The sequence below is a fragment of the Neltuma alba genome, unplaced genomic scaffold, assembly GCF_004799145.2.
Source record: "Neltuma alba isolate B1F8T4 unplaced genomic scaffold, ASM479914v2 tig00002863_pilon, whole genome shotgun sequence".
NCBI lineage: Eukaryota > Viridiplantae > Streptophyta > Magnoliopsida > Fabales > Fabaceae > Neltuma > Neltuma alba.
In genome coordinates this window covers 931065-1074102 of record NW_021633048.1, presented here as the reverse complement: position 1 = coordinate 1074102, position 143038 = coordinate 931065, and the positions used below count along the sequence as shown (strand labels likewise).

Here is a 143038-nt window from a genome sequence, read left to right as displayed (position 1 = left end):
AGTTGGCCATTATTTTGGATATGGAGATGCTTCAGTAGCGGAAATCCTTCACCACTCAAATTAAAAAGCACATCAGAAATTCCTTTGACTTCATCTAGGTACAAATCTTCCGCTCGTTTAATCAATGATTTAATTCCATGTTCTAAATAAATGCTAGTGTCAAGCTTTAGCTTTATCAACCTTGAGATCCTTTTGTTGCTTGACCATTCCCATTTATCTCCAATGACAACCTTATATCTTTCTAACTTGTTAAACATCACGTCCCTCGGCAACATCCAAGACTCACGAATTTGAATTTCTAAAGCAGTCAGACTTGTCAAATACCCAAACTCAGCAAGACTAGCACTTTTTTGTTTAGTTGAACTTTCCTCCTCCCATTTAATTGAGGCGTTGCCCATATAAAGTTCCTCTATTTTAGTCAAATTGGACAAAATATTGGGTGGGATAGTCTTAATTATAGAATTGCTCAGATCCAACATTCTCAGACGAGACAGCTGTTGTACTTCGCTCGGCAACTCCTCTATGAATGATTCAATGAGACTAAGAACTTCTAGATTTATTAAATCACCTATTCTGGCCATATGTTTTAGAGTGCAATCATCCAAACATAATGTTTTAAGTTTGGTCAAGGAAGCAAGAGATGTAGGTAATGAAGACATCACCAAGCCTGTCAAATCTAATGTTTCAAGGTTTCTCATTCCCTCAAAAAAGGATTCTGGAATTTCCAGAGTGCAATTATCAGGGTATTGTAAGCAAAAAAACTTCAAATTAGGGCACTCTACTTTTGAGGAAGCTCTTGGATAAAAAAATTTACTAAGATTATTTGAGTACACCTTTCAAGAAATCCCTTGCTTGGCCAATCTTGCATCCTGCCATTTCTCAGCACAAAAACATATTCATTCTTACGAGCAATGGAAACAGCTACTTCGCTAACAAGGTCATGCATTTTAATCACATTGGTCTCACTTGCATCATCCTCAATTAACAAACAAGATGCCTTCAAGTGATCAATTATTTTATATAGTTCGTTTCTTGCCTCTTCAAGGGTATCTATGTACTTCAAAATACCCAAACCACATATTTCAACAAGTCACTGACGACCATGGATGGTCCATGTACACCACAAAGCAAGAATACTTTCTTCATTTCATCATCTTCCAATCGATTGTAAGTAAATTCAAAGGCTGAAAAAACAGTCCCATACATGTCCCCATTATCAACTCTCTTTAAGTTGTTCAAGGCAGCGTTCCAATAATGAATATTCTTATTATGTTTTAATGACTTTGCAATTGAGACTATCATAACAGGCAGACCTGCACATCTTTCAACCACTTGGGTGGCTATCTTTTGCAAATTTGCATCTTTAATAGCATCACCAACTATATCTTCAAACAAACTCCTTGATTCTGCATTATTCAATGCCTCAACAACAAAGTTCTTTTGAGTCTCATTCTTCTGTAAAATATCTAAACTTCTAGAAGTGAACAATAATTTGAAACCCTGATAACTTTCATTCTTCTGTGGCATATCTAAACGTTTAGAAGTCAATGAAAATTTTCCACCCTTAAGATCTTGCTCAGAAGGAATTCCCAGCTTGTCCAAATCAATTTCCTCCCATAAGTCATCTAGTATGATAAGGATATTTTTCTCCTTCTTTATCCTTGCATAGAGACCGTCAGCTCTTCCAATTGAGGTCTTCTCATCCAAGTGGAAGCCTAATTGATATGCAATCTCATTTTGAACTCTTTCAACATCCAAAGTTTGGGATATAGTTACTATAGCCACCACATCAAATAGCTTGTCATCCTTAACATGTTTGGCAACCTCTTTAGCCAGAGTGGTCTTCCCTACTCCACCCCACCCATAAATTCCAACTATGCTTATGGTAGGGTCAGTCAGAGCCAAAATAACCTCTTTCTTCACTGAGTTTCTTGAGTCAAGCTTTTCACTGCTTGGAGTAGCAAAAAGTAAGTTTGACCTGCTAGAAGCAGGAACATACCCAACTCTACCATCAAACTTCGCCTTTTCTTTCAGTTCAGCAATGGTGAATGCCATTTTCTTTGCTTTTCTACCAAGTTGATACCGTGAGATCAAATTAGGAAAAGACCATTTCCAACATCGTATGCTAGCACGAGGTTGGTCTTCACATAGTTTCTCCACTTTTTCCAAGGTCTCATTAACTCTTTTCTGCCAACTTGATACTTCATCTTCAATCTCTTTTCCATTGCTTCTTTCTGCTTCAACATCATGGTCGATGCGAACTTTTCTTTTCTTCAACTCCTCAATTTTATCCTCCAGCTCCTTAAAATTTTCTTTGCAAAATAATAAATATTCCACTTGCCTTCCAATGGGCATCACAGTTAACTCTGCTATTTTTCCAGCAATAGCTGTGAGAACTTCCATTATTACTTCCTAAATAAAATGATACGAAATTTAACACTTCAATAAACAGAAGTCATGGTTCTAAAGAGTAAACTTTGAACCCCCCCCCAAAAAAAAAAAAAGGGATACGAACACAAACTTATACGCACGCCTACAATTGCTTGGCTTTAACTAGTAAAAGGCAGTATGATCAGTTGTAAATCAGACATAGCTCTTACATTGGATATCGAGAGGTCAATTCAAGTTTTGAAGGGTTCAATGAATTTTTGTATTATTCATGGCAGTATTTGTGTCTCAGCTTCCGTCTCTTGTTCCCCAGAAACATGTACCGTTTGCTTGCTCAGCTTAATAAAAGCTTCCCTTTGTCTTGTTTGCAACTGGCGTTTAAGTTCATATAGGATCAGCCCAAAAAAGAAATTGACAAAGAAAGGCACCATTGGAATTTTCGTTGGGTGTGCTATGAACGCGAACTGGGACATGCAAGAAAGGCCTGGAACCAGAATTGCATATTAACCCACACTTTTTTGGGCCAAAACATTGGCCCAAACTGAATTAGTAAAAAATTTCAAAAGGGCAACGGCCCCAGCACATTATATCATTTGCTAATTCGTTAAAGCCTAAATAATTGGAACAAACCACTGTTAGGCCTAAACAAGGTTTTAAAACTCAAACTGGTAGTTGAATCGGACAAGATACTACTACCTCCAATTCTAATTATAAAATCTTATTTATAGTCTATAAACAAAGTTTTATAATTAAAACCGAAGGTAGTAATTCCAAAGTCAACAGTAATAGAAACATGGTTGGACCGATTATGATTATTCTACTGTACCCCACTCCCAAAAAAGATGTGTGTGTGTGTGTGTAGGGATGCATATACAAACCATATGATTTGCTGCTTCAATGAGGCCTAACAAAATGACCCAAAATAATGTTAGGCCAAAACAAGATTTTAAAATTTCGACTGGTCATTGAACTAATGGAGATTTGGGTTACTAGTTTAAGGATCAATGGTCGAACCGTTATCAATTCTTGGTGGACTTGTTATGATTGATTTAATGTATTTTTAACTTTGCGTCTTAAATATTACTACATTAGAATTAACATTTTGTCAAATGTTATTTTACAAAACAAGATGATTCGAGACACTAGCTTAGGAATTAATCGCAGAACCATAATCAATTCATGATCTGGTTATAATTGATTTAATGCATTTTTAATTTCATATCTTAAATATTACATTAGAATTAACACTTTGTAAAATGTTATTTTACAAAATTTTGTAAAACTTCACAAGATTAAATTTATAAGATGAGATTAATCATAGGTTTGCAAAATTACTCTAAACTTGTTTAATATCCAAGAGCACAAGGTAGAAGATGACAACTTATTAGGCAACTTTAGGAGGTATTAGGCAATTTTAGGAGGCTTATTAAAACTAAATTAAAAAAATTAAAAAATATATATCTAAATAATTTGAAGTAAAAGTATTACATATTTGTGCTTACATTTTGGGGGGAAAAAAGAGTTCAAGATTAAAACAAAATAAATCATCAAAGATTTAGAAGTGAAAGGGAAAGAAATGAAACAGAAGGAGAGCGAGCGTTATACGCAAGTCTCACATCGAGTATGTCAAATAGAACTGGTAATTCAGCTAGAACTCAATGATCCAATCCAAATAGGGTCGAAAAACTTTAGAACGAGCCTCAATTTTTGGTTTTCAAAATCGCGTTTTTTGGACTAGCTCAAAGTCATGCCAAGTCCATTCAATATGTTGTTTAATTAATGTCCAATTTGAGTTGAATATTTAAGTAACTTAAATGTTTTGGTTTTTACTGATTTCAGAGAGGTTTTTCTCAAATTGTTATCACCTTCTTGTTACAGTTTATTTTCCCGATATTTTGTTTGTTTTTAGGTTCGTTCTTGATTTTCCGACCTTTGCCTCTCTTCCATATCTTTCCCATCAGTCATTTACAATTAGGCCTTTAGGGCTGGCCTAAATAAGCTCAAAAACTCTGTGATTCGGGATTATTTTGGTAGAAACCAAATCATAGTTTTAAAAACGTACTTACGGTATATAAAATAAATATGTGAGAAGTTTGTCTTGTTTTATGAAAAAAATATTTTTTTTAGAAACACGTTTAATGGTAGTCAAACACCCCTCAGTATATTTTTTTAAACCTCATGTCTAAATAAGTGTTTTCATTCAATTTACAAATGAAAACAAATTCCATATATAAAATAAAATTCTAAAACTATCTGAGACTAGCTCAGGTCAAAATGGAGTTGGGGTATAGAGTAATTTTAAATGTCGACTAATTTTCAGCCAAGGAAAAAAACACAGAGAGAGAGAGAGAAAAGGAAGATTTAAAAAAAAAATTAAAAGGACAAGTACTTACAGTTCGACAAAGAAAAAAATTCTAACTTACGCATATACTTTTCCGGTCCTAAATATAAGACTCTTATACTAATGTATATAAGAGTCTTATATTTAGGACTGAAGCAGTATATCATACCTATCAACTAACATTCTCACTATGCGTGCCTTCTCATTTCTAATTAATAGACATTTCCCCTTAACCACATAAAGGTAATAAGAACGGGCATTTATACCAATAGCAACACTAAAAACAATACTGAGGGAAATAATAAGAAGGGGCATCTATAGCAACAGCAACAATAAAAACAATAGTAATAAGAAAGGCATCTATAGAAAAGATTAATTTTTATAAGTTCTTATAATTTCACCTGATTTTTAATTAAGTCTTTGTAATTTTCTTCTTCTTTTTATTAGGTTTTTTTATCTGATTTTAATTAGATCCTCATAGTTATTTTTTCCCTTTTATAATATTTGATCTAAAAAAACTACATGGAAACCTATAAGAACATGATTTAAAAAAAAACTACGAAAATCTTATTAAAATCAAATGAAAATATAAATACTTGATGAAAAAAAATTAAAAGGACCGGACTAAAATTGTTAATTTTCGCCTGCACATACCTTAACCCAAGCGGCTGAGAGGCGAGTTGCGGTTGTCCTTCCTGCCTTGAGGTCTGAGGATGTTCTGTGATTAAGTATGCAATTCATAACATTTATTATTAATTATTTGATCTCAAAACTTAAAAACTATAAAGAGGTAGAATTTACCAGCAATACTATTGATCAGCACAACTTTGTCTCTCTTGATTTTTTTTTTTTTTGATATGTTTATGCAAGATTGATCACAATGACAAACAACAGAATTTGTTCAAACCAGACGACAATTTTTTTTTGGGAGAAAAAACAATTTTATATGTCAACTTAAGAGGAAGAAAGAAAAAACCTTTGAAGGGAATTTTTTTTTTAAAGATCTTTTGGCAGATGATTGCCAAGAAAACAACGAAGCTAGCGCAGGGATTTTTTTTTTTTGGGGGGGGGTTTGAAAAGTAGTTTGTATGTGGAAAACAGCGAAACAAGTTTGATCTGAAGACTGGGAAGAACAAGGAGTGAACAGATGTATGGCAGACACAAAGCAAGAACTACAAGTCAAGAATTTTCAGGAAATGAATGTTTGATTTGGAATGATTTGTTCAGAAACTCAAAGGAAACAGAAGAACAAGTTTGAGAAACAGAGAGTGCTGATAAAAAGTTTGAGAAGGAGGAAGCAATCAATATCAGATGGTCCACAAGAAGAAGAAGACACTTCCAAAAACACAAGAATTTTTTTGGTTCCCTTTTGAGATTTTTATACAAGGTCGAGCTCAGTGAAAAGCAACAGATTGGTTATAATATAATGCAGAAAATGATGAGCAGCAAGAAAAAAATGTTCGAACTTTTTTTTTTTTTTTTTTTTTTTGCTTTTTAAGATTGTTATGGGTATATGATTGACAAGAAAACAAATTCGAGGCAGAAAACTGACAAAGTTTTTTGAGTTTTGAAAAGTAGCTTATATGTGGACAACAACGAAACAAGTTTGACTTCAAAGATGGAAACAAGGTCTGGCCAGGAAAAAGAAAACAAAGAGAGAAAGTTGGGAACAAGGAGTGAACAGATATGACAGAGACAAGGAAATGACTTGGAATGATTTGTTTCTGAAACTTGCAAGGAAACAGAGGAAGAAATTTGAAGAACAGAGAATGCTGAAAGTTTAAGAAGCAGGAGGCAATGAATATGAGATCTCAGTGTAACAATGGCAGTAGTAAGATGGGGAAGAAGATGATCGGTAAGACAGACACATAAAAGAAAGACTAAAGCTTGCCTGCGCATAAAGGAAAGGACCTTATAAATTATTTGGGGGACTCAACTTTATACCTTGCTTCTTGTCTAGTCCTACAAATTATTCTTGAAAAAGAACAGTAAAGAACCTTAATTACCTCCATGAAATTTGATTTAAAAAACATTTGAATATGAATATGAAAAATACATTGATTATCAAAAAATCAATAAGATCAAGATACAAGTGTTCAATTTGATTCTTTAATTATATAAAGCGTCTTTTCAAACTTTTAATCTGAATACTGTTAGTTTCATTAGGTGATATAATATTTTTCATGCATCACTTATGCATGAATGTATTATACAGTTACTGCCTCTGTATGTATTGGTCATTTCCTAAAACAAACATGTAATTTTATACCACTTTCGAGCCTTAATATAAGACCTAATTGACTAATTTGAGAATATTAAAAGAATTAGTTAAGTTAGTTATTTGTTATAAATAAGTGTTATCTAGAATATCCTTGCTAATCATGTGTATTAGCTAGCATTACCATTTAATAAAACATTTAACATGTGTACTTACTATAAGAAGTACTTTGAAAAAAAATGAATAAATATAAACGACAAAGTGAATTAAAATCTTACATTTAGAACCAAATTAAAAGTCAAATAAGCTCTTAAAATAAAGAACAAAGGTAGTATGTTAGTAACATTATATTAAAAAAAAATTTAAAGCATTAATTAGCTTTATAAATTCATGCATTTAAATAAAAGCAAGTTTGTAAGTTTCTTTCATTTATAGATAATTTTAATATCTTTCCTTAGTTAAAGTTAGGTACTTAAAATTAATTTACACGGAGGAAGAACGCATATAACAAAATTAATAAATAACTATAATTTATATTTTATGTTGAAATTTGAAAGACAGAGGGCTAGAGTTTGAGTATTTAGAAGCAACGAATATCAAGTTCCCTTGCTACAAGATGAAAACAAATTATTCTGCGAGGGAGAAAAAACGCGGAGAGAAAGACTTCAGGTTGCCTGCACATGAAGGAAAGCATTGGAAATTACTTTGGAGACTCAACTTGTCCTCCAAATTATACTTGCAACTTTTTATTTTAAGAAACACTAGTATGTAATTTAAACTAGACATCAACTTCAGGCCACTAAAAACTAAACATAAACTAACCCTTAACTCTCGTGCGCTGCCGTGAAATTTTGAGAAAAACATTAAAATTAAATCATTTTAATTATCAGAAAGTAAATTAGTTATTTAAAAGCCTAAAAAATGGTTATATCCAACATCCTAAAAATAGTTGTACTCAGCACCCTAATTATTTAAACTAAATTTTATGCATTTAATTTAATATCCTAAAATACTTTTAAAATAACACTTCATATCCCAAAAAAATTTTATGCAATTTCGTCTAGAAATCATTTCTCCTCAATAACAAGAAGCACCCAAAATTTAGAAGTTCAAAAAAATATTTTTAAGATGTTAAATACATTAAAAATTCCCTATGCTACTAGAAACACATATACAGTGATGCACCAAAAATTGGTTTAGAATATTGGAAACTGTGGAAAGAATATTTCAAAATTCCAGATGCTACTTAACCCTTGTTTAAAAAAGAAAAAAAAAATATCATTATGAACTCTCAACATGATATTCATTCCATAAAATAAACTCAGGTGCTCGTAAACCATGAGAAATATAGCACGTCAGAGAAGAGAGTAAAAGACATATCCATGACAATCCTTTGACATCGTAATTTAGAAATCAATCAACCAATTCACAAACGAAGCAGATATAAATATAAGTGACGTTCACCCACTTCGCTAACATTTGTATTGTGCCAATGATCTCATGCCCAATAGAGCCCCCCACTGCAATATTCAAGCCAGCAACTTCTACAGCTCATTGCTCAGAAAAGCTTAGCGTTGGAATGAGATGGAATAGGAACCAGTGTTCGGATCTTGAACAGCTTTAAAGTTGTCAACGCTCATCCCAAAGCGGCCCAACAAAGAATTGCCCATGTCTTTCAGCTTACCTGCCCCAAGACAAAATTGTGTTAGCAAAGGGTCAGAATGACATAATGTTGAAACAAATGCCACGTAACTACATTAGTATAATTATATACTGATCTTTAGATGTAACAGATAAAAGGCCTGTTATCTAATTTTTTTGACAACCAATGTATTGTCAGCTTATAGAAAGGAAAAATGGATCCGAGGCCATCACATTTGTATCCAAGGTTAACCCCAAACTTTGACCAAAAAAGGTTAACCCAAACCAGCCAACTAAACTAATTAGTTAATTTTTTTTTGGATATCCAAAAGGTTTAGGCCAACACCCATAAGACCAGATCTGCATAAAGTTCCTCCCCCAGGATTTTCAATCAACAAAAGCTTGCCCAGTGTCCATTGCAAAGAACACAAACATAACACATCCTGAGCGTTCGTTGAAGAGCAAGACTTCAGGATCACATTTAGGCGTTGAGTAAGATGAGTTACGCAGTAGATCCATAAATTTGCACGATGTTTAAAATTAGTCATCAAGACCACTTATAACTGCCAATTCACACCGCAGTGCTAGAAAATTATCTTGACATTAGGCAAGAACAGATCCCATTGTTAGAGCAAGCCTATCATATCATAAAAAGGTCTGGTTTCTTTTTCCTTATTTTCCTTTTCTTATTCTTTTTTGATTAGGTATATGAGAATTTGGAACTCCTAGTTATAAGTAGAAATATTTCCATCTATCTGTTGCAACATCTTCCCAATATACCTTGGGACCATGGATATCATGCCATGTCAATTTTTGCGGAAGGAGAAAGAAAGAGAACAGGCTGCAGAAAGTCATATTGCATAATAAATTACAAATTTCAACTATAAAATAAGAGCAAACATCATAAAACAAAAAGCTTTCCATCCCGACAGATCAAAAACAAGAAAGGAAAAAAGAAAAGAAAGAATTACCGATCATTTCTTCCTTCATCTTTTCCCGCTTTTCTGCTGCCAGGGGTTCCAATCTCCGGATGGTTCTCCTAGCTTGATCATTTGAGGGATCAATTTCTATGATCTTTTTCATATCTGCCAATTCAAAGAAAAAAATTGTTAAAGGCAAAGAGTTAGATCAAGTCCAACAAGCAATAAAACTGTAGATTAGTATCCCATTAGTGTTTAAATTAAATACTAATACAATGCGAGCTAAAGCATATATTAAGGACAGCACCACAATATTCAATAAGATCACACAAAAAATTGAACGCACCAGCAATGGCCTCTTCAAAATGCTCAAGTTTTTCATGTGCCTCGCCTCTTCTCACCAGAGCTTTCAGATATGCAGGATTGAGTTCCAATGCCTTAGTGCACTCTTTGATTGTGTCCTCATATTTCCCCTGAGGCAATTTTCTAGGTGTTAAATTAAAATCGCCAAATCAAAAATTTAAAGGAAAGTGGCATCACACTTGATTAAATACAAGAGTGACACTAAGATATCATAGTTGAAACAAACATGCAAATTTGTGAGACAGCCCTTCTAATCAACACAGATGTGATCTAGTCTCCACTCTTATGGTCTGAATATTACTTAAACAGACCACTTAAAAAAATGGTTTAGACTTCACTCAGGCTGATCCAATTAAGTAATAACCATCTAATTTCCCATGTAATATACAGTATTTTTGAAGACTGCCCCCATTGGATATCCACAGAGAGAGGCAGAATTGCTGCTTGCTTAACATTCTCTTTCCATGTATTATGTACATTTTCGTTCTGAAATTTGTATTCTATGGAAGATACCAAATCCTCTTTACATAAAAGAAATAGAGTAATGAATTCCAAGGTTAGGTTTTCACAAAAAAGCATTCAATTTTCAATAAAAACTTCTTCAATAAATCCAAGACAACAAAAAATCTTCATCAATAGCATAAGCAGTCAAATAATACCTAATACCTACTCTTCTAAACCAGCATTCAACAGATCACAGACACGGATGAGCATGGGAGTAAAACCGACTTTGCACATCAATTCATAGTTCAGAAGTTATTTGTTACTTAGGATGGCCAATAAACAAGATACGGCATTACTTGGTATAAGATGTCCAATTATTAGCAAGGTCAAGAAACAAGATAAAGAGCACTGCATTTACTTAAACCGCGTGGAAGAGCATAATACAAGAATGTGCTCATGATTGCAATAATTTGAAAAGATAAAGAAGCACGTACCAATTTCATAAAGCATACAGCACGATTTGAATGGCATATTGAGCGTACTTCAACAGATGAAGGCATGTCTGGGGCAATTTGTAAAGCAAGTTCATACTTTGATAATGCCTCCTCAAATCGCGCATCCCCAAATAGCTTATTTCCTTCTAATTTTGCATCATTCGCTTGAGCCAATGCTTTCTGCTAGAGAAAGTAATAACACTCTGTTAGTGTTTTTTCTTTGACATAGAAAATATCCAAACGATATTCTTGAATCATCAGCAAAATAATACCGGAAGATAACTGATGGTTCATAAATTCAGCTATTGATTGCAAATGCATTATGCCAATCAGTTTTGGTTAATTAATTCGGTTATTAATTAATGAAATTAAATACGGGCAAATTAACATTCACAAAAGACCAAGCTTAAACAGCACCATTCCCCGGGAACAAATTTAGCCGCTTTAGCATCCCAACACTTACCTCTCCATCAGTTTGTAATTTTGACCTCAAGCAACAAATTAGAAAGGGTCATGGATGATATAAATTGTCAAATACTCCAGGCAGTAACACCTATGAACAAGCTCAAAGTCTTCCATAATCACATGATTACAGATTAGCTTTAGCAGCTTGATATTCAAAAACTTTTCAGATTTAATAGCCCTGGTAATTTTAAATTACCTCATCAATATGGATATGTCCTGAAATACCAATTCTACAATTTGTACCGCACTATCACATTAGTTAACAATATGATTCAAAGAGTTGAACAAATCAGTAATGACCAAAAATTTCAACCACACACGAAAAAGGGAAATGTCAAAAACGCAATTAAGAATACACTCAAAGCCGCTAACTCAAACCTGTTTCAATTCCTCGTCGTGTGATGCCTCTTCGGAAGACTCAGTGCCCGGAGGAATCCCAACCTCCTGATCTTGATGTTGTTGTCCCCGTTCATTATGCGTATCCTCTGCGTCGCTGCCGAGCTCGGTGTCGCTAGCGGTTTCAAAGCCATCGGAAGCTTCTTTATGGTCATCGACATGGGATGAAGCTGACGATTTTGCAGTTTTTGCAGATTCAGAGGGATTCACGACTTTCCGTTCAGTCTCAGTTTCTTCCGGTTGGATCACAACCATTTTGCAGCCTAGGGGTTTATATTGCGATGATGGGAAAGAAATAGAAAGCGATTTTCAGTGCAACTACGAATTTGCACGTAACCCTCCCTTCTTAAAAATTTATACGATTATCAGACTCCGCTTCCCCCTTCCAGAACCGTCTCGTCGTCCACCTACGATGGAGCGAAGCTAAACAAACAGGAAATATATCCAAAACATATACCATATTAAAAAAATAAAAAAGATTTATTAATACTACTTTTAATTCCTTAATATAAGAGTAGTTGATTAATTTGATTAGATTAACAAAAATTTATTAAATTAATTATTTGTAATAAATATGTATTGTCTTCCCTAAAATACTTTTACTAATCATATTTATTAGTTAAAACCATCATTTGATAAAATATTTAACATATGCAACCGCTACAAATACTACATTGAAAAAAATAGATAAATATAAAAGACAAAATGAATGGGATCTTATTTAAAATCAAATTAAAAGCTAAACTAACTTTTATAGTAGGAACAGGAGGTAGTAATTAGGATCTTAATCCTAACAATTTTGTTTTTTGGTTGTTCTTTTTGAATAAAAGGCATGTGTTATTCATAGTTTCATACTAACATGAATGAGTATTATGTATGATTCAAAAGCTATAATTGTTTAACACATGCTACCTTCGGTCCCATTTGTAAAATATTATTTGTAATCTATAAATTGGGTCTTATAATACTAATAAAAAAAATAAAGTATTAGAATTAGGACTGAAGGTGGTACTTTTTTTTTTTGGTCAAATATAACTTAAATTAGTGATAATATGACATTACCACTCTCGATTAACACAAGTTTAATTAGAGATGTTTTTGGACATTAGGCGGAATTTAATATTTTCTACCTTAAATATGGGATTTAAGGATTGGACCACCATCAGATTTGACTTGGTCATATTGGGTTTAGGGAATACGGTGGGCTTTTGTGGCCCATGAAATACGAGCTTTGGAAGGAGGGAGCCACAATATGGGCCTTCAATTCACAACCTTAGCTTCTTGGTTTTTGACCTTGATTAATAACCTTAGGTTCGAATTCCTGAGAAAAGTGTTCACATTTAGTGCCCAATAATATCTCGAATAGGATTACCTCTAATAAAAGGATACCTATATTTTAGCAAAATAATAATAATAATAATAACCTTAGCTTTAAAAAACGCTGAAATTTGATCCAAAGGAATATGGACTAATCTGGTTTATGATAAAACTTATTATCCTGAGAATGCTTCCAATTCCATTAGGCCAATTTTGACTAAAACTTTTATCTTCAGGAACAAAAATTTCTGACTTAGATGATTTAGCACCTATTTTAATGTGAGAATCTCGCCAAAAAAATTTTAAAATTAATAAATTCTAAATCAAGTTTAGTAACAATATTTTAATAAGTTTTGTCACAATTGAATTTATAGATAACAACACATTTTTATAGAAATTTTTTTATCTAAAATTTAGTAAGTTCAAACTCATTATTTTAGATTACATTAAAATCAATACAAAAGTCCCTAGATTGTAGTGTTTTATGTTTCGACATGTGAAAATGGGTACAGTTGTTCCCTTTATCAGTGTTGAAGATAATGCTAATATCATGCAAAGGAAAACAACCAAAATATATTATATACATATCTAAATCAAATGATTCAGGTACATAGATTTTGCTCCATGCATTTCGCAATATACTACCACGTTTAGCTACCCAAAAAAACCAAAAACAATATTATCAGCGCCAAACTGAGGGAAATAAAACTTATTTTCTTTTTCAGTACAGCTTAAATTTATTTTCATTAAAAACTACTCCTCCAGTCCATAATATAGGATCTAATTGTTGAGTTGGTTTTAATCCAAAACATAGGACCCATTTATCATATTTATCAATTTTCTCTAAATTATCCCTATAGATACTCTCTCAACCATAATCAAGTAAAAGAAGAAGATGGAGTATTAAGAAAGATGATGATGGTATTTTAGAAAAAAGCGTGTCACATTTTTTATAATTAACCAACTTATTTAACTTTCTTAATCTAATCAAATTAATTAAATGAGTCTTATATTAAGCACCGGAGGAGTATTTTTGAAAAGAAGGGATAACAAAAAGAAGAATTAATTCAAAATAAAAAATATTGCTACCTTCGATTCTAAATGTAAAAGCCAGTAGAAATGTGCTTTTCTTAAATATAATATCTCAATTTACTTTGTCTTATAAATTTATAATTCTTTTCCCAAACTCTTTTTACACATATTAAGGGGTATTTATCAAGTCATCTCCAATGTAAATAACTATAGTAATTATTTTTTAAAAAAAAAAGGTGACAAATTTTTTACAAATAATTAATTTAACTAATTTTTTTAATTTGTATAAATTGGTTAATTAGTTCTTATATTAGGATAGGAGGTAGTATACCTCAACTTCACATCTTATAAGTCAGAGTTGTATCAAATTTAATATAGTGTTACTCTTAGATTTACACGTGAAAAAGATCAAAACACATTGTTCATCGCATGTGGCCATAAACTAGTTTTTAATAAGAGTATTTATTCATTGACATTTCCAACCTTGAATTTGTAATTGTTCTGAAGAAAAAAAAAATCTTTTCATTGTTGGAACTCTATTAGGAATCATGATAACGAGAATTTGATTAAGCAAGTGACTTTTATAATACTCCTCCGGTCCTTAATATAAGACCCATTTAACTAATTTGATTAGATTAAAGAAGTTAGGTAAGTTAGTTAATTATAAGAAATGTGACACATTTTTTCTAAAACACCATAATCATCTTTCTTAATACTCCTCTCCCTTTTTATTTGATTATGGTTGAGGGAGTATTCATAGGGGTAATTTAGAGAAAATTGATAAATATGAGAAATGAGTCTTATATTTAAGACCGAAATCAACTCAATAATTAGGTCCTATATTGAGGACTGGAGGAGTAGTAAATCAGAAGGTTCCAATTAATGTCTGAGACATTAATGTTAGTGGAATAACTTGGTGGGACAATAAAAAAAGAAAGAGTGTTGGCTATTGAAACTTGGTCAAATTAAGCACCAACTTTATGTATAGTGGCCTAAATCATCATAAGAATCACCTTGAGAGGAAAATGCTCACACACACACAAACACCCAAGTTAAGTGCCAATAGTCAAACCCTAATTCAAGAATAAAACAAAATTCCATTTTCTTCTTGGCTCTAATACTAACAGACCCAAGCAAAATGCAGAGTTGCAATTTGGTCGGAAAATATTTAATTTCAAGATTAATTTTTTATTATTAAAGAGTTGTGGTTTTAAGCAATCTCATTAAAAGTACTCGTTAATATATACTACCTCCAGTCCTTAATATAAACCTTGCTTGATTTTTATTTTGGTCCTAAATATAAGAATCCAATTGACTTTGTCTCTTATATTTATGTATTTTTTTCCCAAGTAGTCCTTCCAACAATGTAGTTCTAGCCAACACACTTAATTAATAAGGATATTTTAAAAAAGACACCATATATTTATTACAAATAACTAAATTAACTTCTTTCATTAATCTCCTCAAATTAGCCAACTAGTTTTTATAATTAGGACTGGAGGTAGTATTAAGGATCGAAAGTAGTAATAAGAACTATTCAAATTGTCACAAAATGAACAATTCAGATACCTGATATCTTGTATTAAGTAAGCTCCAATATGTTCGTGTAAGTTGACAAATAAGATGAATGGGTATATTTTATATTTCTATTACCAAACCTTCTTTTTTTTTGTTATTCTTTTTTTTTTTGTTATTACGTAATTTATTATCATATGTAAAATAATATTTCATTAAATAATTACATAAAGTAATGCTTTATGTGTTTACTTAATGAGTATGATTACGATATTGAATCTATTAGATTCATGTATAACATTTAATGATTCTTAATAATAAAGCATATTAAAATTATAATTAGAACTGTGTTATGGGGAAAAAAAATAAGATCAAGTAATCAACATTCAATAAAGTCAAACAAATAAACTTCTAGAGACTCCATTGTCACTCAATGTTCTTTCCTTCTCAAGAGTAGGTAGAGTCAGAGTGGGAAGGAGTTAACAAGTGTGAGAAAATGAGACAATATGTGTCACAAAAGTCATTTTCATTCTAATCCTTGTTCCCAAAAACCAAATAAAATAAAACTATAGAAGCTCCTTAGTGATAGATACGTGGTTCCAAACATTTGATCTTTTTTTATTGTTGCAATATGTTTTAAATATTTAACATCAATGTCCACTAATTTATAAGTGAAATGTACATTTCATATAACATTCTGGTTCTAATTTTAGTGGAAGCGTGCCAAACACTTTGGACAAGTGTTAGCTTGCTGACTCTTTTAATAAGCATGCTTAATTTTTTTGTTTTTGTTTGGGGATGAAACCTTTCAAATATTGGTCTTTACCTTCATAAGGCTTTTCATTTCTCTTTCCATGCGCACAAAAAAGGATATAACCGGTATAACTGAATTAAATAGAAGAAATTCGATCATTTTTAAATAATATCTTAAATTCAAATTTTAGGGGGAAAAGTATATTAAAAGAACTCTTTTTATTCGTACAATTAAAAAAAAAACTCTCATTAATCCAAATTACTCCAATTTTCTAACTTTTTGTTAGAATAATGAGTCGTTTTAAATTAATAAGGAGTAAGGACTGCCCAATCAGTCTGAATGCTCTGGATTATTTATTCTTATGAAAAAATATTGAATACAACGAAACCAACTGAATTAACTGAATATCATGCTTTACTTCTTATAATTATTATTGTTATTGTTATTATTATTATAGCCCCTCCAGTCAGGAATATAAGACTAAATAAATAATTCATAAATTTTAAAAAAATTAGTTAAATTAATTATTTGTAATAAAGATGTGTTGATTTCTCTAAAACACCCCATACTTATTATCACATTGATAAAAGTGTCCTTCCATATATACAATCGGTAGGATACCTTGAGGAAAAAAATATATATATAAATTTGAGAGATAACGTGAATTAAAATCTTTATATTGAAAACTAAAACAAATATCTCAACTAATTATTTTTATATTTAGAATGAGAGAGAGAGAGAGTAATAGTTTTTAGAGATGATAATGACATGTAAAGAATTCACGCACCAAAAATCTCTCCACCAAAACTGTTGAGTTCAATTGCAGCTCCACTTTTCTTCTTCAACTGCCACAGAAATGACGGCATAATATTATATACAATAAACTAAACCAAGTGATCAACCTTCACTGTTTCATTGCCTTTAATTGCGCATCTAATATCTACCCATATTAAAGTTTGAAAAATGCAAGTTTGCCCAAATTTAAAGTTTGAAGTCAAGAAAAAAAGAAAATCTTAATTATTACCATTGACTGGATTTATATATTGTTTAGAAATTAAATGCTGGGTTGTCAACGAATACCAGAAAGATTGAGAAAAACATGGATAAAATAATAGGAGTAGTTATAAATTTTCTTGTCCTGTAATATATTTGCTTCTGTTCTTTTTGGTAATTAATGTATTTCTATTGCCTTTCTTTACCTAAAAATGACTAGTATTTTGTCTTCAAGTATTAGATATAATCAAAAAATTGAAATAGATCGATATATGTTTTCTTTTCTTTTTAATTAATGACCAAAGATTTAATGTGAATTATCAGTCTCAAAAGCCTTATTATAAGAAACAGAATATACCCCATGATTAAAATATATCTACAGACAGTTTAATAAAATTCTCCCATTCGTAACACACTAACACTATTGTATAAAAGCCTTTTTTTTTTTACTGTGGTTAAAAGAATATTTTTTACACTGTGATTGCGTAATTTGTATAATTAAAAAGAGATAAATTTTAAAACATTAAATACTTTAAATAGTTATATACTCCAGGTGTTATTTTAACTAGTGCATATTTTCCACACAGGTTGCTAATGAAACTGAGATAAAAAGCCAAAAGCCTTGGATCTTATTATGAAAATGTCATTGACTGTGCTTTTTACATCTTTATAAGTACGTAGGGGATTTGTTTTCTTGCAAATAAAACCAATTTTGGTGAACCGTCCAATAGAGATATTTTGACTATTATTCACACGTACATACATTCCAGAAGATAGTGTATAAAGACAAAAGCGTCAATCATGGGAATTAATGAAGGTGTACAATGAGACGTGAAGTTACTATGAGAATTAAGAACAAAGCTGCGTCGTATTACCTTAATTAGCGCTGAGTGGCTAACTCAGTTCAGTGCTGTGATCATTTTCTTTGTCATTTGGGGGCACTTCTCACCTAATAATAATGTTCACTTCTTCACTCGCATCATCCAATCTGCTTTTATCTTCAAAACTCAATTTTAGCTTGTTTGGTAACTCAAGAAGAAGTAGATACCGCCTTGTGCCTCCATCGTGGCGCTTGGGGAGGCATATTCGCAGCCTTGTGAAGCGGGGTTCCCCTGGGGCTAATTCCCATGAGGTTAATGCTCTATAGCCAGGGGGAGGTGGAGGCATGTGTACTCTCCTACCTGGTCCGTGGGCCCGTGGAGCGGGGTTAGTTTCCCTGCCCTTGGATTGGGTTGAGCCCAAACCCCTTCCTAAAATTTTTTCACCAAAAAAAAAAAAGAAGTAGATACCGCCTCTAGTTCTTAATATATAAGATATATTTAACTAATTTGAATAGATTAAAATTTTTTATTATAAATCAATTATTTGCAATAAATATGAATTGATTTTCTTAAAATGGCCGTTTTAATTATGATTACTATTAGATGACAACCCTTTTAATATGTTTAATTAATAGGAATACCTTTAGAGAACAAATTACAAATTTAGGGGGATAAAATGGATTTTGACGTCTTATATTTGTTATAAAATTCAATCCGAACTAACTCTTATATTAAATTAAAGATCAGAAATAGTATATAGCTAAAAACTGAAGTTATTAGTTAATTCATTGATGCATAAATGGTAATTGAACTTGCCGGCCTTATAAAAGGCACAAGACTGCCCCAGATTGAGAACACCTCCATTTACTACGTAGTTTAAAAACAATAATACTACTTCTGATTTTTATCATAAGGGTTGAAGATTAAATTTGGTCTTAAATATAAGATCTCAATTTACTTTGTCTTTTATCTTTTCCTAACATATTCCAATTGATTATAAAAGATTTCTACTTAGAGATAATTTCAATAATCCAGTATACATAATTGAAGAGGATAGTTTAAAAAAATCAATATAAATTTGTGACAAATAACTAATTTAACTAATTTTTTTAATATATTTAAATTAGTTATCCTCCATGATAGTGATAACTATTCTCTTAAGTGTTCTTTTTCAACCAAGCCAAAGGTTATTCGATACATGCTGGTCTTTGTCTTTTTAGCGTTGACGCCTACAGCGTAGTTCTTCACTTTAATTTGCAGCCGAAATTGGCGATAACATCCTTGTCTTTTTTAGCTTGGTTGACACTTTAATTTGACCATCGATATGTGGCTGATATAGTTATATTTAGAGTAGTTTTTATGTTCTGACTTGTAAATTTTCCTTTGAGTTTGCGATGGCTTTTTCTTTTGAAAAAAATAAAAAGCTTAACTCTCATTGCTATATTTTCAGTTTAGTACTACCTCCGGTCTTTAATATAAGACCATGTTTGACTTTTATTTTAGTCCTAAATATAAGACCCCAATCCACTTTGTCTCTCATATTTATGTATTTTTTCCCAAGGTAGTCCTTCTAATAATTATAGTTCTAGCCAATATAGTTGATTAGTAAGGATATTTTAGTAAAGACAACACCTATTTATTACAAATAACTAACTTAACTTCTTTCCTTAATCTCCTCAAATTAGTCAACTGGGTCTTATAATTAGGACCGGAGGTAGTATTTAATTTGAGTTCTTTTCACATATAATTTGTATATACTTTTCTTCCACTTCAAAGGAATTTTCTCAATTTTTTAACCTCTTATTTTTAATACAAGAGCTAGTTTACTAATTTGAGTAAATTAAAAAATTAGTTAAGTTGATTATTTATAATAAATAGGTAATGTCTTTCCTAAAATATCTTTACTAATCAAGTATATTGGCTAAAATTAACATTTAACAAAATATTTAACATGTACAACTACTACAAGGACTACCTTAAAAAAATAAATAAATATGAGAGACAAAATAAATTAAACTCTTATATTTATGAGTAAATTAAAAATTAAATTAGCTCTTATATTAAAGATCAGAGGTAGTATAATTCTATTAAATTTGCTCATATGTAATAAAATGCTACAAATGGGTTTTACCCAAAAAAACCAAATGCTACAAATGGGGTGTGTGTGATATGTGTTATATATGGAGTGGATAAACAAAGTTATGCTATCCCGAGTTTTAAATATGAGATCTAATTTGCACTGCAAATTGAATTATAAACTATATTTTATATTTAAGACCGAAAATAATAGAATTTGAAGCTAGCATATATAAAAGTGTACTCAAAAGTTTTGCTGAATTATTAATGGGATTGGGAATTAATGAGTTATGGTTCTTCAACGTGCATGATGCTTTCCTTGTACGTTTCAAAATCCAGCTTCTACGACGAGACTATGTGTTGTCTTCTCATGCCAATTCTTCCATTTTAATTTAGCTCCTTATTCATATTTTATATATATATATATATATAAATATATATGTATATCATTTCAGTTTCCCTTTTTAGCTCTACAAACAATAATCTTATCTAAATGCTTTGTATCTTTTCGCAAAAGCATACTCTTACTCACTTATTAATTTCTTATTTATTAAAAAATTACAAAACCCAATAATATATGATTGGTGACCCCAAAACAATGTTACTACCTCAAGTCTTAATTATAAGACGTTGTTTGTAGACTACAAATAACATCTTATAATTAGGACTGGAGGTAGTATTATATAAATTCAAATCCCATAAATAAATAGATAATTGTACAAATTTGTACCACTCCAGAATCTATATATAAAATATAAACAATTGAACTACGTAATTAAAAAAGTTAGTTAAAATTTATTAGATAGACTGGATATATTAAGAAACGGAGGTAGTATGATTTTATGTACGTTATTTTATATTGCATCACTAGTAACCTTTTACAAGCACCACGATCCTTAGATTATTAGACCAACTGTAATTAAAAAAAAGTATTTATTAAGAAAATTGAAATTAAAGTAAAATTCAGGTGACATTTCATATCTAAATATTTATGTATTTTTTAATATTTTACATGACTCTCTTTGAATATAGGGAAAATTGCAAAAAAAGACCTTGGAATTAGAAAAATGCAGATAGGGACCCTTGACAACTTCACTTTGGGTTTTGACAACTTCAGGGCATATTATTCTTGTCAAAACCCAAAGTGAAGTTGTCAAGGGTCCCTATCTGTATTTTTACAATTCGAAAGTCTTTTTTTGCAATTTCCCCTTGAATATATATATATATATATATAAAAGTCTGTTTGACAAGTTTTTATATGAAATGGACAAGTTTTAGTGAATCAAAAAAAAATTTATGAAAAAAAATTAAGTGAGTTAGGTTCTAATAACTTATCAAAACTAAAGCACGTTTTTAAATTCAAAAAATACTTGTAAAAATATTTATAAATTATTTACTAACAAAATCTTCATATTTACAGTAGAATTAGAAACTTTGATCATGCTCTGCTGCCTACGGATGGATACCCCCGAGGTGGAGTATAATAATAACAATAATACGGGGAATGACCGAAATGAACGGGAACCAGACACATGTACCATGTAAATAAATATAAATTGCCGTACTAATTAAAAGGACTAATGTGTCCCCAAAACATATTGTAGAAATAAATTAACACCGACGGCGAGGGAAAAAACTGTCAGTTGAAAATTCCTTTCAAGAACATGACACATTTTTCGGGAATAGAAAATTTTCTATTAATTAATCCTAGACACAAAGTTTACAAGAAATAAATAACATATTCACACCTTTAAGGTAGTTCAAACAAGGATTATATTCTTCGGTTAAAAACAAAAAACAAAGATTATATTCATTATGTGAAGTTATTCAATTAAATATGACCATGTATCTTATTTTTAAAAGATTATCATTTAATTATAAGCTCACATAAATAAAATAGGACACATGACCTTATATAATTGGAAAACTTAACATAATAAATACTACCTCCGATCCTTAATATAAGATCATGTTTGACTTTTATTTTGGTCCTAAATATAAGACTCCAATCCACTTTGTTTCTCATATTTATATTTTTTTTCCAAAGTAATCCTTCTTACAATGATAGTTCTAGTCAATACATTTGATTAGTAAGGATATTTTAGGAAAGATAACACCTATTTAGGACAAATAACTAACTCAACTTACTTCCTTAATCTCCTCAAATTAGTCAACTGGCTCTTATAATTAGGATTAGAGGTAGTATAAAAATTTGACTTAATTATTTTTCTTTAAATAATACCATATATCAAATAGTTATAGGCAAAATATTTTTTTTAATATTGTCATATGGAAATAATAATCACATAAAACATATTAACTCTTTCCTGTATGTAGTATTGCAATTTGTTGGCAAAAAATGTGGTGTATTATTTTGTATTTAACATAAAATATTAAATGTTTCAAGAAATAATTAAATTCTTGTATTTGTTCAAAAAATAAAAAAAAATTATAAGGAAAAATTTCAGAAAAAGAACTCTGAAATTAGTATTTTTTAATTGAGGCACCTAACACTTCAAAATAACAAAGAAGGAAGTAAACCCAAATTAAAATTTTGAAATCCAAGAAAAATGACAAAAATGCCTCTTTGTTAATTCCATTGCAAAAACTTGTTGCTAATCTTAAATCAAGACTTGTAATTTTACAATAAGAACTTGTTATTCCCAGATAAATTGTTATTTTTTTAAACTAATTCACATGTTATGTATCAGAAAAAATATGGCATTAATCATAAATTAAGACGTTATTTCAGGACTTGTTATTCACAAAGGACCTTTTTGTCATTTTTCTTAGATTTCAAAATTTTAATTTGGGTTTACTTCCTTCTCTATCATTTTAAAGTGTTAAGTGCCTAAATTAAAAAAAAAACCAATTTCAAAATTCTTTTTCTAGAATTTTTTCGTCTGTAATTTTGGGTTGAAGACTATTTTATCCATGACCAGGGTAGGGTTTCTAGATTTTTTTTAATCTGTTTTTTTTAACTAGTACAGAACAAAATGAGGAGAAAGAAAACAAAAGCAAACAACACAAAGTTAAAGAAAAAGTTAGACAACTAAAAAAGATTACCCGATACCATCACATGCCCTCACAGTTTCAGTGGAGAGATCAGTAGGAGCTATCGAGGTGCAGTTTCTCGACTTGGTCTTGTCACTAGTAATGAGAGTATCCAGAAGAGGTGATGGTGTTTCAACTCACCCCAGAGGACATACCTTCCTACGAATCGAGATTGCTAGAAAATTAGTAGCAACATTCCCCTCTCGTAAGGAGAATGAAAAACAAATACCAGATTGAGAAGCTATTATTTCCAAAATATCCTTAAACAGATGCTAACTTGCCCACATACATCTAGAGTAAGAAGAACAAGTAAAGCAATCAATTAAATCTATATTATCATACTCAATGATGACCTATTGGAGATTTAATTCCTCACTTAGCATGATAGTTTTTTGGACTGTCAACAACTAATAATAAAAGTAGAATGCGCGCTTACAATCTCATCAAAAGACTAAACAAATTCTCCCTTATGATCACGATTGATGAGGCCAATCGCATCTGACCCATCCTTAACCTTGAAAGTCCCATCACAATTAATTTTGAAGCATCCATTATGGGAAGTAGTGCACCCTATCCATCAGAAATGGTCTTTATCATCCTTAGGGTTAGTAAGGTTTAAGGCAGACCAAAACTCCATGGCTTCTTTGCAAACTTTCAATAAAACTCCACGATAATCTGGAAATTTGGCGTTGAAGACTCTATCATTCCATTTTTCCCACATTCCCCACAATAACCACAAAATAAAAGCAATGTCAAACTCTTAAAAATCTTTCTGTTGACAGAAAATATTGAAAATTCAAAAATCAAAAGATATAAAATAAGATCTTAAATGTTAGAAAACGAGTAATATTTCAATAGTTACAAAACTAACACTAATGGTTAAAAATTAGCATGTATCATTAACAGTTCTATCTCATAAGAGCGACAAGGTTCCCTTTTTAACACTTCTGAGTGAGGCGATATTAAGTGAGAAACTCTACGTATCTATTCCCTTAACCTTATACTCCCTCTGTTCCTTATTATAACAGACAAATAAACGAAGTACGTTGATAAAAAAACAGTTAAAATTAGTTAAAAACAATTAATGTATAAAAAGTATAATTTTTTTTCAAAAATACCCTTATTAATAAGGAGAGAGAGCATGAGAAAGAACAATTAAATTATTAAAAAAAAGAGAAGTGAGAGGGAGAGAGAGTGTGAGTTGGAGATAATAAATATGGGTAAAATAGGAAATCAATACAAAAAAGTAGAGACAACTTTTAAGTGTCTCTTATATATAAGAACATGCTATAAGCATCAAATGTTTCTTATAATAATGAACGGTGGGATAAATTTTAAACGGGAGAAATATGCCAATAAGTGACAAACATGTGATTGCCACGTAGCGCGGAGAGAGACAGAGAGCGCGAAGAGCAAGAGAAGGAAAACAAGCATCAGTTAATGACGGTTAGGGGCCGGCTGGGAAGTTAGTTAATTAACCTAACCATGGTTACTGTCTCGGGTTAGGCCCCAAGTACACGTTAACATTTCACATCTCCCTCTTCCTCTCCTCCCCTGCCTTCTCTTCTCTTGTGCTATATAACCAATCCCTCCCTCCCCTTTCTCTCTCGCTCTTTCCTTCCCTTCCCTGCTTCATCCTTCATCTTTTTCTCAAAAACAGAGGAAAATACACAGAGAGAGAGAGAGAGAGAGCAGAAGCAATAATGGTGGAGGTTTCTCTGAATATGCCATTCATCCTTTTCGTTCTGACTGTGGCGCTGCTTTTATCTAGCGCCAAGCCATTGAATGGAAATGATAATGCTAAAGGCCGTCTTGTACAGTCAAGGTAACAATCAACCAGCAACGAGAAATCACAGCTTTCTTCTGTGTTTCATGAGCTTCAGAGAACTTTGATTCATTTCGAATCTTAAGACACTTTAGCGCTTTGTTTGTTGACGCATTACAATGTGATCGGTCGATGAGTTTGTGACTTGTTTGTTCTTGCCTGGAACAGGAATGTAGAAACAGAGGAGTTGCAGAGTTTGAAGAATTCATCAATGGCGGACAGGTTAGTGCAATTAATCACCGTGTCGTTGGACTTTTAAGCTTCCCGTTTGAATTCTCAATGACGGCAATGACCGTTCACGTGGAATTGGATGCCAATTGCCAAATAACCGTTTTGTTGAGATATACTATATTCGAGATATGAATCCGTAGTGTATCTCAGAAAAGGAACAATCTGAGCCCTTCAGATCGGATCTCACCTGTTAATCAGTTCATTTCAGTCTTGATGCTTTTCTACTCGCTGGGTCGCAGCTCATGACAATGGCTTTACTCTTTGGTCTTTACCACCTGCAAATTTGTTAACCAGTCAATAGAGCACAGAGCGGTGTCGTTGCTACATCTGTTTCTTGATACAATATTCTTGTAATTTTTCAGGCTAGATGATGCTCTAAATGAACACGCAGTGGACGACCCGGAGGAGATAGCTTCCATGGTTGATATGTAATCTCTCTCTACTGAAATCTTCTCTCTCTCTCTCTCTCTATCTGTGAAGACTGGGCTTTTTCACTTAAATTACTTTAAACACCCATGAAATTATTACTAACTCTCTCGTTATTATTTTTATAATTACACAAATTCCTTTTCTTTTTTTATCTTTTTTTTATTCGTTCCCTTGTGCTATTACTAGGGTCATGTGCTTGGTAGATTAGTTTATACGTGTTTTGGGCTCAGAAAACATGCCGTTTTCGTCCTTATTCGTCAATATTGCCTTTAAGAAACCAGCGTCCAACATGTCAAGTGTTTAAATCAAAGCCAGAAAAATTCTGTTTTCTTTTTCATCCAATTCCTTTGATAAGAAGCCACATGCTTGGCTGGACTGATAAAAAAAATTACCATCGACCGTTTAAAGCAGAATCATTAAACGATGAAGATTAATTACCTAGGAAGAACACCAGTTCCCCACTCACACAGGTAAAATTATTAGAGTTTATAATCCGGGACCCACTTAATGAAACTCCACATATATTAAATATACGAAAGTAAATGCAATATGGGATCCCTTGGGCCTCTGTTTCTTGCTCATTTAATATGGAAATATAAATATGTTTTTTTAATGAAAATATAAATATGGCTTTAATTAATTAATAAATTAAACGTTCACATTGTGAAGTTGCCCTTCAAAGCTCCAAGGAAGCACCATGTTGTTTGCAGAACGAGATCTATTGAAAGTTAGAACCTTTATATTTTATATGCCAGCTTTAACCACATGCTTATGTCCCGAGATCCGACCCTGTCGCTCATAATATTAATTTCTTGTCTTTTTCTTCCCCTTATCTCAATATCATCTCCAAGTACAGATGCCTTTTTCAATACCAAAAGCGCTGTTCGAGTGACTTTAAGTCAACCTATCTTGCCTACTTATATATCAGTTCATTTTTTTATGTTCTTAGAATTATCAATCGCTCAATCACACTATTATTGATATTTTATCTCTTAGTTCAATAAATTACTTAATTTTTAAACATAGTTACATTTGACTTGAAATCTTTTGCTGTCAATTGATGGCCTTTAAAAAAAAAAAAAAAAGAAATCGTTTGTTGTCATTAAATACCAGCTTTAGGCTTCTGCTTTTATTTCTTGGCCCGAATATCCTATTCATATGTGCAATCTCAGTATTCCAGATTCGTTGATCCAGCAGACACTCTCACTCCTTACATTTCTAGTGCCATTAATTGCTTCACTAATTATATTTTCATTGATAGACGGTCGGTGAAATCACTGTATTTTTTCTTACCAACTTTTTTGTGTAAATTTGGCTCTGATTCTATGGTTGCTGTGATTTTCTGCAATTCTGTTGGTATTTGGCCGATTCACCGAGAATTCAATGGCCTAATGTTGGGTTCTCTAAGATACTCATGCAAATGCAACACCCTTATATCTAACTCGATCATCCATTCCACATCATTTTCCCAACACTGGCTGAATCAGTAAAAAAGAAAAACTCAAAAAGATCTCTTGTTTGTTAATTGACTGCCTTCATGATTTCTCCACCCAAATGACCAAATACAATGGCCAGTTCAGACTGTAAGGAATTTATGAAGTTCGCGCATCTTCCAACAAGGTGGGGTAACCCAAAGGAATGGGCTTTCCCTCTCCAGCCTGTCCCTATAAGCCTACACTCCAAACTGCAGAAGAGATCTGGTTTCTCCATCATTCTTTCCACAGAGTGACACACAGTTGTATGTATTTTAGCTTATAGCTGATCCAGCATCTTCTATCTCAGAGAACCTTATCAAATGACTCAAGTTAATTATTTGGCCATCACCACCGACACCCTCAAGTAGTAAGCAGAAATTAGTTGTTCCTCCTCCACCTTTGGCATTTATTTATTGCCAGAGAAATTTCAGGTCAGATATTCAACCCCCCAGTTTCCGTATCGACCGTATCATTCTATCCGTATGCATTATTGCAGACCCACATGACCCCCTGGACTTTCCTTTTGGTGGGGCATTGTAATTAAATAGTGTCACATGCTTCCCTTCTGACTTCCCGTGAATTATTCATTTATTTTTTCTCGGATCGTTCTGACATATCTTCAAACATATTAGTAGATCAATGCAAATACTTTAAATAACAAATAAGATATTATAATTCTAGCATTAATTTCACTTATGTCGGTGACTTTGAATTTAACAGGAGCATACGCAATCATACTGAGAGAAGGAATCTGGGTTTCTTCTCATGTGTGACCGGAAATCCAATTGATGACTGCTGGCGCTGTGACAAACTTTGGCACAGACGGCGAAAGCGTTTGGCCAATTGTGGAATTGGTTTTGGACGTAATGCCATTGGTGGCCGTGATGGAAGGTTCTACATTGTGACTGATCCAAGGGATGATGACCCTGTCAACCCAAGGCCAGGCACCCTGCGCTACGCTGTTATTCAAGACAGACCCTTGTGGATTGTGTTCAAGAGGGACATGGTCATCACTTTAAAGCAAGAGCTTATCATGAACAGTTTCAAGACCATAGATGGTCGTGGAGTGAATGTGCACATTGCCTATGGGGCGTGCATTACTATACAATTCGTCACTAATATCATCATCCATGGTTTACATATCCATGACTGCAAACGCACTGGTAATGCACTGGTTCGTAGCTCACCAACTCATTATGGTTGGAGAAGTATGGCTGATGGAGATGGGATTTCCATCTTTGCTTCAAGCCACATTTGGATTGACCATAACTCACTGTCTAAGTGCGCTGATGGCCTTATTGATGCAATTATGGGCTCCACTGCTATTACCATTTCCAACAATTACTTCACCCACCACAATGAGGTGATTGATTTTCCTCTAATCCTCTTATTTCTAGGATTAAGAGCCCGTTTGAAACAGCTTATAAAGATTAAAGAGCTTATATGTAGTTTTTTAATAATGATTTATAGAATACGAGGCAAGTATGTGAGAAGATTTTTGTCTCGATTTTGCATGAAACATGCTTACAGAGGATTTCTTAAGTCCTCCCAAATAGGCCCTAAGATTATATATACTTATAGCTTTTCAATTATGCAGGTTATGCTACTGGGCCACAGTGATTCATATGTAAGGGATAAGCAGATGCAAGTAACCATTGCCTACAATCATTTTGGGGAAGGTCTTATCCAGAGAATGCCGAGGTAACATTCCTTTTAAGAAAACTCGATTAGTAGCAGTCTTCTGGAGCTTGTAGGCAGATGATATGTAAGATGGACCACAAGCCTTGTTACTAGAGGATTACCAATAAACTTTAATGACTGTTTTAGTATCTAGGCCTATTCTTTCCCCAGGGTCTCCACTCTGTTCGGTGATCAGTCATATGGTAATGTGGATAACTGTAATATTAATAGCAATGGTGTTGTCTTTTAGTTTTCCAAATGCCTATTCCCTAATACAAGTACATTTTAATATTAAGCTACTGTTGCGACAAGAGATGACAGAATTGATGTGAAAATAATCTAATTGCTTTGCTAAAACTTATACCAATAATGGAGGCGAACTTTTCCGGTTATACAGGTGCAGACACGGGTATTTCCATGTGGTAAACAATGACTATACCCACTGGGAAATGTATGCAATTGGTGGAAGTGCTGATCCCACGATTAACAGCCAGGGCAACCGATACCTCGCCCCTCGAAACCGTTTTGCGAAGCAGGTAAAATCTTGAACCGTGAATTTTACTGGCAGAGACATGGCAGTTTATATATAGACTATAGAGGAGTAATATATGATACTTGGTATGTGGCCAGGTGACGAAGAGAGTAGGCACAGACGCTAGGATATGGAAGCACTGGAATTGGAGGTCAATGGGAGACCTTATGTTAAATGGAGCCTATTTCACTTCATCAGGAGCGGGTGCTTCTGCAAGCTATGCCAGAGCCTCCAGTTTAGGGGCCAAGTCATCTTCTATGGTTGGTGTTATTACTTCTGGAGCTGGTGTTCTTACCTGCCGCAGGGGCTTCACCTGTTAAAACCACAAAACTCCATCAAAAGAAGGATCAATGAAATGGAGAAAGGAAGAAAATAAGTAGTTTTCATTCTTTCTCCTACGTGAAAATTGCATTATTATAGATATGTAGAGTGAGAGGCCGTACTTGAGGTCACATCCCCTGTTTGTCCTTCCCATTAAGGTGTTGGGAGAAACCGTGTAAATGTAAATTTTACATGTCCCAGTTGTTGTCAAATTGATAACAATGCTTTTATTGAAGAAGCCATTAGTTTCCCCAACTTTCTGGATATTCTTTCTGCTTCTTCATTTCCAAGGGAAGCAGATTCTACAGAACTCGTCTCTTTGATTATTATTGTATGACCTTCTTTGGGGAAAAAAAAAACTCTTGGTTTGTTTCAAATGAAATGAACCAAGGGAGTAGAGGAGAGACGTACTACTATAATGGTTAGCTGTGTATTTTCTTCAAATCCAAGTTTAATTTTCCTGCCCCCCGCCTTGTAATTTTAAGTTATTTTTTATTTTAGAATACATTTGATATTTATATTAGCTCTATAGATAGTTTTAAATAAATGTTTAATTACATCCTGAAAGTATTTTGAACATTTAATTACATCCTTTTAGCTTTTAACATGGCTAGTCAACATTGAATATGATTGATTACATGCATGCATTATTTTGTAGAGGTGTCACAAGAATTATTATATATAGACATTTTTAATTAGTCCAGAGTATGAAGAATAAATTGTCTTATTTGTAATTTTTGAATAATACATATTGATATTGATTAAATTGAAAAATGTCACTATTAAACAAAAAAAAAAAAAGCCATAATGACCGACTATATCAATATCAATATATATAATAAAATTTATACCAAATTGCATTATCTATAAATTAAAATGCAACTTGTCTTAAGTATCCTACAAGACACAAGACCAGTCTAGCTTGATTCCTTACCTCCTTATGCCAAGTTAAAATGACTCAGATTATGGTACGGAGATCAGGACGCACATGAGCACCTCTTTAACATGTGATCATTCAGGTAGATACATCAAGTCCTTTCGTACTTTCATTTTAAGATATTATATTCTTGTAAGACTAGAAATAAGTAATACAGTAATTCGAAGTTTGATAAATAACTAACTACTCTAAGATTTAAAAATTCAACCCAACAATATATGATAATAGCATTCACTGTTTACAGAGTACTAAAATGAGTTTGTCAATATGATTATGCTCATCACGACACTCACTAATGAGATTAGATCATCTATTTCTATAAATACATTCTCCAAATGTTCAGTTAAAGAAAAATCATAGACTAAAATTGCTTTAAAATAAGATGCATACGAGTTTAAATGCTTTCCAATTCCTTCCAACCATTTCTCATCCATTTCAGGGAGAGATAGACATGAAATTTATGGACACTATCACTCAAAAGAGTCACATATCTACTATTTAAACAGATCACAAATACTCTGACTGTCTATCTCTTTCCAAAATCTAGTGAAAAAATGAAGAGAAAGAAGAAGAAAAAATCCAAATCCGAAACAGTCACAGCACAGAATAAACGGACGTAACCTAATTGGCATACTGGAATGTAAAATTCACATTCAAAAAGGGGTGCCGCTGCCACTTCTTGTTTCTGTAGGGCTATATAAAGCAGACCTATTTCTAGGCCTATTCTCCTCCAACTGTCTCACAACCTCCTCCATGCTTGGTCTCACTGAAGCCACTGGGGCACAACATCCCATTGCTACCTTCAGTGCTTGCACCAACCCATCTTCCATTGGACTCCTTATCCCTTTCAGAAGCTCCACATCAAACACTTCCATTGTGGTCTCCTCCAACACTGCCACTTTCACCATGGAAGGCAGATCCACAACCTCCCCACTCCTCCCGTTCTTACCTGGTTTCTTCCCTATCAATATCTCCAACAGTAATATCCCAAATGCATAAACATCGGTCCTCGAGTTACATTTCTTCATCCTTTGAAGCTCTGGAGCCTTGCAGCCATCTGTTTTCGCAAGTGCCACCATTTCATCAGCTACAGCAGGAATCATTAGCTTGTCCAGCCCAAACTCAGTGAGCCGGGCAACGAAGAACTCATCAACTAGCACATTCTTGGATCGTACATTTCCATGAGTGATTGGAACATCAAGTCCTGTATGAAGATATGCTAGTCCCCTGGCTATTCCCAATGCAATCTTGTGTCGCCTGGCCCAGTTTAGCACTGGCTTTCCAGCTTTAGTTTCTGTTGTAGGATGGCAAAATTATAGCACTATGGTCAATGCCAAGATATTTAACTTCAACCATTTGCAATTTATAGTCCTTCTTTTTTAAAAAGAAAAAAGAAAATTCTAAGAAAATGAAACACAATACATCAAGCTGTTCAGTGAACACAAAAAAAGTGACTCTACTAATAGATAGGATAATGGTCAACGATGAATCCGGTCCCCCATTTCCAGAAGGATAAAGGCTAACCCTTTTTTGGCTTCTTTCTAATGGAATTATAACTTTTGCTACATAAACTATCAAAAAACTACATTCAGAATGATTGTTTAGCAAAAGTGAGATAAACAGAAATGGTGGTCAAGCAAACATTGTCATTGGAAAATACAATAAAGCAACACCTACACAACCCACGCTATGGGCTTATTGGGATCACACTAACAGGACAACGTTAACAACGTCATGACACTAGACCAGTGTCCCCTCATTGAATAGCCAATCATCTTCCTCTCATGAATAAAATTATAGGAAGTATTTAATCCAACTGAAAGTAGTGCAAGTAATTAACCCACATGGTCTCCGTGGACAGCATTTTTGCCATCTTTGGGCATTTACGTTTCTCCTAAGGCTGAAGAAATAATCTCTCCACATTTCAATTTTAATTTTGAGATGGTCCCAAGTCTTACATGAATGCTTTGAATTGTAGAAATCTTCGATCAAATTAGACACTGGACAACAAAACCAGGGCACTCCAAGCAAAAAATGAAAGTGATTTGCAATAGAAGATACCATGTAAGCATATGCATCTAAGGAAAGTAAAAGTACTCAAGAGAAACTAATAGCATGTAACTTCACATTGAACATACCATGTAAGAGATCATGAAGAGTTCTGAGAGGAAGATAGTCATAAATAAGAAGCTTTTCTCCTCTCTTCCCCTGATAGAAGGCTCTCAAAGGAATCAAATTCTCATGACGAATCCTTCCCAATTGCTTAATAACAGGCAAGCACGAAGCCCTGTCCCTGCAGCTACCTTCTCTCAACAACCTCAAAGCAATGGTTCCTCCATCAGCAAGCTTTGCCTTATAAACAGTCCCATAACATGTCTTCTCCATAACTTGTCCCGTCGCATTCAACACGTCATCTAATGACAAATTCTCACCACCTTGGAACAACATAAGCTTGCCTTCACCAACGCCTATAGCACCATTACTAGCACCATTTTCTTCATCATCATCTTCATCTTCCTCCAATTCATCTTCACTATCTCCCTTACCCTTCCTCCTTCTATTTTGCATATACCCAATAAGCAAAGAAACTAAAACCACAGCTCCAGTCATGAGAGTGATAACTATTCCAGCAACTGCACCAGAGCTCAATCTAGGAGTTCCACTACAAGCTCTCAAAGGTACCCCACACAAGCCAGGGTTATTTCCTTCAAAAACCTCCACACCAAATTTGGATGATTCACCGAAAGTAGGTAAAACCCCACTAAAATTGTTGTGAGAAAGATTCAGTTTCTCTAGCCTATTTAGCCCAGCTAAGCTCTGAGGGATTGAACCCGTAAACATGTTATTTCCCAAGTCAAGCTGCTTCAGCCCACCAAAATGTGTAATGAATTCAGGAAAAACCCCAGAGAAGTTGTTGTTCCCCAAATCAAGAAATTGTATATTCTTGCAAGAAGATTCGGGCAATGCCGGTTCAGGAAGAGACCCGGAAAACATGTTGCCATGGAGTCTAAGAGAAACGAGTTTATCACACAAATTCCAGATCGATGGTGGCAAAGCTCCACTCAACATATTGTCATCCAAAACGACATCGTTGAGTGAGGAACTATACCCAAGCTCAATAGGAACTGTCCCTCTCAACGAATTGATGTTGAGGTAGAGACTCTGAAGCATAGGAAACTCTGCAAGCTCCCTAGGAAGCGAACCAGAGAGATTTGCAGAAGGAAGCTGAAGAGAGAGTAAATGTAAAGAGGGGTCTCTGAAAAGCGAAAGATTAGTCCATTGGGGTAAAGACAAGTCATTGCATGACAGGGGAGAGCCATTTGCGAATATCCATTTGAGTCCCCTCCATTGGCAAAGCGGTATAGAGGAATTCCATGAAGACAAAACGAGGTTATCGGCGTTACCTTGAAGGGTAGCTCTGATTTTACCCAAGAGAAGCTCGACATCCGAAGAAGATGAAGATGAAGAAGGCGGCAAAGAGACTGCAAAGGCACTAGATTTGTCGTTGTAGTGGCTGCAGAATAAGAATGTAAACATGAAAATGTAGAGAGAGAAAAGCTTCGTCACCGCCATGAATGAGGTGAAGAAGCAGAGGGGAAAGGTGGAAGTGGGGAGCGAGTCTCACAAAGGAGGAAAGACGCTCTCTTTTTCGGGAAAGTTGACAGAGTGTTGACTATTAGTAAGCCCGATGTCTAGTATTTCAACGGCTCCGATTCGATTAACACACGTAAGATCGTATGGTTGAGATTCATTCACCGTTAGTGAAAACTTTTGGAATTTTGATATTTTTGATTGCTAGGCTTTTCGTTTTTTAATGTAAGAATAACATATGAAAACACTTTTGCAAGAAAATTTAATTACTCCATTCTATCTTAAATATAAAATCCTAACAATTACTACATTCGGTTTTAATTATAAGACCTTATTTATAGTTCACAAATAAAATCTTATAATTAAGACTGAAGGTAGTACTTCAAAAAATTTTTTTTAAAAAGTACATAACTTGAACATGTACTGGTTTTTATAATATTATTATTTAATTATAAATTCATATAAAAGATAAAACAAATAACTAAATGTGATTAGAGAATTTGATATAATAGATATAAGAAAAATTTCATATAAAAAATATCATTATCATTTAATGATTAAAATTAATATAGAAAATAAATGAGAATGTGACCTTAAATTTGGAACTAAATTAAAACAAAGAAGCATAGAATATCTCCCATCGTATTTGATTTAGGTTGGGCTGAATTAAGTGCAATTAAAAAAAAATTGAACGTGATTATTTTATTTATATAATGTAACTAAGAACTGAGTTTAAGAATGTTCCACCTCTTATCACCCAATTTAACTATATTATAGTCATCTGTTATATGTAATGATTAAGTGGCACGCTTAGGTTGCAAATTGTGTCCATTAAACTAATGTATTATTTTTAAAAATTATTAAATTAAGTAGTCTCAAAAAATTCATAAATGACTTTTTTTAAAATTATTTTGAAGAGTCCAATTATATATTTTAAATACATATAATACTTTTTAATTTTGAAGACAAAAATATCATTTTAATATTAAATTATATTTCATGATTTTTGAATGTAAGTTTGTAAATATACAATAAATATTATAAAAATAAAATCTAGCTGTTTGATAAATCAATTTTGAAAGAAGTATGTACTATGTAGCTGAGTTTTTTTTTAATAAAGCTAAAGTTTTTGACAAACCAAGCACAGGAAAAATTGATCAACTCTTTAAAAGTTTAAACTTCTCTACTTTAACCAAACAACAATAATAAGAATATGTATTCGTACATACTTTTAGTGTAAAAAATTATTATTTTTAAATCAAATTGTTCCCACCATTTAAAAATTCTAACATTAAATCATCATCTCTTGATTACAAAGTAATACCCTCTCCAATATTAAATATAGTGCTTCTTCTTTAACTGAATCTCATGGATAAAAAGTTGGTTGGACATAGTTAACAAGACTCATATTTTCAAAAATCATACCTTTTTTGAACATACTCTTTGACTCATATTTTCAAAAATCATACCTTTTTTGAACATACTCTTACTTTTTATTGGAATAAGTAGAATTATGTGTAGGTTCTATTTTTCATGTTCTTTTACATAACTTGAATATGAGTATAGTTGGGAATGGATCATAGAAGTATTGCATTATATTCTATAAAAGTTTCTATATTTAGGTCCAAGGAAAAACGTGGGAAAAGGTATGAGGAGCAGAGGGAGTAACATAAATGAAAGAAAATAATTAATATAATTGAAATCTCTGGAAATGATTACTACAGTACTACCTACGATCCTTTATATAAAACTTTATTTGATTTTTATTTTGGTTCTAAATATAAGACCCTAATCCACTTTGTCTCTAATGTTTATACATTTTTTTCTAAGGTAATTATTTTAATAATGATATGTCTAACTAATATACTTGACTAGTAAAAATGTTTTAGGAAAGATAAAACTTATTTGTTACAAATAACTAACTTAACTTATTTCCTTAATCTCCTCAAATTAGTTAACTAGTTCTTATAATTAAGACCGGAGGTAGTATTTGAAACTAAAGCATTCTTCTAAAATATGGCTAATGCATTAAAAATAAAGAGTGTGTAATTATTGCAAGTCCAATTCTGGTTTTTAAGTCAGCATCAAAAGAGGGGTTTAGAAACGAAGTTCACCGTCATAGATGAGCAATGACTTTAGTGAATTAATTAATAGCTGTAATTTTTTAAAAATAAAAAAATCAAGTGGGGAAAAAAAGTAAAAGAAGAAGAAGAGAAGATATAACAATAAAATTTTAAAAAAAATGAAGAAATAAGGAAACAAGGAGACATTGTCGTTTGAATATTCAATAATTTTGTTGTGCTGCTTTTTGAAGGTTTGCATTATTATTTTGTGTGTCTGTGCACGCTTCCCTTTCATTTTGGGTTCCTTCTTTTATTACTTTGCGCTCTCTAAGGAACTATGTTTAATTATTTGCTCACAAAATTACATCGCCACACCCCACAAGTTCCACATATTTATATATATTACTACTATGCCTAAAAAAACGAACTTAATTGTCAATGATAACCCTGCATACTTTCAACTGAAAAAATCTATTACCAATAAAAATCTACTCTTTCAGTCATTAATATAAGACCTATCTAACTAATTTAATTAGATTAAGAAAGTTAGGTAAGTTAGTTAAATATAAAAAATATGACATGTTTGTAGTTGATTATGGTTGATGAAGTATTTATAAAGATAATTTAGAAAAAAATTAATAAATATGAAAAATAGGCCTTATATTTAGAACTAAAATCAACTTAATAATTAAATTTTATATTAAGAATCGGAAGAGCATTTGTTTTCATATGAAATAAAAATGCTTTTGTTTTATTTTTATATTTTTTATTTTTATGAAAAGGTTAAGATTAGTGGTGTGGTGCATCAGAGAAAAAAGGGGGCCACATGCTTGGAGGACTGAATACAAAAATAAGAAGCAATGATGGGATGGCTATGTTGAACAAAAAGGAGAGCCTTGGAGAGCTCTATTCACATAGGGCAAGTACCACCTATTCTTCCAGTGGGCCTCTCCCCCACTATTCTTATTGGTATTTATATTTTCAATCACTAAATCAAAGGCTAAGATGTAATGAGTTTGACAATCCTCAAAGAACAGTTGCTCACATGTTATCAAGAGCTAAAGTTTGAATGCTTATTAAACGAGATGCTTATATTTAATGTCTAATATAATATTTGATATTTGATGATTTTTAATAAGAAAATATGTGTACCTAAAAAAAGTATATTAAAATATGTTTTTAGTAACACTTGAACCAGATGTTCTAAAGGATTTTTATGCAATTTTATTCTTAAAGCCATTTTCCTAACAATAATAATATTTCAAACTTAGGATAGTGAGTGCAACTCAAATAATATTTTATGATACTAGATGGATAAAATATTATTCAATAAGATTTTAAAATTTAGAGTGTTACTAAAAATACACTTTAAATGAATTATAAATTAGTTTATGATATTAAATATTAATATTTAAAAGTGTTAAATGTATCTTAGCTCATAAATAAATAATAACCTTAAAGTCTTGTGATCAAATACAACACTTCTCCCCTGAACATTATATCTTGTGATTGCTATGCTGCATAATGATATAAAAGTACATGCATAGACCTGCATACAAATATACATATTAATTATTTTTTCACATCCTTGAGTTGATCAAGATGTTTATGATTATGGAAATTTAAAACTCTATTTTTCCATGCACTTCAAAACTTAAAGAAAAAACAAATAGTCAAAGTTTGCTGCATATACGTATTTTTTTTCAATTTTTAAATAGGTTTTTCACTAGAAAAATAATTACCTAAACAAATGACTAAAATAAATGCTTAAAGGAAATCAATATATACTTTTTTATAAATGATTTACTTACCTGATTTTATTAATTTTTAAACATTAATTATTTAATTTTTATATTTAGGATAGAAAGCGGCGAGTAATGAATCAACATAAGAGGGTCCACGCATCTAAAGTGGAGGCAAGCAGATATGAACACATTGATTGGTTTAGATTTGCATGCAATAATATTGGCCAGAATTTCTTTTTTAAAAAAAAAAAGAAAAGAAAGGAACTGCGTGCAGTAATATCTACTCCTCTTGCCATATTTATAGGGTAAATAGAAATTTTTTTAATCTTATTTATAAGTTATTTTATTAAATTTTTAGTCTAAATGTGTTATTTTGTTCTTTATTTATTATGGTTTAGAAAATTACCTCTTTTGAAAGGTTTATATATTAAATATGAGTAAAGTTTAAAAAATTATTGCATTTTAATCAAGATTTATTCATTTTAAGATTTTTTTTAATCTGTACAAGATGTATTAAAAATATCTTATAAATAAAATTAAAAGAGTAGTAATTGTTTTTTGGCCAGAATCAAAAGAGTAAGAGTAATAATCAACCTTTACTTTAAGGAGGAGGAGGGAAAAAAAAACACAGCACTCATTTTATTTGATTATGACATCCACACATCATTGTTATCCTTTCACTGTTCAATCTCACGCTCCTCTTCGCCATTATTCTCTTTTATTATTCTCCATTTTTTTTTTCATAATCTATTATTAATTAGTGCCCATCCTTGTTTGTTATATTGTTTGGCCGTGTGCTAATTAATTTAGTGCATGATGATTAAATCATGTTTATACAAGTATATAAAACTCGATTTCTTAGCGTTTATGTCATATTTATGTGTCTTTCTATTTGAGAATATACGCTTTGCTCTTATATAAATTATAGGGTAAAGATGGAATTTTAACTATAATATTATTTCTCAGATATAATTTTATTCTTATAAAAAAAAGATTAGGGATAAAATTTTATGCTGAAAAAATCCCGGATAAAATTATAAATAAAAAATAAATAAGATCAGGGTTAAAATTGTCTATTTGTCCTTAATTAATTTCAATATGTCATGTATAAAACAACATAAGTAGAAAAATTTGATCATATATGAGTACAGTTTGGACTATAGAAATTGTATTAAAGCTATTGACATGTTCTAAACAACTCCCTTTAAAGAGGATATGATTTGTGTAAGGCGTTTTTATTTGAATTTTTTTTTAACCATTAGAAAAGTCAAGTCAATTCTTAAAATTACCAGCTCTAAATGATCATGTTCTCGTGTTTCTCCAGAATGCTAAGGAACAGTAAAGATAAAGCCTTCAAGATGATTAGGATTAGGATTTAGTAGACGAAAATTTAAAAAAAAAAAAAAAAAGCGTGTCTATATATATATTGTCTCGTTATGCCTGTCTATATATAAAATAAAAAAGGTTTATGATTAGAGAAAATGATAAAAAAAAAGTTAAAAATTACTAAATCTCAAATCAGGTTTGGTAACAACACTCTATTTGGTGTTAATAATACTGAATTTACAAATTATAACAAATTTTTATTGATATTCCTTATTTAACATTTAGTAATTTTTAACTTTTTTTTGGGTCATTTTTCCTTATGATTATTGGTTAGAAACATTCACATATAATTGCTTTTCAGTTTGAGATCTTTATTTACTTTAGTTGTTGTGAGCTCATCAACGTTATTGTATTTTATATGGTGCTTGCTGAAAAAGTTGGAATTTGTCTTATGGGAGGGGGGAGGTGGAATCCATTGAGGAAAAAGAGAAACATACCCCACTCCCGAAAAAGTGGAAAAAAGAAAATAGCCATAAATTGTTGAAATTTTAATTGTGTCTCTGGTCTTTAAAAATAAATTAACATGGGTTTAGTTTACCAAATCTTGACTTCCAGATACAATGTTTCTGGAAAATTTTACCTAATGATAAGGGTACTTTGTTCAGCAATATCGTTATTTGAAACAAGATTTTGAAGCTGAGAGAACCAAATAGACAATTTTGGAATTTGAGAAGAAAGCTGCTGAGCATGGTGGGAACATGTATAACTTTTTTTCCATAATGAAAACAGTAGTCATCAATGACACCCCTTGTTGCTTTCTTTTTCTCTTTTGCTTTTTTATTTCTTAATTATTATGTTTAATTAATGCGCAATCTTTATTAACTAACCCACTTGAGCTATTCAATCTTCAACTTGAGTTTTGAGTAGGGAATGCACTTGAACAGTCAAAAGTAATCAATTTTTGTTTTATTTCAAATTCTGAGGTTACATCATGTTAGTCCAAAGAGAGATTACAAGTTCACTGAGTTTCCATTAAAAAAAAATTGCTGAAATCTCAATCAAAGTGAGAAATGCAGTTGGTGGGAAATTATCTCTTCATTGATTGTAGCGTGTCAATTCTTCTAACTTCATCATCCTTCACCAACAAACTTCTAAATACTCAAATCGCTTGATATGGCTGTCACTTAACAAAGTTCGTTTGTGTATTAATCAATGACCAATTTTTCTCCCTTTGCATCACCTTTTTCTCAATTGATTTTCTTCTTCAAAGCCAGACGAGTAGGCAAGAGAGAGCTCGGATATATCTCCTGCAATACATAAGAATTTAAGAAATGAGCCAAAACAGTTCATATAGATTTTACATTTATATATTGATATTAATTGATTGATTGATAGGTGTCTGAGGAAAGATGAGACACCCTAGGATGTCATCTTCACTTTTTGTAAAAGCTCATGATAACTTTTTCGGCCCAGGCTAACGAAACTCTCGCTTTCAACTTTCACTTGCTAGCCCAGTCCATTTTTCAGATTTGTCGTGCTCATCCCATGGGTGATGAAGTGTGAACAAAAGTCACTGCGTAGCATCTGAAGCAAAAGCCCATCATACTGATGACTGTATATAACTATGCAAATCAACCTGGCCATGACAGAGAAGTTAACTTGTACACATTTCACCATCAAGTTTTAGAATGAAACACTGTTAACAATACTTGCAACTGTGCTTAATAGGCTGCACCATGTTGCGAAGATACCAAGGAACAATGAGTATTGTTGCCGCATCCAAATCCAGCATCCTTGTCAATGCCCAGATTCTATTGGCTACAATCAATAATCTCACAAACGCTAATTCGAGACCATGTCACTTACTGATTGCTTGTTTATGGGTAATTTGTAAGCGTTACTCTTATTAGCACTTTTTGGTATCCGTTTGGTACGAAGCATTAAAAATGAGAGATGAAAATTGGGATTGAGATTGAGAAAATAGTGTTTAGTATAAGTAATTATTTATTATATGGAATTAGACAAACCCATGTATGTAGGATTGAAGAATACCATGAGAGGAAGTAGTATTCCTCAATCCTACTTCCATGAGCTTATGTAATCCCATATAACAAGTAATTACACATGCTAAAGACTTTTTTAATAATTTTTTTCAATTAAAATCTTAGTCTATATTCCTCATTTTTAATGCTTTATAGCAAACAGTACTTTTGAGTCATGAGCTTGCTACTAGCCGTGATGAAAGCCTGAGACTTCACTCATCTAAGTTTTTTGTTAGCAAGAAAGAAGCCATACCAATTAGTTATATTTGGAGCTATATACTGCTATAGTTTCTCCCATCCAACATTTCCGATTCTTAACCAGCGAAAGACAACTGTCAATGTGCAGATCAATTCCAATAACTCCAATAATTCATGTGCTTTATTCTTCAAAAACAAGTCAATTATTCAGGTTAAAAGAAAAAAGTAAATTATTTATATTTAGGACAATAAACACAAACATATGTACCTGCCCAATGTGGGAAAAATGCAAACTACCAGTAATCCCTACAAGAGCATGAACCATGCTCAAAATGATGAAAGCGCTTCCTGTCCCTAATAGTTATCTTGCGCTCATAAATTTTTGAGATCAACTTCATCGATGAATGACAATCTTCGCAAATGCGCAAGTTTTTTACAACCTTAAGGGGTGTTTTTGGCGATGTGCTAATTATGCCAAAGGCCACTGCAATCTTCTCACTATGGTAGTGCAGCAAACTTTCTTTTTGTTTTTCATCCATGTTAAGCAAGACTTGTGTAGTGTTTGGCCTGTGGCCTTCCAAACTCAACTTGTGGGAAATTTCCTCTAACATTGAGTGTATTTCTTTAGCTCTAGGGTGGGAATCATCTTCAACAACGAACTCATGAATCACTCCACCAATCTCAATCCAACTACATCCAGGATCTTTCCTTATATCCAAGTCTTTCATCATCAACCTCACCTCTGCAACTGCATCCCAATCTTCTACTGCAGCATACATGTTTGAAAGAGCCACATATGCCCCACTATCATGAGGAGCCAAATGCATTAAAACCTCAGCTGCTCGCCTACCTATCTCAATATTTTTATGCATCTTGCAAGCACCAAGCAAGGCCTTCCAAATAACATCATCTGATCTTATGTTCATGTTCAGTATAAGCTCTTCGGCTTCTTCTAAAAGACCAGCTCGACCCAAAAGATCAACCATGCATCCATAATGTTCTATTCTAGGCTCTAATCTAAGTTTATCAACCATATGATTGAAAAAGAATCTGCCCTTGTCCACTAAACCTGCATGGCTACAAGCACTCAAGATTGCAATGTATGTAACATCACTGGGGGACACTCCACTTCTTTCCATTCTTGAAAAATAATTGAAGGCATCATTGGCTCTACCATGCATGGCAAGACCACCGATTATAGCATTCCAAGTTATAACATTACGTTTAGGGAGTCCCTCAAAGACCTGCATTGCCTTCTCAATGGTCCCACACTTTGCATACATATCCACTAATGCAGAGCCAAGCACATCATCAATCGGAATCTTATTCTTCTCCGCATATAAATGAACCCATTTCCCTAATTCAAGCGCCCCAAGGCGTGAAATAGCTGGCAGCACACTGACCAAGGTCACACGGGTTGGGGATACGCCTTCCATCTGCATCTTGTGAAACGTTTCCAGGGCCTTCAAGAAAATCCCATTCTGTGCATATGCAGATATCATGACATTCCATGAAACCACACTTCTTTGATGCATTCTATCAAACAACTCACTTGCAGCTTTGATGTGTCCTAGTCTTACGTATCCGTCAATCATCACATTCCAAAGCACCACATTACCCTCTCGCTTCCTCTTACTACACCTCACCATCCTGTTCATATCTTCAGCCCCATCAATATTCCTAGTGAATAAAATCTGGGCATCCTCCATACTCCCACACATTACATACATCCTCAGCAGATTAGTCATGACAAATTCATCACTATCCAATCCACATTTGATTACAAATCCATGAACCTGTTTTCCTTCTACTAACCTGGCGACCCTAGAGCATGCTTTTAAGACAGAAGGAAAGGTAAAGCGATTAGGTTCTACAATTCCATCAGAAACCATTTGACAAAACAAGAAGAAAGCATCCAATGGTCCGCAGTCATCGTCGCTTTCAGCAAGTGCTCTGATCATGGTGTTCCAAGAAAAGCAATTGCGTTCAGGTAATTGAGCAAAAACAGAGAGGGCATACTGAGTATCACGATAATCCGAGGTTGCGCATAGCTTAAGGAATTCTGTTGCCAATGAAAGGTCATGAATTTGACCTGTTTTGATGAAAAGGGCGTGAAATTGCTTCATTTCTCGTATGGTTTTGCAGTGTGAAATTCGAGAAGGTGGGTGAAGGTTCAACGTTGCAGAATTCATAGTAAAATACAAATAACAGTACCTGTCGCGCTCACAATGTATGATTTATTTCAGTTTATGCAGCTCTGAGCTCAGTTCACTCCTCAATCCCCTAATGTCCCAAAAACAAAACATTGTACTCCGATAAAAACCTGGACAACAGCCACAGCAGAGCAAAAACGTTTATAATTCAACACACACACACACACACACAAACTGAACAGAGGAATAGAGGCAAGAGTATTCACTTGCCTCCATCACACACAGCAGCATCGAAGGAGGAAGAAGACTCACACTACTTCTACACAGCAACACGATCAGGAAGAGGAGGAGAAAACAACACACAGCTGAAGGGAGAAAGCTCCCAAATCATGGTATTATTTCGCAGCGAAACAGAGGAAGGATAAGGCGTTTTTGGTTTGGGGGGGTCATTTTCTATACAAGGTGCAAAATAACAGACAGAATCGGAGCACACAGCCCGGGGCGGGGGGATGGTGGTGGGATACTTCGAAGAAGGGGATATAGGGATTGTGGGAGGATAACCAGTAAAACGCTGAGAAGCGTGGAAAGTGAAAATATTGAAGCTTACCTCCTCCTCATATAAAATTGAACTCAAAAAGGGCGGACTTTGATTTCCAGTTTCGGATAGGGAGGGAGAGATATCCACCGAAATGAACACTACAGGGGTAAAATGTGCAGAAGGAGGTCTGTTGCGTGAAAACGACAATGAGTGACATCAAAACGACGATTTTGTGCTCCCTTGCTACTTCCGACAATGGGTGACAAGAAAAGACCATCTGCGCCCTTGCTCTCTTTGTGAGTCCTTGTGTGTTTAGAATTCTATGATGGATATATAGTTATATACCTGAATTGGATAGATACGGATCCAATACTTTTATTTTTTGGATAATCCACTATACCCATGCATATATATTGATAAATAAATCCATAAAACTCACCAAAAAATATGATAGCAATTAAAAAATTCCAGACTAGGGGCATAACTAATTAATCATATGATCTATTGAATAAAAAAAACCACATAATATTTGTTTTTAATCAATGTAGGGATAGGAGGAGCAAGGGTTGATGCAGTGTTTAAGACAAAATCCGTATACTCTATATCTGTTTCTGAATGAGAGGACCATTAAGGGCACGGTTTTAGGCAACTACATTGTTTGGGAATACTCAAAAAATAAAAAGAAAACCTTTTATACTTTATGAAATAAAACTTATCGCATAAATTTATTTTATACAGTGTAAAATAACAGAAAATAAAATAAATTAAATACATTCTGTTTCATCTTATGGCTAGAGGAGGAGAGATGATGGAAGGGGAATAGGAAAGAGTTTGCTCCTCTGGTCCTATTCATAGGAAAGAGAGAATTTTCTTTTGTCTTATTTATAATTATAAATCATTTCATTAAATTTTCAGCGTGAAAATATTATTTTGTCTTTTATTTATTATAGTGTATGGATAAAATTAGAAAATTATTATATTTTAATAAAGAGTTAATGTATTTTAAAATTTTTCTTAGTATGTATAAAATATGCTGAAAAAGCCACAGGAGTATTATATTAATCACAGTTATTGCGCGCAAGCACACACTTTAACGTAAGATTAATGCCATAAGTAACCAGTCACCTTTTATAATTCGTGCAAGACAGTTGTTTGAAGGTCTGGGAACCGGCAGGTAGATCACTGAATCATGCCTCGTTAATTCTCTCCATCCTGCACCATATATGTATAATCCATCATACTAGCTCCTTAATGTAAAACTTAATTGACTAATCTAAAAAACTTAAAAAAATTAAGTTAATTATTTGTAATAAATAATGTTATCTATCTTAAAATACTTTTGCTAATTATTTGTATTAGCTAAAACTACTATTTCATGAAATCTTTAAGAAGCATAGCTATTACAGTGAGTACTTTAAACAAATTGATAAATATGAAAGACAAAATGAGTTGGGTCTAATATTTTGGTCAAATTAAAAGCCAAATTAGCTCTTATGTCAAGGATCCAAAGTAGTAGTATAATACCAACTCCGATTTTTAATATAAGAGCTAGTTGACTAATTTGAGTAGATTAAAAAAACTAGTTAAATTGGTTATTTGTAATAAATAAGTGTTGTCTTTCCTAAAATATCATTGCTAATCAAATGTATTTGCTAGAATTATCATTAGTACAAGATCTATCTTGAAAAAAATGGATAATTATGAGAGAAAAAGTAGATTGAGATATTATATTTAAGACCAAAATAAAAGTTAAACAAATTTTTATATTAAAAACAGGATGAGATAGTAATAAATAAAACTATTCTTAAATAGTAATCAGATATAGTACGTGGATGACGGATCTTAATCGTAATATGTATGTGTGTGTGTGTGGCTAATATAATGAAAAGTAAGGGGGATAATAGCTAATTAACCTGTAGTTAATTGAGAATAAAATGGTGAAGGAAAATAGCGATCTCAATCCTGGCCAGCTCACTTCCAGGGCACAGTCTACTTCACGTCTAGGGAAGGAACGAACCTGTTTTTGCTTTAAAGCTCTGCACCAGATTAATTTATCACTAAATAATACCCCGCGGGGCAAAATAATAAATAATGAATTAACACTAATATAATACTTCCTCTCTTGTCATAACATTCACTTAACTATATTGTGTAGTTTAAAAAAAAAAAGTTAAAATTATTTCAAAGTAATATAATAACTATATTAGAAATATACTTTTTTCTCACATATGTTTTTATTTATAAGTGATAGGTGTGAGTGAGAAAAAAAAATAGGGGAGAATATATGAAAAAAGATAATGATAAAGAGTATATCAATTAAGAATAAAGTTAGTAAAAATATATTTATTGTTTGGACAAATCTTAAAAATATAAATATGAACAAGCCAATTTCTGGTCGAAAAACAAACCAATTCAAAAAATTAAATCTACCGGACGTAAAAGTATAAACGTACGTACTTCCCGTCTGGAAGGATCAAATTCCTCGGGGTTGACGTAATTCTCAAGATCCATATAAGCACTTCTATTCCAAACCACAATTTTCCATCTTTTGGGTGGGAATGGTGCAACCTAGATTTCAAAAAGAATAAAAAGATTGGTCTTTAATATTGCGGATCAATTAATTAATAAAAAAACCGGTAAGCATTGAAGTTTTGAAAATATGTTCACTAGAATTGAAGAAGAAGAAGGTGGTGGTTAAGATTCTTCATGCAAATAGCGTCGAAAGATATTCCATTTTTCCAATATCCTTAAGACTTAGCCCTTTCCTTCCACGAACATACATTTTCGTCCTGTGATCTCCTCTTGCCCTTTGTGCAACATAAAACTTGCTTTAATTTTATGTGGAAATTTATGTAATTTTTTGGTTGTTAGTTGAGAGAAAAATGAAATTTTTAATCTATAATGTACGCATTATCAATCAAATCCTTAATATAGAGTCCGTTTGGATTAGTGATTGGAAAAGTAACTTATTGGAAAAGTGAAGTTGGGTAAAAGTTAAATTGGATAAGCTGAATTGTGTTTGAATTGGAGTTTAAAAAAGTTAATTTATAAAAGTGATATTGGTAAAATGTTGTTTGTTTGGATTATGATTGAGTAAAAATAAGTTTGGTTGTAAAATTATCAAAATGGGTATGAGTTTTAATAAATAATGAACATGATTAATAAAAATAATTTTACATAATATAATGAAATTAAAATAATTTAATATAAAGAAGTCATATTGAACGAGTGAATTAAATTTTAAAATTTCATAAAAATCATAAAAAAAATATTGTAAATATAATGTGAAACATGAAAAAAAAATGAATTGAGATAATATAATGAAGAAGTAAAATTTAATGAGCGAAATAAATTTGAAAACTATAGAGAAATCATAAAAAATATTTTTAAATATAAAGTAAAACATGATAAAAAATGAATTGACATATTACAATGAATTTAAATGAGGAAAGGCAAGAATAAATGAGGAAAGGCAGGAATAAAAATAAATCTGACAAGAAAATAATTTTCCAACAATCCAGTATGAGCACGATGCAATTTTAAAAAGCTCCTCTCTTGCAGCTTATTAAAACGCACTGTCTAATCAGCGATTTGGAGCTGAAATGGGATGGCCCAAAAGCTGTCCCAAACACCCTTACATAACCAATCAGATTTATCAACTACTTAAACATCATTTTGGCCCACAAAACGCCCATCCAAATAGGCAGATAATAGAAAGTAATTGTTGTGGTTTGGGGAAGGTGGCCTAGAGAGCAAAACGCACTATTTTCATAATGATAAAAAAATATTCTAAACTTGACCCCCTTTTTTACCGCAAAAAAAGGGGGAGTTTCAAATAAAATAAAAGATACTAAAACAAAGCAGGCTATCCAGAAAAAAGCACACAAAACAAAAACCCTGAAGAACATAGCCTGCACAAAAAACCCTAACCCTAATCAGCAAACTAAGAAGGAGCCTTAAGGCGGCTGTATCCAACTTACAAAACCTCTGCCACATCTTCAAGTGGAGTGTCAGAGAATCCAAAAGGTCCCACCCTTTTTACTAGCAAGGATACAATGCCGAAAACTAACATTGTAATTAATGTTGGTCATATGATACTGAGGTACGATGATGTATGTCATACATATACAAGAGTCGAACCTTAGCCTTTCCGAAGAGGTGTGGGTGTCGAGAGAGGTACATGAGGATCCACGTTGAAGAGTGAGCCGTACTTTCGTGACCAGCTAACAAGAACAGGAGAATTAATTCTGTTATGTCTTCGTCCTCTAATTGCCTTCCAACTTCATCTTTCACCTCCATTAAAAATCCATCATATCTTTCTTTGTTGTCTCTCTCTTGAAGCTCCTTCTCTTCTTCTCCAGCAAACCTAGCAGCATCTTCGTCAACTTCTTTCTTGCCTGACAAGCTCCAAAAAGTTCGACAATAGAGAAGGTGTGTGTGTGCACACAGAGAGAGAGAGAGAGAGAGCGATGTGTAGCTGGTTAACCTTGAGAGCCTTGTGGCAAGCCAAGCCTGGAAGTTAATGGCGAGGGACTTCATTCCTCGATTAAGGTCGGTGTAAGATTTTTCGACGAGGCCAAGGCCGACGGAATCAATGTCGAAGCCGAAGAAGATGTTGGTGATGACGGCAAAGGCAAACTTGGCTTACTCAGTTCAGTCAACAACGTAACTCAACCGGCATTTGGATGCTACTCAGTTCTTGCAACAATGTAACGGTCATGTCTTCGATAAGATCGTAATGTAGGAAGACAAAACCTCGTGGCGGGTAATGGGAGCGGTGGTGAGGCGGCGGAGGCGCTTGTGCTCGGCAGCGGAAATGCTGTGGAAAGATCTCTTGCCGGTGATGAGGGCGATGGTAGAGGTGGGGTATGCAATCTCGAATCGGTCGTCATCGTGAGCACTTTCGGGCAAGCGTCTGGACTGCACACAATGATGCTAGGGCTTCCAAACATATACATGCCAGTTCTGCCATATCTAAAACAGAAATAAAAGCACCAAAAAGCAAGGAAAAAAAAACCGGACCGGACCGGCCGGTTCAACCGGAAAACCGGTGAACCGGTCCCCAGTCCGGTCTGGTTCAAAGAAAAAACCGGTCACCTATAGAACCGGTAATTAACCGGTCAAGCCGGTATTAAACCGGTCAACCGCCCGGTTTGGGTGGTTGACCGGTTTAATTTTTTCCCCACCCAATGCCCAAACGACGTCGTCCAATTTAAAAAAAAAAAAAAATTTTGCAAGCCCGGTTCAATTCCCTTCGTCCCTGTGTTCTCTCCTGGCCAGAATCCCCTTTCCATCTTCGATGAGCTCGACCGTTCTCCCTGCCCCAAATCCCTTGCATCGTCGTCGAGTTACCTTGGAGAGTGGAGACAGCGACGCGGCGATCAACCTGTAGTGGAGACGGAGGCACGGTGGTTGACCAAGATTCCCATTCCCTTCTTCGTTGAGTTCGTTCTAGTCGACCATTCTCCCTGCCCCAAATCCCTTGCAGCGCCGTCGAGTTGCAATGGAGACAGCGGTGCGGTGGTCGACTTGCCGTGGAGATGGAGGCACGGTGGTTGATCTGTCGTGCGTCGTGGAGAGTCGAGACAGAGGAGGCACGGTGGTCGCCTCTCCAAATCCTGGATTTTCCTGCTTGCACGGTGGTCGCCTCTGCCTTTCGAGTTGCTTTACTAGCCGAGAGGTTTCAGGTTTGGTTATTTGAGTACTCGTTGTGGAGACGGAGGCACAGTGTTAGATGTTAGAGTTGCGTTTGATTGATTGTTTTTTGCTTCCTCCGCTCCATTGCTGTTTAGGTAATAATCAGACTTCAGAAGTGTTAGAAATTAGAAATTTAGAATGATGATTTGATGATTGAATTAAATTATATTATTTTAATATGACCGGTCCGACCCCGGTCCGACCCCTGGTCCGACCAGTGACCCTTAACCCACTGCTTCGACCGGTTTACTCTCCGGTCCGGTTTTTTGTTCCTTGCCAAAAAGTGACTATAATAGTAAAACTTGATGACTTTTTTAGTTTAATTTTAAGAGTGTTTGGATGGAAATCAAACCATGGTTTCAGAAGTGCTTTTACGGTTTACGAAGTAAATATATAGAGGAATTTGTCTCGTTTTGCGGAAAAGTGCTTCTCAGAAGTACTTTTGAGACTTGCCAAACACCTCCTTTATCTGTTCCTCTGTCAATCTTCTTATTTATTATTTTCCCTGGTTTTTCTTTCAATGTTAACTAGATCTCCTTTTAAAAAGAGATTTGATGAATTCTTGTAGTGTGCGTGAAATAAAAAGCGGATCAGAGGGAGAATTCTTGTAGTGTGTGTTGTAAAGGTGCGTTTGCCCTTTTTCAGCCGCAGATTTGATGAAAAGGTTCAGGATATTAGGGAAGTGGATGATAAAGAAATGGAGAAGTTTCATGGAATGTTTCCTTTCTGGGTTTGGAAGTATTGCTCATGTTTGGTCATGAATGTTAGCCCATGTTGCTTTCTCAAAATGTTGAATCGGACAAGGCTTCAGTTTTCACTGGCCCATCGTCATATGCAAAATAAGTTGGGAGTAGATTCTGAATTGTCCCCTGAAAATCTGAGCTTATATGTATAGTCATGAAGAATTCGAACAAAGTAAAGCTGGGTCTTCAAATTATTAAGAAATTGTTTTCAGCTGTTATCCTTTCAAATTCTTTGATGGGTGGAATGTAAGAGAGGAAAAGGCATATTTGTTCAGTAAGCAACTAAATAATGATTCCTAATCAATAATCTTAATCACGTTCAAGTTCTAACTATGGGGGTGTTTGGGAATACCCAGAAGTGTTTTTGAAAAGTACTTTTCCGTAAATCGAGATAAACTCTTCTACATATTTACTTCATAGACCGTAAAATCACTTCTGAAATCATAGTTTGGTTGCAATCCCAACACCTCCTGTATCGTTGTTACCCACTGCACATCATGAGATTCACTTCCTTTTTGGGGCAAACTTAAGCAGATAATATCGACTATTATATACTTTCTTAGAAACATGCTAGACCCATAAATATTGTGATGAACAGGTTAAACTTTTTAACCGCATGAACAAACTCAGGAGACACTCTCACTCAAGATAATTCTCATGGTCTGGAGAAACCACAAAAAGGAGCAAAAGTGGAACATTGCGATTTGTTTCTTTAGATGTACTTTTACACTGGAAAAAGTCCTTTCCCATCTTCCCTCGTACACCGTAATTGCAACAGGCCACGCACGGCAGCAATGCCCCACAATCATCTATCTATTTCTTAAAGAATTTTACGCACTTATTTAATATTTCATAATTATTATTAAAAAATTATTTATAAGTTATTTAAACAGCCCCATCACTAGCTCCCTGCGCAAAGCAAGCCAGAAGAGAGACTTATCTTGGCTATATTACTAAATTATTATTGAGAGCAACCCCTTATTTTAATTACACAAGTTATAAAATTTTAATTTATTTTATCTCTCAAATTTATAATTTTTTTTAAACCTTTTCTATTAATTATATATATTAAACATTTTTATTTTCATCATGAATATTAATATTTTTCAATTCAAATATTTTTTGTTGAGCTGAATCAATTCAAATGATTAAAAAGATTACTTTTATGAAAATCTGCTTACATGATGGCCAAAAATTGGATATTTGGGTACTTTTCTGATTCTAAACATAAGACTTACTCTGTTGTATAAATCTTTTACCATAAAATGATTCTTATACCTAGGATTAGGAAAATGTTATTTTATAATTAATTAATTTAACTAATATTTTTAAATTTTTAGAAATGAATTATGACTCAGTAGTACTACCTCCAGTTCTAATTATAAGACCCAGTTGACTAATTTGAGGAGATTAAGGAAGTAAGTTAAGTTGGTTATTTGTAACAAATAAGTGTTGTCATTCCTAAAATATCCTTGCTAATTAAATGTGTTAGTTAGAACTATCATTATTAGAAAGATTATCTTTAAAAAATATATATAAATATAAAAGATAAAATAGATTAAAATCTTATAATTAAGATCAAACTAAAAGTTAAACGGGATGGCCCGGAGAGTAGTTTAGAACCGGCGGAGTAAATACTAATTAATTCTCCTCTTCTGGTCAAAAAAATTAATTCCTCTCTTTTGTTGCGATGGCGTGTTTTTAGCGCTTATCGAAGTTCCTTTCACGAGAGAGAGAGAGAGAGAGAGAGAGAGAGAGAGAGAGAGAGAGAGAGAGATTCATTGGAGGAAGGAACTTTCCGAAGAGAGAGAAAGTCAGCTTCGGCTTCCGTCCCTCGTGGTTCCCATGGCCATGTGGGCCGCCTGGGTTTCTTCGCTTCTTTAATCCGAATTGCCGCGAAGTTCCAATAACTATTGCTTATTCTCTCTTTTCTTAACCTGTAAGACTATAAGATCCAATTTTGTTGTTGCCTTCCTCCTCCTCAACAACTAATTTCATCAACCAAAAAGCCGTTTCTTTCACGTTTTCGCTGCTAGAAAGTACCCTTATTCCATAACTGCACAACTGCTCCGTATCCAATCCTTTTGATTGAAGCAGAATCAGAGTCTTCTCTCCGATTACGTAGCAAATATGTTACATCGAAGCTTTAAGCCCGCGAAATGGTAATAATCAATCTTGTCTTGCCCACACCGATTTATTATGCCGTTCGGCGATTTCAGTAGGCTGATATGATCCTTTAGTGATTGACTTGTGGTAGAATTCGCTGATAGCAGATTCCATGTTCGCCTAGAAATCTAATTAGTGTTTGTCGTTGTCTCTGTGCAGTATACTGATTTGAAATTAACTTTCCGGTTTGGTGTTGCAATTGATAATCTTGTAATTTTTCTTGATGGAGATGGTTTTTCTATTGAAAATAACAATATGTTTGTATTTTGAACTTCCTTACAGCAAAACAGCGTTAAAACTCGCGGTTTCAAGAATAAAGCTTTTGAAGAATAGAAGAGAAGCGCTGGTGAAGCAACACAAGAGGGAATTAGCCCAATTGCTCGAGTCTGGGCAGGACCAGACTGCTAGAATCCGGGTAATAATATAGATAAGAGAAATCCATAATTGTCCTTAAAAACAGCCTCATCGCTTATGTCGGTATAAAATAACCCTATTGCTCAAGTTCATTTTGTCTTTAAACTGGGGTTTGATTCGACTTTGATCGTTATGGACTGGTACCACGATTATGGTGAAAAAAACCACTCAATCTTCACTCTATTATTTATCCCAGTGGATGAAGATAAATTTCCAAACCACTGATGTGACGCCTTAAAATCGAAATGCCACATGCTTGTGGCAATTTAAGTGCCTCAGAAATGGATCGAAACAGTACAACCAGATTCTAAAATGACTGAAAAATTATAGAATACTCCAGTTGCTTGAGTTGTGCTTGTAATATGGTAACTGGCAAAACTTTTTCTTCCTCTTTCTGTGATGCTTTTTTTGTGACCCTTGACTTTTATTTCATTGTTCATTCAGGTTGAACATGTTGTTAGGGAAGAAAAGACAATGGCCGCATATGATCTTATAGAAATATACTGTGAGCTGATTGCAGCTCGCTTGCCAATGATTGAATCACAGAAGTATGTGATCTGAAACTCGTCCAAATAATTTTGGTGCATTCTACTTTGTCAACATCATGAAATTGCTTTTAATGTTTACTGTATGTTTTTCCTGTTTAGTTAATATCACCTGTTCAATTTTTGGGCTGGTCTGCCTTGGTGTTTATATTAAAATACATGGGTAATTTAGCCAACAAAACAAAATTTTCTTCTATATCTCACATGTCATGCTTTGTCAAGTAAATGTATGATCGTAGTTTTTGGAACTCTATGAAAGAGTAAAAGTTATAGTGGGGCTGAGGACAAGTTGTAATCAGACTAGGATTTGAATAGCGAGCAGGCAAGTCAACTTGACAAAACGTGGAACTATGTCTTTGCCATCTTATTGATCATGTTAACACCTCATTTCTGGAGAATCTGAATTTGTGTGAAAAATATAAGCAATATCAGCTACAACCTTTCTTATAGGGAGGTGGTGGATGATGATAGGTTAAGAAGTTCACTTCCGTCTTGAAGGAAGGATGCAGTGTAGATAGAGCATTGATCTGCAAGGCTTCATCCTTGAAGCTTCTTTATCAGCCTTACGATTATTCTTCATACAGAAAATCTGCATCTGGTATACCAGTGAATAGGTCCACTGAAACCTTTTGGCTTTACTTGTGCTGGTTTCTGTAATGCGGTGCTTCATTATTTGTCATCATGTTCAATTCAGTATTATCTCCCATTCATGTAATTTTTTCCATGCATGCTTTTGTGTATATATTTTACCACATGCTATGACCTTGCGCTTGCCTTAAGGATTAACTGCTTGTGTATTTTGCTTGACACTGTTGAATTTGCGACTGAGAATCTAGTTTGTAGTTGTTTGAGGTGGCTCACTTTGTTTTCTCCCTCAGAAACTGTCCCATCGATCTGAAGGAGGCAATATCAAGTGTAATATTTGCATCACCACGATGTTCAGATATACCTGAGCTCATGGATGTGCGAAAGCATATTACAGCTAAGTATGGAAAAGAATTCATCTCAGCAGCTGTTGAATTACGCCCTGACTGTGGTGTAAATCGTCTGGCAAGTTCCTCTTCCTTCTTAAAAATTTGCAACAAGGACTAATTTTAAGCTTATTTATTGTTAATTTTGTTTTCACTTGATTTTGTCTTTTCAGTTGGTCGAGAAACTGTCTGCCAAAGCACCTGATGGTCCAACTAAGATGAAAATACTGACTGCAATTGCAGAGGAACATAATATAAAGTGGGAACCCAAGTCTTTTGGAGAAAGTGATGTAAAGCTTTCTCAAGGTTCACAGGTAGGCTTTGTCAAGCATGGATGATTAGTTGATTTTGTATCATTATGGAAACGTCATGCTGTGTTATATGACATTATTGATCTTTCAAGGTTGGGACAAATGCTTATGAGAAGGGTAACTACGTGGAACCTCCTCAAGTTCATGTTCCACTTGTTCGTGATGAAATGGGACCTCCTAATTTACGTGGTTTCTCTGAATATGAAAAAATGCAAAATATGCCTACAAATTTAGTTGAGGCCACAAATGATGCCGAGAAAATGGTTGGTGGCGGTAAGTCAACAACATCAGGGACCACTAGTCCAGGGATTAGATCTTCAGGTAACTTTTTCAGTTACTTTATGTCATCTATTTTGTTCGAAGATGATGATAATATGCTCTATTTTGGGACTTATATCCTGTCCATTGCATGGATTTGTGGGGACCTGTCTAACAGGAACTGGAAATCAAGAAATGGATTCTGCAGCTTATTATGAAAACAGAAGGGGTGCCCCTACGGATAATATAAATTGGAACATGGAATTTAAAGATGCTGCCTCTGCTGCGCAGGCAGCTGCAGAATCTGCAGAGCGTGCAAGTATGGCTGCTCGGGCTGCTGCAGAACTCTCAAACCGTGATAGGATCAATAGGCAGTATTCAGGTGGATCACAGAGTTCTTCTGGAAGTGGTTTAAGACATGAAGTTCCTCAAGAATTTTTATTTCATGATGACAAACATCTTCCTACGGAACGTTCAGGCATGACTGCTAGTGCAGCTCCAGAACAATCAAACCATGAAAAGACCAGCAGGCAGTATTCAACTGGATCACATATATCACGCAAGAGTAATGAATTACCTTATCCTCCTTTTCAAGATGAAATTCATATTTCTACTGGTCCTGCTGATAACATCGTTCGCAGTAGTAGCTTGGCAATGCATAATGAGGAAATTAACAGAAAAGAACAGGATAGACCAGTAAGAGCGCCTGATGAATATTACAGGGATATTCATGAGAATGTGCTGAAACGTCCCCAGTCTACTTCCTTCACATCTAGAGGTCCTTTTAATGATGATAACCCGTTTGCTGTGGATTCTAAAATGGCAAATTTATATCCTGAAAATAGTTTGTTTAGGCAAGAAAATAGTGACTACCTATATGAAGTGAGCATGGAAAAAGGGGCGAGTGGAACTGAAGTAGATGTAGTCAGTGAACAGCATGCTGATATGGATACTGGAATGAAGAACTATGATCTCTTTGGAGATGGAAGGATGGATAGGCAATCTAGAAATGCTTCCCCTTCTGGTTCTCACTTTAGTATGACAAGTGATAATCGTAATGATGTTTTCAAGTCGAATGATCCTAAGATAAACAACAGTCCTGTGGGAGACCTTTCTGTTACTGATGAAGGAAACATTCATAGCATATATATGGAAACGACTTCTCATGATGATACGCCTGTTGTTTTTGATGATTCAGCATCAGAGGATGATGATTATAAATTTTTGGATAAGACGCATCTGGAAGAGGGATCTGGTTCGTTCTTCTCATCTCTTGATAACAAATCACATGCAGATCCATTAGTTAATACCAATGCTTGGAGCCCTGGACAAGTCGTTGAGGGGAAAGAGACAGGCTTAAGTTCACAGTCACATTTTTCTGAGGTTTCTCAAAGCTTGAGAAAGTCTGCTGTTTCTTCTGGGAAAGAAGACTTGCCACCTGTGACTTTTGATGATTCAGATGGTCCAAGTTCAGATAGTGAGGAGGATATGGTCAAGTCTAACGTTACCGAGAGTTACAATCATGGAAATTCTTTCCCTGGTCGGAGTGCAAACCATGAGGCCTTAGAGTCCTCATCATTGTATGATAAAAATGTTGATTCTGACAGAAAGCTTGGACTATCTTCATCTTTAGCTGATTTAGATACAGTGGAAGAGAATTTTAAGGGAAAGATAGACATCACTAGTGTGCCAGGAAAGAATTACAGTTATGATGAACTGCCAACCAACAGGCCATCTTCTGAAGTTAGTTCTTCGTTGAGTTCAAATTTCAAGACAAGCGTCCTCTCATCAAAGTCACCTCATACTTCAGAAGAATCTCTTATAGAAGAAAGTGGTAAGGAATTAAACTACGGATCACTGAAGGGTGGGTTTCGCAATAAAGGTATCAGGCGGCCACCATATCTTAAAAGCTCAAATAAGGGTTCTTCATCCTTGGAGGACATTCCAGTGCAGAATGAAGGATCTTTTCCTTCTCGGAGGACGTCAGTGAACTCTGATGTTCATCAGGATGCATATAAGAGTAAAGTGAGTAGTGGAAGGAGAAGTATGGTGAGAGAACAGAAAACATTGGATTCTGATAGTTTCAACCCTGATCTGAAGTCGCAAGAAGACAGGACTGATACTCAAGACCCTCACATTCAAAAGCCAGAGGAAAGTGAAGCAAGGAAGAAATCAAGATCCAAGGTCTCGTATACTTACTTTGATTCTGATAGTAGTTATTCTGAGGATGAAGTTCCCAGACAAAATTCAGACAGTCGTGCACGCCCTGCTAGTGGATTTCCTAGAAGGACAGCAACTTCTTCAAAATCTGGTGCAAGTTCAACCTCCAAGGACGCTCCTTCGGCGTCTGGCTCAGGACTCGTATGGAAATCTTCAAGAGCTTATAACGACAGTGAAAAACAGAAAATGGCCTCTTCCAGGATGGTGAGCTCTGATAATGTGCCAAACCCTGAGCATGGATCAGCAGAAAAAGCAGCATTTAAACCAATCCCAGATTCTCGCAAGTCCTTAGATGAAGTTACAAGGCCATCTGCGAAGGTGCAACCTTCCCATCCTTTACCTAGAACAGTGACACCAGATAACGCAGAGGCTTCAGGTTCTCCAAGTACTGATAGAGATGCTCCCTCTAATGATAAGGCGGCGGCTAGTCACGTTCATCCTAAGCTGCCCGACTATGATTCCTTCGCTGCACACTTCCTATCTCTTAAGAAGGGTCGTCAATGAATTTGAATTGATTGCATGCAGCAATATCAGGGCTCTTCCATAATAGTTGGTTCCTTTTCTACATGTAAATCTGTGGAATAAGATTTTAGTTACATTAGGAACATTGCGATTCATACATTTTTCTTGTATAAATTGAGATTATGCATTTGTTTCGCTACACCATTTTGGCGCATATCCAATAAATTGAACAGTACCAGATGTATATGTGATTGTGTTAGAACCTCCATTAGAATTCAGAAACCTTACGAGTAAGATTTGTGTCATGGGCATATAGTCCTGGGATCTTTATTTATTTATTTCTTTGGCTTTTGCACCAGTTGTATTGTCGCTTATATTCATGGAGTTGGATTGAGTTGAGCTGGGATGTCTGAACGTGACACATGACTAGTTGGGTTGGTATTACCTGTTTCTCATGTTTGTTCTAAGAAAATTTACAGGTGATTGTGCAAATTTCTCATAACCAACATTATATTATATAGTAATTTATAAGTTAAGTTAGTTTTGAGAAAAAATGATAAATATGAGAGATAAAACATGTTGAAATCTTATATTTATAATGAAATTCAACTTAAGGACCCAAATTATTTTAGAATATTTATGGTGTGGGATTATATTAAAAAAAAAAAAGAAAAACTGTGAACCATCAATCGCTCGTGCTACTTCTATTAGTCTTCCTTGGCGACAAAAGAATAAAAATACAATTGAAGTTCGAATACTTCTATCTAGGATGAAATTAAATATCAATAACTGTTTAGTACCCATGAACAGATAGGAAGAAAGAGCGTTTTCCGCTAAGACTGGTCACCACGCTTTTAATCAAAATATTACTCCTCCGGTCCTTAATATATGACCCAATTGTTGAGTTGGTTTTGATCCTAAATATAAGACCCATTTATTATATTTATCAAGTTTTTCTAAATTACCCTTATGGATACTCTCTCAACCATAATCAAGTATAAAAGGGAGAGAGGGTATTGAGAAAGATGATTATGGTATTTTAAAAAAAACATGTCATATTTCTTATAATTAACTAACTTACCTAACTACCTTAATCTAATCAAATTAGTTAAATGGGTCTTATATTAAGGATCGGAGGAGTATTTCTGGTGCTTAATATAAGAAATAAATAATCAATTTAAAAAAAACTAAAAAAATTAGTTAAGTTAGTTATTTATAATAAATATATATTGATTCCAGTAAACTGCCCTTTTTAATTATGTATGTTGAAATCATATCTTGGTAAAAATCTCTTGCAATCAATAAAAATATTAAGAAAAATATGAAATAAAATAGATTAACATTTTATATTTAAGATCAAATTAAATTTTTTAACGATTTTTTATATCAAGCAGCTTGTTCTATATTAAGCCGTGGAGGGGGTAATATTATTTTTGGGGCTAATACTTATTACGTCAAATCATGAGCATGAATGACCGGTTGGACATGGTGAGAGTTGAGCAGAATAGAAACAAAAAATAAAAGTCAACGTCCTCATTTTTTATTCTCTCGTTTTTTTGCTAGATTATTTTTTTTTTTGGGTGTCAATGTCCTCTTTTGCATGTAGTTGGATATTTTCTTCTCCACACGCTTTTAAGCCGAACGTGGACTTCTTGCCGTAGATTTTGATTACAGAAATAGTCTGTGTTCTAAAAATTAGATGTGCTCATAGTAAAAGGAATATGTATTAAATTTAATTAATTAATTATAAAAAATTACGTTAAAAATTTTAATTTAATGTTCAAGACAATCTTATTTTTTTATATTGTAATTTTTTGTAGTTAATTTTTTTCTTTACATCAACGATTTATTTTCAGTTTTCCATTGTTAGTACATCCCATTAATAAAATTATTATCAAAGAAACCATGACAATTGGTTTAGTTCTTTCTTTTAACTAAAAGATCAAGCTCAAGTCTTGTGCATTAATGAAATTGTCACTGAGAAAGCTTCATATGAACGTGGCCAGCCTTTTTTTTTTTGTAAATAACAATGTCAATTATATTATATAAAAGAATGAAAATACATAAAGTTTAGGGAAAATCCCAAAAAAGGTCATTGGAATATGAGAAATACCAGATTGGGTCTTTAAATTTTGAAAATGACAGAATGGGTTATTGACCCAATCTATCATTTGTGAAATTCAGGTGAATTGACAATTTTGCCCTCATTTATTCATTCACTACAATAATTCAAGGAATCACTATAAGAGTTTAGGTGTTATCTAGATTCGTGTAGCGAATAACTACTCACTTTTTCATAGTTAGGTGTCTTGTTATTAACTACAACTAATTCTGTAATCACTAGAACAATATAAGCATTACCTAGATTTGTGTAGAGAATAACTACTCATTTTTTCATAGTCAGGTATCTTATTATTGTCAAGTACCTTATTATTAACTACAACGAATCTTGTAATCACTAGAACAGTATAAGCGTTACCTAGATTTGTTTAGAGAATAACTACTCACTTTTGCTCAGGGGCAAAAATGTCAATTCGTCTGAATTTCACAAATGACAGATTGGGTCAATGACCCATTCTGTCATTTTCGAAATTTAAGGACCCAATCTGGGATTTGGTATATTCTAGAGGCTTTTTCTGGGATTTTCCCTAAAGTTTAGTATACATAAATGAAAAATACAAAACTCTCCAATAGCATGAGCAAGACCATAGTTGCGAACCAAGGTGAGAGGGTATGCTGTGGGCAACAGCTCTACGGAGAATAAAGACTAGCATCTGCCAAACAACTTCCACTTGATTGAGTCGAACCACTAGAATTAAAGATGTAATGCTGCAATTTTTTAATTTTCCGGCCAGAATAATGGTCAAAAAATGACTCATACAAAACCAAGCTTAATACTGTATTTTTTGTCTTTAACATAAGAGTTAGTTGATCAATTTGAATAAATTAAGAAAACCAGTTAAGTTAATTATTTGTAATAAATAGATATTGTTTTTCCTGAAATATCCTTACTAATCATACTACCTCCAATCCTAAGTATAAGACCTCATTTGATGAAACGAAGTCTTATAATTGAGATTGGATATAGTATATATTAAGTAGAACTACCATTTGATGAAAATTTTAAAATGTGCAACTTATTGCAAGAACTATTTTAAAAAGAAATGGATAAATATAAAAGATAAAGTGAATTAGAATTTTATATTTCAAATTAAATTAAATGTCAAATTAACTCTTATATTAAAGACTGAAAGTAGTATGTCCAAGGAGGTCAACCTAGTTGATTTACCAAGGTCAAAAAACCCAATTGATTTATATTAGCCAATCTTAATATATCTTCTGAAAATTTGTTGGTATTAGCATCGAAACAGGAAAAAAATGCATATCATCAAAGGATGAACTATAGATTTTTTTTTTGGGTGAGAGAGAGACCATAGTTTAATGAAACATGTTATATGTTATTGCATGTTACTTATGCTTTTTACACTATAAACAGATTCTAGAATGACCATTTCGGTAAATGTTTAAGAAGTTAGTTAGAAGAGAGAGAAAGGGGTCATAACGTGGCCAGGGCTATATACTCTGTAATATTACATCTTTATGTTTGTGAATGATATTACTGATTTTCCTTCCTTTCTGTTAGCCAAAGGGTATCAAAGCCACCTCTCTGGTATGGCTCTAAAGACTTGATCAGAACGCTTCTTTGAGCTTGAGCATCGCTTGGACCTTCAACAAGCATCCATCGACTCCATTAATGCTCACTTGGATGAGTTGCAATCTGCCAACACTAAGTTCGATGATTACCTTAAGGACATTGCTGTGAAGGTCTCATCTCTTACGTCCGATGTGGGCAAACGTGTTGTAGCGAGCAACAGTGGCTCCTCGTCATTCTCACCGCCTCGTATACCAACCTTTGGCTCTTTTAATGAACCTAATCACTTCCATTCTGCTTATTCTGTACCTACCAAACAGAGCCGTGTTGACTTTCCAAAGTTTGATGGGTCTGACTCTTATGGGCAGGCCTATCGTTGTCGCCAGTTTTTTGAAGTCAACAGAACCCCATCGGAGCATCGCATTCGCCTCCTTAGTATATATCTGGAAGGGCATGCTTTAAGATGGCACTAGACCTTTATGTGGCATTGCTCTTTCTCTGATATTAGTTGGTCTGACTATTTTTCTCACATGGAGAAGAAATTCGCTGATGTGCGTGATGAGAGTCCCAGTATTGCTCTCAAAAAGTTATAGCAACTCGATGGCTTTGTTCTTGATTATGAGCATCAATTTGATGAACTCTTATCAGAAGTCGATATCCCTAATGAGGTTGTGATGAATCTATTCATCGACGGTTTGCGTGCTGACGTCCAGAAGATTGTTCTCAATTTTTGTCTAACATCCCTCTCTAGTGTGATGTTCATGAACATGCCCTGGCTGGTCGAAGCCATCCTTCCACATCGCTGAAACCTCTGCAATTTGGTGGGTTGAAATCCTCTATAGTCATGATCCCCTCCTCCGGCCTACCATTCGCAGATCATCAGGCAGGCAGCGTCAGGTCCTCTGCCCAAACCACACCCGTCAGGTCTGCTTACTCGGCCTCAGCATCTTCTCCAGGGTACTCGGCCGCTCCTTCCAAGCCCTCTAAACAACTTTCAAGGAAGGAGATGGATAAGAAGCGCCGAAAGGGACTCTGTTATTAGTGTATCGAGAAGTATACTATAGGCCATCGCTGTAAGGACTCCCATATCTTTTTGTTGGTTGTTGATGATAATGAAGAATACTTTAAGAATGCTCTCGAGGAGGTTCCTGTTGAGTCTGGTAGAATCAACTCTATTGAAGGGCAAGAAGATGTTTCAACACTGAAGTTAGTGGGCCGCATTAAAAATCAAACAGTGATAATTCTGATTGATACTGGTAGTACTCACAATGTGCTTGAAACGTCCACAACATGTCATCTGCAAGTAAAAGCTAAGGAGCAATCCCCTATTTAGTTGGCTGTCACTGATACAAGGAAGGTACAGGTTTCTAAGTATTGCCCTACTCTTTCTTGGGACATGGGGGACTCAATCTTTTCTGCTGACTTTTTGGTCATGAAAATTGGAGGTTATTATGTGATTTTAGGGACTCAATGTTTGCGTACTATCAATAAATTCTCTATTGACATGGACCAGAAATTATTTGAGTTTATGTTTAATGGCCACCAGATTGAACTTCATGGCATTGATTATAAAGAATTGGGTCATGTTGAGGAAATTTCTTCTTCCCGAGATGTGTTGTTAGCTGCTCATGCTTTCTTGATTTAGACTTCTCCTACCTTACAAATTGGATTAATTCCTTCTTCATTGAGTTGTGACCAACAACAAGAGTTGACAAGAGTTTTAACTGCTTTTGATGATGTTTTCATTGAGCCTACAAGCTTACCTCCATCTCGTGCTTTTGATAATTCTATTTCCCTCCAGACTGACTAGCCAATTAGCTGTACACCGTATTGTTATGGACCTATTCAGAAAAATGAAATTGAGAAACAAGTTAAGGATATGTTATCTAATGGGATTATTCGTGATAGTTCTAGCTCCTTTGCAGCTCCAGTTGTCCTAGTACAAAAGAAAGAGGGCACTTGGCGGTTTTCCATTGATTACAGAAGGTTGAATGAGGCAACCATCAAAAATAAGTTCCCTATCCCAGTTATTGAGAAGTTATTGGATGAACTAATAGGGGCAACGTTTTTTTTTCCAAACTTGATTTAAGAGCAAGATATCACCAAAATCGTATGAAGGAGGATGATATTCCTAAGACTACTTTCCGCACCCATGAAGGACTCTCCGAATTTCTTGTCATGCCTTTTGGCTTGACCAATGCCCTGACTACTTTTCAAGGCCTCATGAATTCCATTTTCAAGACTTATTTGAGAAAGTTCATTTTGGTATTTTTTTGACAATATTTTAGTGTATAGTAGAGATTGGCATACTCATTTGCACCATTTAGAGACTACCTTGTCCACCTTGAGTTAGCACCGATTGTTTGCCAAGGCCTCTAAATGTATCTTTGCTACCACTCAGCTTGATTATCTTGGACATATTATTTTTGGCCTGTGAGTTCAAGCAAATCCTAAGAAGCTTGAAGCCGTTTCCTCTTGGCCCACACCTACCTCTGTTAAGGACTTATGAGGTTTCCTTAGCCTCACTGGGTACTACCAGTGATTTATTAAACATTATGGGACTATTCGTAGACCCTTAAATGACTTGTTAAAGAAGGATGTTCCCTTTGTCTGGTCTAAGGCTGCTAATGATGCTTTTGTTATGTTGAAATAGATTATGGTTTCATCTCCAGTTCTGGCTTTACCTAACCTTAAGGACACTTTTGTGGTTGAAACATATGCTTCAAGGACTGGTTTGGGAGCTGTGCTATCTCAAAATGGGCATCCTATTGCATTTGCTAGTAAAGCTTTGCCTCCCCGAAAAAAACCACTCTCTGCATATGAGCGGGAGCTACTTGCGATCATTTTTGCTGTTAAGCAATGGGGATCATACCTATGTGGGAAGAAGTTCCTTGTTAAAACTGATCATCTACTACTAAAGCATCTGCTTAAGCAGCGTGACCTGACTCAGGATCAGTTTAAATGGTTACATAAACTATGGGGGCTACATTATGAGATTGTTTACAGGAAAGGAAGTGATAATACAGTCGCTTATGCTCTTTCTTGCAGATTTGAAGGGTCTTGCTTAGCATTGACAGCCCCTATTTCACTCCTGTATGATAAAGTTCGTGGTTCTTGGTTGGTTGACAGTCATTTATAGCAGCTGATTAAAGATTTGGAGCAAGATCCTCTATCTCACCCTAAGTATACATGGCATAATCAGTCACTTAAACGCTGTGGGAAGTTAGTAGTTAGGGCAGATCGTGGTCTCCGGACTAAATTGCTTACTTATTTTCATGCTGGTGGAATTGGGGGCCACTCTGGTATGCACGCTATCTTTAAACGTCTTTCATCTCTTTTTTGTTGGAAAGGGCTGGAAAGGGATGTTAGGAATTTTGTTCGAGAATGTACCACCTACCAGCGATTTAAACCTGAATTGGTCGCTCCACCTGGTCTCCTCCAACCTCTACTTATTCCTGCTCACATTTGGATTGATTTATCTATGGACTTTATTGGGGGACTTCCCATATCTTGTTCTAAAACTACAATCTTAGTTGTTGTTGACAGATTGTCCAAAACCGCTCATTTTATGCCACTCAAACATCCTTATAAAATTGTCGATGTTGCCCAGATATTCCTTGATAATGTGGTTAAATTACATGGTTTTCCTAAAACTATAGTCATTGATCGGGATCCAATTTTTTATGGTAAATTCTGGAAAGAACTGTTTCGCTTGTATGGAGTGGATTGGCATTACTCTTCTGCCTATCATCCCCAAACTGATGGGCAAACCGAGGTTCTTAATAGGCGCTTGGAGTGTTATCTTCGTTGTATGACAGGGGATTTTCCTAAGCAATGGGTCAAATGGTTGCTTTTGGCTGAGCTTTGGTATAACATCACCTATCATTCTGCCATTGGAATGTCCCCTTTTCAGGCTGGTTATGGGGTTTCCCCTCCTGTTCACCTACCCTACAAGGGATTCTTCCAATGATGTGGTTGATCGCACATGTCTTGCTAGAGAATTGGTTCTGCAGATTTTAAAGCAACACTTGGTCAAGGCTCAGAATCGAATGATCCATCAAGAAAACATTGTACTAAGCATTCATTTGCAGTCAATGATTTGGTTTATCTTAAACTCCACCCTTTCTGGTGAAACATGCTCAATAATTCTGCATTACACAAGCTTGCAGCTAAATACTTTGGACCTTTTAAGGTTGTCAAAAGAATTGGTGCTGTTGCTTGTGAGTTAGCACTACCTCCTGAAACCAGAATCCATCTGATGTTTCATGTGTCTCTTCTTAAAAAACATATTGGACCTGGTGTTCCTGTGGCTTCTTCCCTACCTCCAATTGATGATCACAACCAATTTATGCTTGAGCCTATAGAAATATTGGGGTGCCGGATTATTAAACGCCACAATTTGCCCATTACTCAAGTACTACTACGCTGGCAGCTTATTGAGGCTGAGAATGCCACTTGGGAGGATTTATCTACACTCCGACAACAATTTCCAAATTTCAAGCCACTACTCCTCCTAGTCACACCAACCTTGTGGACAAGGATTCTTTTAAGGGGGAGAGTATTGTTATGTTACTGCGTGTTACTTATGCGTTTTACACTACAGACAGATTCTAGAATGACCATTTCGGTAAACGTTTAAGAAGTTAGTTACAAGGGAGAGAAAGGAGTCATGACGTGGCCAGGGCTATATATTCTGTAATTTGACATCTTTACGTTTGTGAATGATATTCCTTCCTTTCTGTTATCAAAACAAGCAAACTCATAGCATTGATTCGTTGCTTTCAAACCAAGTTGAGATGATTGGCATTTTACTGCCAATTCTATTATTCTTGGCGTGATTCCATCCCCAGAACCTGGTGTCATCCGTCCTTGGGCGTCTCATTCATTTAATATTTTGACTCAAAAAGCCAGACACTGAACCTTTGCAACTTCCTCTTGACATTGAAACTCTCATTTGGCTGCATCTATAGAACTAGCTAGCATTATTCACTGTTCATGGGGTCCAAAGCCGTTGTTTATATTGTGTTATGTATAAAGATAATGATTGAAAGGTGACAGATAGTGAAAAGGAAAATTACATCGTTTGCCCTTGACATATGTATCTTAGAGAGATGTGTCATGCTCAGAGGCTAATAAGTTGTGCCCGGACGCTAACGAGCATTATTTCGAGGAAATATTATCCTAATTTGTACTCGCATGCTTCATCTGCAGATTTCACCACAATGTCGAGCACTGCTGGTCTGACGATTCCATGCAAAGGTATAAATCCATTTTGTTTATCCTTATTTTTAAGAATCTTTCGGAGAAAGATCACGCAACTAGATGGTGCTGGACACTATAACAATCACTTTTCTGCTCAATCTTCGTCTAGTTTCATTCTGCAAAGAGGGAAAGTAGAATTCTAATCGGAGCAGAAAGTTCAGTTCCATAGCAAAATTAGGCTTGATTCCTCGGTTCCGTTTCGTCCCATTTGATTCTAGATTTTCAGTTTTATCCACGGAGCCACAAATAGAACGAAAGAGGCATTGGCCTGAAACGTTGCCGAATCCTCTTCTGAATCCTTTTTCATAACAAAATGAACCCTATACAAGTCTCTATGAGGCTTTGTTTGGTTCAACAAAGAAGGGGAGGGGAGGTTAATTAAAGGAAGGGAAAACAAGAGAAAGGAAGGTCACAGGTTTTGTTTGGTTGGAGAGGAGGGGAAGAGAGGGGAGATTTCTTATTTAGTTCATAAAGGGGGTAATAATAAATTGACAAATATGCTCTTATCTATATATTTAAACTACTTTATTCTTTTATTATAATATTTATATCAAAATTATTATTTCTTAATTTATCAATTTCAAAAAAACCAATTACTTACATGTGATAAAAAAAATTATGATAAAACTAAAAAAAATAAGGAAATGTGATAAAAAGTTTAACATTCTATCTCATTAATTTTATAATTATAATCCACACACATGTATATTAATACATATGATATGTATAGATTATATAATTATAATACACACATGTTGTGATATGTATATATTAATATATATGCATGTTTGCAGCCTATCTGAGATTAATATATATGTATATTTGCAGCCCATCTGAGATTATAATACACACATGTCATGATATATAATTATAATACACACGTTGTGATATGTATATATCAATCGGTGTATATGAAAAATAATTCAACTGCTCAATACATGATATTTTTATTAATTTCACTCTCAAAATCTGATTAAAATTAATCTCAATTTGAGTTTTTTCTTTCTATTCATTTTTAATTTATGCAAAATATAAGCCATGCTGCATTATTATATCAACACAACAAAATCGGAACTTAATAGAAAACAATCATACAGCGTGTGAAGCCTATATATATAAATTAAGTATGCAGGCAAACTGATGATGACAAAGACTTTGAGTTTTCAAACAGCTAAGCAGTAAGCCAGTAACCTCCCCTACAGTATAATAATATTGGATGAAAAGAGATAGAAGGGAGAAAAGGGTTTCTAATAAAAGGGGCAAGCTTAGAATATTAAAAAGCTAATAGGAATAATTTAGTCAATATTAGATATAATATTTCTCTCCCATTCAAAAAAAACCCAATTTAGAGGGGAGCATAAGGAAAGGAAAGAAGGAAGCACTAAAAGACAAATTTTTTCCCTCTCCTCCCATCTATTTTTTTCTACCCAAACATACTTATCTCATCCCTTCCCCTTCCTTCCCCTCCCCTCCCATCAACAACCCTCCAACCAAACAGAGCCTAAGAGAATCACACAACTAGATTTTGGATTTCATGTTCTCAAGCTTTCTGTGATCTGTATCCGATTGTAGACGGTTGGATCAATGAAACAAGCAGAATGTTTCAAAACCATTGATGAAAATAAGTCAATTAAGGGTCGAGATCATTTCTTTGTGATGTTATGCGGTCACTATCCTTGGCACTACAAAACAACAATAGCTTATTTAAAAAAATTTGTGTGCCCCCCCCCCTCTCTTAGTCCTCTTAACTCCCCATGATTTTCCGAAAGAAGTCATTAGATTTTTGTTGTTGTTGAGAATGTTACATGTATTTTAGCCATAAGTGGTAATACTTGTAAAGATATCTATAATGTTTGAGGATTCTAATTTTCCTAATAGAATTTTTTTAAAAAAATGAATCATTATTTTTTAATCTTTCCTTTACATAACTAATTAAATAAATTATTTGAAATACATTTTTATTTTAATTTTAAATAAAGTGGAAGAAACATGGGATTTATTCGTGTGAAATCCAGCCAAAAACAAAATCAATTCTATTTCTTCTTATATTTTTCTCCTCTTCATTAGGCCTGAAATGCTTCAATATATGTAGTTTTTAGTACAAGAAATACATGAATGAATGCAAAATTTATGGAATGAAATATGTGGAAAAGCAGCTGCAGTAGCATGGGAAGCAGGGAAACCATTGGTGATGGAACGAGTGGAGGTAGCTCCACCACAGGCGATGGAAGTGAGGATCAAGGTCAAATATACGTCTCTCTGCCACACTGATCTCTACTTCTGGGAGAACAAGGTCTGTGTAACTCAATTCTCCTTCATTTTTTAAATCCAAGCCGCATGCAGAACATTACAATGTTCGTTCTCCAACTCACAAAGCTTGATCTTTCATTCATTTGTGTTTCAGGCGCAAACTCCTCTTTTCCCCAGAATTTTTGGGCACGAGGCAGCTGGGTAAGACGTGTTTTATTTCATTAAAGCACGTTATTTTCAACAAAGAAAGTGTAATTGGACGTGACTCCCTATTGTGAATCATGCGCAGATACTTTATTAACTTTTAAATGTCAGTGTCAACCAAGATAACTTCCTTGAATTGTGTTATATGCATATAGTACCTTTAAATCATCTATAGTTAACACCGGTACCCTAACTTTGTCATGCTTCTACTAGTAAACTAATTATGACACAGATTATTTTACAAATCTGGGAGTTTAAGATTCCTTCTCAAGTTTTAAAAATCAAAGAATTATTTGCACATTATGCAATGAATTGTGTGAGTTTACTTAATTTGAATAATGAACAGAATTGTGGAGAGTGTTGGAGAAGGAGTGACAGACGTGCAAGCTGGGGATCATGTGCTTCCGGTATTCACAGGGGAATGTGGAGAATGTGCACATTGCAAGTCTGAGGAGAGCAACATGTGTGACCTTCTGAGAATAGATCCAAACAGAGGAGTGATGCTCAGTGATGAAAAAAGCAGGTTCTCCATTAATGGCGACCCTATCAACCACTTTCTTGGCACTTCCACTTTCAGTGAATACACTGTGGTTCACTCTGGCTGCCTTGCAAAGATCAACCCTCTGGCACCTATGGATAAAGTCTGTGTTCTCAGCTGCGGCATTTCGACTGGTCAAGTCCCACTCTACTTTAAGTTTTTAGCTTATCTCCAGATCGTTTGACAGAAAACTAACATGCAACTAAAACAATCTGATAATTTACAAATTGAGTTGTTGCTTTACTCTTAGGTTATGCATAGATGAATAGATTTCAGCTTTAGATTCAATTTCTTGCTGACTGATTTGTGTGGAACAATACTCATTGAGATTTCAGGATTGGGAGCAACTCTGAATGTGGCAAAGCCAAAGAAAGGTTCCTCTGTTGCAGTCTTTGGCCTTGGAACTGTCGGCCTTGCTGTAAGTTAACATCTAATGTTTCTCTAAACATAACATGGATACAGATTTTCAATGCCCTACCAAATTCTTCAATCATAATATTATAACTAGATTCTAAAATATCAGGCTGCAGAGGGGGCAAGAATTGCTGGGGCATCTAGGATCATTGGGATTGACTTGAACCCCAGCAGACTTGAAGCAGGTAGATTTAGTTCTCAGAACTACAGTAATCTCCCCTTGCTAATTAACTGATAGTTTCAGGAATCTCCCCTTTTTCATAAACTGATAACGTAAGAATCTGACTGTTTTTTTTTCTTTTTCTTTGATGTTGTAGCCAAGAAATTTGGGGTGACTGAGTTTATAAATCCAAAGGATTATGATAAACCAGTTCAAGAGGTACATCAATTCTCCATCAACTATGTACTCACTGTTCACTTCACCTGGTCTTTTATGGCTTCATGAAGCTATGGTTATAAATCACAGGTTATTGCAGAGATGACAAACGGTGGAGTGGACCGCAGTGTGGAGTGCACTGGAAACATCAACGCCATGATTTCTGCTTTTGAATGTGTTCATGATGTAAGTCACCTTTTTATCAGATAACCATATCACATGATAGCAGAAAATCTGGAAAAATGATGGTTAAGTACATTAATGATAGCTAAAGAGCTTCAAAACTTTTTCCCTCGAAATTTGGAGAACAGGTCTATGTTGGGGATCGGAATTCGGCTATATGGCTAATAATTTTGTGCAATACATTTTAGGGTTGGGGAGTTGCAGTGCTTGTAGGAATACCCACCAAGGATGCATTGTTCATGACCAAGCCAATCAATGTGCTAAGCGAAAGAACACTAAAAGGGACTTCCTTTGGGAACTACAAGCCCAGGACAGATCTTCCCTCTATTGTTGATATGTACATGAGCAAGGTGACTATGGTTTTTCATTCTGTTACAGTCATTAGGTCTAATTCTGTGATAAAATGAGTGAAATTTATGCAAACTTATATACTTTGCTTTTGTGTGTGTTTGTGTGTGTGTTTTGTTTGGTTGCAGAAGTTGGAATTGGAGAAGTTTATAACACACAGAGTTCCATTCTCTGAGATTAACAAGGCGTTCGAGCTGATGATAAGGGGAGAAGGGCTACGCTGCGTCATTGACATCGACGAATAGAATTTTGGAATGCATCTTATCGTTTGATCCATAGCTGCCTTTATGTAATTCTCATCTATGTCCCTCACGATTGAACTATCTAGAGCGTGTGGTTAGTAAAATATTGTTATGACAGGCGGGCGCGCAGAGAGAGAGAGAGAGAGAGAGCTGAGTAAGAACAGAGGAAATAAATATTGTACTTTTTCGATTCTTAATATAAGATCTAATTGTTAATAATTTTGATTCTAAATATAAAATTTATTTTTCATATTTATTAATTTTTTTAAAAGTACTTTTATGGATACTACTTTTCAACTATAATCAAGTAAAAAGAGAGGGAGAATATTAGAGAAATAATTATGATGTTTTAGGAAAAACATGTCATATTTCTATAATTAACTAAATTACCTAACTTTTTTAATCTAATCAAATTAGTAAATAAATCTTATATTAAGGACCAAAGGAATATATAATATTTTTTTTACCGTACTCTTTCCTTGGAGGGGCCTCACAATTTTGCATTTTAAATTATTTAAGCTGTTATATTTTTATTGATAGCGTAGAAAACTAAATGAAAAGGTGTGGCGGATAATGTTTTTAATCTAATGTTCAAGAATTATGTATAAGTTTCTCATTAGGATATTAATAATATTATCACACATGATAAGGTCAGATGATATTAAATATGATTAAACCAAATAGAACAACTCATGATCGTAATATATTACCTCAAGTTCTAATTATAAGACCTTGTTTATAATATGCAAACAAAACCTTATAATTAGTACTAAAGGTAGTATAATGCGTAAAGTTCATCGTAAACCATTTAAAATTGTATGAGCCTTATTTATTTTAACTTCAGGTTTATCTACAACTAATTTGCAGCTGAGTGATATCACTAGCAGAAACAGGTTCAAGTGGAACGCTACAAAACTCCAACCTAGGGCCATTTTTTCCCTGAACAGCAAGCCTCAAAATTGTTATATTATGAAATGATGTAAACAGCTGAAAATGTCATGATTTGCACGACTGAAGATGACTGTGCTCTAAGTAAGTCTCGATCTCTTCCATCTCAATCATCATGGATTTAGATCTGTCAAAGTCTCAAACTTTTTAACAAACTGATACCATTCATTTCATGGGACTTGGATTCTCTCGCTTCTTTTCTGATCCTCTTCTCCTTCACTATTCTCTTTGGTCTTTTACAACTATTAGATCAAAACTTTAATAGTCCAAATTTAATATTTACAATATTTTATAAAAATAAATAATAAACTTAAACTATTAAAATCTAATTTTAACAGCTCATATCTACAGACTATTAGAGCAAATTTTTCCAACTTTTTTTTATTACAGTTATTAACTGTTTAGACCAGATTTTAACAGTTTAAATTTATTTATTTTTTAATAATATTATTTTATAAGATGTTAAATTTATATCATTAAAATTTGATCCAATGGTTGTAAAGGGAAAAAGAAGATAGTGGAGGGGAAGAGGATGGGAGAAAAATTGGAGAGAATCCAAATCCCATTTCATGGGGCAAGAAGAAAAGAAAAGGAGCACAATATGTGTAAGATCTGGATTTCCATAATGAGCAAGGCATCACATCCAACATTGCAATGGACAATTACAGAATGCAGAAAAATGGCTCGGAATGACTTGCTCTGGTGACAATACTTGTACTTGTCCATTATTTTTCTTTTGCTAGATGTCAATGTCCTCTTTTGCATGTACTTGGATATTTTCTTTTGCCACACGCTTTTAAGCCGAACATTGACTTCTTGCCGTAGATTTTGATTAGAGAAATTGAATTCAATTCAAATCAGTCTGTGGTCTAAAAATTAGTTTGTGCTCATAGTAAAAGGAATATGTATTAAATTTAATTCATTAATTATAAAAAATTACGTTAACAATGTTAATTTCATGTTCAAGACAATCTGATTTTTTTATAGCGTAATTTTTTGTAGTTAATTTTTTCTTCTTCTTTACATCAACGATTTATTTTCAGTTTTCCATTGTTAATACATCCCATTAATAAAATTATTATCAAAGAAACCATGACAATTGGTTTAGTTCCTTCTCTTAACTAAAAGATCAAGCTCAAGTCTTGTGTATTAATGAAATTGTCATTGAGAAAGCTTTATATGAACGTGGCCTACCCTTTTTTTTTTAAGAACAATGTCAATTATATTATATAAAAGAATGAAAATACATAAAGTTAAATATAAATAAATGAAAAATACAGATTAACCTTTCCAATAGGATGAGCAAGACCATAGTTGCGCCAATGTGAGAGGGTATGCTGTGGGCGACAGCTCCAAGGAGAATAAAGACTAGCATCTGCCAAACAACTTCCACTTGATTGAATCGAACCACTAAAACTAAAGATGTAATGCTTCAATTTTTTATTTTTTTTTTGGGGTCAGAATAATGCTCGAAAAATTACTCATACAAAACCATGTTTAATACTGTATTTTCGGTCTTTAATATAAGAGTTTGTTGACTAATTTGAGCAGATTAAAAAAACTAATTAAGTTAGTTATTTATAATAAATAAATATTATCTTTTTTGAAATATCCTTACCAATTATGTATGTTAATTAGAATTACTATTTGATGAAATCTTTAAAACGTGCAACTTATTGCAAAAACTATCTTAAAAAGAAATAAATAAATATAAAAAATAAAATGGATTAAAATTTTATATTTAAAATTAAATTAAATATCAAACTAATTTTTATATTAAAAAATGAGGTAGTATATGCAAGAGGCCAACCCAATTGGTTTACCAAGGTCCAAAAACCCAATTGATTTACATTGGCCAATCTTAATATACCCTCTGAAAATATTACTTTTGGTCATTAATGTAAAATCTGTTTGATTTTTATTTTGATCCTAAATATAAGACTCCAATCCACTTTATCTATCATATTTATACTTTTTTTTCAAAGTAGTCCTTTTAACAATGATAGTTCTAGTCAATACATTTGATTAGCAAGGATATTTTAGGAAAGACAACACCTATTTAGAACAAATAACTAACTCAACTTACTTTTAATCTCCTCAAATTAATTAACTGGCTTTTATAATTAGGATGAAGATGTATGTTGGTATTAGTATTGAGGGAAAAAAAAAAAAGCATATCATCAAAGGATGAACTATAGATTTTTTTTTTTTTGGGTAAGAGAAAGACCACAGTTTAATGAAACAAGCAAATTCATAGCATTGATTCGTTGCTTTCAAACCAAGTTGATGATTGGCATTTTACTACCAATTCTATTATTCTTGGCATGATTCCATCCCCAGAACCCGGTGTCATCCATCTATGGGCGGTTCGTTCATTTAATACTTTGACTCAAAAAACCAGACACGAATCTCTGCAACTTCCTCTTGATATTGAAACTCTCATTTGGCTGCATCCGTAGAACTAGCCAGCATTATTCACTGTTCATGGGGTCCAAAATCCCGTTTCCTTAGAAAATTATAGGCCGTTGTTTCTATTGTGTTATGTATAAAGATAATGATTGAAAGGTGACAGATAGTGAAAACGAAAATTACATAGTTGGCCCTTGGCATATGCATATTAGACAGATGTGTCATGCCCAGAGGCTAATAAGTTGTGTCCGGACGCTAAGGAGCAGTATTTCGAGGAGATTTTCTACTAATTCGTACCCGCATTCCTCATCTGCAGATTTCACCACGATGTCCACCGCTGCTGGTCTGACGATTCCATGCAAAGGTATGAATCCATTTTGTTTATCCTTATTTTTAAGAATCTTTCGTGGCAAAATCACGCAACCAGATGGTGCTGGACACTGTAACGAATTCTTCTATTCAGTCTTCGTCTAGTTTCATACTGTAAATTGGGAAATTAGAATTCTCATCGGAGCAGAAGGTTGAGTTCCATAGCAAAATCAGGTTTGATTCTTCGGTTCCGTTCCGTTTCGTTCGATTCTGTATTTTCAGTTTTATCCACGGAGCCACAGATAGGACGAAAGAGGTATTTAGACTGAAATGCTGCTGAATCCTCCTCTGAATCCTTTTCCATAGCGAAATCAACTCTATACAAGTCTCTATAAGAGAATCACACAACTAGAATTTGGATTTCATGTTCTCAAGCCTTCTGAGATCTATATCCGAATGTAGACGGTTGGATCAATGAAATAAGGCGAATGTTTCAAAACCATTGATGAAGATAGTCAATTAAGGGTCGAGATCATTTCTTTGTGATGTTATGCGGTCACTATCCTTGGCACTACAAAACAACAATAGCTTATGTTATCTTTCTATGGATTTGTCTTTTTTTCCCCTTTCTTTTTTAGTACTTTCAACTCCACATGATTTTCCGAAAGAAGTTATTAGATTTTTTTTGAGAATGTTACATGTATTTTAGCCATAAGTGGTAATGCAGGTAAAGATATCTATAATGTTTGAGGATTCTAATTTTCCTGATATAATTTTTCAAAGAATGAATAATTATTTTTTTAATCTTTCCAATACATAACCAATTAAATAAATGATTTGAAATACATTTTTATTTTAATTTTAAACAAAGTAGAAGAAAAATGAGATTCATTCGTGTGAAATCCAGCCAAAAAAATAGATAAATTATATTTCTTCTTTTATTTCCCCCCTCTTCATTAGGCTTGAAATGCTTCAATACATGTAGTTTTTAGTAAAAGAAATACAGGAATGAATACAAAATTTATGGAATGAATATATATGGAAAAGCAGCTGCAGTAGCATGGGAAGCAGGGAAACCATTGGTGATGGAACGAGTGGAGGTAGCTCCACCACAGGCGATGGAAGTGAGGATCAAGGTCAAATACACGTCTCTCTGCCACACTGATCTCTACTTCTGGGAGGCCAAGGTCTTTCTAACTCAATTCTCTTTCATTTTTTAAAATCCAAGCCACATGCAGAATATTACTATGTTTGTTCTCCAACTCACAAAGCTTGATCTTTCATTTATTTGTGTTTCAGGGGCAAACTCCTCTTTTCCCCAGAATATTTGGGCACGAGGCAGCTGGGTAAGACGTGTTCTATTTCATTAAAGCAAGTTGTTTTCAACAAAGAAAGTTTAATTGGACGTGACTCCCTCGTACTCTGTTATATGCATATAGCTTCTTTAAATCATCTATAGTTAACACCGGTACCCTAACTTTGTCATGCTTCTACTAGTAAACTAATTATGACACAGATTATTAAGATTCCTTCTCAAATTTTAAAAATCAAAGAATTATTTGTACATCATGCAATTAATTGTGTTAGTTTACTTAATTTGAATAATGAACAGAATTGTGGAGAGTGTTGGAGAAGGAGTGACAGACTTGCAAGCTGGAGATCATGTGCTTCCGGTATTCACAGGGGAATGTGGAGAATGTGCACATTGCAAGTCTGAGGAGAGCAACATGTGTGACCTTCTGAGAATAGATACAAACAGAGGTGTGATGCTCAGTGATGAAAAAAGCAGGTTCTCCATTAATGGCGACCCTATCAACCACTTTCTTGGCACTTCCACTTTCAGTGAATACACTGTGGTTCACTCTGGCTGCCTCGCAAAGATCAACCCTCTGGCACCTATGGATAAAGTCTGTGTTCTCAGCTGCGGCATTTCGACTGGTTAAGTCCCACTCTACTTTAAGTTTTTAGCTCATCTCCAGATCGTTTGACAGAAAACTAACTTGCAACTAAAACAATCTGATAATTTACAAATTGAGTTGTTGCTTTACTCTTAGGTTATGCATAGATGAATAGATTTCAGCTTTAGATTCAATTTCTTGCTGACTGATTTGTGTGGAACAATACTCATTGAGATTTCAGGATTGGGAGCAACTCTGAATGTGGCAAAGCCAAAGAAAGGTTCCTCTGTTGCAGTCTTTGGCCTTGGAACTGTCGGCCTTGCTGTAAGTTAACATCCAATGTTTGTCTAAACATAACATGGATACAGATTTTCAATGCCCTACCAAATTCTTCAATCATAATATTATAACTAGATTCTAAAATATCAGGCTGCAGAGGGCGCAAGAATTGCTGGGGCATCTAGGATCATTGGGATTGACTTGAACCCTAGCAGATTTGAAGCAGGTAGATTTAGTTCTCAGACCTACAGTAATCTCCCCTTGCTAATTAACTGATAGTTTCAGGAATCTTCCCTTTTCATAAACTGATAACGTAAGAATCTGACTGTTTGTTTCCTTTTTCTTTGATGTTGTAGCCAAGAAATTTGGGGTGACTGAGTTTATAAATCCAAAGGATTATGATAAACCAGTTCAAGAGGTACATCAATTCTCCATCAGCTATGTACTCACTGTTCACTTCACCTGGTCTTTTATGGCTTCATGAAGCTATGGTTATAAATCACAGGTTATTGCAGAGATGACAAACGGTGGAGTGGACCGCAGTGTGGAGTGCACTGGAAACATCAACGCCATGATTTCTGCTTTTGAATGTGTTCATGATGTAAGCCACCTTTTTATCAGATAGCCATATCATATGATAGCAGAAAATCTGGAAAAATGATGGTTAAGGACCAATAACTTATATTAATGATAGCTAGAGAGCTTCAAAGCTTTTTCCCTCAAAAGTTTGGAGAATAAGTCTACGTTGAGGATAGGAATTCGGCTATATGGCTAATAATTTTGTGCAAAACATTTTAGGGTTGGGGAGTTGCAGTTCTTGTAGGAGTACCCACCAAGGATGCAGTGTTCATGACCAAGCCAATCAATGTGCTGAACGAAAGAACACTAAAAGGGACTTTCTTTGGGAACTACAAGCCCAGGACAGATCTTCCATCTATTGTTGACATGTACATGAGCAAGGTGACTATGGTTTTTCATTCTGTTACAGTCAGTAGGTCTCTGTGATAAAATGAGTGAAATTCATGCAAACTGATATACTTCGCATTTTCTTTTTTGCGTGTTTTGTTTGGTTGCAGAAGCTGGAATTGGAAAAGTTTATAACACACACAGTTCCATTCTCTGAGATTAACAAGGCGTTCGAGTTGATGATAAGGGGAGAGGGGCTACGCTGTATCATTGACATCGACGAATAGAATTTTGGAATGCATAATATCGTTTGATCCATAGCTGCCTTTATGTAATTCTCATCTATACCCCTAACGATTGAACTATCTCGAACGTGTAGTTAGTAAAATATTTTTGCGAGGGGCAGAGAGAGAACCGAGTAAGAACAGAGGACATAAATGATATACAATATTTTCTTATATTACTCTTCCCTCAGAGGCTCCTCACAATTTGCATTTTAAATTATTTAAGCTGTTATATTTTTATTGATAGCGTAGAAAACTAAATAAAAAGGTGTGGCGAGATAATGTTTTTAATATAATGTTCAAGAATTATGTGTAAGTTTCTCATTAGGATATTAATATTATCACACATAAGGTCAGATGATATTAAATAAGATTAAGCCAAATAGAACAACTCATGATCGTAACATATAATGCGTAAAGGTCATTGTAAACCATTTAAAATTGCATAACCTAATTAAATAGTGTGTTTAGTGCTTACTTATAAAGATATTTTGGCATAATAACACGTGCAAAAGGATAATAAAACCACAAGAAAAGTTCCAAAAGGAACTAAAAATTCTATCATGTAAAGTTTGATAAGAAAAATGACTAAGAAATTCTTTTATACAGGGTCCTAGTAAAGTTTGCATAAACTTCCACTATTTAGCGTTAGCATATATTACATAATGAAGTTGTGCAGCTACAATTCTCTGAGTGAGAAGACCTGCAGGATAAGCAAATGCACAAACCTGTAAAACCTCCCAACTCAGCCCTCTCATTAATTAAAAAGACAGAGAGAGAGAGAGAGAGAGAGAGAGAGCATAAACTTTGGACTCTCATTTGATTTCAGTATCCCTTTGACAGCCATCACCAATGGAAAAATCACAGTATTCTCATGCTCTCTGGGCATATGCTTATTTTAACTTCAGGTTTATCTACAACTAATTTGCAGCTGAGTGATATCACCAGCAGAAACAGGTTCAAGTGGAAAGTTACAACATTTTTTCTAACCTAGGGTAATTTTTTCCCTGAACAACAAGCCTCAAAATTGTTACATTATGAAATGATCTAAACAACTGAAAATGTCATGATTTGCATGACTGAGGATGACTGTGCTCTAAGTAAGTCTCGATCTCTTCCATCTCAATCATCATGGATTTAGATCTGTCAAAGTCTCAACTTTTTAACACACTGATAGCGTTCATTTCATGGGGCAAGGAAGAAAAGAAAAGGAGCACAATATATGTAAGATCTAGATTTCCATAATGAGCAAGGCATCACATCCAACATTGCAATGGACAATTATAGAATGCAGAAAAATGGCTCGGAATGACTTACTCTGGTGACACTACTTGTACTTGTCCATTATTTTTCTGGCTTCTTCTACTGGATCCTCCATAGGGGTGGAGGTGGTAGTGGAGGTGGTGTCGCTGCCTCCCGTTCGTCCTTGATCTTTATTAAAAGCTAGGAATGCAAAATATGCTAGTCCCATAGTGGCCTGACATCATGCAAATCATTTGTTTCTATGAACTCAATATTGCCTATCAAATGAACGCCAAAATAATATTGAAGACGATTTATTAACTTCAGAATATTGAATCAGGTTGCAATAATTGATCCATTTTTAGAATAGCAGGCAAGACAAGAAATATTGATACAAAGAAGTGCATCGAAAAAATATATTCATTTGAGATTCCTGGCATTCTTATCCTGCCTTAAGAACTTACCAGTTACCAGTATAAAGAACGTCCAGACTTAAATTTCTTTGCACAAAGAAAGTGGTTGACTCACCAGTATAAAGAATGCTGTAGAGAGGAAAGACTTCAGAACAAAAAGTCCAACGCTCAATGCTACAAAAGTTACAGAAATCCTCGCTACCGGTCTTGGTATAGAATCCTAGTGCCAGAAAGGAGAAGAAAAGAAATATAAAATGAATAATAAAGCAGAACAAAGTATTCAATAAGTAGACTTGATCCAAGGATTGCCATGTTGAAAGGGCTATTCAAACTTACAGGAACCAGATTAGTACCCGCCTCAATTCCATCCCTACCAACTTTCCATGCTGTCTGGAGAGCTATTAAACATAATCATGACGGCAGTGGGAATCAAAATGAAAGGTTAGGTTTTCCTGAAGAAGCATGAAAGTTAAGGCAATATGCAGCATTCAGAGTAAAAGTTCAAAATTTATAACACAAAACTATACCATGAATCAAATTTTAAACAAATCATATGATATTGTCAAGAAGCAACAACCAGACACGCTAATCAACTACATTCATTATGGATGGGGAGGCGAGTATGGGGGGGGGGGGGGGAATTTTCTTGGGTTTATATGTTCACTCCTCAGCAAGGATAAAATTCATTGTCTAGGTAGTCATCACATCATAGGAAACCCTTCAAAGATGTCAGGAAATTCCACTGAAAATTTTGCATAAAAACTAATTGACTTGCTTTACAAAATGCAAATTGCAGATTGTGACCCAAGATCAAGTTCTGTTTGAGATTAGACAGTTCATATTACCTAAACGAAGTGCTCTTCATCATACTCTTATTGTTATGCATAACTTCCTAAATCCTATATATATATATATATATAAAACTGAAACGAAGCCGCTAGGACATCAAGGATGATCCATTACCCTAAGTTTACTCAACAAAAATCAGTCACAAGGGCGATAACTGCAGCCAGATAGTGCTTAGGATTGAGAAAATTCAAATTGATGTCAATTACTATAATCCAATCCACAGATTAGAAAAGAAGATCAAGCAAGTTCAAATTCAGCTACACAATTAAAATATAACAAATCATTTCACCAATGGTCATTCAGAATCCGATTCTCTTTATTTATACCAAGTCTCCTGTGCCAGTAAACCTAGAACTTGCAAACAAATATAATCTAATAACCCTGAAATAATTCTGAAATCGGCTTATCTCCACTATCGTTTCGTCAGTGAACTGAAATCTCATCGTCCCAAATATCAGAAGTATTCATAAGTTTGACACTTTCATTCGTTTGGATATAAACAAATATGTTTTCCTTCTATTTAAATGATTCAAACTTTTGTTAGCTTGGAACCGTGAGCAAATAACATGTCCAATCCGAACATACCCTGAATGAACAAGACTGCCCGAATGAAGAAAAATCTAACCTTGAAAGATATTCGATTGTACTGCGAGAACTACAAAGGAAGAGCGACGCTTGTGGGTTCTGGTTATCTTAGGGCGAGAGAATCTCAAAGGCTGATTTTTGAACTTCAAAGAGGAATTGGACGAAAGAAATCGAAGAGGGGTTAGAGCACAGGGTCGACCATGAAAGCAAGTTGGGGAGTAGGACGAAATGGGACATGAACTATGAATATTAAGAACTGAAGAACACATTCTCCCCTCTGAGCATAAAGTTTCTGCCTTTTGTTGCTATCAAAGAAGGCGAAAGCTTTTGCCGCAGCCAGAAAGAAAGCGGGAAGAAAGTGTGACCAGAATGCCACCGCTTCTCTCAGCCTCACAAATAAACCATTTTTCCAGCACTTAATGATATAAAAGTTTATTGGAATTTTTTATTAGAGTTGTTTTTTTTTTTTCCGGGCTAAAAGAAGAGAAAACCAAAGAGCTGACAGTGTGAGGGTGTCATGTGCGTGAAGCAAGTAAAATTGATGTGAGTATATTGTAAGTTTGTAACAAAAAAATTTGATATTATGTATTGATAAAAAAATTTTAAAGTTATAAGCTGTTTTTACCTTTTATAATTTGGGTAAAATTCATTGAAGGGTTCGTCTGGCAAAAAAGTTTAAGGTGGCGTCCTTGTTCTTTGTATTACCTAAAAAAGGTTGTCCGTTTGCTGGCCCAAGCTCAGTTTCGGCCTAGTCCAATTCCCGAGGTATGAAAAGTTTTGTAGTTTTTAGTTAGTCTTGTTTCTTGAGGGCATTTTTTTTAGTAGAAATATAAAATTAAATTTTACATTTTAAAAAATGAAACTTTTACTCCCTCCATTTCAAAGTTACAAGGCATATCTTGAAGTACCATGTTCAAAGATATAAGGTATTTTGGTCTTCCAAAGTGTTATTAATAATAAAAAAAATTTGAAAAAAATTCCTTGATTGAGGGTACAAGGATTTCTAATTAAGATACTCAACGTAATTATGAAAAGAATGTGTAATTAACGAACTTATTGAGGGATGCAACATTGTAAATTAATTATTAAAAATATCTTACAATTTTAAACAACAAAAATAAATTGAATAAATGGGGAAAAGAGCTAAACTAAACCAAACTGACAAACGTCCTAGCCAGCTAAACTATTCTTGGTTTTGTCCGAAAAGTTTTTCTTATCCCAATGTAAATAAAATCAAAGTCAAACCTCCCTTATTCGCACTTAACTTAATTGTGTTCGTTGGCTAATTTGATCCTTTTTTCCACAAATATTTTGTTCAGTCTGATATGTTTGAATATCTTTGCGACTGCTGTGTGTATGTGTGTGTCTATATCAGTTAACACTTGAAAAATGATGGTTGGCCAAAAAAAAAAACACTTAAAAAATGATAGCAAATATAGTAGTAATACAAGGTTTAAACAGATAATTATACGTATTCCCAAGTTGGCATATCATAAAGTGCATAAGCCAGCGACTAGAATAATACATAATTGACGATTAATCCCAACTAAGAACATATATATATGTATGTATGTATGTATATTACAATATTACAATTTGTCGCTGTACAGAACTTCACCTTCCATTTCGCTATAGATTCGAACGACAGATAATAATATATATGTCATGTTCAAGACTTGTTCATCCAACGTTATTGCCTCGTTCTCTCATTCTTGTTTGGTGAAAATGTATCAGATCCATTAGCCTTCTGGCATTTTCCTGAGGCTGCTTTCTTCGTCTCAACTTTGGTGCCAGCTGCTTGCCTTACCTTCACACCCCTTATCATCTGTTTGCCAAAACAAAAACATGAACTGGGCTTAATCTTCAGAGATTAAAGCAAAGGAATTAAACAGAATGTCATTATTAGAATATACGGCTCTTACATATTTGCCACATTTTACATCTGAATATATCACTATGAAGTCTCCTTCCTGAAGTCCATTGGCTCTCACAAAATCTCCTGAGAATCATTATGATCAATCAGATATATATATATCTATATGGAGAGAGAGAGAGAGAAACCCAAAAGAAGCAGCAAAAATGAAAACTTTGATGAGAAGCTAATTGATTTAGGAATAACCCACCTGTATTCTCAAGCAGATACATCCTGCTTTTGTTGTTTGGCCAGTATCTGATACACCAACATTTCAGTTTCTATAATTTTGATTAGAAAGATAAACACCAACCAAACAGAGAAATTGATTTCGGAATTACCTATAGCGCATGTTCCAAACACGACAAGTTCCAATGTCTTCCATTGCTATAGAAATCCCATCTCTTTCCTCCAGTTCTGGCAAATGGGTTTCTGCTTCTCTCTGATGATGCAATCCAAACAAAGTAATTAATTCTTCCGTTACAACCACACAGTCATCAATAATTCAAATTTATCACAGAAAACAAGAATCACCTTTGGCAACACTATCCTCCCCAGATTACCCACGTCGCTTTGCTTTAACACTTTCTGCAGAAGGAACTTCAAGTTCTTCTCTGGTTTCCATCCCTATAACATAATCCCAAATAGTTCAATGTTTCGATTTCAGAACATTACAAAGGTCACAATACCAGATTTATTAGATGAATATAATCTACCTGTCGTTTATCTGATGAGACCCGGTTTTGTTGATTATTATTCTGGTCGGATTGCATGGCCGCCATCCGATCCCCCACATTTCTCCCCGACGGCGGTGGCTCCCCCTGAGACGTTGGCACAACAGAAGCGGCTCCACCGTTGGACGGCGCCGGCGGCGGCCAATACAACCAGTTGGGTGGATTTGCATGAGGTACAACTGTAGCAGCAGTGTAATAATCACTGGTTGGGCTCTGCTGGTTTTGTTGATGGTCTTGGACATTATTGTGATGCCTGTGATGAGATAAATGCCGTCTCTGCCTCGCCATTCTCTTCTTCCTCGCTTCTTTTGTCGCCAACGGACCCAATCTATCTGGGCCGCCGCCGCCATGAAAATACTGATACGGGTACTGATTGTTCCCGTAACCGCCAAATCCCGCCATCGCCGACGGGTGTAGATTATTGTTCCCATATGGTTGATGGTTAGTATAAACAGTAAACTGCGAATGAGGCCATGAATGTGAAGAATCCGGCGCATGAAATTCATTTGAAGCCCCGCTGGAAAACGGGTCTCCCAGGTTATTGCTATAACCAACTAGAGGTTGCGGAAATGGTGGCGGGCCCGCCGGTAAAGCCGCTGGATCAACCCCGTACGGCGGCTGAGAGATCCATTCCAGGCCAAATGAAGGTTGGTGGTTGAGATTAGAGCTAGGGTTTGTGGTATCCAGAAAATGAGTGGTGAAAAGATTGTCATTCTCATTATTGTTATTAACATGATTTTCCAGGCGTCTTTTCTTCTGAAGATGGCTCGTCTGAACCCATTCCAGAATTAGCTTCAACAATTGCTTCATGCCTTCTTTCCCTCCACCAAGACGCTTCGCTGCACACTCTATTGTCGCCTTCTTCAACCTCACGTTCCTCAAATCAGTTGCAGACACGCTGTCTTTGTTTATCTTCAGCCATTCCAAGAACACCGAGCTCATCTCTTCATCCGTCGCCGTCTCCGCCAATGGCGGTGGTTGTTGTTGCTGCTGCTGTTGATGTTCCTCCTGCAGTATCATTCCACCACTTGCATGTCCCTCCTCCGGCGGATTCGGGTCCCACTGGACAAATTCGTCCAATAGATTCTCTTCATTTTCAAAGATTGATGAAGGATCGAAGAATTCATTTCCCTCCATGAGTTCCATAGTTCCAAATGTGTCCATCATGTCCAGACAATCTCCGCTGTCATTAGTGCCTCCTTGATGATCCGGCGGCTGCTGGATCTCCATAGAAGCAGTGGAGGATAACGCCGGCGGCTGGGTCTGTGGCGGTGGGAGACGAAGCTCTGCATCTGACTTGAGATTCGCCCAGGAAGCCGCCAAATTAGACGACGACGTATTGGAGGAGGAAGAGGCGCACGTGACGGTTTTGACTGTGACTGCTGCGGGTGAAGATGAAGACGAAGAAGACGACATGCATGAGAAATCTGGAAGACAAGGGAAGTCATCATCTGCATAGAACAGAGAAGCGTCGTCCATTACACCAGCAAGAAGATCATCCTCATCACCTTGATGGCCACCATTATTGTTCTGAAGCCAGATCTCTCGCTCTTTAACCGCCGCCATAACTGTTTCTTCTTCTTCTTCAAAGAAATCTCCTACTTGCACTTGCGGTTCCACACCACCATTCATCTCTCATTCAGAATCAAAATCCAAAAACCTTACGACGCAACTCTTCAACTCGGAGTGATTCTTCCCTTGTTATGCTTCAGATGAGTTTTTAGAGAGAGAAATCGGATAATAACGGGGATGAAAGTACTTCCTTCGACTTTCTTCTTTCTCTCTCCTGTTTTTGTTCTCTGTGTACGGATAAGTGCCAGGGAAGGAAAAAGATCTTCGCGTTTGTGTTGGATTAAGGAAGCAAAGGAGATAAGGTGTGGCTTTTGAAATGAAATCTGAAAGAGAGAAGCAACATAAAGCATCTGGTTCCGTCAAATCATAATAATAATACCCACACAATCCACAAAGAGATCTCAGCAAAAACATTATGGATAACATAAACAAAAGAATATAATATAAATCTTCTTAGTCTCTTACCTTCGAACTAAGAAAGTGACTTCTCTCTCTGTCCTCTCAAATCTTAGTAAGATTCTTTTTCAGTATTTTATTGCAGATAGATGGTCATCACTTAAACAAATCTGCGCAGTAGTTAATGATTCAGGAGAAGGAGATCGATCAGCAAAGTGAAATTTCGTTCGTGGCAAAGAAGATGAAGAAAGGTGGAGATCCTTTCCCAAACCCAGGAAATTGAAGCCAATCAATCAAAGACTTGATATAAAAGAGAAGAAGAAGAAGAAAACTTTTTTTTTTTGGAGAGACTCACATGGTTAGAGCATTGCCTGAAACTTAAATATACCAGTCTACCACACCCATGTGTGTGTGTGTGTGTTTTTTTTTTTGACGATCCTATGTGTGTGTTCTGGTTTGTTCTGGTTTGTTTCAATATCATTAATTGTAATTTTATTTTCCCCCAATTTCTAACGTGTGTGTTTGTCTTCTTTGCTGGCCTAAAAGATGGAGAGAAAAAGGAGGCCGTTTCTGTATAATTTGAATGGCAAAGTCCTATTGGTAAATGGAGAAGAGTGTTAAAGTGGAATTCACTTATTAATTTTGGCTTTTTTCCACATAAGGTTTAAATGACTTTGGAGTTTCTATGTGAACAATTCAGATCTTCTGTGCTCGAAAATCATATTATTCTAACAACAGAGTTTAGCAGAAGAGTTATTCTCCTCACAATAATGTTTTGAACAGAATTATTTTTAATAGAAAAATATCTGTCCGCAAGAAAAAAAAAATCATACTACCTCCGGTCCTAATTATAAGAACCAGTTGGCTAATTTGAGGAGATTAAGAAAGTAAATTGAGTTAGTTATTTATCCTAAATAAGTGTTATCTTTCCTAAAATATCCTTACTAATAAGTGTATTGACTAAAACTATAATTGTTAGAATGACTACTTTGAAAAAATATATATATAAATATGAAAGACAAAGTGGATTGGGGTCTTATATTTAGGACCAAAATAAAAATCAAACAAGGTCTTATATTAAGAACCGGAGGTAAGTATTATTTTTATCTCAAATTTTCCGGTGACTCCCACAAAAGTCTCCAAGTATTTTTGCCTCAAATTTGAACTCTTAATTTGCATATATATGTATTTTTTGTGGATGATTGAAAAAATTGAATGAAAATATATATATTTGGAATCGATGGGGGGAATATATATATATATATATATATATATATATATAAATAAAGAAGAAGAAAACCTGATGGCTTGGCTGGTGCGGCGAGTTTCAGAATGTGACTTGGGAGGCAGTGCCAAGAACCATACGTTATCATCTGAATGGACTACCAAACGGTGTCTCAGACTTTACCACAAAGCAAGAACCTCTCACTTATCAATACTCTTCTCGATTCCTATATTTTTATTTCAAATCAAATAAATTATTGTGCTTCATTTTGACGAACTTTAATTTCAATAGCATGCCTTTGAATCTGATCCAATCATATACTTGAACTCTTTCATATTTTACTAAATTTATGAGATAGTACTTAATATACATATATATATATATATATGAGTGAAATGGTGATATATATATATATATATATATATATGCGCTAGCCAGATGTTCCAGATGTGTTGAGTATATGCGAATTTCACCTTATATTTTTTTTATATTTCTAAGAGTAATATTTTTCCCTAAAATCATTATATATATAAAGTTATAAATATATTTAAATCCAAATTTAAAACTCAGTTATTGGACGAGTTGCATTCGAGCATTATCGAGTCCAATGGGATAACCTTTTTAAAGTGTTTTTTTTTTGGCATTAACATGCATTTACTTAATACACCCTTTAAGTTTGGTTAAAAAATGAAGGCGCCCTTTAAGAAATAAATAAGCAAAGGAAAACCATATGATAGTATACTTTTTAAATAAAATCACATAAATGGTAAGGAGTTGATAACTAATAATATATTATAAAGTGGAGCAGATAAACATAGGTTGAAAAATATTAGATAAACAAAGGAAATAAAGAAGGAATTGAATAGGATGAACAATCCAAAGCTATATACTCCTTTGTTCCTTATTATAAAATCCAATTTTTTAAATGGGTCTGTCTCTTTTTATAAGATTCTCATTGAGTTTTTCTGAGTATTTAATACATTATTACATATTTTATCCCTAATTTAATGCATTTAATGCATTCTTTTTATTTATTTATTTTACTATTACTCTCCCATATTAACCCATGTATATATAGGGATATATTTGGAAAAAAAATTGCATTTACTCCATATTAATTGCTTTAAACTAATTTTAACTATTTTCTTAAATCGCGTAATTTAGTTAAAAGGATCTTATAATAAGGGATAGAGGGAGTGCATGACAACTCTGCCGTGTTTGCTATTTCAAGTTTTTACACTCTCCTTATAATATAAATATCTCACTAAATTACAAATATCCCTTAGTTGTCTCCAAATTAAACTACTCTCTCTCCCCCTCCCTCTCTCTCTCTACACACCCACACAGTCATATATTAGCCAAAAGAAAAACATTGGATACTCATTCGACATTTTTCAAGTGTAATAATTTCTCCATAAATTACACATATTATCAAATTAACCAAAAAGTTTGCTGCTTGTTTTACATATGACTTACATATGACTTGTTATATATGTCTATACACATTAATATATCGATAGTATTTATTAATATTAATTTTATTAAAGCAATAATTTGTCCAGGCTGGCAAAAAATTTGAAGGAATTATTATAGATGTAAATTAATACGAAGTTTGAAAACAATTGAATATATTTATTCAGAATAAATGGGATGAAGCGGCGGGGTTCACCGATTGCGGCTACGTGTGCATGCATGACTGACGAAATCCAATAACCGTTCATTTTCGTCGTCGCCTAAGGGAGAGCGCTGTCACATGACCAATCTCACAGACACGTGTACTTCTGCCACGTGGACAGTGGCTGTGACGCGATTGGGTTTTGTCTTCCGTACGATGCCCTCCACGGTGACCCTGGTTGGTACTTAGCCATGGGCTCCCACGTGGGCCATCCGTGCTGGACTTTGTACTTCATCTCAATATCCCAACAAAATTATGACGCCATCTCACTTCTCATTCTTTGGATTCTTTGGATAACGTATTCCTCTTCTTTTCTCCATTCAAAAAGTTATAGAGAGAATTATAATGAGCTGATAAAGAAAAAAATAATTATTATGAAATTTTAATAACAATCTAAGTACTACCTCCGTTCTTTAATATAAGATCCTGTTTAATTTTTATTTTAATTATAAATATAAGACCCTAATCCACTTTGTCTCTCATATTTATATATTTTTTTTCTAAAGTAGTCCTTCTAATAATGATAGTTCTAGTCAATACACTTGATTAGCAAGGATATTTTAGGAAAGACAAGACCTATTATTTAGGATAAATAACTAATTCAACTTACTTCTTTAATCTTCTCAAATTAGTCAATTGGCTTTTATAATTAGAACTGGAGATAGTAGTTTGTAATAACAAATTTTAAAATATAAAATGACAACTTCTGATATTTTTTTGTAATTATTTTTTTACCTGATTGTAATTCTGTCAAAATTATTTGCTATCATCCTATATATATATATTTTTTTTAAAAAATGAAAACTCAGTTATTATCTTTGTACATAAAATAATACATTTCATCATAGCTTAATTACAGTGTTTATTTAATTAGTTAGAATTTTGTAGATGGATCATGCCAAACACTTCTCTTAGTAATTTTTTAAATATAAGGTTGTGAATTCAAACTCTTTATAAAAAGTATAATTGGGGTGTAAGTTTATAGCAACAAACATTAACATTACTATTTATAAAACAAATTATCTTAATTTTTCTAATATTTATTGGCGCAGGTTTAAGCCACCTTTTTAACATATAGTGTGCGTGTGATTTTTTATTCTTTAAAGTCCTCAAACTAGCTAGAGGAACAAATTGATAAAATAATATAATAAAATGAAGTTAGCCAAGCATATATATAGATTATAAAATTTATGGCAAAAAGGTGCTTTCCAAAAGCCATCATAAACAATGTTACACATATTGGATTCCATACAAAGTGGGGCATCACAGTTTAGTTTAAAATATACATGCCCCGCATTAAGAACTAGAGCGTTAATCCCTCTCAATTATGTTTGGAATATACACCAATGTTATAATTCAAATTCCTAAGGAAAGTCTGAATACTTATACATCAATTTATATCCTTTTTTTATAATGTTAAAAATTTCCTTTTGAATTTAAATAACTTAAAACAGAAAATTGTATACTATTTTAAGTTCTATATACATTAGATTAATAATGATACACTTAGTAAATTAACTAAATAATAAGGTGATTTTAGAAATGATTAAATAAAGGAAAAGGAGCATTGTAGTAATAATAATAAAAGTTATTCAACTATGGTTGGAGGGAAAGGAGTATAATAGAAGATGAATTTTTTAATTAAAATTAGTGAATAATAATAATAATAATTATAATTATTATTATTATTATTATTAAAGGTGAGTAAGGGGGTGAGGCTGGGGAGGATTTTTCTTGCAACAGCACCAATAATCATATGGGCCAGAATTGTTAAAGCCCAAACAACAGCCGCCATTGGTAAAGCCCATATTCTTGCATTGCTCACTGCAATCGTCTCTACACGGACCTTGGCACTCTATGTCCGGTTGCCTCTTCTGCACTTTACTACTCCACCCTTCCACTCCCCCTGTAATTACAAATTAATCACCTCATCTTTTACTATTATCATGTGCCACGGGTTCTTAATATAAGAGCTAGTCAGGAGTTTTTTTAGTTCTAAATATAATATTTCAATCAGATTTGTGCCTTGTATTTGTTATTTTTTTCTCAAATTTATTTTTTTATTTAACTTATGCATATGATCATGAGGGTATTTACAAGTTAATTATCTCATCTTTTATTATGCATATCATCATCAATGTTACTTTTTTCTAGTTCTTAATATAAGAGCTAGTTAGGGAGTTATTTTTAGTTTTAAATATAAGATTTCAATTAGCCTTGTACCTCATGTTTGTTATTTTTTATCAAATTAATTTATCTAAATATATAATTTAATATTACATCAGGGTATTTTGGGGAGACCAGATCATGTTTATTATAATTAAATAGTTTATTTAATTTTTTTAATCTACTCAAATTAAATAAATAGTTATCTTATATTGAGAATAAAAAGGAACGAGAACATCGGATTGGATTAGCTAGTCTAATTGAAAAATCATCCAAAGAAATTTTGTTTTTCATACTGTATATGTCAGCGTCTTACCGTTTAATTACTGTTAATCCTAACTAATTTAATCACAATCGATGTGTAATGGAGGAATTTGTACCTGAAATCAAAAGTAAAGTGATGAACAGAATCCCACAGAAGCCTCGTCTCATGGCGGCGCAGGTCATTCTGTAAATATACCTCAACTGAGCTAACCTGCTTGGTGACGGTAACTACTGGGTCCCCTGTACATATGCCCAATGTGAAATCTAAAGCATTAATTACTTCTCAATATAATTGATTAATTAATTGCCGAGATTCATGTATATGTGATGCAATTATTACTTTGATAGAGTTTATATAAAGCATAACATTAATAAAGATTTATATTACTCATCAGTTATAAAATTAAAGTGTGATTCTTCAAGCTAAGTATGTTTACTTTTCCAAATACTATAAGCACGCCGGAAATGTAGAGTTATTTAAAGAACGTCAACTTACATTACTACTATACCCACTCTTTAATATAAAAATTAGTTTGATTGTTAGTAGTTACACATATTAAATATTTTATCAAATAATAGTTTTAATTAATACATATAATTAGCAAGAATATTTTAGAAATTACAAACAATTAACTTAATCAATTTTTTAAATTTGCTCAAATTAGTCAACTTATTGAAAAGAATTTAATTAAGTTCATTATTTGTTATAAATATGTGCGGGTTTCTCTAAAATATCCTTTTTTTAATCATGTATATTGAAATTACCTATTGTTAAGAATTCTTTAACATATTCAATTAACGAGAAATTTTAAAATAAATTTTATATTAAGATTTTATATTTAAAACTAAATTCAATTATCTAACTAGTTTTTATATCAAAAACTGAAGGCAATACAATTAATTCTCTTAATAAAAACATGTACAGAAAGATCGGGTCTGAGTTCAATATACGCACAGGTTTTTTGAGGAAATTAAAAAATCACATGTTTATAATTCTAAACTGTGATTTAAGTGACACGTTACGTTAGATCATCTACTGTATATAGAGATAAGTAATTATATATCTTCCACTACTCTATTTATTTATGAGAAATTAATGGTGCCTGATTTCTTTTTTAATTATTGACCGCCTTTTTTTTACTAGTGGTATTAGTGGACTTCCCAGATCATCGCATTCCTTTATTTATTACAGATTCATTGAAACTAAAATAATAGTTTAGAGATAAATTGACATGACAATCACATATGCGCAAATATGCAGACAAAGTTGAATACTATGTGGTAGTTTTGAAACCAAAATTTAATGAAGTCAATTTCAACTATGTATGTGAATTGTTTACACATGCAATAATGTTTTGTATATTATTGCACCACACTTACCACTTGTTATGATATTATAAGAGTAGCAGATGGATACGACAGGGGAAAAAAAAAAAATCAACTGACATGGGAATTTTGTCTTGTTGAGACTTTGCCCCTTTTTTTTCATATGAATTCAATCATTTATATTTATATATTTATGTATTTGAAAAATGATGTAAGAAAGTATGACCGTGTATTAATTCCTTTGAATGTTCTCTAATCTCTTGTATTTATTCTAAGCTTATCCTTATAATAAAAATGGGGGTACATATTTTTCTGTGGGGGAAGTATATTGATGATCATTTTAGAAACTAAATGTGGGTCATATGCTTAGACATTCAAGTCTTGTATAGACATAGTATTAATTAATTAAGTTAATTATTGATATAAATGTATATTAATTATTCCAAAATACATGTCTTTTTAGTCATTTATTATTAGAAACTAACTTGCAGATGTGGTGCATGTGGCCAAAAGAGATGGTTTGAAATAGCAAAAAAATAATAACCAGAAAAAATAAAGTAAATTAAGATGTTACTCCTCTGATCCTTAATATAAGATCTATTTAACTAATTTAATTAGATTAAGAAAGTTAGGTAAGTTAGTTAATTATAAAAAATATGACATATTTTTTTTAGAACACCATAATCATCTTTTTTAATATCATCTCTTTCTTTCTTTTACTTGATTATGGTTGAGGCAAATCCATAGGGATAATTTAAAAAAATTGATAAATATAAGAATATGTCTTATATTTAAGATGAAAATTAACTCGACAATTAGGTCCTATATTAAGAATTAGAGGAATATATTTTGTAATTGAAAAAACTAGCCAACACACTCTGAGGAGTGATTCACTAATTTGTCACTATATATTTATATCAAACATATATATATATGTGTGAGTGTAACTGTGAATATCTAGATGTGGGGGGAAAAAAAAGTGAATATCTATATCTATATTCTATGCTGTAAAACTCTGCAATTCCAGAATCCCCACTCAATTATTGCTTTAAAGAATTCTTAAGAGGACTCCATCCCAACCCCTTTGGTAGTCCTTTAACTTTTCAACCGAAAAATTATGATTTTTTTAAGTGTAAAACAAAACAAAAAATAAAATAAAATAAAAGAAAGCACTCCAAACCAAATTTTTAAAAAAAAAAATTAAAGGCTTGAGAATGAAAAGGCATACAAAAAAAGGCACATGTGAGATAAGCAGTGTTGGCCATCATGGAAAACGCACCCCCTCCTCTCATCACAACCCCTCCTCCTTTCCCTCCACCACAACCACCACCGCCATCATCATTCTTTCCCTTCCCTCCTCCGCCACGCGCCTTCAGCCAAATCACCGTCATCAACGCGCTGCCTCCTCCTCCGCCGCAGCCACCCTTCCCGGACTCTTCCAGCTCGGTCGATTTGTCCCCTCTTGAATTCCTTCTTGCCCTCATCGCCGTCGTCACCATCCCCGCCTTAATCTACACCTTCATCTTCGCCGTCAAGTGTCCATCTCGCCATCGCCGGCATCCGGACGAAACTTCTGGAGGACCACCCTCCGTAGTCTCTGAACCTGTTTCACATGATGGAGGAGAAGCTGCTGCGGTGGTCTCCGACGTCAAGTACCAGAAGGACGCCCATGTGAAGGAGATCGGCAGCGAGTGCCCCGTTTGCCTGTCGGTGTTCAGCGAAGGCGAGGAGGTCCGGCAGCTCAGTGTGTGTAAGCATTCGTTCCACGCTTCTTGCATCGACATGTGGCTCAGTAACCACTCCAATTGCCCGATTTGCCGTGCCACCGTCACCGTTAAGAGGCCAAACACGGCGGCTCCGCCGAGAAATAACGCTGATCTACAACAAGGTCTGCCTGATGCCTCTTCTTTGGTTTGACTCATTTCTTCGTCTACCTTCCTCTCCAATTCAACCAAATCTTCTGATTGTTCATCACTTCTTTTTAAATTTTCTCGTCAAAATTGTGGGGTTTGAGCTTCGAATCTTTATACTGGCAAGTGAGAAAGTTAAATTTTCCTAAGAAAATTGAAGTTCAAACTTCAAACCACGGAGAGTTAGGATTTGGAAATGGTTATCACGAGAATTTTGACTGAGCTTGAGCACTTCAGTTGTTACACCAGTTGTGTATCTGTTAGCTAGCTGGAAATTGCAGGATTTTCTCAGAAAAGTTAAACTCAGTTTGGAGTTCAAAATGAATCATCAAGTCTGCCGGAGAAATTCTTAGCCTTCCGATTTATCAGCCGTTAATTGTTGTTCTTAAGATTTTGGGGTCTGAGTGGTTTAATTTCCCAGTCAGAGAGAAAGCGAAGGGATTTTCCTGAAAATTGGAGTTCAATATCAAGCCATCGAAAGTTAGAAATTGATATATCTGTGTTATCCATACAATTAAAGGCTTCAAAACTTCAACTCAAAATTGCTAGTTAATGTTATACGATATGAGTCTCACTTTTTTAAATAAACAAGATTGTATGATGTGATTAATTATTGGAAGCTGATTTTCTCATTTTTACATAGTTAATTGTAAGTTGGGTAGAAATTTAAATATATCACGTTCATAAGTTTAACTATTGGTTGTGCTATCTGCTATGCATAAAAAAATGAACAGAAATTGTAAATTAGTGCTCTTAAATTTTAATCAGCATTTGGCTATTTATGATACCCTCTTTGAACTAATGTCTTTTCTGATTCTTAACGTAAGAACTAGTTTGACATTCTTCTTAAATATAAGGTTCTAATTCATTTTGTCTCTCGTACTTATTTATTTTTTTTAAAGTAGTCCTTACAGTAGTTGCACATATTAAATGTTTCATCAAATGGTAGTTCTAGCTAATATATATTATTAGCAATAGTATTTTAGAAAAGACAACACATATTTATTACAAATAACTAAGTTAACTAATCTTTTTAATCCATTCAAATTAATCAACTAGTTTTCATATTAAGAACCAAAAATAATATTAAAGTTCCTTAAGAATTAGAACTAGGTTCATTTTTTTGCTCAATTGATTCATTTTTCTTGTTAGTTCTGAACATAGATGGAAGTACGCAAGTAATTAATTACCAAAACACGAATTTAATGAAGCATTATTATTGGTTAAGGTAGCCAGAAAATAGAAGGAATGTATAGATAGTAAGGGGGTTGATTAATAAAAAAGGGTTTTTTAAGTTTTAAAATTGATGATAATATTTGAAATTGACTCACAATGGAAAGGAAGTAATAATATTACTAAAGATGGAATAGAATTATTGTTCGCCAAAAAATATGAGAATTACTTTTTGAATATATAGTTTTATGTTGTTGTTGTTATTAGATGTAGAGAGTAGCGGAATTTGTTAAATTAGGAGGGGAAAAACAAAAGGGAAATGGAGAATGAGGGGTGAAATGAGAGGTGAATAATGGAAGATTAGTTTAAAGTTTGACAGCTTGACACAAACACTAAATAACAGTGGTAAGAAAATGAAGGGGAAATGGTTGGGAAACCAACATGCGGATGCAGATGGGGAGATTTGCTGAAATTGAAAGCCCTTTTTGTTTCTTTGTTTTTTTGACACGTGTTGTCAGGCCCACCAAAATAAATCATAATTTTACGGCCTTTTTAATTTTTTTTTAATATTCCTTTTTATTATTCGCAGCAATGTGATTCAGCGTTTAGAAATCACACACACATTTGTGACCAATGTTTGTATGCATGTGTGTGAGTATATAACGTACTGTTCACTGTTCTCCCCTGAACATTTCTGTATTTTTTAAAAAAAGAATACTTATTGTATTGATGACTTATAAATATATATCTTCGATAAAAAAAATTTATTTTTTACGAAAGATAATAAAATGTATAAAGAAAAAAAAATTGCCCTTAAAATGTTTTAAAAGATTCAAGTTCAACTTATTATATTTTCATGTGTTTCATACATATACATGTATTCTGTAAAGCCATATTTTAAATATTTACCCCAAAAAAATCAATTATTTGATTTTTAACTTTATTTCTTGAACTTTACCTCATCTGAAGTTATTAATTCTTGTTTTTGTATTATTATTTTGGGTGAAGAATATTGTACTCCTCCAATTCTTAATATAAGACCTATTTAACTAATTTGATTAGATTAAGAAATTATTTAATTATAATAAAAGTGACATTTTTTTTTCTTAACCGTAATCATCTTTCTTAATACCTCAATTCTCTTCTACTTAATTATGGTTGAGGAAGTATCTATAAGGGTAATTTATAAAAAATTAATAAATATGAAAAATAGGTCTTATATTTAAGATTAAAATCAACTCAAAAATTGGATCCTATATTAAGGACGGAAAGAATATTATTGATTTTTGAGAAAATTATATTATTAGATTATGGGGTTTTTATTTTTTGGGGGAAATGGATTCATTCCCGTGCGCGCTCCTTATTTTTTGTCACTTTTTAAAAAATAATATTAAAAATTAATTTCTTTGTATTTATTTAAAAAAATAACAGAAAAATATACTTAAATTTGGAAATTCTTCAATAGTCACTTAAATAATAATGAAAATTTATTTTTAATCAAAGTTTACCAATAGTTCTGACCACTGATTATTTTTAAATTTACAACTTCCTTTTTTTATGAGAAAATTTTGAGTAGGGGGTTGGGCTCACTCACGATCTAAAGGCAGAGAAACTAACCCTTGACTCCCACCTTACCCAACATCGTAGACTTAAACTAGAACAGGAAGAGCTCCATGTGTGGGATCACCATATGTTATGAGATGAATCTTGGCTTCGAATATGCCTTCCTTAGGTTCTCGACTAACTCCAGGATTGAACCCCCTTCAGTTTGAGGAGAGTCCAACCCCTTCGCTAGCTAACCCAAGAATGAGGGGTAAATTTACAACTTTCTTAATGTATAGAAATATTTTTATTTATGCCTGATAATAAATCTAAACTGTTTTTATGATGTTCAAGCAAAAAACACTTTTTAATAATACTCCTCCGGTCCTTAATATAAGACCCATTTAACTAATTTGATTAGATTAAGGAAGTTAGGTAAGTTAGTTAATTATAAGAAAAGTACAAATTTTTCCTAAAACACCATAATCATCTTTCTTAATACTCTTCTCCCTCTTGTACTTGAATATGGTTGAGGGGAGTATCCATAAGGGTAATTTTAGAAGAAATTGATATAAATATGAAAAATGGGTCTTATATTTAGGACCAAAACTAACTCAGAATGGGTCCTATAAAGGACCAGAGGAGTATATAAGACATCTTTTTAGTAAGAAAGAATAACTCCTTCGCTCCCTCTCGCCATATATGTCGATTTGAGTAAATTTGTTCCATTGATTAAAAAAATAATACGCTCCTATGTGTAAGAAAAATAGAGATTGGCATGCAGAAAAAGATTTGGTGGACATCAACCTAAGAGAGATTAATGAGAATGACACCAATTCAAGTATTTCTATTCTATCTACACGGTTTTAATTACTAGGCTTGTTCTATAACTTATTTAGTTTATGACATTCAATATGTGATCTTTAGATTTTATAATACTACCATTTTTTTAAATTTTTCACATAAAAGCCTTCAGAATTTTTTAAAAGCGTAAATAATTATATGAAATGAGTTTTATTTTAAATTATGTGATTAAGGGCATATTTGGGTATTAAAAAAATACTTTTTAAAAGTACTTCTTTAGAATCAAGATAAGTTCTCTATATATTTACTTCATATATCTATAAAATCACTTTTAAAACTATAATTTTGATTTCGTCTAAACACCATAGGAATGTTAAGTATAACTTAGAACACTGAATGCCATTCTGACTTAAAGGCTTTGGCTATATATTCACCTCCCACCTTGATGACCAAGAATAGATTCACTCATTTGTGAAAAAACATCATTTGGTTTTATTTTTTTTTTAAGAGTAAGTGCCAATCTGTCCCATAGGGCATTCATAGTCCCTTTGAAAGCTAGGAATGATTATGACCATAACAACTCAATAAAGTCCTCAATTAAACTTCCTGTCGCCGCAAGCTAACTCTAAAAAGTCTGTAATATATGATACCTTCCCACATTTTGTATTTCTCTATTTCCCTCTCTCATCAAATTAAATTTTATATTGTATTCTCTTTAAATTTTAATCATATTAGACTTTTATACAAATCATTTCTTATAATTATGCAAGTAACTAAATACTACCTCCAGTTGTAAATATAAGAACTGGTTGACTAATTTAAATAGATTAAAAAATAAGTTAAGTTAATTATTTATAATAAATATGTGTTGTTTTTCTTAAAATATTCTTACTAATTAAATATATTAGTTAAAATACTATTATTAGAAGGACTATATTAGAAAAAAATACATAAATATGAGAGATAAAAGGATTAAGGTCTTATATTTAGAAACAAAATAAAAATAAAATGAGATTATATTAAAAATCAGAGATAATACAATAAAAATAATAAGTACAGGCTGGCCAAAAGAAAAAAATACAAAGGATAAAAACAATTAATGAACATGAAGAGAATAAGAAATTAGCTGAACTCTTGTCATAAGCGGACCTTTGCGGCTTGTTCTTGTACTGTTCTTCAAACGAGGGGCTTCGTCACACTAGAAAGGTAAAAACGCATTTCCAAATTTTACAGAAAACTGAAAACTCAATTGGCCATATAAAATTTTTCAGATTTCACAGAAAACTTCAACTCTTCAAGGCATGCCGTTCCGTCGGTCGAACCACAGTTCAGGACCTGAAATAACCACCAAACTTGCAAGCTCGAGCTCATTTCCTGTTTACTCATGAAACGGATTCACCATATCCCCTATCATCGACATCGGAAATGGCTCCTGCCCACCATTACGATCTCCACTCTCTTCATCCTCTTCCTCCTCATCCTTCGAATCAAATCTTCAAGACCAGCTTCTTCTTACAGTCAACCCAGTTTCACCCATTTTGACCCAGATTCGGATTCAGGACTTCCCCGATTGCCCCGATTTGCGTATTTGATTGCAGGCACGAAAGGAGATGCTTCGCGTCTCAAGAGGGTTCTTCAAGCGTCGTATCACCCCAGGAACTATTACTTGCTGCATCTTGATCTAGAAGCTGCGGATTCTGAGAGGTTTGAGCTTGCCAAGTTTGTGAAATCGGACTCTGTATTGAGGGCTTTTGGGAATGTGATGGTGGTTGGTAAGGCTGACTTGGTAACTTACAAGGGTCCAACAATGATTGCCTGTACGCTTCACGGGATCGCCCTGTTGCTGAAGTGGACAAATAATTGGGATTGGTTTATTAATCTAAGCGCGTCTGATTATCCTCTCATGTCACAAGATGGTGAGTTTTTGTAGACTCAAAACTTGATTGCTTTTGCTCGATTTGCAGCTATTAGAAATGCAACAGTGATGCATAACTAATTGGTCCATGTCACTTAGGTAAGCATAAAGATATAATTTAGTTGCGACGCACACTCGCTCACTAGCCTAACTTTTTAGAATGAGTCTCTTCATCGGACAATTCTAAAGTCACATCAATTGTCATCCAGGCATTCTGCTACGTTTCCGATTGCCTCCTGCGGCGTAGCCCCGCGTAGGTGCTGATGTCGGTGTATATGTGGGAAAACCCCTTGCTTTTACTGATGTTATTATTTTTTTTTTTTTGGTGAAAACAATCCATTAATTTAGGAGAAACATTTGTATATTTTCTAACGAAATTAGTAGTCTTTGGAGTCAGAAAGAATTACATATAATACCAAGCAATCCCCTTTTTCTTGAAGCGTGGAATTTGTACATAATTGCGACAGAAGGAACCTGCGATTTTTTTCAAGCCGTTTCTGTCTTCAGAGACAGGAAAAAAGAATGAGATCTAAAGCTTTCAACTTAAGATGAGATTCTGAATCTTTCAACCTATGTACTCTGAAAGTATGGATCTTCCAAACCATTTCTGTCTTCAGAGCCAAAAAATACAGATATGAATGAGCCCTAAAGCTGAACCTGAAATAAATTCTGGCCTTGAACTACATGCATTTTAATTCTTATTAGAATCCTTTATATGTTGCTTAGAATGAATTTCAAATTGTAATGCTTCAAATAGTTATGAAACAATTCTTTGTTTTAGTTGGTGGCGCTTGTCGATCATGTAGAAGAAATCTAAGGTTGATGATATTTGGTATTGAAGAAAAGAAATGTTTTCTTTTGGTACTTTTCCTCCATTCCTTGCACGTCAAAATTTAATTCAACTTTAGTTCTTTGTCATGAGTTATGTGGGCATGTGGCTCGAATTGTAGTCCTCACTGTTGATCATAGTTTGAGCTACAGTTTGCAGCTTGCTTAGCATATTGCATTTTCTTTTTTCAAAGATTGTTTAAAAATATGGAAGACATCACCATCCTGGATTTTCGCTGTCTATAGCATGCAGAACAGAGAGAGCCACATGCGAGGAGTGTTTTGTGAAGCACAGTTTCAGTAAACCGGGGAGAAAAATACTCTGATATGTTTATTTTGGGTCTATTTGCAGACTGGATCTTGAGTTTAGCCAAACTACACAGTATGTTTCATTGGCTTCCTTTAGTGAAAGTTTGTTTTCTTTGCCTGTGGATGTGGACCAAAATCTGAACCGTTAATTCCCCGTCCATTACTTTTATGTGGCTTTTGGAAATAATTTGAATATGCGATATCATAAATGTGATTTGTTTGATTTGCTAACTTTCCTGTGGAACTTCTCGCTTCAGATCTCTTGCATATCTTTTCATTCATTCCGAGGGATCTTAACTTCATAGAGCACACGAGTAATATGGGTTGGAAAGAGTGAGAATCCAACTTATCCTTTAATCTTGTCTCGGTTTGTTAGTGAACTTGATGTCGTACAATCTTCACATGATTACTAAAATGTGTATTTGTAACCTTGATTACAGATATCAAAGAGCTAGGCCTATCATTGTAGATCCAGGCTTGTATCATTCGAAGAAGTCTGGTGTTTATTGGGCCAAAGAAAAAAGATCTGTCCCAGCTTCTTTCAAGTTATTCACAGGTGATGATTCAAGTTTTCGATGGATTCAATTATCCCCTACTTTCTCCTAGCTTATCCCATTTTCTCTTTTTAGTTTCTCCCGTACTTTTACTTCTGCTATTTGATGGAGATCCAGCTCTGTTCGACTTGGCATCTATAGCACTTTATAATCTACTAAGATTAATACTGTGACTCTGTTTAACCGTAGCTTTTCAACAATATGGTTGGTGGGATTGATGGTCTAATTAGACTTCGCACAACATCTTGACAAAAAGTATTCCGTATTTGGGCCCTCTTCAATAAGCAATAAACCAATCTAAAGCCATTACACCGTCAAGAATTAAACGCAAGTGAAATTCTTCATTAACCAGATTCTAATACAAGATAACAAGACAGTGATGGTAATACCCCCACACTCATGGGGATACACTTCCAACCTCAAGGGTTTGTTGAACCTCAAGGGCTCAAAGGACTTATTCAACAAACCCTTGAGGCGCTAAACAAAGACGATGACAAACCTCAAGCCACACAAGGGGTTGCATGGTGAGGGACTAACACTACAGTACAAAAATATCAGAATCAGTGTAAAATATGAAAATTATAATGAGTTGTACTATTCTTAAGGCATAAATATCACGGCTCTTCATGACCCAAATCCAGTTTCCTGATAAAAGTTGCTTCACACGCTTCTTGTTCTCGTTGAAAGTGTTCCTGTTTTCTTCAGGTTCTGCATGGGTAGCCCTAACAAAACAGTTTCTGGAGTTTTGTGTTTGGGGTTGGGATAATCTTCCTCGGACTCTGCTGATGTACTACACAAATTTTCTTTCATCCCCAGAGGGCTACTTCCACACTGTCATCTGCAACCACAAGGACTACCAGAACACAACAGTGAACCATGATTTGCATTATATACGGTGGGACAATCCTCCCAAGCAGCATCCTCTGTTGTTGAAGTTGGAGCATTTTGGTGATATGGTGGAAAGTGGTGCTCCGTTTGCTCGAAAGTTTAAGAAAGATGACCCAGTTCTTGATAAGATTGACAAGGAGCTACTGAGAAGATCAGGTGGCCGCTTCACTCCAGGGGCTGGTGCATGGGAAATCATTTTTTGATCAGAGATCCTTGTGCGGTTTATGGAAATCCAAATTTAGTTAAACCAACTTCCAGTTCTAAAAGGCTGGAAAAATTGATGATGAAACTGCTAGATTCTGAAAATTTTAGGTCGAGACAGTGTAAATAGTTTGGTAGGTTAGTTCATTTTTCTGCCCACGATATTGCTTTTTCTTGCATTGCAGATTATCACAGGTGGTCTTTTAGCGTGTTTTTTGAATCTGTTCAAATTTAACAAGATGAACAGCTGTTATAAAAAGCTTTCCATATACATTAAGAAAAAGGAAAAAGATAGAAAATGAAATGGTTTTTTTGTTCCTGAAAGATATTTTCGCACTTTTTTTTTTTTTGTGGAGTTTCAACATCTTACTTCAATCATTCAAAGAGTATCTACATGCAAGAGAGGCTGAGAGGGGTGCCTTCGGGAACACGATACAGGTGGTGCATGCCTGTCATCAGCTCGTGCTGTAAGGTGTTGGGTTAAATCCCACAATGAGCACAACCCTCGTGTTTAGTTGTCAACGTTGAGTTTGGAACCTGAGCAGACTGCTGGTGTTTAAGTTGATTAGGCTGGTGTAAATGTTGTAGTTTTACCCTTTTCTTGTTAATTAATCTGTGCTCATCTTCCCCCGATGCGTCAAGGGAAATTGGGTTCAAACAAAATGTGGATCCTCATAATGCTGATTGTTGGGCTGGCCCAAACAAAAACCGTATCCTATTGAGAAATTAGGGGGAAAATAATATTAAAAAAAATAAAAAGCACCAATATTACTTTATAATTTTATGTCAAAACAAATTACACAACCTCCTTATAATTTTATCGAAATTTTATCCAAATTACAAGCCAAGGCCACGAAAAAAACAGTTCAGATCAGCCATTGGGATATTTAAGTCTAATATTCTAGATTTTGTAATTAAGCGTGTCTGCAGAATCAACCGCATAATAAATGAATGTTTAGGGACTAAAAACTTATACCACACAAATTTATCATACCTTAATTTAATTTGGTCTTCTCATAATATTCTAGTTTTCAATTTCACCTTGTTCGTTTTTTTCCAATATCATCCAACAACTGTGGGAGGGATGTAGGACCACAAGTTTTGCCCTTTCAGAATAATTTTCATCAGACAGGAAATTAAAGTCATGGAATTATGAATGAAAAATTTTCAAATTAAATCATTGGGACCCAAATTTGTTATTTTCTTCACCTTGTTGTATATTATTATTTTTGTAAATATAATTTTCTTCACTTTGTTTGCATCTGCTAGTGGATGAACAAGATCCAAAAGGCAATCATTGATTTAAATGTCAATCTATGTAACAGAGGCCCTTTGAATAAAAGATGTATTATACTCATTGGGTCCCTCTTTCTCTCCAAATGCAATCAAAAGGTACAAATAATGCATGAGTTTGACTACTAATCTAAATCTTCCCCGGCAAAACAAAGTAAGAATATGAAAGAAAAAAAAGTTAATCTCACCTATAATTATCATTATCAATATATGTAAAATATACAATTTGTAACAACCAATTATACTATTCAAAAGAAATCAACTTTTTTAACTTGCATTGCATTCCGCATACCATGAAAAATTGTCTACCACTCCTTTAATCATATTTATAAGTCACTTCCAATATGTTTCACATGGATAAAAGAAAATCTTAAACTTCATTAAACTAGCATTTAAAATTCAACAAAATTTCAACTTTATCATTATTTAATATACATTATACTTTATGTAAACAAAATTAACACAATAATAAATGAAGAGTAAAATTGTATATTTATACAAAATTTTTCTCTTAGTATCCTATAATTAGGACTAAAAAATATCTTCTCTCTCTTCCCTATATATAAATAGAACCAGAAAAGTACATTGTGATAACACTCTCCAAATCCATACACTTATCATCAGTATAATTGGAAAAAAATTAAAACCTTAATATCATGCATGGGTGAATAGTCATCTTTTATCATATGTTCAGATCAAAGTTAATTATTTTATTGTATAATGTTTAAGGAAATGAATGATATTGTTTATAACTTATTGATGGTGTAATAACTTACTGTTAATTTGATTATTTAGTTAAGCAAGGTATTAATTTAATGTGCAAGTATGTGGGAGAATCTAATTGCATTTGACTAGGGCAGTGAGGTGGGGCCAGGAAGAAAGAATAAGGAAAGAGGGTAATGGAATTGGGAAGGGGTGAAAAAAAAAAAAAAACAAAGAAGAGTGGGCAAGGGAACAGACCGGACCTATAAAAGGTTCATTCGGTCGGGACACCCTACAGCCATATCTTAGATCACTAAAGCAACCCACCTAAACACACATATTATATATACCCTAATTAACTTTTTCTTCACATTTCTTAAAATAAATAATTTTCTTTATATAATAAAAAAACACTAGTATCTGCATCGCACATTCATGTTCAATGTTCAACTTTTATTAATTAGCTTATCATTCTATCCTCTATATTCAAAAGCAAATCACACTAATTAACTTGTTCCAGCATGCACGCTTGAAGATCAATTACACACCTAATATTCTCCTTGTTCATGTGACTAATTGTTACACAATATATATAATGTCAATTATTATCTTCATCACTTCCTCGTTAAAAATAATAAATGAACAATATTCTCATTTGCAAGGGAGAAAAAGTGAAGATGGGGCCAAAGTTCAAAAGGCTCTAAATTAAAATAGGCTGGCTATAATGCATCTTTTGTTGATTAGTTTAATATCCTTATAACTAACTTACATTGATCACATATGTAGAAAAATCAATATTACTGCTAGATGTGATCATTTTATTGGCGAGTGATGTATAAGTATCTTTGTAAATATTCTTTGAGTTTTGAGGTATACTCTAATCTTAGTTAGTGAGTCTCAGGGACCCAGTCCATCGAAACTTTTTTAATTATTAAGAAAATACCGATTAACACACAACAAACATATGATATTCATATTAAAGCTTTGTGCTAGCCATGGCAAGGGATTAGAGGTATTAGGCACCAACTTAACATGATGTTTAATACTATATGATTCACAAAAGCAATTGAAAATGTCAGAAGAACTAATCTCGTTTACTCACACAAGCACAGTACTTTGCACAGAGCATCAAAAGAAGCTTATTAGTTAAGAAACATGACTTCTCAGTTCTCAAAGCCCTAAAAAGTAATAAAACAAAAAGAAAGAGAGAGAGAGAAAGTGAAGTAGAGAGAGGGTAATAATGGACAAGAAACTAAAAACTATGATGTATATAATAATATATATAAATACTTAGAAAGGCCTCTCCTTTATTTATAAGCCTCCCTCCTCTTGTTTCTTTCTTGCTTTCTCTCTTTCTCTTCTATCTATCTATCTATCTCTCCTGCAACTTCCACTCATCTGTGATTCTCTCCACTATCAAACCTTTTACAAAAGAGAAAGCCCTTCGAGAGGAATCATCCATCCATAGCCATGGTTTTTACCTCCATCCCTCCTTATCTTGATCCATCCAACTGGCAACAACAGGTATATACAAGGGTTTTTCTTCATCTCTTGTTGTTTTGTTCCTTTCTTTTTTTCAATTCTTCTTTGTCCAAAAGCAACAATTTTTTCAAAAGATAAATATTCTGGTTGCTTTTGTTTATACCTTCGTCTTGAATATACCAGCTATTTGATGATCTATCTCTTTGCTTAATTCCTTCTTCTTTTTCTCTTATTTTGTTTTTTTCTTCTTTTCTATTATTGCAGCAAAGTAATCACCATACTGGCTCTCTCGCCGGCGGTGTGAGTTCTCAGCAGCAGCAACAGCAGCAGCTTCTTTCTCCGCCGCATCCTCCGCCTTCGTTGCCTCCACCGCAGCCTCATGGAGCCGGAGGGACGGGTTCGATCAGGCCAGGTTCCATGGCTGATCGAGCCCGGATGGCGAACATACCCATGCCGGAGGCTGCTCTGAAATGTCCCAGGTGTGAATCTACAAACACCAAGTTTTGTTACTTCAACAACTACAGCCTCTCTCAGCCTCGCCACTTCTGCAAGACTTGTCGGAGGTACTGGACCCGTGGCGGAGCGCTGAGGAATGTGCCTGTCGGAGGGGGATGCCGGAGGAACAAGAGAAGCAAAGGAAGCAGCTCTAAGTCACCGGCGAGTTCAGATCGTCAAGGTGGGAGCACTAGTTCCAACAACTCCGTCTCTTCTAACAGTAATTCTGCCGGCGACTTAATGGGACTCGCCCCTCATGCGCCACCACTGAGATTTATGTCTCCCTTACTTGCTGATTTTGCTGCTGGTGGAGACATGGGTTTAACCTACGGCGTAAATTACAACGCAATTTCAGCACCAATGGGAGGAGTAGTCGGCGACTTAAATTTCCAACTAGGAAATGCTTTAGGCGGAGGAGGAGGAGGAAGTGGCGGCACTACCACGGCTGCCGGAAGCAGCAGTGGCTCTATGTTATTCGCTCCAGGAGGTTTGGAGCAATGGCGGGTGCCACAAACACAGCAATTTCCTTTCTTGGCTGGACTGGAAGGTTCACAGGGATTGTACTCCTTTGACGGTGGCGCTTCCGCTGGAGAGGGACCGGGATATGGCAGCACGAGTCTTCGGCCAAAGGCGTTGGCGTCGACAACTGCTGGGGTGATAACTCAGCTGGCTTCAGTGAAAATGGAAGACAATAATCGGGAGATGAATTTGTCAAGCCAATTCCTGGGAAGCGACCAGCACTATTGGGGAACTGGTGGTTCTACTTCTGGCTGGACTGATCTTTCTGGATTTAGCTCATCTTCAACTACTAGCAATCCACTATAGAAAATTCTCAGCTCTCTTTGTGAAGCTTCTTGTTTTTGTTAGTGTGGCTTCCACTTTTACTTATTAACTTTCCTAAACAAAGTTTCATCTGAAAAATCCTTCTGATATGGCCATGGCATGATCTGGCGGGAATCATGGATATGATGAGTGCTTTGTTTCTTATTTCAAACCCAAATGAGAACCCTAGGGATATGTGATAGTTCTTTTACTTTGGATCTTTGAATGCTTTTCTTCTTCATAATAGGTTTAGATATTGCTTGCATGTGATCATGTTTACTAAAATGAATTTATCATCAGTTTAACAGAATCATGAAGATTAAGTTTATTATCAGTATATAGTTCAGTGACCGTGTGAAATATGATTTCTGGCATTGCTTTGGAAGAGAATTTGCTGCACTAACGATCATCCTCAAACCTGAATTATATTAAACTGATGTTTTTAAGTTGATTTTGGCGGGTGATTATGAGCAATTCATGACTTATGTTCTTATGAAGACTCTGATTAATTACATTGTCAGATTTATAAGCTTTAAGTATTGTTTAATTATAACTGCAGTTGTTTCATGTGTGAATGGAGAGTAAAGTTAACATAGGGAGTCAAAGAAAGGCTTATTAATTAATAAACTAATAAGGGTATGTCTTTTTGATTAACTACGAATATTCTTCATACAGATGTGCATCTGTGTGTGTGTATTATATAGCAGAAAGTTTTGATTTTCTTCCATTGAAAATTAGATTTGCCGTTATTTTTTCCCTTTTAGAAAGTTAATCTAATCACCATAACCCTTTTTCTTCGTGATGCCATCATCAAAACAGGCATACAGGTTATAACCACCTCTAAAATATTTCTTCACAATTTTCCTTATTATTATGAAACCTTATTAATTCCCATCTTTGGAACATGTTTCCAAACAACAATATTCATTGTTATTATCATTTTTTAATTCAGTCTTACAAAAACGTTGATTGAAAAGTGTTGGATATTCATGTTCGTTTTTCTCATGCAAAATGAATTAACTTTTTTTATCAGTTAATTATTAAGCTGTCATTTTAAAATGTGATCCCACGCAGCTAACTATGTTATCTAACTAAAGCAAACCAATCTAAGTAACACTTTATTGACTAATGCAAATTCAAAATTCTGTCTTGAACTGAACAAAGTTAACTAATTTAGCTAATAAGAATCATAATAATGTGCCTTTGGTCTTTACTAATTATGGAGTGAGAACGAAGGATTAAATATATATCTATGTTGGCTCTGTTTGATAGAATGATATAAACCTAGCTTCCTAGCTATTTGTCTTCTTTAATAGTAATAATTCAACAACCAACAGGGCAGTTTCAATTAGGTTGGTGTTGCTTAACATAATGATTACTTCAGAGCCAATTAAGCTAATTAATCTCATGCAATTATTTCAGCAATTGGCGACAACATAGATGATACCCTCCTAGTTAATGACAAACCCTAACGACCACCTCAAAAGTTCGTTCTTGTCATTATTGTTTTTAATTTTAGTTTAAAGGTCACCCACATATTTGAATAATTTAGGCTTCTTTCGTAAAAGAAACTAAATACATTTATATATATAATTCTTTTTCTCATGTGATGCGCGAGAGGGATAATACTTTAAAGTTAACATGTAAACTCTATTGAAATATGCAAAGAGATATTGAAGAAATATTTAACAAATAAAAAGATAGCATAAAACCGAAATTTTTTTATTGATTACTCCCTATTATATATAGATATTTATGTGTACATTGGTGAATAAAATTATTATATATTTTGGGTTCCGATCCGTTCTTTTGTCTCAAAAAGCAATGAATAATAATAAGCTTTGATTAACTGCTTAATCATATATTGGTCAAAAAAGAACCTATAATCACATCAAAATGATCTTGTTAAACCCAACAGATCGAATTTTGAATGTAAAATCGATTCATCGAGGTCAATTTTTTTGGGAGGGAAAAAGCAGTTCATCCCCAATATCTCATGACGAATTGATGATGGCGATCGTTTTAATTTTATATTAAAAAATGATTGTGATGTTTCACCTTGCGCAGCCAAACCTAGATGCCTAGCTCCTTCACTCAACAAATGTAGTCCTTCAACAAAAATCTCACTTATATATATATATATATATATATATATATATATATATTCCCAAGGGAGATGCAAATCTCAGTTGGCGTCCTAATTAATTATTCATTAATCTAATAATAAATCTGGTTGTCCAAACGGCTTTTAACTAACATATCCGTCTTGATCAGTGAAGAGATCACTTGGAAGTACTATTGGGAGAATAAGTGAAATCGCCGTTAGAATCATTGAAGAAATATTATACTGCTTCATGTGTTGGCATGTGAGTGTGAGAGAGAGAGAGAGAGAGAGAGAGAATCATGTTGTAATAATATGAGAATGTTCGTCGAGGTTGGAGAGAGAGAGAGAGAGGAAACATTGCCTAACTTCGTGGTTTTAATGATGACAGAGTCAGAGAAAGAACATAAAAAGACGACAAAATGGCCACCCCAAAATCAGCACAACATATAGAAAACCTTATATGTTTATATGAATATAGTACTACCAGCTCCTATATGTGTTTTTTTTTTTTACCTGTTAGTTTTCGAGATAAGCATCATCATTGTTTTCATCATGTTCTTGGACGTTCTTTCTTTTGCTGTGTCGGAGTTTTCAACTCAGCTGCTAAACCCAATAAAGAATGCTCTACACTATTTCCTGTTGCATCATCCCCTTTTTTGTTTTTGTTTTTTGCCTTTGCTCATTTTTTGTATTCTCATCATCAGTATTATTACTCAACTTCTATCCTCAATATAAAATTTAGTTTGTACTTCAACCAAGAATAATAGTAATTAAAAAAATTAATCTAACTAAATCTTATATTAAGAACTGAAAGTAGTATATTTGAAAGCAAATTCACATTTAACCAAGACCAGCAACAAAAGATTACTCCTTCATGTGTAATTACTACCTCTTCTTCTAAATATAATAGCTAGATGATGGATTCATTTTGACTTCAACTATAAGATCTCAATATACTTTATCTTCAAAATTTATAATTTCTTTTCCAAATTAATTATCCCAATTGGTTGTATATAGTAAACGAGTTCCTATTAAGCAATTGTTACAATGCACATAATTAGAAAGGGCATAATAGAGAAACCAACACACATTAAATAAAAATAACTAATTTAACTACTTTTTTAATATCCAAAAATTAGTTATTTAATTTTTATATTAAGGACAAGAGGTAATACTATAAGGCATATCTAATTAGCTGCTCAAAATCAAGTAAAAGGGGTTAAAAATTTAAAAAAATCAAATTGATTCATATTTGAAATTATGAATTACATTCCCAAAAAAATGATAGAAGTTGCAATTATAATAAGGACCATTTATTTGTTTTTTAAGAAGTTGTCTTATAGCAAGAAATGGAGGAAGTACTCTCTATTCAAAATTATAAAGTTATTTTTAACTAACTATATCTTCAAGAAAAACATTTAACATTGTTGGCAAAAAAAGAAAAGAAAAACATTTAACATTGTTAAAAACCATATACTCTTTTATGTGTATCTTTACTTAATGGAGTAATTTAACCACATCAACTAAAAAAATTATTTCGTGAAATACTACACAATGCGTGGGAAAAATGTTAGGGCTAGTACTTCTACAAGATTAAGTCAATCAAATGGAAACAGAAGGTCTTGAAGAGAGAGAGAGAGAGAGAGAGTCAAAGGAAGAACATAGAATTTAGGAAGCAATCTGAGTGTTGGTGACAGTGTTAATACCACAAAATCAGGGACAGAAGCTGACATGGAAGGCAGGAGAGTCTGACCATTTCGCAGTCAGCTAGGCGCGTGAGCGCGTTTCGGTTCCACAAAAGAAAGAAGACAAGGGAATGCTTTGTCAGTATATGTACGTTGGAGCAGAGACCAGAGAGAGCGAGAAAGAGAGACCGTGGTCCACGCGATTGGAAGAATGGTGCACGCGCTTCGAAGCAGGGTCACTTAGAAACTCGCAGCTTTCGACATTCCTCTTCTAATATCTCATATACAATGTAAAGGTTATAATTTCACGCTCAATTAATTTTTTTTGTTAGTGATGCAATCTTATTCATGATTTTTTAATAATATTATCTTGATAATTTTTTTAGTATAATTTTATTTCTAATCTTTAGATGACTCCAAAGCAAATCATAGTCTCACAAGAAAAATTAGAAGTAAAATTACACGCGAGAAATAAAATTAAGAGTAAAATTATTTATTTACTTACTTGTTTATTTGAGCATACAGCGTGGCGTATGAATGGGTGTGTCTATGCTTTTAACGGCTCATTGTTGGTCCAACATGAAAGGATCTTCCCTTCTTCTTAGCTTTTTCTTTTCTCTGCTATTTTCAAATCTGCCATATTTCTTTCCTCATCTCATTCACTTTTTGCTAATTTTGTACATGTTCCAATCATGCTTCGTCTCATTTTTAAAACTTGCGAATAATAAACATAACTTTTACAGTCTGTTATTAGACTGATGCCGGCGGGATTATAAATGCATTTTCATTATATACAGCTAAAAGGTACCAAGATATATATATATATATAGGGGTAAGCAGGTAAATGAATGAAGGAGGAACAAAATCTGAAATGGAGGCTCGAGAAATCTGAGGAAGATATCATAGAATTAGAAACTTCCATGGCCGCATGATATATATGTGGCTCTAAAGAAAGAAAGAGGACACACAGAAACATAAACACACAGAATTTTGAAAAATGGGGATTGGACGATGTTGAAAGGAAGGAATCTGTGGTCTCTCTTGGGGGTTGTTTGGATGATGGGGCTTTTGCTAACCCCAAGAAGGTCTTACTTACCATTCTGGAATAAAGTTCTCACACATGAAACAATACAAACCCGCTCTCTTTGGCCACTTGAGCATATACATCACGTCTCAAGTTTGAACAAGCGTGAATGCCCAAAAATATCTTTGAATGAATTACCTTAAATTAGATCAGACAATATTTGAATTTGACTCAGTCAGATAATCATACATGTAGATTGTAAATAATACAAAGACCCTTCCTTTGGCTGCTTGCTTAAGCATGTATGAGATTTCGAATTCGATTTCATGTGAATGCAAAAAATACATTTGAAAAAACTATCCCTGATTAAACCCCACAATACCTAAATTTGACTCAATCAAATAGCTATATATATATTTATATAAAAGAAAGCCCCTTCCCTCAAGGTTGCTTGGCCCGTGATTCACTATATATAACTTGTTTAATTTATTCTGATTCCACTATTCTTAACCAACCCTTTCATTTTACTCTCAAAGTTGAAACTTGAAATGCATATGAGAAAAATGAAATGATCCCAATTATGTTATTGTTATAGTATATATATTACTGTAAAGCACGTGAAGTTTCTTAATGAGTGATCCCGAAATTGAAGGATTTGAAATTTAGGAGGGGTACTCGATCATTTCACTTTTCACATATGATTGTACTGATTTGTTTGGACCAATATTATGTTAGGCACTGACCCACACATGAACCCTAGATTGGAAGAATTTCTTGCTGAATTCCAAGTCAAAAAAACAACATAGAATGATATCTATGATTGCTGATTTTTATATGGAATTGTGTGTTCAGTGTTCCATATTTCCCTCAACTTGTGCCTACTTGATATGCCAAAATCTGATAAGAATGTCAGAGAATGATCTACAGATATGATTCTCTTTCTCTTTATCATTTTCTACGTACAGCAGCTTTCGCTTTTAATAATCATAACATACACAGATAATTAATTAATGATTAGAAAATGATAAAAATGTATGATTGGTCTGGTGCTTCAATTAATAAATTAATAAATAATAGTTTTTAATATATATACATATAATATTTGATTTAATTAAGTTGAGTGGGCGATGATGTAGATAGATTCCAATGAAGCGATGTTGTTTTCGGAGGCCTCACGTTGTTCCACATGTTGTCAATCATGATCACATCTATTGATTTCCATAATATTTTGATTCCCCCCCATTTCATATGTATATAATTCGATAGATACACATATTTTTATATTTAAGGGGCCCACTTAACTTTGAGGGGTTCGATGTGTTGTGTATGCATATCAAACATATGCCAATTCATAGTGACTTTAATTCTGGCCTCTCTTTCCTTAAATGATCAAGGCATGAGGTCCCCCTCTCCAGCTATATACATGCCCCAATTCCTTCCTTTAACTTCAACACATAAAACTTTTTTTTTTCAAAATAAAAAAGTGGATTTCAAATAATTTTCTCTCACCCAGGCTATTTTATACCACAACTATTTAGCGGACGCCCTGAGAAGATTATATATATATATATATAGAGAGAGAGAGAGAGAGAGAGAGTTCTATTACACGTATTTCCTCTGGTTTTTATCGATCTTCTCTATACCCTTCCCTCATTAGAAGTTGAAAAGAAGGACATATTAGAAATAAATCAACTAATGCTATATGTACACAAACTCTTCCAACGGAGTGGCGGGATCCAGTACACATATGATTATGGGTGATCCTTTGTTTGTGCTAATATATATAAATATAGATTTAGCTTGTACATATTATATATATATATATATATATATTTGTTTCTCTTCACCATATATTGATCATGTGTGTGTGTATGTTTGTTTGTTTATGAAATAATTCAAATCTCAGAGAGCAAATGAAAGAAGAAAGGTTGTGTGTGTGTGTGTGTGTGTGTGGCAGAAAACTTATATACTGTTCTCTATACGCTTTATGTGTTGTTTTCCAATTATCTAACGCTTTGGCTGGCCAAAAAGAAAGGAACTAAAGAACCCAAATTTCCATGTCTGGTTTTTTCTTCTTGTGTCTTTAAATTTATATGTAACGATGAAATTGGATGGAGGCAATCGATCAGAGAAGCCCAATGGAAATCGGATCTCGGAGAGTGCAGAAAGATAACATTACTTCACAAACTTCAAATGATCGATCAAATTTCTTTGTAATTATGATTTTGGGAATGCCCCGATGAAGGCAAGCGGTGAAGATGTGGCTGGGAACAGATTCATGAGTATGTTAAGACTATAAAGACTACTTAGAAAAAAAAGATAAATATAAGAGATAAAATGAATTTCGGTCTTATATTTAAGACCAAATTAAATATCAAACTAGCTCTTACAGTAAGAACTGGAGTTAGTATATATATATTACTCCTCCGGCCTAAATACAAAAGCCCTTTTATAGTGTAAATTACACTACAAAAGAGCTCTTATATTTAGGATCGAAGGAGTATATTGGTATTTTAGAAATTTACTATGTAGGGTAATTAACAATAGTTTGGTTAATATTAGTTGAAGGGATTTGATATCTTTTAAGGTGATGAGTTTGAATGTTATAAAAGAAAATAATTATGTTGTGATAATTTATCTCCAATTGAATATGACATGCATAATGAAATGGTATTATTAGAGATACATGCATGATATAGTTGCATCAAACCAAATTCAAAAACAAAATTATCATTAAATTTAACAAGTAAATTTAATTAAAAATTTTAATATTTTTATTCCATGATCTTACATTATATTTATTTAGTTTGAATATCCAATATGAGGTAATATCTAATTAAATATAATTGCAGTTGAAAAATCTCGAGAGAGTGCTGCAAATGCAAACGCGTATTTTTCTCCCGTTAATATGGATATATAATGGGTTTTTCAAAGCAAAACTGATTGTTAGCTTCGATGATAAGACCGTCATCATCAACAACAAAAATACTAATATATAATTAATTAGTTGGCCAAAAGAATATATTGATAATTATTATTAATTAACATTTATAAGTTATTCTTTCTGCACGTGAATGAATGCAGAAAGAGTGAGAATGTCTCTGATTTAATTTGGCGAGAATTTGGAATAAAGCTGTTTATTATTCCCTGCATAATTATATGAGCATGTGATCAAAATCTAATTTCACAATTTTAAATTCGGAAAAAAGTTCCTATATCTCTTTCCATAAAAAGAAAAAAAATATCTGCAGAATGAACTGCTTCACACCACAAATTTTAATTCAGAAAAGAACACAAAATGAAGAGACATATTGATTCAGACTTGACTCATCATATTAATTGAAGAGTCAAATTGCTAGTTTGTCACATAAATAGCTACATATATGTTGTTTCACAAAATTAAATGAAGAATGAGAAAAAGCTAAAGATATAAAGAAGAGGCTATAATCGAGTATAAACAAAAAGGGCCACAAAAAAATTAACTTTATATATATATATATATATATATGTATATATGCTAATCAACTGGTTCAGGGCAAGTCAAATCAAGATGGTAAAGACAAGTTAAATGAGGGGACATTGAATCCAAATCTTCAAATAAAAATGTTGCGTAGTGGGTTCAAATTTGTTGACTGCCATTACGGAGATTCTTTCAAGATATCATCAACAAAAAGCTTCAATGCCGTCAAATTAATTATTACTCATATTAAACTTAGATTTACAAATACACACGCGCACACACACAAACATACATACTTATTTTTTTTTTGTTTATTTTTTATTGCATAAAACATATATACCGAGAGTTTATGTATGTAAGAGCTTAATTGATGTTCTAAATCAAGACAACATGATATATATATATATATATATATTAAGTTTATATGTATTTGTCAAATTTTATTTTTTTAAGAAAAAAGCTTAATGAATTTTTCTAGAATTAATACCATTTTTAATTTTTAAAATTTGAAACCAATAATTTTAGTTCATAAAGTCTTGTTTTAGAAACAAAAAATTCTTAGACAAACCAAAATGAGATCAAATCTTAATAATCAAAACCGCTTATTTCAAATTTTAGTGATTAAAACGAAAATGATATCAAACTTTAGAGATTAAAAGGGGTATTTAACCCATTTCTCTATCATTTGAGACTCTTTGAGAGCGTAGTAGTAAAATAAAATAAAGTTTATATGATTTTTGTTCCACTAAGAAGATAAATAAGAAAATGATCGAGGTGATGGATGATAATACAAGAAGGGGAAAGCAAATTGCATGAGAATGGGCAACTCTAACTTTTACAACTCTAACTTTTTACAAAGTTATGTGTCGTGTTGCTGATGAAAACAAATAATGTATAATTGATTTTGCTGTCTCTTTCAATGTAATAAAGAAGAAGCATACATACATCTTGGTCAAAAAAACAACAGAACGCTGCATGTCTTGTTCATTTTTTGTTATCAAACTGTCATATCCATTCACTATATTATTCTTAATTATAATATATGACCTTAAATACTTGTGAAATGATTGTAATTACAATCGCAGGATGCAATTTGAATTTCTTCCACTTATGCAATATTTATTTATTTTTGTCCATCTCCACATAAAAGGTTTAACAGGATTTTACATTGATTCATGTATAAAGAAGGTTGCATTGTTGGAGGTACAAGTAAGAAGAGCAAATTAGACAACATAGAATCATTTCAAAAGGACAGACGAAGAAGGCCGAAAACAAAATTTCCATATGACTATCTAAGTTAAATCCGAGTATTGTTGGGTCCAATCCAGAGTAACTAGAGACTTCTTATTTAAGTTGTCAAAGCCCTTTTTCACTGCCTTCAATAAAATTATTAAGTGGGATCTTTTAATTAATAATATAGCCAAAAATTTAGTTGTTAATATAATACAATGATGTCTTACCATATGCTACCTTCGATTTTATTTATAAGACCTCGTTTAAAAATTATTGTTGTTTTGCCATATTTATGCCCACTCTTGGCCATCAAATTCCAAGTTGGATATATATATATTCTTCTGGTCTTAAATATAAGAACCATTTTGTAGTACAATTTGCACTACAATATGAGTCTTATATTTAGGATCAGAGGAGTATTTGCACTACAAAATAGATTTTATATTTAGGATCAGAAAAGTATATCGATGGAGAGAGAGAGAGTCTATGTTTTGGTTAGATTCGAAGTAAGATTTGAATTTGATCAGGTATGGACACTGGTACAGTGAGTCAAAATTGATTAATCTATAAAAAAGTGAGATTAACGAGGTGTTATTATTTATTAGTAAATAGTCAAAATATTTTCACTTGTGATTAGATCATAAACCTGAAAGGACAATAAAGTGTGAAAATGTGACGCAAATGATTCATCAGTTGAGTATAGTATGGGCCAATGAAAAATGTCAGCATTGTTTAGTTAAATTATACATATATATTAAAACACTAGTAATATCCCATTTTGAAAAGTTATGATATATTGAGAACTACGAAGCTTTATATATATATATATATATTAATTATTAACCTTGTCTAATTAAATTATACATGTATATTAAATGAAGAAATGCAGATCCAGATTTTTTTTTCCAATGCTTTTTTTTTTTATAATTTAAATCACAGGGTTCGATTTCATCACATAAACCGACTTTCTCACCTGTGACTTTGAGTCATCAGAGTACATTGGGCTTCCATTGGGCTTCATATGGGGCCCATGAAGAAACGAAGCAGACGAACTGGGAATGGAACAAGCATGCGTCTGATGTTCTTCTCCAGTGATTAATACTAGTAGGTAATCATTTAGAAACTCAACGTTTAAATAGATCTTCTCAAATTAATTATTATCCAAATTAACTTCAATGCTTCAATGCAAGTATGCAACACACTAAATTTATCTTTCTAATATCTAGGTTTTCTTTTAGGGAATTATATTTCTTTTCTTGCAGAAATCTGTCTTTATTTGTAATATGCCCTCAATTTTATTGGATTTAGTTCCGTTTTTCTTCCTTGGTAATTTATAAACACTTAATTATTAATAAATTGGCTTGGTTATGGTTGGAGATATTAAGAAACTTATAAATCGGATTTGATCTTTGGTTGGTTGATCAACTCTTTTGGTTTATTGTGTTTATCCACTTTCTTTGACTTCTTAAAGTACGGAATGTATCATTTATTATCTTTAGATAATTCATTTTCTTGTCTGTTTAAGAATTATAATAAACCAATAAGAATTAGGTCTAGTAGAATAGACTAGTTAGTGCCCGACAATACTTTGAATACGATTGTCTACAATAAGAGAATTTGTATGCATAGTTAAAAAAAGTTATAATAATTGTCTATCTTAATCAAAAGATAACTTTAACTTAAACATGCATTGAAGATAATTCTTTTGAAGAAGAAAAAATCATTTGCTCTTAATAATAATAATTTTGAATTTTTGTTCTTAAAGCTGTAGTGTTTTTGAAAAAAGAGAAATGGAGAGACAAAAGTCATGAAAAAAGAGGGGAAGAAAAGTCTCCCGCTCTTCATACGTCACTCTCTTATATCCTTCAAAGGTACTTCGATTTTAAAGAATCTAAATCAATTATCAATATTAATTTCAAAGGTTAGTTGTTAATATCAATATCACTATCTAATATAAAATATAAGATTCACTATAAAACAATAAAACTTATTTCCCAAACTTTGTATAAAACCCATGAATTATAATCAATACTACAACATTCTAGTTTCTAGTTACAAAAATAAAAGAAGAGGCATGGGTGAAATTGAGTTCTTTAATAGCTACAATTTCAATTTTATCAAAAAATAATATTGAATCAAACCCCACAAAAAAAAAAACCAAAATGAATAATGACAACCATCTCCAAAATTTCTATTGGGACTCTTTTTTTTGGGGGCGGGGATGGGTGGGTGGAAGAAGAAGAAAGCAAAACTGAATATGATATTGTACCACACTTTCTTGCCCAAATGGGAAGGAGGAGGAAAAAAAAGAAAGAAAGAAAGAAAATAAACATAAAAGACCAAAAGTGGCTTGTACACTACTTTGTCCACTTGGAAGGTGTTTGGCAGAAGAAAAGGGACATTAGCCAGGGAAAATGGATGCTAGCTAGGGGTTCTTACGTAAAAGGAAGTTGCTATCAAACACAGAATTGTTGTTAGTCCAAATTAGAAGAACCACCCATTCTTTACAAAGCTACAATATCACATAATGTAATCATCAACCATTCATGAGATGACGTCCTCACAATAATTATTCTTCTTCTTATCCACATCCCCACACACACGCATGTGAAATGGGACCCTATCCCAACATCATCATGCTTTTCCTTATCATATATGTGTGTGTGTGTGTGTATCAGATACAGATATAAGCATTTCAGCAGAATCATTTGCTGTGCTTAAAGCGGAGCTCTCATAAAGTTGGAAAATGAAATCACCATGACAAAGAAGCAGCCTCACCGACCCCTTTTATTTTTTTCTTCTGCAGTCAATTTTTTCTCCAAAACCTTCATCACTTTCTGTTACTGTCTTTCTGATCCTCCACTCTCTCTGATATGCCGTTTTCTCTCCTGAAACGTAAAATCTACACAGATTCATACGATATTTTCAATTATTTGCTTTTTTTCTTTGACTCACTGTTGCTTTATAAGTATATTACATGGTTTTCATTTCAAGCATCCGAGTTTATCCGCTAAACTCCCTCATATTGAGGGATAGGCCACAAAATTGACTGGTATTTATTTCCTGATACGATGTCGATGCAGTAGTTAACAGTCATATCAGGTTTCTACTTTAGATTAGGTTACATCAGTCTTTTGTTTTACAAATAAACACAGGATCTTCAAAGTATCTAAAGTGTAGAAAATTTTACTTTCTGTCATCCTCAGCTCAAAATTAAAGATAGAAGCTGATGTTGTAAGAAATACAATACTGCCTCCGGTCCTTAATATAATAAACTAAATGATTAACTTGGGGATGTTAAGAAAATTAGTTGAATTGGTTATTTGTAACAAATGTCTATTGACTTTTCTAAACTATTCTCCTAAATCACATATATTGGAATTACCCTTTTAGTGAAAATCACTTATACTCAATAAGAATATTTTAGGGATAAATTATAAATTTATGAGACAAAGTGGATTGAGGTCTTATATTTAGAATCAAATTCAATCTCACTCTTATTGCAAGAACATGAGGTTGTATTTGTTAACAAATTTAACACAGGAATAACATTCAAATTTGATATTCTTTTGTGAACGAGGTAAAATGTTCACACTTTTAAGAAAACTGTATAGAAACAATTTTTTCTTGATGCATGCACTACATATTTCATATAGAAATTTAGTATGTAATGACAATCGGAATGAGTTTGGGTGTTCATCAGTGTTGATGAGCACCCAGCACTCACCAATATGAACAATCCAGATTTAGTTTTATTTTTATTTTTATTTTTTTAAAATAATTATTTTAATAGGTATAGAATAAAAAATAAAGATAATCTCTGAATTATTATTTTTTTTAAAAATAATTTTTCTATTTTAAAATAATTATTTAAAAATATTAAATCTGGACTATTCAGATTGCTCATCAAGTGATGAGCGCTGGGTGATGAGCACCCAAAACTGGACCCAATTGCAATCTTCATAATAAGTAATTCAAGCAACATACTTTCTATTAACTAATTTAGCACAAAGGATGTACTCTTTTAATCCTTAATATAAGACTTATTTAACTAATTTAATTAGATTCAAGAAGTTAGGTAAGTCAGTCAATTATAAGAATATGACATGTTTTTCTTAAAACACCACAATCATCTTTCTTAATATCCCTTCTCCCTTTTCTACTTAATTATGGTTGAGGGAGTATCCATAGGGTAATTTAGAGAAAATTGATAAATATAAGAAATAGATCTTATATTTAGAATTAAAATCAACTCAACAATTAAGTCCTATATTCAAAACCGGATCGGTATTTAGGAATATAAAAACATGACAACTTTCTATTTCTTACGTGCCTAGTAATCTTACCTTGATGTAGTAGTATAGCAGCATCCTTAGTGGTCCCAAACTACGCACTTTGAAAAGTTCTTAGCTTATATTCCACGAGATCTGCTTTTTTATCTAAAATTTCAAGATTGAAGGCTTTTTTTAATAACCATAACATCTTCTATCCCAAAAACCACGATTCAATCTCCTTTTCCTTTGTTGAATGGGACTTTAAGTTTTGTTGGTTTCCTTGACCTGACCTTTCACCAAAAGTATTCCACAGAACAAGAAGAGAAAACCAAAAATTGCAATCATTTGGTCCAAAATTTACGAATGAGACTTACCGACAAAGGACATGAACATTGATTTGTGTTAGCAGAAGCTTGATTTGAAAAGTCTGCAGAAGTAGCTATTCTTTTGGATGGACTCGGCTGAAAAAAATATAAAGCAAATGGATAGAACTAAATAATTATATAAATCTTAAACGAACAAGAAAGTGTTGAGAAAAAAGTTCTCATCCCTCCCCTTTTCTTTCATTCTCCTCAAACCAAACCTTACAGAAAACATTGATAAGTTCCTTGAGTGATAGCTATTAAGTGATTTTGCAAACACAACCTAGTGGTAAGTATCCTCCTTTATAGCATCGGTTACTGTCTGTCTAGAATCAGTGATGCAACTGAATGAATTTCTGGTGTAAAAAGGAAATTCCCTTTCACCTCAATAAAAAATTCTAATCTTAACAATGCTCTACCATTTACGTATTAAATTAAACTATTGTAGTTTGCCCGGCTTTCATCCCAATATATTTTAGCAGATGTTGGAGTCATAACATAACCTTGCTGAGTCGGATGTAGCTCAACACAAATCACAGTGCTACTTTTTATTGTTTTGCACACTTATATATAGATGTCAATTGTTTAAGTTCACTTACTCAAAACCTCACATAATTTTACACTAACTAAAAGAACTAAGCCACTTAAGGGCCTAACGAGAGCATGACCAGTGCGTGGATGACAACTTTCTGGCCTTTTAGCTGATTGTCATATCTCCTAATGTGGATTGTTCAACAAGGCATCGTGATGGTGATCTTCACAATCTAATACTATTGAAGATATATCAAAGGAGCCATTGAATGATAGAGGAGCGCACCTAAGCTTATATAATGGAGTTTCAATAAATCCTAGTGGATGCTGTACCCAGATGAACCTAAAACGTAAAGGAGAAAGTCCTTGTCAGTATGGGGTCCATGTAATTCCAGGACAGGGGAAACCAAGCCAACTTTAGGAGTTAGATTAATCAATGGAAAATGAGGTGTAGAGCACTAGCTTCTGCAATAAATCAATAGCAATTTGTCATCATGGTGCTTGGTTATAAGATGGATTTCACCTGCAACAAGATAGGGAGACTACAGAGCACCATTAGGAGATTCAAAGGAATGGGGTTTGAAAAACTAACAAAAAAGCAAGGTTCTTAAAGTACGCTGAGGATGTCAAATAGTATGTCAAATTAAGAAAGACACAAAAACTATTCCAAGACCACTTCCTAATAACTTCAGTCTTTGAGATGTAGTGACTGTCAAAATTGTAACAGGCCCCTTCGGCCAAGTGGTAAGAACTTTGGTGACTGCCAACTCAAGTTTCATAATCAAATTGGAAGGCATGTCTTTCCACATTAAATAAATTGATATTATAACAGATCACTCATTATAACATCAGTTCTTCACCTACACAAGGCTAAAACGCTTTCCAAGGTCTTCTTTTGCTAGTACGGCAATTTTCTGAATTTTAGCAGCAGACAGCTCATTTGCATGTGGCTTTGTATCTACTAATCATTTCTTTTCCTCAAAAATCCTACTATGGTTTAGTCTCACTTTGAAGTTCAACATAATGGGTTTGCAGAATCAGTAATAGATGTTTACTATAAATGGAACTGGGAATTTAGCTAGACAGAAAAGCTTAGAATTTTGCATAATGGTAGTTCAATTTACATTGTGTTCACAGTTCAAAAGGGATATTCATTATTCGCCAAGTTGAGATAGCACTAGACACATCAGGACTAGATTCCCATATTATAACATTTATTAAAAAAAAAAAATCTCTGAAGCAAACCTGCAGGAAAATGTCAAGAAAGAGTCATTAACTACATTTATTTTCCAAAAAACGGAAGTTGCCACTACAGGAGTATCATTGATTATTTTGAAAACACATCAAGAAACTATGGTATAAAAGTAAGTCATTAAACGTTCATAGTTTTATCACAGTTAAAGAGGTAAACCAAACAAGGGATTGTGCAAATGCAAAGAAGGAAATTAATTTCAAGAACAAACCTGTCTTATGCAAATGACAAGACCTTTCATCGGCTACAGAGATATTGCCCAGCAATACATGTATGGGCATTCAAAACTGCAAGCTTATGATTGAAATGGCAGCAGAAATATAAGGAATCGATGCGAGAGAATAAAGAAGATGAAGTTACAGAGAAATGAAACATCAATAAACTTATTTGAAGTTAAGACTAAGGTAGCCCATACTTTTCCGCACTTTCAACAGCTCCACATGTTATATAGAGAAAGAAATGATAAAACCTTCTTCTTAAGATCTAGAATGTATCTGATTACCTCAAGAAGGAAAAGATTTAACACAATAACCCATGGCTTGTAAACATAAAGCAGAGCTTTTTGGCATTTCCTTTTAGAAGAGTTATATGTGAATATTCACCCGTTCCTTAACTTCTTCAAATATATCAACCCTGCCACCAAATTTCGTTTTTAATGACCTATTCAGAGTTAACAGAAAGATCATAAAATTTATGCATGGTTTGCTTCTTCAATATCTGTAATCACAAGGGATAAATGTGGTAAAAAATGTTCAAAGTCATATGCGGTAGGTGAAATTTTTGAGATGTGTACAGTGCATTGCTACCAGCTATTTTTCTCAAATGATACCAGATCACTTTTCAAAAGAAAAATTTGGATACACAAATTTTACAAACATGAAGGGTTGGTTTATTAGCTTGGTTCCACAAGCTGATGTAGGAACAGCAATTCTTGTACCAAGTCCTCAAAACATGATCCTTATTATATGCGAGAAAGGGCAAATAAATGATAATTAGCCTAGAAGGCAATGACATGTCACTTCTGATGTTTAAGCGCAAGTGGCATAACTGGATTTGGAAAATCAAGAAATTCTCAAACCAAAACTCCATAAAAACACCTGAAATTTTCAGTCACTAGCCCCCCCCCCCCAAAAAAAAAAAAATCCTTCTGATAAGGTAGCAGAATAAAATTAACTACAAATCTGAGAAAACTACCAAAGGCCTTGCATTAATTGAAGACTGGTTTGCCATTCACTCAAGGACCTGATATTAGTACTAACAATAAAAATCACAAGCAAATGAAATCATCTTAGTAGAAGGTCGCTGCGTATGCTGACAATTTCAAGAACAGTAGCTGGAGAGAAAGTCTGAGATCAAAAAAAGTCAGAATGAAATGAGAAACAAGAGAGTGAGGATAAAAACCAAAAGATGTAACATGACAGATTTTCAAGGCTCCATTTTCTTTGCCAGAGATCCCATGTAGTATACAATAAATGGGATTATTTGTACATTAACAATGGTTTGAGTGTTATAAAAACTTAGAACTTCAAATTTTTGCAAAACTTCAAAAATGACTAGCAGATTTGAGATCATTTTCATTTGGTATGCTGTCAACTGTAATTAGTTTGATTTCAAACAAGAAGATTCTCGTTAGCATCATAACTGATGTATAAATAAGACATACCCCCATGAAGCAGAAAATATACTCATCATCAATCAACACGAAAAAATATGAACTGAAAATGACACTGCTTCATGCAGTCCCATAGGATGTGAAGCACCATACTATTACTATATATCCTTTCTCCCTGCCCATGCAAAATTTCTCAATAAAGAGTATAAAGCTCATTCAGAGACGCCCCTCTCCCATCTGATCGGAAAACATTTGGTAACGCAGAGATTAAAAAATGACAGATAAGGGAGGTGAAGCAAACAGAAGCAGCTCCACTTCTCTTTCTCCTTACATATATCATTTCCCCGGCAAAGATTATGACACCATGAAGAAGCATCCCTTCCATGCAATTGCCAAATCAAAACGATTAATCGATTTTACTCGGAAACTAGAATAGCTCTTCAACAAAAACCATAACGATGAGAAGAGAGTTGAGAAGAAACAGGCTATCAGAGAAATCATAAATCTGCTAATATACTTTGAGTGAAACAACGCTCCAGGCTAACTGATACAGAAAAATAACGGTAGCGAAAATTCTGCCTACTTGATTCGAATGCATGCGCGAATGCGCACCAGATCAACCTGAGTTCCGTGGACGAAGTCGAGGAAAGTGCCTGGAGTTTTCTAAAGCTTGAAGCTTCAGTGAGGACACGGTCTCTTGAAAATCATGCTCTCAATGTGCTTCCAGCAGCAGTGTGTGGTTCCTTCGATTCATCCTTACGGTTAATTGACGATGTTAAAGTTATTTGCTTAGCAGCCAGACGATTCACTCCCCTTTCTGCGATTTATTTTATTAAACAAAGATTCTCACTCTACTTAACAGTGATGATTGCTGATACAATGTAACAAACACATATATACATACATACAAAAGAAAGAGTTGATATGTCGTCTATATAAAAAATATGGAATATTCTTTGAGATGGTTGAGAGGACATGGAGTTCTTCAAAGAGAAGGAAGAAGATTACCAGTCAGATATGAGACTTATACTATAAGATAATGAAAAATGACTTGTAAGAGTGTAAGAGGAGAGTAAATAAGAAGTACTGCGTTGAATATACCATTTGGTTTCAGATGTAATTAGTCTCAAACTCTCAATTCAGTTTCTTGAAAGAAGCAAAAGGAAAACAAGAATATTTGGAAGTTCGTGTTGCTCTTCAAGTTTCAAGGGGTATTGGTTGCTTCTGCGTGTTTGTTCACTCTGTTATATGATGATACCCTTATTTGATAAAGGTGGCCTCATTAAGCACATCAACTGGGGATCCAAGAGATGTCACAGGCGTCTTCTATTTCAGTCGATTCTGATTTTTGTCCTTCAAAAGTTTGCTTCCACTATATATATATATCTGTTCGCCTTGATTTTTCGTCACGATCCTATTCATACGGCCAGAAGTTGATTCTTGGTGTTGCATCATTTTTCTTTTTGGAAAAAAAGGAAGTTCTGATGGAGTTTTAATTTGGCATTTTATTTTCATGGTTGTAATAGGTGTTTCTAATTGGGACAAAGTAGCATACAATGTTCTTATCTTTCTAGGTTTGTAGTGTAGTATCTAGTATATAATATATATATATATATTTTTTTTTCTTCTGGCACTCTGACTTTATTTGTAATACTCTAAAAATTAGAGTATTGGATGTAACTGAAAAAAATAATACCGGGATGTAGTTGTATCATGAAAATAACATCAAAGTATTGAATCCACTTGGAAAACAAAATTAAAATATTAAATGTTACTTTATCCTATTAAGTTTTCAAGATAGTATACGATTTGAACTTTCTCATGAATTATTGTCTAGTGTGGGACTATATTTATGCAGCGGCCTTTTTCATGTAATATAACTAATTACTTTATTTGAAAAAAAAAATCCCACAAAAAGGAAAGGCTTATTTACTTGTGCGTGCGTGTAGTTCTTTTTAATTTTAAGAGATGTTTGGATCGCCCATTTGCCCTCTGGCAAGGATCTGAAATCCCTTTAAGATTTTATACATATGTACAAGTGTGTGTATATAAATATATACACACGCACATACAACACAGGCGTCACTCTCGGCATATATGTATGGCTTCAATAATTAATTAATTAAGAACCCTTTTGGAATAGCTTATAAATAGCTTTTTAATCGTAATTTACGGAATACAAGATAAGTATGAGAGGTGTTTTATCTCGATTGACATGAAATATGCTTATAAGTATTTGGTTAAAGTATACTTTTAGTCATTTAACTTTACACAAAGTTTCACTTTGGTCCTTTAACTATAAAAAGTAAATTTTTAATCCTCTAACCCTAAAACTGTTAAAAAAAAATGATGATATTAAGCTTTTAAAAGCTGATAAAACATTACTAAATGCTAATATATTAAGTTTAATATTCAAAACAATCATAATTGTTACAAGAAATCATTATTTACGACTAATAATTCTGGAGTTAAATGATTAAAAGTATACTTTTTAAAATTAAGGGACCAAATTAAAGCATTATATAAAATTAAAGAACCAAATGTATATTTTAACCTAAGTATTTTTAATCATCATACCAAACAAACCCTAAGTGTGTTGTGACCGACAAGCATGGTGGGACAGGGGTGTCTTAGGCACACAGATAAAGATATTTAGAGATCTGATTAAGGTGTTAAAGTAAGGGTTGATGGAAGATGATGATGGTGATGGTGATGAGGAAGAAGCATAATTAAAGATTAAACATGATAAGATTCCTCATTATTCAAAACTCTCTGACCCACACGGACAATTAGATCCCCCTCCCACGCCCCCGTGTTCTCGTTCTTTATTACTCCCTCCGTTCCTTATTATAAGAGACATTTGATGCTTATGGCATGTTCCTATATATAAGAGACACTTACAAGTTGTCTCTACTTTTTTGTGTTGATTTACTATTTTACTCATATTTATTATCTCCAACTCACACTCTCTCTCCCTCTCATTTCTCTTTCTTTTAATAATTTAATTGTTCTCTCTCATGCTCTCTCTCCTTATTAATGAGGGTATTTTGGAAAAAATTATACTTTTTACACATTAATTGTTCTTAACTAATTTTAACTGTTTTTTTGATCAACGTACTTCGATTGTTTGTCTCTTATAATAAGGAACAGAGGGAGTATTATATTATATTCTTGTTTATTTTATTCCATTTTGTCCTTCTGCTGGATCCCACATGATTTTTTTCTCACCCGCCGATGCACCTGCATGGACCCCAACACTATTTGTCCAAATATGACTTTTAATTTTTACATTTTTTTCATTATTAATTTAGTCATAAATTTTAACTTGGAAGCTTCTTATTCTTATAATTTCTTTTAACTCCCACAGGACCGATTTGATTAATTTGAGCAAGTTAAAAAAGATGAATGAATTACTTAATCATCGTAATATATTACATAATCTTTCTAAAATACTTATGTATATTATTAGATTATGTATCTGTCTATAAGTTAGAAAAATTAGTTTAAAAAAATAGTAAATAAAAATAACTTAAAGTGATTTGTTTAGCTTCAATAATCTCTCCATCTAAATCAACCAGGATCTTATATTAATAATAAGAGGTATTACATTAACTTATAAGTCATGCAAACTAATATAGAGAAAAACAATAAATATAAATACTTTAAATTAATTTTTTTAACTTTCTTAATATTTTCAAATTAGTTAATTCCACTTTATATTAAGGAGTAAAGGTAATAATTCCAAAACAACTTATTGTCTTATTTTCATGATTCTTTTTTGCTTGGAGCAATTCATTCTTACTGGCTTTCTAACTGGGCACAATTCAATTTCTATAAATAATTTATTAAACCAATAAATTATAACAACTGAATTGTTTTAAGTAAAAGTTCAGAAATTAAATTGATAATTGAAACAAAATTCAGAAACTGAATGTTATATTTCCCCCTTTATCAAAAACTATAGTTAGGGGGTTCAATTTATCTCGTCCTAGTCCCGATGAGCTCAAGACAAAATAGGACGGGACAAAAAAAATTTCAAGATGAGATGGGACACGGGAAGGGATTGTGTCATCCTGGGGTATTTTTTTAAAAAAATTATTTATTAATAATTATTATTAGATTATTTAATTTACTTATTAATAATAATTATTATTTTTATAGTGATTTTTAGCTCTTAAGTTGTAGTATTATCTTAACAAAAATTCATTCCTCAATAAAATAATTCATAAAGCCATTATATAGTGTTTCTTTTACTGTATTTTTTCTTTTATTGTATTTTTTATACAGTATTATCTTTACACTTTTTTATACTATATAATTGAGCTTTCTGCATAATATTTTTATAATGTTTTTATCTTTAGAAGTCCAATAAAAAATAAGCATTATAACATAAAAATTTATATAAAAAATTATAATATATTTTTTTTAAAAAAGGAGAAAAATAGGACATCCCGTCACCGGGATGGGACAAGATACAGAACTAAAGCCCTGTCCCGTCCCTGATCATTGGGACAGGCCGGTCCCGATCTCGGTCCCGTCCTGTCAAGTGAACACCTCTAACTATAGTCAGAATATTTAGCGTTAATCATATTATACGTAAATGTTGTTAGGTTTAATTAAAAATAATTATTTCAATGAGTGATCTTTTTCCACCCATCATTCATAATGTTCAAACTCTCAATTCAAATTTAGAGAAATCAAACTCATTCATACTTATCCAACCACTGACGATGACAACGTTGAATTTTCAATAACGAAGCTTTGTTGCTTCTTTTAATTCTTTACCTAACCCATGATACTAAAATTAGAATGAAATTATAAGTACGAGAGATAATGCATTTTTGCTAAATGGGAACTAAAAACGCCATTAAAAAATGAATAATAAAGAACAACGAAAAATGTTTTAAAAAAAATAAAAAGGAAATTCCTCATTCGCCCCCTTCATAATAAAAATGGGAAATGGTCAGCCCTTTAGTCATGAGCTAATTAACCCAATAAGATTAGAAACATCATTTAAAATTTCCCAATGCACACATCCAATCAAAGTTTTGAAGTGAATCACTAAGCGAATCAAATTTACAGCAATATTTAAATTATAAAATCCAGAAAGATGAACATATATAGTAGCTCGTGTTCTTAAGACCTATTTTACTAATTTAGAAATATTAATAAAGTTAATAAATTACTTTAAAATATTTATATTTATTATTTTTCTACCAACTAATTTTCTCACTTATAAACATAATATAATAATACATAAAAATATGTTTAAAAAATTATGTTACATATATTGTAATTAAGTAATTTAAATTAATCAATTAATTTTTATAGTAAATAGCGGTAGTAGCACAGCACCTAAAAAGTCCATCAATGCCGCCGGAAATCAGTGCTTTTGCTTTAAGTCTTTATAGTTTCTGTGTTTAATTGAACACGAAATTGAAATAATTAAATAATACACATGGAGCTGAATTTTCAAGACCCGGTATCCATCTTCAATTTAATTCATTTGTTTAATTTGAACGATCTCCCTGATATTTGGCTTTAGAAGGCGTCTGGATTGGCTGTTTTGGCCCCCCGCCGCCGCAATTTAGTGACCACACAGTGAAAAGTTGAATCGGCATGCGATCACACAAATATCAATGTACTTGAAGAAATGGCCAAAGGAAGATCTTTTTAACGTAAAGGGTTAATATAATTTTTATCTCTAAATTTATTTTTATTTTAGTTTTGATTTTTTAAGTTAATCATAAATTTTGATCCTTCAATTTTCTTTCTGACTAAAATACTAGTCTCTGTAGTTTATTATTATTTTATTTATTTCTTCAATATACTATTTATTTTTAATAAATCTATAATTAATATTAATTAAATATAAATAATATTAAATAAAATAATAATATTCTATTCATAATTTTAGAATAATTAAATAAAAATAATGAAATTTAAATAAAATTGAAATAAAAAATTAATAAAAAGATTAATGCATAAAAAAATACAATAAAATATACGAAGAAATTTGTCCACCCCTTGCATGAAATATAAAATATTTTTCTTGAGAGATCAAAATCAAAATGAAAACAAATTTAAGAACAAAAAATTATATTAATCCTAATATAAAAGAAAAAAAATACTAACAACATGATATAACAAGCGGGGTTGAATCCATAACCTTCTACTTTACTTATAAAAAAGTTTTCATATCACAAAACTACAAGATCAGTAACTCAAAAAGAATCTTCTACTTTACTTACAAGAGAGTTTTCGTGTCACAAAACTATAAGACTAATTACTCAAAAAAGACCTTTCATTCTACTTATAGAAGAGTTTTCATGTCATAAAACTATAAGACTAGTGGCTCAAAAAGAAGAATGTTAGGTATAGAGAAGCATGGTTTAAAAGTAAACATTATAAAACTAAGAATTAATCCTCGCTTTTAGGTGATTCCACTATACAAGAAATCATATACTTTCCCCTCCAATTGAAACTCAATCATAGCATAGATATCATTATAGTTGAGCCCATCAACATATGATTATTATGGGCATATGATATCCCATTCACATAAGGTAAAGTTAATGATATGGGTAAGTTATGATGATTAGGGGTGAAAAATGACCCAAACATGGAACTAATTTGCGATCCCCAGAATGAGTACTGAGGTACAATATCTTACATTTGATTGGACCTTTAAAGGTAAAGCACATAGCACTATTTTTGTGCATGCGGCCTGAGTAGTGCCAAATTAAGACAAAACTGGTTTTTCAATTTTTCTTTCCAAAAAGTTGGGATAGCAATTTGATATAAATATATTTATTTATCTTAACTTTTAGCAATTCATGTTGTTTATCTGCTATGAATAGTGTAACTACTTTGTATAACACAACCCACACTAGTGTTAGGTGGTCAAACTATTTATAGAAAACTTGGCTTATTTCTCAACTATATATAATAATAAACAATAACATGTCACAATTATTATGGCTAAAATATATATTTGATCCTTTAACTTCATACAAGGTTTCAATTTGGTTCTTTAAACTTAAAAAACATACACTTGGTTCTTTAACCCTATCATTAGGCTTTAATTATACTTTTTTTGTAACAATCATGGATGTTTTGAAAATTAAACTTAATATATTAGCATTTAAGAATATTTTATCAATATTTAAGATTTTGATGTCACCATTTTTTTAAAAAAAGTTTAGGATTAAAAATATAGTTTTTAAAGTTAAAGAACCAAATTAAAACCTTTTATAGAGTTAAAAGACTAAATGTGTATTTTAGCCCTAATTATTATTCATAAGTTAGTACTCCCTTCGCTCCATTTTATAAGATCCCAATTGTTGTTGTGTGAACATTTATTGTGTTTTTACGATTTTTATCCCTGATTAGTTTTATATATTATATTAATTAAAATGTTGATAACTTGGTATATCACATTCCCTTTCATAATTTCTCTCTCTCCTTGCCTCTTATAAATAAGGATATGTTTAAAAAAAGTTTATTTCTTACCTGTTATTTATTTTTAATTAATTTTAATTGTTTTCTTAAATGACGTAGTTCGGTTATCAGGCTTTTATGAAAAAGACCAGTTAGGGGTATTTTTGCCACTGAGCTTTTTACATGCAGAACAGTACATGGGGTCTACGTCTCTAGGAGTTTGGTACACTGAAAAAAGCACTTAAAAAAGTATTTTTTTTATAAGTTGAGATAAAACTTTTTTTTACATATTCATATTATACTTAATAAAATTATTTCTAAAAACCTAATCGAAACACCTCCACCTAATCAACACATAGCCTCTGTTAGAGGCTGAAGAATTTTTTGCATTATTGCTTATAGTTGATGGATAAAATCACACCATACTTAGGATGATCGCAATTACTATCTCTGATCTTTAATATAAAAGTTCATTTGACTTTTATTTTGATCATAAATATAAAACTTAAATATACTTTTATTTCTCATATTTATTTATTTTTTTAACATAATCATTATAACAATAGTAGTTCTAACCAATATACTATATTAGCAAAAATATTTTAGAAAAGACAACACTTATTTATTACAAATAACTAACTTAGCTAATTTTTTTGATTGACTCAAATTAGTCAACTAGTTTTTATATTTAGGACCCGAGGTAATATTTGCATAATGGTTTGTGAGTATTTTTACATCTTAAAAACTAAATTATAGAATTTTCAAAACTAAATCTTCTCACAGTGTTCAACGGATTATGCACCACAAACAATAATAATTTGACCAACATTTAGTCCAATAAACATGAGGCATAAACAATTGACTATTATTTGGTGACAAATAATTTAACTATGTTTGTTTTTACCATAATTGAAGACCGCAGGGGGAGCTATCTGTATTAAATACATCTCTCTTTTTTTCCGAAAAACGCGTTGGAAAACAAAAGGAACGCATAGCTGTCTTTGAAAATTCATTGAATTGGCCTAAAAGAGACCTTACATCAGGGTCAGTGGATAAATTATTAAATAAATCTGTTAGATATAATAAGCTTACCAAAGATTCTGATAAAATTATTCTTATTTTCCGGCAAAATATCTACCATATGCCCCGATATTAATTATTGAATTGAAATTTAAACATTTATAATTTATAATTCACGTGAAAGTATGAACATAATCTGAACTTGGCTCCAATACGTGCTGGGTCAGCCTGCCCGAAATCTCGGCGGGCAGGTCCAAATTCCGAGGTCCCTCCATTTGCTTAGATAACTGGCTCAAGCTCCTCTCCCGCCTTGGCTTCAAGGACTGTAAGGTCGTCCGACGCCACTACTACGACCACCGCCACCTCTGCCGTGGAAGGTGGCGCGTGTGCCTGTAGCTCGGCAACTCTTGCTTCCTGTGTTGGCGATTACTGACGACGGAAGGAGAGGTAATCGATTATGGGTCAGGGGCTGAGTTGCGGGCAACACCATGAAAATGCTCTGTTTGCTGCTGTTGCGGGCGGAGCCTTGGAGGTAGTTGAAGCTATGATAGAGGAAGACCCTGCAGTTCTTGAAGAGACTTCCGGTCATGCTAAGCTTTCCCCTCTCCATGCAGCTGCCGCCAGCGGTCGGATCGAGGTTGTTTCTTGCTCTTACCCCTTAATCTTTTCTATTTTTCTCAGATTTTAATGGCGTTCTTTGTATTTGGTGGCTTTTTGTGGGTTTGGTCCATGAAGCCCGGTACCTGGTGAATGGAGTTGAATTGTGTCTGAAATGTGTCCGATGCGACACTTGGTTGTATTTGCGCAACTTATATTTTGCAGCTACTTCTTTGGTTTTCATCATGGTGGGTGTTTTGATCTTGGCCAGGTACTTTCCATGTTATTGGACCGTTCTGTTAATGTCGACATCCTCAATCGCTATAAACAGGTGCATCTCTTATCTCTGATGCTTTCAATTGAACTGAAAATACTGTCTTTCTAGCTGAAATACTGTCTTTTCTAGCTCATATCTTGCTTCCTTCTTCCTCTATTTGTCTTCAATTGCTTATTCGTTTTTTTTTTCTGGGGCATAGACACCGTTGATTTTGGCCGTGATGCATGGAAACACTAGTTGTGCGGAAAAGCTTATTCAAGCCGGAGCTAATGTATGTTATACTCGATTGTTTTTCAGTTTGAATCTTATGGATTTATTGTAGTTGCGTTGATTCTTACGGATTTACGGATGGCTTGTATTGTTTCAGATATTGATGTTTGATTCTTTACGTGGTCGAACCTGCCTTCACCATGCCGCTTATTATGGCCACATAGATTGCCTTAAGGCTATTCTTTCTGCTGCCCGTTCCTCACCAATTGCAAACTCATGGTTAGGTTCTTTTTGATGTCTTCCAAGTAAAATGCTTTGACCATCCTGCATTTAGCCGTAAATGCACCTATGCTGAATCCATTTTCAGAATTATGCTCAGTACAGTGCTTAACATAAGTATTGACTGAGGCATAGATCAGTCAAAGGCTAGATTCATTGGTTATCTGCCTAAAAACTTCGATTTATTGTAATCAACTTGTTAGAGTTTCAAAAATTGTTAATTAAGGGTACTTTAGGCATAGACAATTGTTAATTGTAATAAAGGGTAGCTCTATTTTTTGATCAGGGGGTTTGCAAGATTTGTTAACATAAGAGATAGAAATGGCGCCACTCCACTGCATCTTGCAGCCCGTCAAAGACAGCCTGAATGTCTTCGTGCTCTTTTAGACAATGGGGCTCTTGTTTGTTCATCACCTGGTGGATATGGGTATTTCTCTTTGAAGTTATATCAGTTTGTCGTGAATAAATATTATTGATATTTCATTGAGATTGATCAAAGTATAATCTGCAGTTATGCAGGGAGCACACCACTTCATTTGGCTGCTCGTAGTGGTTCTTTGGATTGTGTTCGAATCTTGCTTGCTTGGGGAGCTGATAGGCTTCAACTAGATTCCTCTGGGTAAGTAAAGATTTATTTCATTGGTCAATGTTATAGTAATAATAGGCATATTTCAGTTACATTCGTATTGTACCATTCATGTAATTGTGTGACTTCCTCATACTTTAATTAATGTATATCGCAAATGGCACTTGAAGCTAGTAAAAATCTTCTCATTTATTGGATTTTACCAAATAAGGTCTTACTTTGTTCAATCCTTTCCTGTCCTTGGCTCCATTCTTGCTCTTCCTGGATTCCTTAATCACTAAAAGCAAATCAATTAATAGCTGGCTTAAAATCTTATTACAAATGAACCTCTGCAGGAGAATACCGTTCACAGTTGCCTTGAAGCACAAGCATAAGGCATGTGCTGTCCTGCTGGACCCTTCATCAGCAGCACCACTTGTTTGGCCATCCCCATTGAAGTTCATCAGTGAGCTCAATGAGGAAGCAAAAGCCTTACTGGAAAAGGCCTTGATGGAAGCAACAGGGAGAGGGAAAAGACCCTACTGAAGGAGGGAGACATTCCCTCATCCTCCTTGCATTCTGATGGTGAAGATGATGATATTGACTCTGAGGTGTAACATTATTTTCTGACCGCTTAAGACCTTTCAATTTAATCTACTTGATTTGGTTGAAGATTGTGCTTCAGTATATGTGGTAAAATATGTTCTTCTTGGTCATTCATATTGCGATTGCTTGTAATTAGTCCAACAGATTTAATTTGCCTCACTTGGTTTTCTTTTGCATATTCTTCTTGCTTCTACCTTTGTCAAAGACTTCAGTGGGTATCATTGCTTCCTATGTAACGACAGAAAATTTCTCCTTACCTCATGCATGCTTGATGGGGATGCACTCAGCTTGCAGTATCCTTCTAACTGAATTAGGTGTATAAATGCATGTGCTTAGTCTAGTGTTTTATTGTAGTACGACCAGAACTTCAACTAAAAGATAGTAAGGGTGTTTTTTATTTTTTAGTGAAAAATAATGAGTTTCTCTATTTGATTTTATTTCTGCTCATTTAGGCCAGCAGCAGTCTCGAATTATGTTGTATATGCTTTGACCAAGTATGCACAATTGAGGTCAGACCATGTGGTCATCAAATGTGTGCTCATTGCACCCTAGCATTATGCTGTCACAAGAAGCTCGATCCAGGAGCTGCTTGCTCTACGGGACCAGCATGCCCTTTTTGCCGAGGAGCTATCCATGAATTAATTGTTGCTCAGATCAAGATCAGGCTAGCAGTGATGCAGAAGTTGAGTCTAGTCCCACGGCAAAGCCCAGGAGATCAAGAATATCAAATTTCAGTGAAGGAAGCAGCAGCTTCAAGGGTTTGTCAGCTATGGGTTCATTCGGGAGGATTGGAGGTCGCAACTCAGGAAAGATTGCTGAAAAGTAATGAGGCAATTATTGAGTCTTGCTGCAGTTCTTTACTTCCGAGCCAGTCAGGAAACTGATATAATGGTGATTTTACCCATCCTTGGAATAGCTACCTATATGGATATAGTATTTGAGGTCAATTTTTTTGTTTTTTGTTTGGGTAACAGAGTGAAGGATCGCAAGATCGTGAGCGACAATAGGTGGCTTAAATTCTTAAATCCCTGTTTGAGGTTTTGTAATCTGCTTCTCAGTTGATTGGACTTGGAGATCAAGACCTTTATGTTTGCTATCAAATATCAAATATAGTATTTCATGAGATAAAGGTACTTCTCTTTGATGCTTGATTATGATTATATCAATGGTTGAGGTGCAAATTTATTCGAAAATTTAAAATTATAGCAATTTTACCTCCTAGCGTTAGAAATATTAATGGTTAATATCATTATTTTAACGATCAAAATTAATTTTTTAACAGTAGGGGGCAAAAAAAACTTCTAGATACCCCACGCTCTTGAATTTAAACTTTCAAGGTAAATTTATATCATAACATTTATATTAATATGCACACTCGATCAAGTTTTACTCATTTATCACCTTTCTCTAGATAGAAAGGGTTTTATGTTTATTGAATTATTTATAATCATATCTCTAAGGAGTGCCACACGCTTGCAATGGAAAAGGTTAAAATATGTTGTTTTGACCAAACAAGGAAATAATTCATAATAATTAAATGATTATTATGAAGTTCTGCAATTGAAAACCTAATGGTGAAAGCTTCCTGATACAATTATTAATACCTTTCTTTTAAAATAAATTAATAAATAAAATCTTCTTTGGGTAATAGAAGTGTATTTGTCCCATTTTATGAGATAAGATTACACACATTAAAACAAAAGGCAAACAACTCAACCTCTCACTAATTCAAGTCTTTCATATCAACATCCTCCTGGTTGAAGTGGACACTAGTTCACGTAATTATGTGACTAGTAAACAGAAGATGCCAAAAGATACAAGAGATTCTTCCAAAACAACTGAAAAACTCCAGACCTGGGAAGTGGGAATGAAAGAAACTTGAAATCAACGAGCCACCAATAAGAAAAAAAGCTATCACTTAATTGGACTCATCCACACAAACAAGGGAAAACTACCAGTCCTCCATATCCATTACTTTGTCCCAGTAATGCTCTGTCTGGCTCTCTCCCACCCTCTTCTCCCTCCATTGCAGCACACTCAGGAGCAGCAACTTGATCCCCAAGAAACAACGAGTTTGAGTCTCTAACTGGAGAGAAGTCATTAACCCCATAAGGGTAAGAGAATGTTCTGTTTCTCCAAGTGCCCGCATTTGCAGCCCTCCTCTCTTGTTGAAGGTAGTGACCAAGAGAGGGAACATTGTCGCCGTTCATGGCGACGGCATCGGTGGTTAGCCTCGAACAGAGTGAGAACAACCATGGCTTCAGCTTGTGGCTCTTCTTGTTGTTGTCCCTCAAGGGTTCCACCATTCTTCCCCTTGTGGATCTTCTTGAGAGTTCAAAGATGCTTGAAATACCAATGAGGCTCCCAAGTGTGTTATTACTGCTCTTGCCATGGAAGAATGATCCAGTGGACTGTCACGAGAAATCAAGGCAAAAAATCATCTCAATGGAGGATAATTTTATCATAGTATTTTTTGGCGTCGTTAACCCAATCATTCATAATTCAGATTATGTTTGGTTGGACAAAGATTTTTAAGAGAATCATAAAAAGTACAAGTACAACAGAATGCAAATCATGTTTGGTATAACCACCAAGAAAAGATATTTCTAATAGAATATTTTAATAGAGTGACAGGAATAAAAGAACGGCACGAAAATTACCAAAATGACCCTAAATGGAAAAATGTTAAAAACCCTTTAATTAATTTCGTTATTTCATCACTTGTCTAGGTGAACAATTCTATTCCATCCTAACCTCATGGTAACAATCAAAGTCCATTATACTAATCAACAGCCTCATCAAATAATAGTAGGTGTTATAGGGTTAATTATTTTTTTTGGGGGTGAAATATAGGGTTAATTAATTTGTGTTATGTCATGAGAATATATTTTAGACACATTAATTAAATAATACTACCTTCGATCTTTAATATAGAAGCTTATTTGACTTTTATTTTGATCCTACATATAAAACCCCAATCCATTGTGTCTCATATTTATTTTTTTCCCAAAATAGTCTTTGTAATAATGATAATTCTAGCCAATATACCTGATTAGTAAGGATATTTTAGGAAAGACAGTACCTATTTGTTACAAATAACTAACTTAACTAATTTTTTTAATCTACTCAAATTAGTCAACTAACTCTTAGATTAAGGACCGGAAGCACCTATTACAATCTAATTAAACATAATTTCTAAATTCTAAAACTAAGAATCCAAAAGTTAAAGCTAAGTTTGGAAAGGGGTAGCAGCAGGACATGGGGTGGACCCCATGAAAGGCAGGTAATGACCATAAAGGGAACAAAAGAAACTGAAAGAGCCAAAAGAAAGATGGAGGCTTTACTATTTGATGGGGCTTCTTCATTTCGTTCTTTCCCTTTCTTATTTACTTCTCATTTGGACTCTTTCCAAAGTAGAAGATGATTCTTCTTCCTCACCCAAATTAATGGAAAAGTCACAAAAGTGCTTAGTCAAAAGTCATGGTCCGACCCACCTATCATTAGTCTAGTACTGTAATCTCATAAATCTTAGACCAGTTCAAACCTATTATATGGTAAAACTATAAAAAGAAAATCTTTTACATGTGAACAATATCTCAATTCTTCTTCTAATTAATACTCCTCATGTCCCTAATATAGAATCTAATTGTTAAGTTGGTTTTGGTTCTAAATATAAGACCTATTTCTCATATTTATCAATTTTCTCTAAATTACCCCTATAGATATTCCCTCAATCATAATCAAGTAGAAGAGAAAGAGAGGGTATTAAGAAACATAATTATGGTATTTTAGGAAAAACATGTCGCATTTCTTATAATGAACTAACTTACCTAACTTCATTAATATAATCCAATTAGTTAAATGGGTCTTATATTAAGAACCAGAGGAGTATTTGTTTTGGACGATAAATTATCTTCTAATTATTCCTTCTAATCTTAAAAATAGGATCTTAATTTAATTTTTCTTTTAAATAATTCTCTTCCTAAACTATTATTATTGCATATGTTAAAAGAAGCCAGATTTCCATCAACATCCACCACAAATGGTTAAATAGGCATTTTAGAAATCTCAACACAATTTTTTTACAAATAATCATCTTAATTAATTTCAATAATCTTCATAAAGTAGTTATTTAAATTTTATATTTAGAATTAAGGAGAGAATTATTATTTTTGCCTTGTCCTCCCAAAAGTGCGTGATGCCTAATTGCCAGCTCCTACATGCTCTATGCTTCAATTTGGTCTAGTCAACCTTGGGATAAATTAAAATAGTTAATTAGACGACAAAATGAGTGGACATAGTATTAGTATGGAGCGCCTCGGTTCCCCCCTCATCATTACATGTTTGATTTAAGCAAACCAAAACAATTACATTATATACCTATGCAATGCTGACGGATTTTGTGCAAACACACACACATATATAATATGTGACAATTTTACAAAAATAAAAACTTATAAAGGGAAAACGGGACAACATGACCACATTCTATCAGTTTTATATAAACTAAATAGTGACATGTGCTTTGTATAAAAGTTAGAATGTGCTATGTTTTTTTTCTTAAAGCATAGGTATCTTCTTATTGGAGATAATTTTATTCAAAGCATTATCGAGTACTAAATGTGGACATTTCTTCCAGCAGTTATTCGAACCTTAGTTCGTCACGTTGTAAGAGATTAGCCTATTCTTTGCTATACTAGTTTTGTTTTATCTGTGGATGATGATCTGATTTTCTATAAAAATTTTATATTATGTACATACGTACATTGAAGAAAGTGGCCCAACCGAACCAATCTACTTAGGCCCAATCTTAAGCCCGAACCGAATTAATTAACTACACAATGCCAAAAGTCGATCTAGATGTATTTTTATTTTAAGAAAATTAGGAAAAAGTCTCTGATGAATTTGTTTTATAAGAAGGACCTAAATTAGTACTAATTACACTAAATAAAAAAATTAGAGTTCCAGTACTCCTTGTGGACAAAATTTTCATCTTACCAATAAAGTTTTTAATGGCAGATTTTTCCAATTTTTCCTTTTATTTTTTATGAGATGTATGGATTTACTATTTATAAAAAGAAAAAAAAATACATATTAAGATTTTGTTTGAGACTGCATGCTGGACAATATACGAAACAGAGGGAGAAAGAGACATGGACCCAGATTCTGTCTTCTTGTTAGGGACATGTGGTCTCTTCATGATAATTGACATTGACATTGAGAAGTCATATTTCGAATGAACTTCTTCAGGATGTTTTGTTCCACTAAACTTTCAAATAAATGTCATAAAATTTTGATGAAACCTTGTTTCAATTAGTCAGAAACAGAGTCATTATCTTTAAAACATCCAAAAATAAAGGCCAAAGCTGAGGTGCTCTGTTTCTATGATGTCTTTATAAATAATATTTACCATGCAGGAAAGACAGACAGAAGATTAAAATGGAGGCATCGTCATCTTTGTGGTCAAAAAGGGAAAAGGATTAAAATAAGAAGGAAAGAAGAAATGATTAATAAAGACAAAGAGAAAATGAGGAACCTGGGTATCAAGATCTGAAGAAGAATCCCTGGAAGCAGAGGAAAGAGAAGGAGTGAGGAGAGTGGTGAAGGAGGCAGAGCCTGAGAAATCTGCATTATCATGACTCCTCACTAACCCTATATTTGGATTCAATAACCTCAGCCCCAATGGCCACCCTTGTTGCTGCTTCACAATCACATTAATCCACACAAGAACTATAATCAATAAAGTGATACAATCACATAAAGCTTTTCTTCAACACCAACCCAACTGATTCTGCATATTATTTTCACAGCAACCCAGAAGAAAGAAAGAAAGAAAACTGGTACCTGTTGAGGCATATGAATAGTGTGTTTGATGGAAGAAAGCAAGAAATGGATGTGAAGGTGAAGGGTATAGAAATGAAGTGACTTGTCACAGAGAAGAGAAGAGATGGTACAGAAGAGAGAAAAGACGAAAAGGGAAAGGAGTGAGAAAATGAGTACAGAAACAGAACAGGGGAAGAAGCAGGGGAAGTGAGAGAATAATGGCGTGAGAAGAGCAGATTTAGTTTTATAAAGGCATCTCTCCAGAGACAGTGTCAGACATTGAGACCATTGCACTTTGCTTGAACCTTGAACCCTCTTCTCTTTTTATTTATTATTATTACTATTAAAACTATATCCTTAAATGAAGTATTGATTTACTGATTTTTATTCTCATATACATATATTAAAAATTTAATTAGACTTGAATTTCTCATATATCATACGGAGTTTGAAAAAATATGCTGCACTCTGCACTGGATGTACTCTGTGAATGGTTTTTTTTTCCTGGTATACTTTTACTTTATACATTGATAATTACTTAAAGACTAAATTTATATAACTAATTTTGTAAGAATGTTTCTTGTGCTAATATTTAAAAAGTTGAATGATAAATTGCACCACAATAGTCTGATTTGTTGAATGTGTTTATTTTATATGTATAATGATACATTGTCAGAAGGCATGGATCTATGAATGAATTTGTCTGATTTAGATAGAAAGTATTTGGATAGAATCAAAATCATAATTTTAAAAGTGATTTTACGATATATAAAATAAATATGAGGAGGAGTTTATCTCAA

The 143038-nt window shown here is 33.6% G+C and overlaps 14 protein-coding genes, 1 long non-coding RNA gene and 2 pseudogenes across 20 annotated transcripts; 8 read left to right on the top strand and 9 right to left on the bottom strand.

Annotated features, from left to right (window-relative positions):
* Positions 1-1059: 1059 nt before the first annotated feature.
* Positions 1060-2403, bottom strand: LOC114739606 (disease resistance protein At4g27190-like). The gene has a single exon (XM_028927684.1). The coding sequence runs from the start codon at positions 2401-2403 to the stop codon at positions 1060-1062; it is 1344 nt and encodes a 447-aa protein (XP_028783517.1).
* A 5804-nt stretch (positions 2404-8207) lies between these two features.
* On the bottom strand, positions 8208-12077 carry LOC114739516 (tetratricopeptide repeat protein 1). 2 transcript variants are annotated; one of them, XM_028927577.1, is made up of 5 exons: positions 11653-12077; positions 10810-10992; positions 9855-9981; positions 9560-9673; positions 8208-8631 (listed from the first exon to the last, which is right to left on the bottom strand). In XM_028927577.1, exons 1-5 carry the CDS (start codon positions 11923-11925, stop codon positions 8516-8518), a joined length of 813 nt encoding a protein of 270 aa, XP_028783410.1. In that variant the 5' UTR covers positions 11926-12077; the 3' UTR covers positions 8208-8515. The 2 variants fall into 2 exon arrangements, with proteins under 2 accessions (XP_028783410.1, XP_028783412.1); XM_028927579.1 differs by having other exon boundaries at positions 10810-10989.
* A 12800-nt stretch (positions 12078-24877) lies between these two features.
* On the top strand, positions 24878-30119 carry LOC114739518 (probable pectate lyase 8). The gene is made up of 7 exons (XM_028927580.1): positions 24878-25057; positions 25226-25279; positions 25651-25716; positions 27913-28555; positions 28790-28893; positions 29270-29408; positions 29503-30119. The coding sequence occupies exons 1-7, from the start codon at positions 24936-24938 to the stop codon at positions 29722-29724; spliced, it is 1350 nt and encodes a 449-aa protein (XP_028783413.1). The 5' UTR covers positions 24878-24935; the 3' UTR covers positions 29725-30119.
* Positions 30120-31022: 903 nt separating this feature from the next.
* On the bottom strand, positions 31023-34280 carry LOC114739519 (putative kinase-like protein TMKL1). Its single transcript, XM_028927581.1, has 2 exons — positions 32801-34280; positions 31023-31956 (listed from the first exon to the last, which is right to left on the bottom strand). The coding sequence occupies exons 1-2, from the start codon at positions 34233-34235 to the stop codon at positions 31316-31318; spliced, it is 2076 nt and encodes a 691-aa protein (XP_028783414.1). The 5' UTR covers positions 34236-34280; the 3' UTR covers positions 31023-31315.
* A 7578-nt stretch (positions 34281-41858) lies between these two features.
* Positions 41859-44135, bottom strand: LOC114739531 (pentatricopeptide repeat-containing protein At5g48910-like). 2 transcript variants are annotated; one of them, XM_028927602.1, is made up of 2 exons: positions 44093-44135; positions 41859-43950 (listed from the first exon to the last, which is right to left on the bottom strand). In XM_028927602.1, the coding sequence occupies exon 2, from the start codon at positions 43817-43819 to the stop codon at positions 41921-41923; it is 1899 nt and encodes a 632-aa protein (XP_028783435.1). In that variant the 5' UTR covers positions 43820-43950; positions 44093-44135; the 3' UTR covers positions 41859-41920. The 2 variants fall into 2 exon arrangements, with proteins under 2 accessions (XP_028783435.1, XP_028783436.1); XM_028927603.1 differs by lacking the exon at positions 44093-44135 and adding an exon at positions 44047-44088.
* LOC114739605 (beta-amyrin 11-oxidase-like) lies at positions 44100-50954 on the bottom strand (annotated as a pseudogene).
* Positions 50955-52796: 1842 nt separating this feature from the next.
* LOC114739530 (uncharacterized) lies at positions 52797-58443 on the top strand. Its single transcript, XM_028927601.1, has 7 exons — positions 52797-52920; positions 53207-53339; positions 53783-53886; positions 54762-54933; positions 55028-55168; positions 55258-55486; positions 55602-58443. Exons 1-7 carry the CDS (start codon positions 52889-52891, stop codon positions 58145-58147), a joined length of 3357 nt encoding a protein of 1118 aa, XP_028783434.1. The 5' UTR covers positions 52797-52888; the 3' UTR covers positions 58148-58443.
* Positions 58444-66829: 8386 nt separating this feature from the next.
* On the top strand, positions 66830-71577 carry LOC114739537 (alcohol dehydrogenase 1-like). The gene is made up of 10 exons (XM_028927611.1): positions 66830-67016; positions 69176-69312; positions 69424-69470; positions 69820-70145; positions 70347-70429; positions 70535-70610; positions 70743-70804; positions 70892-70987; positions 71173-71334; positions 71461-71577. Exons 1-10 carry the CDS (start codon positions 66854-66856, stop codon positions 71575-71577), a joined length of 1269 nt encoding a protein of 422 aa, XP_028783444.1. The 5' UTR covers positions 66830-66853.
* Positions 71578-74998: 3421 nt separating this feature from the next.
* Positions 74999-78811, top strand: LOC114739536 (alcohol dehydrogenase 1). Of its 2 annotated transcripts, none has more exons than XM_028927608.1 (10): positions 74999-75295; positions 76291-76427; positions 76540-76586; positions 76853-77178; positions 77380-77462; positions 77568-77643; positions 77774-77835; positions 77923-78018; positions 78216-78377; positions 78494-78811. In XM_028927608.1, exons 1-10 carry the CDS (start codon positions 75133-75135, stop codon positions 78608-78610), a joined length of 1269 nt encoding a protein of 422 aa, XP_028783441.1. In that variant the 5' UTR covers positions 74999-75132; the 3' UTR covers positions 78611-78811. The 2 variants fall into 2 exon arrangements, with proteins under 2 accessions (XP_028783441.1, XP_028783442.1); XM_028927609.1 differs by lacking the exon at positions 74999-75295 and adding an exon at positions 75771-75795.
* A 341-nt stretch (positions 78812-79152) lies between these two features.
* On the bottom strand, positions 79153-82055 carry LOC114739631 (uncharacterized). Of its 2 annotated transcripts, none has more exons than XM_028927715.1 (5): positions 81737-82055; positions 80599-80660; positions 80378-80482; positions 79925-80084; positions 79153-79310 (listed from the first exon to the last, which is right to left on the bottom strand). In XM_028927715.1, the coding sequence occupies exons 1-4, from the start codon at positions 81963-81965 to the stop codon at positions 79935-79937; spliced, it is 546 nt and encodes a 181-aa protein (XP_028783548.1). In that variant the 5' UTR covers positions 81966-82055; the 3' UTR covers positions 79153-79310; positions 79925-79934. The 2 variants fall into 2 exon arrangements, with proteins under 2 accessions (XP_028783548.1, XP_028783549.1); XM_028927716.1 differs by lacking the exon at positions 79153-79310 and adding an exon at positions 79404-79750.
* Positions 82056-83386: 1331 nt separating this feature from the next.
* Positions 83387-85974, bottom strand: LOC114739604 (B3 domain-containing transcription factor ABI3-like). Its single transcript, XM_028927683.1, has 6 exons — positions 84325-85974; positions 84143-84235; positions 83950-84050; positions 83820-83866; positions 83619-83695; positions 83387-83521 (listed from the first exon to the last, which is right to left on the bottom strand). Exons 1-6 carry the CDS (start codon positions 85972-85974, stop codon positions 83387-83389), a joined length of 2103 nt encoding a protein of 700 aa, XP_028783516.1.
* Positions 85975-94206: 8232 nt separating this feature from the next.
* Positions 94207-95663, top strand: LOC114739634 (RING-H2 finger protein ATL33-like). Its single transcript, XM_028927718.1, has one exon. The coding sequence runs from the start codon at positions 94233-94235 to the stop codon at positions 94881-94883; it is 651 nt and encodes a 216-aa protein (XP_028783551.1). The 5' UTR covers positions 94207-94232; the 3' UTR covers positions 94884-95663.
* A 3792-nt stretch (positions 95664-99455) lies between these two features.
* On the top strand, positions 99456-103349 carry LOC114739633 (beta-glucuronosyltransferase GlcAT14C-like). The gene is given in 5 exon segments (XM_028927717.1): positions 99456-100311; positions 101705-101780; positions 101888-102003; positions 102707-103063; positions 103066-103349. Coding segments are annotated over 5 exon segments (1236 nt in total). The 5' UTR covers positions 99456-99779; the 3' UTR covers positions 103221-103349.
* Positions 103350-106433: 3084 nt separating this feature from the next.
* Positions 106434-108194, top strand: LOC114739638 (dof zinc finger protein DOF5.1-like). The gene is made up of 2 exons (XM_028927722.1): positions 106434-106609; positions 106832-108194. The coding sequence occupies exons 1-2, from the start codon at positions 106556-106558 to the stop codon at positions 107885-107887; spliced, it is 1110 nt and encodes a 369-aa protein (XP_028783555.1). The 5' UTR covers positions 106434-106555; the 3' UTR covers positions 107888-108194.
* Positions 108195-121639: 13445 nt separating this feature from the next.
* Positions 121640-125494, bottom strand: LOC114739582 (uncharacterized). Its single transcript, XR_003739616.1, has 3 exons — positions 124312-125494; positions 124021-124103; positions 121640-122125 (listed from the first exon to the last, which is right to left on the bottom strand). It is a non-coding gene; the product is annotated as an uncharacterized LOC114739582 (long non-coding RNA).
* An 8641-nt stretch (positions 125495-134135) lies between these two features.
* Positions 134136-137581, top strand: LOC114739576 (putative E3 ubiquitin-protein ligase XBAT31; annotated as a pseudogene).
* A 549-nt stretch (positions 137582-138130) lies between these two features.
* Positions 138131-142429, bottom strand: LOC114739580 (uncharacterized protein At3g17950-like). 2 transcript variants are annotated; one of them, XM_028927663.1, is made up of 3 exons: positions 142260-142429; positions 141952-142116; positions 138131-138826 (listed from the first exon to the last, which is right to left on the bottom strand). In XM_028927663.1, the coding sequence occupies exons 1-3, from the start codon at positions 142269-142271 to the stop codon at positions 138344-138346; spliced, it is 660 nt and encodes a 219-aa protein (XP_028783496.1). In that variant the 5' UTR covers positions 142272-142429; the 3' UTR covers positions 138131-138343. The 2 variants fall into 2 exon arrangements, with proteins under 2 accessions (XP_028783496.1, XP_028783497.1); XM_028927664.1 differs by having other exon boundaries at positions 141952-142113.
* Between the last annotated feature and the right edge of the window lie 609 nt (positions 142430-143038).

What these genes read in the sequence shown, in the direction of transcription:
- LOC114739606 (XM_028927684.1), bottom strand. Translation starts at nt 2,403, where the DNA reads ATGGAAGTTCTCACAGCTATTGCTGGAAAAATAGCAGAGTTAACTGTG.
- LOC114739516 (XM_028927577.1), bottom strand. Translation starts at nt 11,925, where the DNA reads ATGGTTGTGATCCAACCGGAAGAAACTGAGACTGAACGGAAAGTCGTG. An exon ending in CTGTATGCTTTATGAAATTG is followed by an intron (nt 9,982 to 10,809) that starts GTACGTGCTTCT and finishes AAATTGCCTCAG; the next exon opens with GGGAAATATGAGGACACAAT. An exon ending in TTTTGAAGAGGCCATTGCTG is followed by an intron (nt 9,674 to 9,854) that starts GTGCGTTCAATT and finishes TTGAATTGGCAG; the next exon opens with ATATGAAAAAGATCATAGAA.
- LOC114739518 (XM_028927580.1), top strand. Translation starts at nt 24,936, where the DNA reads ATGGTGGAGGTTTCTCTGAATATGCCATTCATCCTTTTCGTTCTGACT. An exon ending in ATAGCTTCCATGGTTGATAT is followed by an intron (nt 25,717 to 27,912) that starts GTAATCTCTCTC and finishes TGAATTTAACAG; the next exon opens with GAGCATACGCAATCATACTG. An exon ending in CTTATCCAGAGAATGCCGAG is followed by an intron (nt 28,894 to 29,269) that starts GTAACATTCCTT and finishes CCGGTTATACAG; the next exon opens with GTGCAGACACGGGTATTTCC.
- LOC114739519 (XM_028927581.1), bottom strand. Translation starts at nt 34,235, where the DNA reads ATGGCGGTGACGAAGCTTTTCTCTCTCTACATTTTCATGTTTACATTC. An exon ending in TCTTCATGATCTCTTACATG is followed by an intron (nt 31,957 to 32,800) that starts GTATGTTCAATG and finishes ATCCTACAACAG; the next exon opens with AAACTAAAGCTGGAAAGCCA.
- LOC114739531 (XM_028927602.1), bottom strand. Translation starts at nt 43,819, where the DNA reads ATGAATTCTGCAACGTTGAACCTTCACCCACCTTCTCGAATTTCACAC.
- LOC114739530 (XM_028927601.1), top strand. Translation starts at nt 52,889, where the DNA reads ATGTTACATCGAAGCTTTAAGCCCGCGAAATG. An exon ending in AGCTTTAAGCCCGCGAAATG is followed by an intron (nt 52,921 to 53,206) that starts GTAATAATCAAT and finishes ACTTCCTTACAG; the next exon opens with CAAAACAGCGTTAAAACTCG. An exon ending in CCAATGATTGAATCACAGAA is followed by an intron (nt 53,887 to 54,761) that starts GTATGTGATCTG and finishes TTTCTCCCTCAG; the next exon opens with AAACTGTCCCATCGATCTGA.
- LOC114739537 (XM_028927611.1), top strand. Translation starts at nt 66,854, where the DNA reads ATGTATCTTAGAGAGATGTGTCATGCTCAGAGGCTAATAAGTTGTGCC. An exon ending in TTTGGGCACGAGGCAGCTGG is followed by an intron (nt 69,471 to 69,819) that starts GTAAGACGTGTT and finishes AATAATGAACAG; the next exon opens with AATTGTGGAGAGTGTTGGAG. An exon ending in CAGCTGCGGCATTTCGACTG is followed by an intron (nt 70,146 to 70,346) that starts GTCAAGTCCCAC and finishes TTGAGATTTCAG; the next exon opens with GATTGGGAGCAACTCTGAAT.
- LOC114739536 (XM_028927608.1), top strand. Translation starts at nt 75,133, where the DNA reads ATGCATATTAGACAGATGTGTCATGCCCAGAGGCTAATAAGTTGTGTC. An exon ending in ATGATAAACCAGTTCAAGAG is followed by an intron (nt 77,836 to 77,922) that starts GTACATCAATTC and finishes TATAAATCACAG; the next exon opens with GTTATTGCAGAGATGACAAA. An exon ending in CTTTTGAATGTGTTCATGAT is followed by an intron (nt 78,019 to 78,215) that starts GTAAGCCACCTT and finishes AAAACATTTTAG; the next exon opens with GGTTGGGGAGTTGCAGTTCT.
- LOC114739631 (XM_028927715.1), bottom strand. Translation starts at nt 81,965, where the DNA reads ATGTGTTCTTCAGTTCTTAATATTCATAGTTCATGTCCCATTTCGTCC. An exon ending in CGGGTACTAATCTGGTTCCT is followed by an intron (nt 80,483 to 80,598) that starts GTAAGTTTGAAT and finishes TTCTGGCACTAG; the next exon opens with GATTCTATACCAAGACCGGT. An exon ending in CTACAGCATTCTTTATACTG is followed by an intron (nt 80,085 to 80,377) that starts GTGAGTCAACCA and finishes GCATGATGTCAG; the next exon opens with GCCACTATGGGACTAGCATA.
- LOC114739604 (XM_028927683.1), bottom strand. Translation starts at nt 85,974, where the DNA reads ATGAATGGTGGTGTGGAACCGCAAGTGCAAGTAGGAGATTTCTTTGAA. An exon ending in GGAGGATAGTGTTGCCAAAG is followed by an intron (nt 84,051 to 84,142) that starts GTGATTCTTGTT and finishes TTGCATCATCAG; the next exon opens with AGAGAAGCAGAAACCCATTT. An exon ending in GTTTGGAACATGCGCTATAG is followed by an intron (nt 83,867 to 83,949) that starts GTAATTCCGAAA and finishes TTGGTGTATCAG; the next exon opens with ATACTGGCCAAACAACAAAA.
- LOC114739634 (XM_028927718.1), top strand. Translation starts at nt 94,233, where the DNA reads ATGGAAAACGCACCCCCTCCTCTCATCACAACCCCTCCTCCTTTCCCT.
- LOC114739638 (XM_028927722.1), top strand. Translation starts at nt 106,556, where the DNA reads ATGGTTTTTACCTCCATCCCTCCTTATCTTGATCCATCCAACTGGCAA. An exon ending in CATCCAACTGGCAACAACAG is followed by an intron (nt 106,610 to 106,831) that starts GTATATACAAGG and finishes CTATTATTGCAG; the next exon opens with CAAAGTAATCACCATACTGG.
- LOC114739580 (XM_028927663.1), bottom strand. An exon ending in CTTCAGATCTTGATACCCAG is followed by an intron (nt 138,827 to 141,951) that starts GTTCCTCATTTT and finishes TTCTCGTGACAG; the next exon opens with TCCACTGGATCATTCTTCCA.